Source organism: Sipha flava, unplaced genomic scaffold (assembly GCF_003268045.1).
Source record: "Sipha flava isolate LNK unplaced genomic scaffold, YSA_version1 119_pilon_pilon, whole genome shotgun sequence".
Lineage (NCBI taxonomy): Eukaryota > Metazoa > Arthropoda > Insecta > Hemiptera > Aphididae > Sipha > Sipha flava.
The window spans coordinates 630,234-771,097 of record NW_020271745.1 but is presented as its reverse complement, the minus strand read 5'-3'; the positions used below and the strand labels follow the sequence as shown (position 1 = coordinate 771,097).

The 140,864-nt window shown below is 29.3% G+C and overlaps 11 protein-coding genes and 1 long non-coding RNA gene across 20 annotated transcripts; 7 read left to right on the top strand and 5 right to left on the bottom strand.

The window, feature by feature from the left end:
- Nucleotides 1-7: 7 nt before the first annotated feature.
- LOC112693910 lies at nucleotides 8-1,034 on the top strand. The gene is made up of 3 exons (XR_003149522.1): nucleotides 8-100; nucleotides 637-784; nucleotides 942-1,034. It is a non-coding gene; the product is annotated as an uncharacterized LOC112693910 (long non-coding RNA).
- Nucleotides 1,035-3,347: 2,313 nt separating this feature from the next.
- Nucleotides 3,348-5,919, top strand: LOC112693909 (probable rRNA-processing protein EBP2 homolog). Its single transcript, XM_025569172.1, has 5 exons — nucleotides 3,348-3,491; nucleotides 3,846-3,929; nucleotides 4,374-4,481; nucleotides 4,792-5,258; nucleotides 5,735-5,919. Exons 1-5 carry the CDS (start codon nucleotides 3,450-3,452, stop codon nucleotides 5,901-5,903), a joined length of 870 nt encoding a protein of 289 aa, XP_025424957.1. The 5' UTR covers nucleotides 3,348-3,449; the 3' UTR covers nucleotides 5,904-5,919.
- Nucleotides 5,920-24,500: 18,581 nt separating this feature from the next.
- On the top strand, nucleotides 24,501-44,275 carry LOC112693879 (sialin-like). 2 transcript variants are annotated; one of them, XM_025569128.1, is made up of 11 exons: nucleotides 24,501-24,971; nucleotides 30,768-30,886; nucleotides 30,978-31,153; nucleotides 38,621-38,890; nucleotides 39,549-39,633; nucleotides 40,501-40,724; nucleotides 42,446-42,595; nucleotides 42,682-42,814; nucleotides 43,209-43,364; nucleotides 43,433-43,518; nucleotides 43,626-43,820. In XM_025569128.1, the coding sequence occupies exons 2-11, from the start codon at nucleotides 30,832-30,834 to the stop codon at nucleotides 43,818-43,820; spliced, it is 1,530 nt and encodes a 509-aa protein (XP_025424913.1). In that variant the 5' UTR covers nucleotides 24,501-24,971; nucleotides 30,768-30,831. The 2 variants fall into 2 exon arrangements, with proteins under 2 accessions (XP_025424913.1, XP_025424914.1); XM_025569129.1 differs by lacking the exon at nucleotides 24,501-24,971 and having other exon boundaries at nucleotides 30,832-30,886; nucleotides 43,626-44,275.
- A 4,925-nt stretch (nucleotides 44,276-49,200) lies between these two features.
- On the bottom strand, nucleotides 49,201-56,049 carry LOC112693875. 2 transcript variants are annotated; one of them, XM_025569121.1, is made up of 4 exons: nucleotides 55,906-56,049; nucleotides 53,352-53,500; nucleotides 52,734-52,968; nucleotides 49,201-51,157 (listed from the first exon to the last, which is right to left on the bottom strand). In XM_025569121.1, the coding sequence occupies exons 2-4, from the start codon at nucleotides 53,441-53,443 to the stop codon at nucleotides 50,021-50,023; spliced, it is 1,464 nt and encodes a 487-aa protein (XP_025424906.1). In that variant the 5' UTR covers nucleotides 53,444-53,500; nucleotides 55,906-56,049; the 3' UTR covers nucleotides 49,201-50,020. The 2 variants fall into 2 exon arrangements, with proteins under 2 accessions (XP_025424906.1, XP_025424905.1); XM_025569120.1 differs by having other exon boundaries at nucleotides 55,910-56,049.
- An 8,979-nt stretch (nucleotides 56,050-65,028) lies between these two features.
- Nucleotides 65,029-65,792, top strand: LOC112693876. The gene is made up of 2 exons (XM_025569122.1): nucleotides 65,029-65,139; nucleotides 65,273-65,792. The coding sequence occupies exons 1-2, from the start codon at nucleotides 65,125-65,127 to the stop codon at nucleotides 65,627-65,629; spliced, it is 372 nt and encodes a 123-aa protein (XP_025424907.1). The 5' UTR covers nucleotides 65,029-65,124; the 3' UTR covers nucleotides 65,630-65,792.
- Nucleotides 65,793-65,822: 30 nt separating this feature from the next.
- Nucleotides 65,823-68,273, bottom strand: LOC112693874. Its single transcript, XM_025569119.1, has 3 exons — nucleotides 68,127-68,273; nucleotides 67,053-67,405; nucleotides 65,823-66,296 (listed from the first exon to the last, which is right to left on the bottom strand). Exons 1-3 carry the CDS (start codon nucleotides 68,256-68,258, stop codon nucleotides 65,924-65,926), a joined length of 858 nt encoding a protein of 285 aa, XP_025424904.1. The 5' UTR covers nucleotides 68,259-68,273; the 3' UTR covers nucleotides 65,823-65,923.
- Nucleotides 68,274-68,367: 94 nt separating this feature from the next.
- LOC112693873 lies at nucleotides 68,368-85,561 on the bottom strand. Its single transcript, XM_025569118.1, has 6 exons — nucleotides 85,304-85,561; nucleotides 82,303-82,628; nucleotides 78,758-79,172; nucleotides 73,828-73,896; nucleotides 72,876-72,965; nucleotides 68,368-68,768 (listed from the first exon to the last, which is right to left on the bottom strand). The coding sequence occupies exons 1-6, from the start codon at nucleotides 85,442-85,444 to the stop codon at nucleotides 68,691-68,693; spliced, it is 1,119 nt and encodes a 372-aa protein (XP_025424903.1). The 5' UTR covers nucleotides 85,445-85,561; the 3' UTR covers nucleotides 68,368-68,690.
- An 8,376-nt stretch (nucleotides 85,562-93,937) lies between these two features.
- Nucleotides 93,938-96,226, bottom strand: LOC112693892 (general transcription factor IIH subunit 2). The gene is made up of 2 exons (XM_025569150.1): nucleotides 95,892-96,226; nucleotides 93,938-95,182 (listed from the first exon to the last, which is right to left on the bottom strand). Exon 2 carries the CDS (start codon nucleotides 95,169-95,171, stop codon nucleotides 94,002-94,004), a length of 1,170 nt encoding a protein of 389 aa, XP_025424935.1. The 5' UTR covers nucleotides 95,172-95,182; nucleotides 95,892-96,226; the 3' UTR covers nucleotides 93,938-94,001.
- Nucleotides 96,227-96,372: 146 nt separating this feature from the next.
- LOC112693893 (DNA fragmentation factor subunit alpha-like) lies at nucleotides 96,373-98,706 on the top strand. Of its 2 annotated transcripts, none has more exons than XM_025569151.1 (5): nucleotides 96,373-96,624; nucleotides 97,392-97,502; nucleotides 97,614-97,770; nucleotides 97,850-98,011; nucleotides 98,476-98,706. In XM_025569151.1, the coding sequence occupies exons 2-5, from the start codon at nucleotides 97,397-97,399 to the stop codon at nucleotides 98,612-98,614; spliced, it is 564 nt and encodes a 187-aa protein (XP_025424936.1). In that variant the 5' UTR covers nucleotides 96,373-96,624; nucleotides 97,392-97,396; the 3' UTR covers nucleotides 98,615-98,706. The 2 variants fall into 2 exon arrangements, with proteins under 2 accessions (XP_025424936.1, XP_025424937.1); XM_025569152.1 differs by lacking the exon at nucleotides 96,373-96,624 and adding an exon at nucleotides 96,637-96,693.
- Nucleotides 98,707-102,270: 3,564 nt separating this feature from the next.
- On the top strand, nucleotides 102,271-103,614 carry LOC112693904. The gene is made up of 3 exons (XM_025569164.1): nucleotides 102,271-102,319; nucleotides 102,413-102,460; nucleotides 103,087-103,614. Exons 1-3 carry the CDS (start codon nucleotides 102,271-102,273, stop codon nucleotides 103,395-103,397), a joined length of 408 nt encoding a protein of 135 aa, XP_025424949.1. The 3' UTR covers nucleotides 103,398-103,614.
- Nucleotides 103,615-105,755: 2,141 nt separating this feature from the next.
- On the bottom strand, nucleotides 105,756-119,364 carry LOC112693882 (endophilin-A). Of its 6 annotated transcripts, none has more exons than XM_025569132.1 (12): nucleotides 119,121-119,364; nucleotides 114,014-114,099; nucleotides 111,484-111,552; nucleotides 111,053-111,403; nucleotides 110,930-110,996; nucleotides 110,748-110,848; nucleotides 110,473-110,576; nucleotides 110,311-110,405; nucleotides 109,961-110,002; nucleotides 108,962-109,069; nucleotides 107,174-107,289; nucleotides 105,756-106,136 (listed from the first exon to the last, which is right to left on the bottom strand). In XM_025569132.1, the coding sequence occupies exons 2-12, from the start codon at nucleotides 114,056-114,058 to the stop codon at nucleotides 106,017-106,019; spliced, it is 1,218 nt and encodes a 405-aa protein (XP_025424917.1). In that variant the 5' UTR covers nucleotides 114,059-114,099; nucleotides 119,121-119,364; the 3' UTR covers nucleotides 105,756-106,016. The 6 variants fall into 6 exon arrangements, with proteins under 6 accessions (XP_025424917.1, XP_025424916.1, XP_025424918.1 ...); XM_025569131.1 differs by lacking the exon at nucleotides 119,121-119,364 and adding an exon at nucleotides 114,303-114,417; XM_025569133.1 differs by lacking the exon at nucleotides 119,121-119,364 and adding an exon at nucleotides 114,209-114,295.
- Nucleotides 119,365-127,230: 7,866 nt separating this feature from the next.
- Nucleotides 127,231-134,086, top strand: LOC112693894. The gene is made up of 2 exons (XM_025569153.1): nucleotides 127,231-127,372; nucleotides 132,762-134,086. Exon 2 carries the CDS (start codon nucleotides 133,231-133,233, stop codon nucleotides 133,915-133,917), a length of 687 nt encoding a protein of 228 aa, XP_025424938.1. The 5' UTR covers nucleotides 127,231-127,372; nucleotides 132,762-133,230; the 3' UTR covers nucleotides 133,918-134,086.
- The last annotated feature ends 6,778 nt before the right edge of the window (nucleotides 134,087-140,864 follow it).

Here is a 140,864-nt window from a genome sequence, read left to right as displayed (position 1 = left end):
TGGATTTTTTTTTTTGGATCGACCCAAATCAATTTTCCTCCGGGAGCCGGGGATCCCCTTTTCATTTCTACTTCTGAACCTACACTTTGAATATTTAGTGGTATGAAAATCAAATTAATTTTATTTATATTAAATTTCTTTATAAATCTTATATGTTTCTTTTCAGAACCTGGATTTTTTTTTTTTTTTAATTTTATACATTTTATGGTATAAAAATCCAATTTATTTAATTGATATATAATGTCTTTAAACTTTTGTATCCTATGATTGATATTGACTTATTATTTTATTTCTTAGTAAATCGCCTTCATCATTATAGAATATAATTCTATTCAAATTAATCAATCTAATTTTATTTCAATTTTCAATTCATTTATTTTTTTTTTTTTTCATCTACCTTAATCAAAATTCCTCCAGGAGCTGGCGATCCTCTTTTAATTTTTACCTTTTCATTTTAAATGGTATTAATATGATAATTTTGTAATTTACTTAAATTATTATAAAAATCTTATAAAATATTGAAAGTAATGCTTTATTTCTTACTATTTATAAATCAAGTTTAAAAATTCTAAATTATTATCTTTGTATTATTAATCTCATTGTATAATCAAATATTATTTTAATTCAATATAATAGCTACTGTTGGATCACTCTGGTTAAACCCCTTCTTGCTAAATGCTATATCACCGCATCAAGGACATTCTGCACTGGAGCATTTCTGAAAAAGATTATTGGTCAAGAATTGCTGTACATGTTTGAAAAAAGGATATACAATTATTTAATGGTATATTTTACCTTGTATGGTATTACATATATATATTTATTTTCTTATTTTAAATGGAAGATAAAGTTGAATATTTACATATATTTTCTCAAGTTGTCATTATGCTTAAGATTTGACATTTTAGTCGTTGAAGAAGTAAAAAAATTTGTAAAATCAGGTGTTGAAGGAATAGGACGCAAGTTCTGGCACACATGGGACGTTTCGGCCTTGTTCCTCTTCTTCTGGCCAAAAGGTACACTTAGTCACTGACCTATAGATGGGCTGCTATAAAACATTGTTGGACAACAAGATTGTTTGACGTGGAAACATGATGTTTGAGACATCACAGCAACATGATCATACTATCGGCGTCCACCAAAAGACAACAATTTACGGAATAGACCACGTGATTATGAAAGTTGCAATACTACCACGGATTAATATATTAAGTATGTTAATCCGTGAGTACTACCGATAAAGTATTGATGCTTTTCTTTCGATACAAGTACTTTTTGTATTCGATACCATGGTTATGATACTTATATCGATAAGAAAATACTGGTATCGAATGAACAGTATTGAATCAATTACTAATCGCCATATTGGTTCAAAAATGAAAATACTTGAACGGTATCGTACAATAATTATTTTCTAATAAAATGGTTCTTGCGCATGGTGGTGGATTTGTTTACATAAATCAGTCATCACGCTATAGTCTATACTCTATACGATTATATTGTTATTTCCACGGACCAGAAACCACAGTCCACAATAGAATAGCGTCAATAGGTTTCAATAGAAACGATTATCGGTCGTTTTTATATTTTTACTCTTATTATTATTTTAACTCGATTCGATACGACGATACGAAGAAGTAAAATGATCAATACTTTTTTCTCGATACTTACTCATATCGATCCTTTCGTTTGGATATTTTCATTCGATTTGATACCAAGTATAAGTATCGACACTTTTCTTTCGATACTACGTCCCTAAGTATATATTATAATATGCATTTTTTGTTAAAAATATACATTTTATAAATACGGTATGGGCTTGAGAGGGAGCCACAACTCTTAGGGCCCCCCCCCCTGAAGTCGTCCCTGGCAGATATTATGTTGTAAAAACATAATGGGCGAGTAAAATTATTAAGGACTTATATAGCTCTAATAAATACAAAAATAGACGATATGCATAAATACACCAAAAAAGACCAACTACCTAGTAAATATGTGATAAAAAAAGTGTTACTTTAAATTACTTTATATTATCTGATAAATACCTGGGTTATGGTTGTAAATGTCTATAACCGTAGCAATATTCGTGGAAGATAATACCACTATTCGTTTCACAACAGAGACATATTAAGATATCTTTATATGTCTATGTTCCACAACCAGAAATATAATAAGAAGATAAACAAAAATTGATATCCGTGATCAAATTGAGATATTGAATTTAATATCATATTATAATGATAGGCTAGTAATTTATATTCTTATTTATTTATACATTACATTTTTTAAATAAATCAATGTATTATATTCAAAAAAATACAAGCCATACGGGGGGGGGGCGAATGCCCCCTTCGACCCCCTCAAATACGCCCTTGGTTTACACTGTTAAGTAAAATCGTAGGATCAAAACCTTATTTGTTTTGTTAGGAATGTCATGAATGTTGCTGTATGTGGACAGTGTTCGTTATCTAATGCTTGATTTGATGTTTAATGAAGTTAAACTTTATGACTTAATTTACAGAATGAATGTTAACACGATCTACTTATTAAAGGTCTGCACGGGCCGATACTTTACAGCCCGGTCCAGCCCGGTAACATATTTGGAAAGCCCGGCCCGGAAAAATTTATAGAAAGCCCAGTACGGCCCACCAATATTTTTGGCGAGTAAGCCAGGCCCGATCCGACCCGGTAACATTTTTAGAAAGCCAGGCCCGATCCGGCCCGGTAACATTTTTAGAAAGCCCGGCCAGACCCGGCCCGGTTAGAAATGAAAAAAATATTCGGTCTTTTGAATAAAAAATTAAGTAGTAAGTACTAAGTACCTAATATATTATAACTAACTTTTAAAATATTATTAATTTAAAACATCACTTTTAGTACGATTTCAAAATTAAATTTTTTGTCTTTTACAACATATTTAATAATAAAAAAAAACATCTTATAGAATTAATATAAAATTTAAACAAATATCACATAATGTACTTTTCAGTCTTTTTGAATAACAAATTGTAACATAACTAATTAAAAATTTTGTCTTTAAAATAATAAAAAAAATTAATAAGTTGTAAGTAGTAGGTACTATGTAGTAGGTATCGGATTTTATTTAAAAAAAAGTCCGGGTAAGTCCTAACCCGGCCCGTGCAGGTCTTTACTACTTATATCAAAAACATTAAATGCAGCTATACGTTATACGTGTATCAAAATGTTTTTCATTATCTGAAATACATTGTTGTTATTCATGTTACGGCTGGTTTGATTGGTATTACTATTTTAATGTCACTTATATTATAATATGGTCAAAATGGTCACATTGATACTGATTATCAATGAATTGATAAGTGATAAAATGTAAACTAAGCACGTGTTATTACCAAGTAGTGGTATTTGTCAGTTTTCGTGCGTTCCAGAAATCTTATAGTTATTTGAATTTATTTATAAAACTAATTGTAATGCCCATCATTATGTCTTCAGATGCTGATTCTGAGGAAGAAGTAAGTTATAACACTTTGAATACTAGTTATCATTTTTTTTTCAAACATGAACTATGTAATTATAGCACTTTTTATTTATATTGCATGCATTTTGTATTAAATGTTTATTCATTCATTTAAATGACAATTTACAAATTATTCAAATCGTCATGAAAATCATTTGTTCTGTTTCAATTGTTCTATAAATTACGTATACTATCCACCTTGTTTGTATGTACACATAATTATTTTAACATTAATTATCCTTTTTTCAATGAGTTAATTACCTACTTGTTACACATGTGTAATGTTTTTTTGATAAATATTCCTGATATTCAATGTGTTATTTAAATTCATATTGAATTATTTTTGCAGTTATTGGAATTGTATGCATCTGGTAAATTGAAACCTGGTTTAAATATACCCGTGGAAAATGATAAAGTGTTCATCAATAATGTAGTAAGTACTATATTTTTAATTCAAACAAAAGACTGTAGCTACCTTAGCCTATAGCTAGATTAAATACCAACTTGGACTACTCACCTAAAAAAACAAAGATCACTCAACATAAAACTATAAATTCAGACAGCACTTCCATTTTAATCTCTCTCTTTACATCAAAATCCTCATGTATAAAAAAATCATCAGACCCATCATAACTTATGATACTCAACTCTGGGGAACAAGAAAAAAAATTAAACTTAAATAAACTCCAAGCTTTTTAATCCATAATCATCCAATCCCTAACAAATTTTCCCTGGTATAACAGTTACCTTATACGCAATAATAATAAAAAAAAAAAATTCTGAATAATTTAAAAATAATAATATATTATCAAATTTTGTCTGTGTTTTAAAATGCATTTATGTGTATGAAATTATTTATTATTAATTTTACTTTTAGGATGGATTGAAAGAAACTCTCAATTCTTTTCAAAGTAGTTTACCATGGTCTGAACGACTTGATATTGTAGCTGAAACAGCACCAATGGCTCCTGAACTTTCAATGGAGGTATGTATTTTTGTTATTATCTTTATGTATACATTACAAGAATAACTTATTTATATACAAATCATAATAAAATCAGTCAATCCTGTACTGTTATTATTTTTTACCGTTTATGTAATATGCAATATTCATAGCTTATTATGATATTTATTTTAATATCTGTTTAAAAAATTAGCTCATCATAAAATTATTATATTTCAATTTGTTGCTTTCATCTGAACTTTGTAATAAAAATCAAAGATGATAAATAACATTTATTTCAATGGTTATAATTAATTAAATGTTTGGAATTTATGATGACTTTTTATTATAGATAACTGAACAACAACAGTTTCTTAAGGCTGGTAAAATTGATGAAGTAGCATTAAATGATTTTAAACGGGAAACAATGTTTCATCGTCAAGCCCAATCTGCTGTTATGCGTGGTATAGAATTGTTAATTAAGCATAATATACCAACACATCGACCGGAAGATTATTTTGCTGAAATGTTTAAATCTGATGAACATATGCAAAAGGTACGTCATTCACTTCTACAGAGAAAGACAGCTTTAGAACAAACAGAAAAAATAAGACGTATTCGACAAGAAAAGAAATTAGCTAAAGAGAAACGTGTAGCAGCTGTACAAGAAAAGCATAAACAGAAACGTGAACTGAATGAAAATATTAAAAAGTTCAGAAAGGGTTTGAGAAATGATTTAGATTTTTTGGAAACTGATGGAGGAAAAAAAAATAAGAAACAAGATGGTGGCAATAGTGAAAAGAAAAAGAATCTTACAAGGTATTTTAATTGTTATTGAATAATTATTATTAGAGAATTATTTTTGATTTAGATAATATATTTCACATTAAGTGTCTTATATTTTCTACATCGTATTTCACAATTTGAAGAATCTTTATACAAAATAAACTCAATTTATTTTCATTTGGAAACTAAATATTAAGTAAAATATCAAAGTCACTATTTAAAAATAACATTTTTTCTTTTAATACTCTATGTATAGCTTCTTTTTTAACTATCAAGAAATAACGGACTGTATATTTAAGTACATTAAGACATTATTTTTTAAATGTTAGATTATTTAAATTTTCAATCTCAATAGTTTTTAAATTATTCAAGTTTAGTTCTAATTTAAATTTATAACTTAACAAGGTTATTTTATATGCAGCAATTTTATTTGTGTCTTGAATTTGTACTATTTATTCATAAATATTATGATATAAAAATAATGATTTCTGTGCGTTCTATTTTTTTAGGTCACAGCATAAAAGAAAAGGAAAAGATGCAAAATATGGATTTGGTGGTAAAAAAAGAGGAATGAAAGAAAACACAAAGGAAAGTACATTTGGTGGCAGTGGAAAGGCATCCAAAGGAAAGAATAAAGGAAGAATTGCTAAAAAAAAGAGAATGTCCGCTAAACATTAAATAATTTATTATTGAATTTAAATGTTAATTTTTATTTTACAAAATATTTTTTTTTACTTATAAATCCTATAGAAAATTATGACATTTTAAAATATAACTACATAATTGTTATTTTTTACCAATATTTCTGGTTTTATATTTTTTTAATTATTTAGAAAACTATAATTATTTCAAAGAAATATTGATGTAGAAATATATACTCTATAACAGAAATGGCCAACTCAAAGTAACTAGTGGGCCAATTTTAAGAATTTTAAAATTTGGTGGGCCATAATAAAGAAGAAAAAAAAGATTATTATTAGTTGCTCATACCGCTTTATAAAATTGAGTAGAATAAAGAAAGAAATATTAAACTATACATTTATAATTAAATATTTTTAATATTTAAGTGATAAAAAAATAATTGTTTGTGTTACACCTACCAAAATTATATGGTCAATAACAACAGAAATTTGATATTAAAACTGCATTAGAACAGATACAACATTGTATGAGTAATTTTCGAATAAAACAAATTTAATCTGCAAAACTTAACCGATCAGAAGAATATTATGAACTGAATTATGTATAAATCTTATTGTATACATTTTGAGCATCTATTCAAATGATGAATAATATTGTATATAATGGTTTCAAAACAAAACATTTCAAATGAAGTTCAATGCCCTAATAATTATTTAATAGTACAATAATCCATTTAATCTTTGGTGTTTTCAGTTCGTTTGAATAGTTTGTTCGTTTGTTAATGAATGTAATGCTTGGGATAAAAAATTAATTTAAAAACTAAATTGATTGAGATTATTTTTTTAAAATGTATTGTTTCCCAGCATTTTTATTTTGCTTCGTTACAAAGATAAAAATATTGTTTCAATACTGGTTTGCAGGTCATAGATGAAAATCGTAATAAAAAAATTATAAAAAAATGAAATTAAAATTAACAATTATTAAATGTTTAATACTCATAAATTAATATATAAATAAACAAACAAATAATTTTTATTTATTTATTTCTGCGTACAAACTATTTGTTTATTTATTGATATATTAAAAAAATAATATTCAACACTTTTTATTCTTAGAAAGTGTATTGAAATTTTTAATAAACCTTATGGTAGAAGTTAAATAATTTTAATGTTCTAATAAGCTCTAACTAGATAACAATAATTTCAGTTTTACCGTGAATTTCATCGTGATCTATGTGTCGAAAAGATCTTCCTCTCAAAGTAAAAATCGCCATTTTGGATAAAATGTAGTCTTTTTCTCCAGACACTTGCAATGTAAAATTTTTGAAAAATTATCCGTCCCGAGATTATATTCATTATTATTTTGTATATTTATTTATCTATTAATTTGATGTAACATTTTTTTCCAATTTTATGGATTACGTGTGCACAATAAAAACTTTTCTATATTAAAAATGTTGGTGTTTTTTGAACTAGGTTCAATTTATATGTCCAACCACTTAATGAATTAATTAATCCAATACTTGAACAATTTTTTTTTTTTTAACATATTTACAATATGTACACACAAAATAATATTAATGAGTAAATAGGTTAACATTGGAATATAAGGTAACGTAAATGAAGGGAGCGTCCGTTAACACTACTTCCAAAATTTGAACATTTAAATATTTAATACAAATCAGTATTGGTTTGTTAACTTAATTTTTGACTCTACATCCGTGTTATATTCAAACGGTACAATATGACAGATACTCATAACTGGCATGTTATTGACTATCCAATACGCTGTTAAATGTTCACTAATATTATTATTTTACTAATTCCAATATGAATGCACATATAATTGATTTTCTTTTCATATAGTTTAAAATTGAAACTCTTATAGTCTTCTTGGATCCGAACGTCTGGTCATTCTTATTCAGACATATCGGTCCACTGTTATTTAGAGACGTCGGACCATTATGTAATACTCAGGATGATCGGTTAACTATTATTTTCTAAATTAAATAGGTACATTTGATAATTTATGATAAATATAATTTTGTCAAATTATTTGTAATAGTAATAATGTTTATTTCAATTTATATACTTTGGTACAATGTTCTGTCACAACTTGTAAGCAAGCTGGTTTTATTTAAACATGAATATTAATTAGTTATATTAATTTGATTTCCTGTTAATGCAAACTGAATAATTTGATACCGATAAAAAGACGGAAAAAAACTAAATATTTGATATGACAATTTTTATGATTCATGTAACTATAATTTAGAGCTATGTATAAATAACAACATTAATTATTGTTAAAAATACTAAATGTAATTAGCAGTTGCATAAACTAGGTGGTGCAAATGTGGCACTAGCACCACCACATCTAAAATGTGATCGTGTGAGGTACGCTTTTGCACCATCAGAAAATCATTAAAATTTGTATGCCTATAATATAATTTTTAAGAGCCAAAAAAACCAGCATACTAAAAAAAAATGTTAATTGTTTTTTTTTTTTATTAATATTATGACAAAAAAGGTTGTACCGTTAAAATAATTCAAAATGTATTTATTATTTAAAGAAATATATGGGAAAGTATATAGTTTATTAGGAAGGATTTTACTTAGGAAGTTGGAAAATTGGAGTGTTGGAAATTATAATTTGAGAATATGCCTCTGCACCATCAGAAATTGGACCCAATTTACGCCATTAGTTATATTCAGGGCTTGAATTTGTAGGCAATAAAAAATTTGTAAAATATGCATTTTATTTACCAAAATATGCATTTAAATTTTTATAAGATAAACACAAAAATATAGTTACAAAAAAAAAAATTATTTATTGACATACATCAGTGGTTGGCTGTTTGTCTTAATATAATTGAGAAATAAAATAAAATGACTTAAAATAAAATTTATGTTTGATAAAAAAAATCAAGTTTTTACTTTAATCAGCTGAACTAGAATTCATTACAAAATATACTATAAGATATTAATTTTTCACATTCTTATAATTGAAATATGCAATAATATTAATTTTATTCAATGTATGAAATAATATGCATTTTATTTAAAATATGTAAAAACATGCAAAATAAAAACACCACCATTTATCTCATCATGAGGTGATTCGTGGACATTATTGACAAAATCAATAACCTGAAGTTGCAAAAAAAAACATGTTGTTGTATACAAACCCTAGCCTTGGTTATACAGTCGACTCTCGATAATTCGAAGTTGACGGGACTGTTGAAAAATTTCAAATTTCCGAGAGTTCGAATTATTGAGTAGTTCGAAAAAACAAGAGAGCAAAAAAAAATTCGAATTACTGAGTTAAGAGAAAAATGTTGTTTTTTATTGTACATAATTATTAATTATTTCAGTAAATTAGATGGTATTAGTTATTTATTGTTTTTAAAATGTAAATTTTTAAATTTTAACTATATAATAATTATACTATGTAAATTAAATTATTATTATAAAAAATGATTATTTTTTGAAGAAATCTGTAATGATTTTCTGCTTCATTGAATTTAGTTTCATTTTTTCAATAGTATTTTTTGAATTTGACACACTCATTACAAGAACTTTACAACTGATCAAACGAAACTAAAATAAAACTACATTCAGCTGACGGCTATTAAAGAGATAAATTACAATTAGTGACGATTAAGCAATAAAACGATAAAGTTCTCACAATATTAATTCTATAGTTATCGAAAATAATATGCTAAATTTCTACACGATTATTTAGTAAATTATTAACAAAAAGATTATAAGAATACAGATAAAATAAATTTGCTGAATATACTTTTAATTGCCGAGCGTTGAACAGATGATACTTCGAATTGTCACGTGTTAGTTGCAAGTTTTCTCAAAATTTAATTTCAAATTACCGAGTGTACTTAAATGCATTGTTTTTATTCGAATTACCACGGGACTTTCAAAGGACCAGGCATTTACTTTGAATTACCGAAGGTTTAGAATTATTGAAGGTTTGAATTATTTAGAGTCGACTGTATTATTATAGTTGGTTTAACTACACAATATTTTACTATTTTTCAACAAAATAATCGTTTAATTTAACAATATTATAACTTATTATTAACTATATTTTTTGGTTAAATTGACCCAAATATATATTTTATAAGAACTAATTTAATAGTTATTTGTACTATGATTTAAAAAGTTGATTTAAAAGTTTAAAAAATTTGTATTTTAAAATTCATTTAACTAGTGTGTGGTTGTAATTCTGACATACACTTATAGTTAAATTAACTACCAATAATAATTTACACTTGATAGATTAATTAAAAATATTTGTGATTATAAAATAATAGTTAATTATGCTTGCTATGTTTTAAATATGACAGCTCAGTAATATATTATAGTAAATCATAGAATTAAACAATAATACGAGTAAAACGTTAAGTCAAAACAAATTTAATCAAATTCTAGAAATGGTATGGAAAGATAAACATATACAATTTAAAATAGAAAACAAATAATAATATGTGTTAAATAATAATAATATAATCATGTTTCACATGTAAAAAGTATTTATTAAAAAATAAATATTTCACAAATAGTAGTCTACAAATATTTATATTATAATAATAATTTTTACAATTTGAATTTACTCAATACCGTCCCCTTTTAACCTGAACAAATAATAAAATATAATAAAAATAACAAATAATTTTAAATACGTAGTTTAGTTAAAATAATAGTTACCTGCATAATAAAAGCAAACTATATAATAAAGTGTATAAGCTGAATGTTTACTTAGTTATTAAAAATTTTTATTATTAACATAATATCTATAATACGTAGGTACATTTTTTTAATCAAAAGCATATTGTAAAAATTATCATAGTCTCAGTATTGGTTATCAAGGCCATCTAATAATATTGTTCTTTAATGCAATTTTAAAGCTTATTAAAATACATAAAATAATATATATAAATTTCACTTTTTTAATTATTTTTAAATAGTTTCATAAAAATTTCTTAAAATAAAATCGTCAAATTGTTTTAAGCCTGTACATGATGTATTGATGTAAATTGTTAATATATTTTATTGTCTATTGATATTATTGTGTGTATAGTTAAAACGATAGTTTGATTATTTTTGAAATCGTAACTGTTTCGTTATTTCGCGATTTTCAGTTTTGTCGTATTTACTATGCGTACAGACAACATTATATATTTAATACAAAAAATATTGAAAAGTTCATTAAAGTTATGAAAAAAAAAAAAAAAATACTTTAGGTATTTGAAACCATAAGTATAATAAATGATTTACTGACAGGAGAAAGGAAACTATTATCGTTTACCCAAAGACTTGACGGTAAGCGATTTAGTTTATTTCAAGTACGCTCCGCTCACATCGACGTAAACGATGTTTTTGAAGAATAAAAACTTACTGGCTCCAAACCGAAGAACATTGGATTTTGAAGATTTCAAAAGTTACAAACAGTTCAATGCAACAATATTTTAAGTATATATTTTTACATATATCATATATACATGTTTATAAATAATTATACAATTATTGTAACGAATGAGTCAGTGATATTTAATATATAAATTACAATAAGTTAATGTCAGATAAAATAAACGTAGTCTTATGATTTATAACGAAAAGTTATTTTTTAGTACAATTTTAGATTCTTTAAAGTGCAATTTTCGGTATATTTTATTGCAATACTGGGATGTAGTGCAATACTGCGATGTATTTCTCGTTCTATGTAGAATATTGCTCTGTTTTAGGTACCGGATGTCTAATAAACGACTAAAAATGTTTGTCTTTAATTTATTGGTAGGTACTAAAATATCAACTAAAATGCTTGGAAGTCGTAAATTGATAATGAAAAAAAATTGTGAGGGTGTTCAAAAGGAAAAAAAGTATTTTAATGACTTAAGATGACCGATATAATAATAGACCCTTCATTAGGGAAAAGAAGACTATATTATGAAGGTCAAATTGTTAGACAATTGCTAAGTATATTAAATTAAGTTATTAATACAATTTTATTTTTTGTTGGTTTTCACTGATATTTATTTTGTTTGATTTTAAGTATGATAAACCTGGTTATAAATTTTCACTTGTCCACTTTAGTTTATTTTTTAAATTTTTTGATTTAAGAAAATATGGACAATAATATAGGAGTTAGAATTACGAGAAATTAATAAAACGTAAATCATTTTTTTATGAATCTGCAGATCAAACATGATATTAATTTAATAATATTAATACTGTTGCGTTTCAAAAATAAATTTTAATTTTCTAGTGAAAATGACTGGAAAATTCTAAAAAACGAAATATTTATAATACTGTAAGAACTTAATTTTTAATCCATATATAACGTTTGAAAGTGTTCACGGATATTTCATTGTTGATTAAACAAAAAAAAAAAAATGCTATGGTAACTTCATAAACCTAAAATCTATTCCAGTTCATGAATATAAAACATGTAATTCAAAACAATTTATACTCATGCGTAGGTAGCTTATCAACTGAGCATACGATATACTCGTGAGTCATGTCAACCATAAGTCAGTAAATTTGATAATCAAATAATTTAATAATAATAAAATTAATATTATTAATATATTATTAATTTATGTACATAATCAATACGATATATTTTAGATGTGAATGTTTTATGAGGTACTAATGGCAAAATTAAGGGCTACAATAATTCAAAAATTTGAATTTGTAATACCTCACTATTTGCATTTCTATATTTTGAATATAAACCAATTCTGTGTTGACTAACATTTAATATCGAAGAAAATAACAAAATGTTTTAAGTACAATTATAAATGTTGTAAGTGAACTAATTGCATGGATATTGTGTTTTATTTAAGGTAAATACATACCTACCTAATGAGTAATTTACAGTGATCAACTGTATTTTTGAGATTGTGAAATATATATTAAATTATTTAATTAAGTACATTTCTTAATCATAGTCTTCTATCGGCAGTAGTATTTTTGCAGCTTCGCGGTCAATGAAAAAATAAGACATCCTAGTCGTTTAATGAAAATGTATCCGCTAAAATTTGTTATCATTAAATGACTATTAAAAAATTACTTGATTTTACTTTTGGTTTTTTTTTGTACTTACTCAGTTTGATTACATTCTAGATGATAAAAATTTGACGGTCATGAGTGCTACATTTGAACTCAGCAGTGCTAAAACCCCTATTGCACCCCCTAGTTGCGCCTATATACATAACGCTCCACTTATCTGGCCACGTTGAAAGTGCGAGAAGTTACATCAAATGTTGAGTTGAATATGTTACTGGTAATATTAACATTTGGATAAAGTTGACATTAACAAGGTAATATCGATATTAGCCATTTGTTTTGGCTAATGTGTAATTTTTCGTTTATAAACTTGAAATATCAACATTATCCGGATAATGTTAACTTTAACCAGTCACTATTGGATAATGTTTAAAGTTATATATTAAATTGAGTTGTTATTGTTATTTACAATAATAAAGCGTTGGACTGCCAGAGTATAATATCTGAATTAACTAACCGAGTTAGTCAACATTTTTTTACTAAATCAAGCAGAAAAAATGAAATTTAGGTTTATCCATAAGTTTCCCCTAGCTAATATTGAAGACAGTGGGAGAGTATCTTTACTGGATATCGACAGAGGATGAGCAGACCTAAGAAATATCATCTTTTCAGTTGTGTCTATTGAGGATGGGCAATATTATAAACTTGGTAATAAATATAGTAGATATAGTAGTAAATATAGTAACTCTGCCACAGTTATACGCCAGAAATCAGTTTGGTGTTTGTCCGTTGTTTTTAATACCGCTGTGGTACATGCAGAAAAAATCATTGAGGGAATTTGCGAGATTTGTATCATTAGTACTTTAGTACGTTAGGCTATTAAAAATGAAAAATAATCTTACATTAATAATTTATGCATTTTATGGTAATTACTAATTGTGTTTTACATATATTTAATATTTTTAATAAGTTTAAATGATTTTATAAATTATTATAGTTGTTAAGACACTATCGAAAAGTTCTTGGATGATATCATATTATCTGGTTAATGTTAACATTAACCAACATTTAATAATATCCATGGCGGGTAATGTTAACCATTTGCTAATGTTGTATTATCCAGCTAATGTCAAATTTATCCAAATGTTAACATTACCCGTAATATATATATTGATATATATTATTCATTTTAGTTTAATAGTATCAGCAAGCAAGGCCGTATCTAGACATTTTTTTCGGGAGGGATCCAAAACATGTTAATTGTAATTTTATTGAATTTAGATTTTAACTTTTGATATTTGGTTAAAAATAAGACAGAAAAAAATTTAATCTTCTTATATTAAAATTAATATCATATTTTCATATGGTACATATTATGATATAAAATTAACAGCAGTCAATGATTAATTGGAGCTTAAGTCATTTTTGACTGAAAATATTTATGTTGGTATTAAAGATAAATAAGTATTTTAAACATTCGTAAAATATTGAAGACATTTTGGGTAGGGGGATCCAGTCACCCTAGATCCTCCCCAGATACGGCCTTGTCAGCAAGTATGTAAAAAAGTATTCTGACTCATAAAAGAGTTATCTACTCTACGATATTACACATTTTATTTGTTTTACATCTTATAAAATATATTCAATGATACAACTTTTCTATACATTTAATACAAAATTGACAGTTTATACATAAAATAAATAATATTTTAGAAATATAGAACTGACGATGATACTTTTATATTATTTAGAGGTGTACAAATAGACAAACTGAAAATATGATACATTTTTAAAACACTATAGTCAACAGTTCTAAATTTCTAAATTATTATTTATTTTATATATAGACTATCAATTTGTAATAAATGTATAGAAAAGTTGTATCATTGAATGTATTTTATAGATGTAAAACAAACAAAATATGTAATATCATAGAGTTGATAACTCTTATGAGCCAGAATACTTCTACAATACTTTGGTATCCACATGAACTCAACATAATTTATGATAAAGGACATACAAATAATTGTCGCTTAAAGACAGTATTAATAATTTAAACTAATATAAATTTAAATTACTTATACTATTAAAATATTCCATTAACGTGTAAAACAAACCTTCGTATTAATATCGTTAATTATTGTATTATTGTAGTAATTTTGCAATTAAAAATTGTTGTATTCAATCGTTTTATTTTTATATTTAGAACATTTTTAATGCCTGATAATGATTTTCAATCGATATAATATTTGAATAATACATTTACATATTATTCAATAATTCTCGAAGCAAAAAATTATAAAGATAAATATAAAGATATTGTTAGCTATATTTAATAATTATCATATAATTTTTGATTTTTTAAAAATTATTATATATGATATGTATTACTATTTGTATAATAATAATGAACTAGAAACTAGTATAAACTACTATAAATAAATTGATAAATTTAAGACATCTATGAAAGTAGTTTGACAATAAATCAAAAGGCTTAACGGTTAAGATTTCTTGAAAAGGAAAGACACGATTTATAGAAAATACTAGTTTTACGGAAAAAGGCAATGAGAAAAAAATTTCACTTTAATAAAAAATGCATGATTACGAACAATGAATTGATATAATTAAAGTAAAAAAAAATCAATTTTAAGAAAGGCGCATTCGAGGGTGCTGATGACCAGCTGCTTGCATTTCTACATTATCTGCAGAGGCATTGCCTCGGAACGCGCCTCTACATCACCCCCAAACAAAAATTTTTAAATAAACATTTTCAAAAAAAAAAAAAAACATAACGAAGAAATAAATACAAAATACAGTGAACTAGATGTTAAAAATGACACGGGAATCGCTTCAACGTGTTTGCAAAAGATTGCAAATCGTTTTGTTGTTTGCAAGAAATAAATCATTATTATTGTTATTATCAAAATAAGTTCACGAAGCCGTGAAAACTTTTATCGCATGATGTTCTTGGTGATAGCCACCACGAGTCCTTGCTCGAAGCAAAACTCTGCGATTCGAGCACCGTGAATTGCCGTCAGTGATAACACGTTCGAAGACGTGGTGCCACTGACTACGGCTCGAATCGCGCACCTTACTCGGTAGCATATTAACATACTATACATTGCTACACGAACGGTCGTTGCTGATTGACTCATTTCTAATAGCACGCTATTATCAATTAATCAATTATCATAATATTGTATTAGTATTAGAATCACAGCTGTTATTATTATTTTTTTTTTTTTTTTGCTATTATTATTTAGTTTGGAAATATAGCATAATAATATATCAATTTTTAAAATATTTTTATGTTAAAACTAAAAAACATTTACATTATATTTTTTATAATGCTTTTATACTTTTTAAGTACTTAAAATAAATAATTTGATATACATTTTAATACTATGTCATAATAATAAATACTCGTACCATTGATTATAAATACATTAAATAGTATTTATATATAATATAGTATTTATATATAATTAAATAATCTAACCTAACCTAACCTAACCTACCCGGTAATGGTCAAATTGATAAACTCATTAGTGGTTGACAAAAATGTAGCTGTCACGTCCTCTATTCCCCGGATCGTGGACATCGCTCATGACTACTTTCCGGTCATCCAAAAGCAGCCAGATGAAGACATACTCCTGGAGGTATGTGCACTTCGGTACAAGGCCGGATTGGACAAAGTCGGCCCAACGAATTTTCTGTATGTTACCGGCCCACTCACTTACTAACTGGCGGCCCTTGTCCAAATTTTTTTAATCGTATATTTCAATAGGTGCACTAATCTTCAACTTTAAACTATTAATATTTTCTGTTAGCGGCCTTTCACAACTTGAAAGGCCAAAAATTGTTGCGGCCCACCGAGTTTTGCTCGATAACTCGCCGGGTCAATCCGGTCCTGCGTCGGTACCAAGTTCTTAAAACATACAATACAAAACGTTAAAAACATATCATACAGATTATTTATTTAAAATAAAAGAATTTACTTGATGGTCCGACCGTATGCGCTTAACGGTAAAATAACCATGGTCGTACACACCAAGGCCGTTAAATACACGAACGTCTTGGCAAATTAACTGAACTCTTATTGGGATCACGGGATCACCTTCAAAAGTAAATTCGATATGACTAAAATCTAATTATGAAATATAGGTACTAATAAGGTTTTCCCTGAATTATCGACTGATATCGTGATTTGTGAAGCAATTATCATGAATTAGAGTTGGGCGGAATAAATATTTTTTAAATTTATTATTGGAACCTATTACTTTCTTATATACTTATCCTAAGGGTGAACCTAAGTGAAACGAATCTTATTGATTATACATTTAGATTTTACTCTAATATTAACTGGCACCTACCTAATTATAATAATCTGCCCGTGGGCTGTAATATTTATTACTAATAAATAATAATAATGACTAATGACTGATATACAAAAAAGAGGCGTGTTTGTTGCTTTTTAATGTTCTTATTGGCACGTTTACATAATTTGCTTCGATTTAATAATACATTTATAAAATATGAGACATTTTTTTTATTCAATACTGAAGTAGAACTAAGTAATTATTTACCAACATTAGTTGATGTCATATGCGCTTTATTTAAGAAAAAAAATTCATACAAATGATTTCGTATTTTTAAATTCATATGATTAGTAAATATATTATGTCTTAAAAATAAATTTATAAATAGATGTAAAACTAGCTCATATTAGGTCGTACGTCTCAAATGATGGTCCCCTTTTTAAATTTGGTTAAATTGCAAGACACTTGAATTATAAACTCACCAAGATTAACAAATAATGTTATTCTGTAATATTTTAGTTTTTAGATTATTTATTATATTATAGCTATTAAGTTTAAATTTTATTTTGGTTATACATTTTTTTCATTTTCGTAATTGTATTATTTGTATCTGCAATTGAGATCTCTACTAAAATAAATAAATACAAATGAAATTATTGTGGAGTTCCAAAAAGAGAAGAGAAAATAAGAGAATAAAGTTAGCTTTAAAATATTTTGATTATATTTTTACATTTAAAGAATAATATTGTATATTTGCATGCAACGAAAATTGAAAATATTAAAAATTGTTAAAGATATTTCTGTATAATCAATTACTTTGTATCATTTTTTTAAAAAAATTAAATTCAGTTATCGGTAATACTTGTAAATATATAAGTATTAAGGGCCCTTTGGACTACTATGCTCCAAGCCCGATAAACTCTTAATCCGGTCCTGTCATATGTATGTGTATGTAGTGTTAATAATTTGTTGGTAATAAATAATCAGGTTTTTTTAGAAACAAATTCAGACTGATCCATGTACTATAAAAATTGTAGGTGATGCACAGGCGAAATGGAGTCAAAACTCTTTGGATGACTTTTTAATAAAATTGGAAAAATGTAAATAACAAGTTAAAAAGTATTATTAAAGGTTAATTGATTACATTTATTTTCTACATTTTTTTTTTATCATCAAATATATTTTACCAATTTTTTTCTTCATAATTCCACGTATGCGATTCAGGTATTTTTTTTTTTTTTAGGTAATCTACAATCTATATATATATATGATTGTACAATAAATAGGGTTTTTGAATGAATATAATATAAAAATAACGTGTATATTAGATAAGGGAAGGCACTTATTGGTGACACCCAGCATGTATATTAATTTATTTTATTTTTATATGAATAATCATTCTTGTGCGAACAGTCAAACTGAATGCACGCGAAATATTATCTCTATCTCTTATGTTTAAATTAATCACCTCATTTCCATCGGATTTCTTCGTGCTTTCTATCAATCAACTCAGTTTTTTATACTGTACCTGGTCCCTACGTTTACCAGCAACCTACGAATTTATCTTCAAGGAAAAAAGTAATAACAAATATTTACTAATTACGCGCAGTATATAAGAAACACTCTATTATCTCCTTTCCAAGGCATCGCCACGAGCGGTGACCTTTGGACCTGCGATTACTTTTGACAATCTGACTTCCAGATAATTAAACATCATTAATATATAATGAAAAATTAAACTCCCAGTATTAATAATAATAACAATAAGAATAAATATACACTCACTAAACAATCGTCTAATCAAAGCTCGTCTTGTTCTATTCCTATTTCCAATCAAAAACAAAAAGTCAGTTCTGTTAATTATTTAAAAATATCACATGACACCCGTATACCCAGTGGATCAAGTGACGTATTTAATTCTTCCGCTATGGATTTAAATGAAAATAATGACGATAACTTCGAATATCCGAAAAAGTCATCTATACGTAATCAGTCGTTGACAGATATTCCGAAAACCAAAAAGACTAAACCATTATTTATCACACACAACAGATTTTCTCCACTCTCAAACGACGTCACCGAAAAGGTAACTCTTACAAATGATTATATTTCAAATGAAAATTTACCTCCTGTTGATTCCCAAAGCACTAAAATGAAACTTCCACCACCAATCTTTGTCCGTGGTATATTAAATTTTATTGGTCTCCGCAATGAACTTATCAAACTGATAGGTGCAGATAAATTTATCTTTAAATCCTCAATAAATATCTAAAAATATAAACATCCGACTCCGAATCGTATCGTAATATAATTCACTTTCTAAGAGATAATGAAGTTCAGTATCATATTTATCAATCTCGTGAGGATAAAGCCTTTCGAGTAGTAATTCGCAATCTCCACCCTTCCACTCCAACTATCGAAATTGGAGTAGCAATCGAAGAAATTGGATTCTCAGTCCGACAGGTACAAACGTTCTTCAAAAAAACGACTAAGAATAAACTTCCAATTTTCTTTGTTGACCTCGAACCAGCCGAAATCAATAATGATATCTTTGAAATAACGTTACTCCTGCATACAAAAATTAAAATCGAGGAACCTCATAAACATAGGAACGTTATCCAGTGCCATAACTACCAAGACTATGGCTACTCTAAGAAATATTACTCATACCCTCCCAGATGTGTCTGCTGTGGAAGTAATCATCCTTCCCCCAATTGGGTCTGTCTATATATACGCAGTTGATTAGAACAACGCCGTTTTGTTGTTATCAAAAATAAAATTGTTATAAATATAATTTTATCATCAATTATAAATCTATTTATAATAAATTAATTACATTATTTTATTTGTTACAATGTAATATTAAGATATAAATTCAAAATTGTATTGTTAAATAATGTAGGCAGCCAAGTTGTTCTCAATATTAATTGTTTTTCCTGTATTTATTTATTTATAATTTATACGTGCTTAATTTTTTAATATAAGAATAGGTAGGTATAAGAACATAGATGTGACCTGCAATTAAAATTTATAGTTATGTAACAATAGTACTATAAAGAATTTAAAAATGTAATATAGGTGCCTAAACTATACATTAAAATTCATTTACTAATTAACCGTTTATCTTACCTAAATAGTCAAATAATAGACAATTAGATCTCCATTTAAGTAAACTTATTATGTAGTAGTTAACTCTTTAATTAAAACATTTTTAAAAACTTCTAACGCTTTTAAAACTATTTTTGATTATTCGAGTTGATTTAATAATTATTGTATAGTGAATAATATTTCTCTTCAAGGAGAAACTAATGGTTTAAATTTATTTACTACACGTTTATCAGAATTAGGTTTTGGTTATGTTATGGCAAAGTTGGTGAAATATGAAGGTAATTTATTAAATTAAGTATGAATGTTTAGATAGTTATTTATTGAATTTTTAAAATATGAATCAGTAATATTAAAATGTGTTGCGTGACAGGAGAAAAATCTAAGTACAGATTTTCGCTTGAGCGTGGAGAGTTGCCAATTAAATGTATGGACTGTCCATTTTATCATGATAAATTAAACAGCACATTTATTTTGAATGTGTAAATGGACTTCATCACAAATCTAAAGATCTGTGTAATTTATATCTTAATATTACATTGTAACAAATAAAATAATGTAATTAATTTATTATAAATTTATAATTGATGATAGAATTATATTTATGACAACAATTTTATTTTTGATAATAACAAAATGATAACGACAGAGTTGGTCTAATCGACTGCGTATAGACAGACCTCTCCAACTGGGGCAAATCAAGCGAATTACCTGCCAAATGCGCTCTCTGTGGAGGAGAACATCCAGCAAACTATAAGAGGTGCCGCATCTACAACGACCTCCAACGATTCCGCAAGCCAACCGCAATCATCTCATCCAAACCAACTATAATATAGGTTGTACTAATAATATTAATAATTATACAGTCACCCAGCAGCATCCTCCTGATTCAAACCCACCCGTTCGGGCCTATTCCCAGGTAGCATCCGGTCAAAATCCTGATACCAATTCAAATGTCAATTCTTATATGTCAATTTTCTAAACGAATTTAGACAGTTAATTACCCCTTTATTATCTCTCCTTACCACAGACCTCGACCGTCTTCTTGTTCAAAATGCATTATAATACCTTTACCTCCCAGTCGATTGGTAAAATATACATGTAATTATTACTTCAGACTTATTCTGAACACATAATATATATATATATTATTATATAATGCCGTAAATATATTATATATTACTTACTTTATAATCCTTCTCCTACTTTTATTTAAGATAAATAACTATAAACCGTTAAAAAATGTAAGGAATAAGAATTGTTTTTTCCAAACATGTACCGTGCACATTTATGATAGTATTTGTTGTAAGCGATTCGGAGTAGAAAAAAAATCAAATGTATATTATTATGTAAATTATTTTGGCAAAAATTAAAATGAAAAAAAAATACGTAGTTTATTTTACTTTTTCTAGAATCGACACGCCACTTTACTACCATATGGGGCCTCGTGGGGACAAGACTTGAACACTATATGTATATTAAAGAACAGTGGGTGGGAAACAGTATTGTAACAAACATACGCACACGGGTACACAGTGTACAGTAGTTGAACGTTATTGTTTCACGTGGAAACGTTCACGGCAAAAAAGACGTATTTACTACATAACATCCTAACCTTCGTTCATCCGTGCCCCGCTGCTCTACCAATTGAGTGTGACGCGTATACATACATAATAAACACGAGGTGTTTTTCAACCGAAATGCCGCAGCTGCGTTGGTATTTTTACTGTACATCCGTACATTGTGTTCGTAATACCTGAACTATACAGAGTGTCCAAAGAGGAAAAAATATATAAATTATTACAACAGACATTATTTGTTAAAATATTTATTTTCATTTATTATTTATTCAAATCAAAATGATTCCTAAGCCATATTTGATAATAATCCCACAGCTGAACGGCATGCGTTTTCCCTCATTTCGATTGTACAACAATTATTTACGGTAATATACAGGCTATGCACTTAAAACGTCTGCAGACTATCAATTTCTAAAATTATATATAATTATAATAATATTATGTTGTACACATTCACTTCTCATTAAACGAAACGCGAGTCACATTCATGGGTTTTTTACGTGATTTGATTTTCATTAAGACGTACAATGTAATTCGGAGCGGTCTTCCGTATAAAAAAAAAGGACGAAGACCCATGTGATTGGGCGCAATATGATGTATTATAAAAAAAATAAAAAAAACACAATTTAAATATTTGAATTGCCGTTAAAGAATTCCAGTTAGTAAATCCTCGTGGAACATATACTATGCGTTATACACGTACAAATATGAATATTAACAACAAAAAAAATCGTCAAGTTTACGCGTAGAGCGTAAGAAATTGTAATAATAATTATAATAAAAATTATAAAAAATAAATAAATGTTTTGTTATACGTGTGAATCGTTTGATAACGCGGTCGCGCGTGCGCAAAAACACAGACGTCACGTGTTTATTTTTCATCTGAATCGTGTTCGAAATTAGAAAACAAACCGCTGTCGGAGAAGAAATCGTATACTCTACGAGAAAACAAAAAAAAAAAAAAAAAAACACTAAGAAACTCGTGTTCCGTGTTCTCGGACGATAAGACCAGGTCGTCGTAACATTTTATAGCTCGTGCGTTACCCTGGTTATCGTAGCCGTTGTTGACGGCAAAGCGTACATACATTATTGTTTGATTCGCATTGGAGTTCTACAACTAATGATTATTTATATGAGAACACGTGACGGGTGGAGGGGGAGGAACGGATTACCCCCCCCATGACAAGTTCGTTCTCGAAATACGTCGTAGAGGTTTAAATTTTACATGCGGTTCGATGTGGATTATTCCTACGTTTCGACGAGTTATCGCGTTCAGTCAGAAACGTTTTATTTAAAAAAAAAATAAAGCCACGTCCAACGAAACGCGGTCAGTGTTTACGAAACGATTTCGTTTCGAAATTTCCCGAGAGACTTGCCGAAAACGATATCGCAGCGATAGCCACATCGGTACAGATATGCGCGAAAAAATCGATGTGAAATGAACTCGTCGGCGACCACGGGTTTTTTGTACTCGGCACGGTATAACTAAATATAACAGGTTTTATTCTTTTATTTTTTTTTTCACCGTTTAATCGTCCCGTGTCAAGCAGTACCACCGCGGTCGTAAGCCACGACCAGTGTCAGCGACCGGTGTCCCGTCGGCAGCGTTCGTTTCGTCCGCGAGGCGTTCAACTTATATTTATAGAATATACGCAGAATAATTCAAATATAGCGGAATAGCGGTGCAGCTCCACGTGGCACTTTTATAACCGTTTTTCCCCCCTTTTTCACATGGGCACACACACACGCACACACACGCACACACACGGTGTTCTACGAAATGTTTGTGTGCAATAAAAAAAAAACATTGGGAGTCGCGTGAACGAATACCGATTGGCTTGTGCCGAATGCGTACAGTTTCTGCAACATTTGAAATCGAACCCCGCGGTGCGTCACGATGATCTCGGTTAGAGGCGACTTTTGGGCGACAATATGAAAAACTGTTGGTCTATTCCTGTACCATTAATTTTTGATATTATTATTTCATTATTATCCAATTGCTGGTATACAATAGCAGATTAGTTTGGAAAAAAGTATGTATAAATATTTATACGTTCGTACGACGCGGTGTGTCCATACGGTTGCAGGATACCATAATATATACAATATTATATAAAGAAGCGGGTGGGCGACGACGATTTTCGTGTCCGAAAACGGCGGGCGGTGGATATCGTCACTTATGGCATACGCGCACGGCAATCGTTGCGATCCAACATTTTTAAAACGATTATTTCGACCATTTTAGTATTTTAAATATTAAATTATTAATAGGTATACTGTGATCAGAATTAATTTTCTTTTCATAGATAATAATAGGAGGAACGATTGTCCAAGTCACGATCGTTTAAAATTTACCGCGCGCACGCGGCGGTTAGGAAATCCAGACGCACGCATGGTTTTCGACGGGAACCGGTAAACGCGCGCGCGCACGCGAACGGTACGTCGTCGACAACTGGCTAACGTCTCATGAGCTACTGGCGGCGGCGACGACGAGCGCACCTGTTCGCGGTCGCCGCGGGGCGACGACGCGTTTCAGTCGCCGACCCGTCGCCGTCGTCGGTCGTTCCCGTGCCGGTCGCCGGACGACGTCGTGCGTCACCGTCTTCGTTGCGCGCGCGAATCCCGTGGCGCGCGTCGTCCGCCGTCCACTGGTCATATATGACCGGGCGCAACACACGTGTGCTGGTTGTCGTGCGCGCGCACCCGAACGCGGTCCGTTGTCTCGTGATAAATCGGTTTTTTTTTTTTTTTCGATTTTTTTTTTTTCCATACTCCTTTCTCGCTCCCCACCCCCCGCTCGTTATTTCGTACTCGTGTCGAAGATCTTCTCAGTTTTAGTTTTGGTTTTTTTCGCGGCACCACCGCTCGTCGTCGTCGTCTCTCGCGCGTGTACCCACGACCACCGCCCGGCCGTCGACCGATCCGCACGGTTGGAGAGTTGGAGATCACGGGCGCACGAAATCGCCAAAGGACTGCCGATCAGTTTTTTTCCCCATCCCTTTCACAGAACCGCGGTCGGACACGTCTCCGCTCCGCGACGGTCGGGGAGTGCACAAACACCGCTGCACGTTCGAAGTACGTAACGTATTTTTTCATTTTATTGTTTTTTTTCGGCACGCAATAGAAAATCTGTGTCGAAATTTATCTCGCCCGTGCGATTAGTGGATAGTTTACAAGAAATAACCGCTGTATCACTGATCGTGCGCATAGCACAAATCGAACCTGAAGGCAACGGTGAACGATTGAATTGAACATCATCGGTTTCTAATTAGAATCGCTCAAGATTCGATTTGAACCGTACGCGAAAAGAGATTTCCCAGAGAAACGTTACGTTTAACAAGTTCGACCGTTCGTGTATACTTTTTTATACTAGTTAGTTATTGTATTGCGAATTTTGTTAACGTCCTGAAATATTTTAAACAATTTTTTTCTTTTTTACGATCGGCCATGTGTGTTTAATACTCGGGCTGAAATTGCTTGTGTGAGTGTGTAGGCGTCTTGGGTCCGATAATTTTTCTACTCCTCATTTTTCATGGTCACACGCGTAATAATAGCGTTTTTGCACGACCATTTGCATGCCGATTCGCACGCTGCTTTTAGTCAGATCTGTAAATTCGAAATAAATACACGCTAATACGTTTAAATCAGAAAAACCCAACTGCTGACATTCACGCAGCTACTTGGTACATATTACAGACACACATCTAGTGTGGTACATACCACACTAGATCTTTTTGTTTGAATGTTTTTCGATTAATTATTTTTAATTTTAATCGTCGAGTCTTAATTTATTTTGAAAATAATTGATCACGATCACAACTGTATATCCTACGATCCCGTATAATATTTTATATTATTAATGTTCTTAGAGTACCAGTGCCGTAGCTAGACCACTCGCGTGGCCCGTGAGCGAATCAAAACCATGAAGTCCCTAATCATCAAACGTTTTTGAGCATTTGATTTTTTGAGGCCCCATAATGAATATAGTGCAATGCATCTGCTGCACACCCGGTTTTTACGGCACTGTAGCGTACACATTATCGTTTTGAATATGTTAATCGTTGGAAGTACTTTAAAAATTTAGATTAACGGCAAGTTTTCAAACTGGTAAGTTCCAATGCTTGAAAATCTTGTGGTAATAGTACGTTTGATTAGCTGTTTACGATTACATCTCACAAAGTAACATATGATTTACACGTTACATATTATAATAATTAATATATAAATAAAACATTTTATAAAATTTCATATTTGTCTGTAAAATATAATTATGCAAATACAAACGAGATTAACTGTTGCAAACAATAATGTTGTAGATAACATATCGACGAAAGGTTATTTTTTCAAGTACCTACTTATTTATTTTATATTTTTTGTATTTATTTTGTAGTCATTTAATGGCTTTGTTCTTTTTCTTTTTCTTTTGGATGTGAAAACCGATTGTTACCGAGTACATACAGGTGTTTATATATTCGGTAACAGTCGGTTTACTTTTTATTTAACACTAAGCGGAACATCTTTAAACTAATAACAGTTTATAAAAAAAATCTATATTAAATAATATTCACAGTATGATTTTTGATTTATTCTACCAAAATATGCGCGTTCGATTTACATTGTATATATTCAAACTTGTACTTGTTATCAAATAAAATCTATTTAGAATAACATTGACCTAAAAATCTAGAAAAACTTATCATAACACAATTCATTAATGATTAATATATGAAATAAACAATAAACATCGTTCTAAAATGAATACCTAATTATTTTAAATATTTTATTTTCTCAATTTATAAACTATAATAAGTATAACACATACCGTTTGTTGCTTTATTTAATAATAAAAAATGAATATTAAGAAAAAATTAATTTGATAAAAAAATGTAAGTAGTTATTTTTGATTACATACAACGTTTGATATATCTAAGTATTATTTTTCTGCTGATCATCTAAATCATATTTAAAGAAATCAATTAATGTAAAAATGTGACCTTATTATTTATTTTATTAAAATAATATTTTATTTTAAAAATATTTTCTATACAGCAAATAATTTAATTTAAGTGGGCTTGGATATAAAACAATTTAGTTGAATTGGGGCTTAAAGAACATTTAATTTTAATAATTGGTAACAATTTTTGTTGGACATATTAATTTTAATTAAAGAGCTCAACTATATGTACTAACGAAAATAGGATTATCTTCATTACTACACCATCATTATTCATTCATCATGATCGTGTTTTATTATTTGAATTTTAGTCGCCGGCAATTTTTTCCACTGGTCTTATTCCACCTAAAATAAAAATGATGCATTTTTGTAGCCATTAACTCACCATTTTAAATTAATAAGTTTCGTGGGACAGTACATATTTCAATTTTGAGTGCTAATAATAATAATTTAATACAAATTTTGATGAACAACATAAAATATTTTCATTTATGTTTGAATAAACGAATATTTCTTAATTTTAATAACTATATATGTTTTTTAATATTCAAATTACATTAAAATCCGGTTAAGACGTACGCCTCTAGGCAAGTTTCTCTTGCACCACTATTGATCATTATAATAAATTTACTAATTCTAATGTCACCAGCCTCAGTATCTTGTCCAACTCTGACTTATAATCGAAATTATAAAAACATAAAACGAAAAATAAACCGTTTACGTGAAATATATAACATAATTAAAATATAAATGCTTTACAACAATTGTTTAAAATCTATTCGGGGTTTCAACTTTACAAAGTTTTTTTAACTTTATAAAATGTATGAGACTTTTTATAGCACTTTATATTGTTGTATGGTATATATTTTACTTATGATATCATCGTAATTAAGATTTGATAGAATATAGCTGGTTTAATGATAAATTTAACGAGTATATCTAATTGTCAATAATTCATATTTTGTATATATTAAATTACTATCAAGCAGATCTGCGGTCTGAATCGTGTTTTTAAAAATCATACATTTTTTTCTTTTTGCGTACAAATACTTAAGAATATTTTTTGATTAAAATCATTCACTCTAAATTTTAGTATTAATCCATTTTATAAATTGCATTATATAATTTATTGGGATTTTATTTTATGAATATTTCATATCTAATCGAACTACTCAAAGATACTTCAGATCTTCAGACATACATTGAAATTAATATGAAATATATTTGGAAAATTTCATGTACAGAAAATGTCACATGAAACATTTTAATTAATTTTTCACAGAATAACGTATTGCTTTAATAATTTATTCTTCTTATTTGGTATATTAATACCGTTGCATATCTACAAATCATTTTTTTAGTTTTTAACTAGTAATTATTTCTTAGTTGTACAAATGGAATTAATTACTAATACAATAAGTATATTAAGTATATAGTATAGTATAAATTGATTCCGGTTGTAATAATAAAATATTTGTCTATCTATAAAAAAAAAATGCTACTTTTTGCTTTTACAAAATACGTAGTTGTTTATATATAGGTATTAAATATTTAATCAATACATTTTCATTTGTTTTAATTTTTTATTTTTGAAACTAGAATAGTTTGAAATACGACATATGTTTGTCATTTGTAGTTACTTACAAAATATAAGTTTTATTGATCTTATATTTTGTAAGTAACTACAAAAGTAAGTTTTATTGATCTTAAAGGAATTTATTAGTTATCCAATAAGTATTAAAAATCTTTTATATAATCATAATTTATCTTCTTCTTCTTCTTCTGGTTAAATTTTTAAATCATAATTTATACTATACATTTTATAATATTAATTTAATAGAAAAAAAATTGCATGGTAAAATAATTACGTAATAACATAAATAAAATAATATGTAATAGTTCTAAAATAACACGTAAGTACATTAATGTTACACCTATTACACATGAAAACATTTCAACAGCTTAATGTTAATTTATATAAACGTACACTTGTCATTGTGTAGTTTGAAAATGTTAATTTTTGTATCGAATTAAATACGAAAAGTTGTCTGGTTCTAATCTTTAGGAATCGCGTCTCATTTCACTAACTTTAGACTAAAATAGAAGTTTTATAATATAAAATTTTCTGCAATTTTATGACAGTTACCTTATCTGAAATATGTGTACAATTTTAATAACAATTTTCGTATTATTTAGGCGTAAAAATTAGATCTATGAGCTGTTGAAAATGTTTTTCTTTCGTGACAACTTTAAAAATTACTAAAGATGAAAAAAATTGATTGCTGAACAAATCGTTGTAAATCTATTATACTCGTATAATTCCCTCGATCTATTCGTAATCTATAACTGTAAAATCATTTAAATTATAGCTATGGTGGTCAATTTTATTTCAATCAACATTATTAAAATTTCTTGATAGAATGTTTACACTTAGTAATGGATTTTCTATAAAAATTAAGTGTCAATAGTTCAAAATGTAATGCATTTTAACTCATTAATGTTGTCTATAAATGGTAAATTAATTTGTAATTTGTACCGATTTTGTTTAAAAACTTTAAACGATATCGAACAATAATAATTGCTTTCGTATTTTAGAAACAGTGTGTATTTTGTTGTATGGCTTCGACAAATTAAAATGTAAATAAAATATAGAAAACTCGTATAGAGTAGACACAAGAAAATAACATTGCAAAAATTGTATAAAGAGGATAATTCATTTTTTGCAAAAACAATATAAAAAACGTAAATTGCACTCGAACATTGAATAAATATAAACAATATAAATTTTACATTTGTTTGCGTTATTATTTCAAATAACATTGAATTTAATTTGTATTGATTTTCTTTGTGACACACTGACGGAAAGAATTAGTGTTGTGGAAGTTGACCTAGCTTTTTCGTGTAAATATAACAAATCGACTTTCTACATTGAACTTGAAACGATGAATACTGTTTTTGTATTATTATTATATTCTTCTAAAAATATTATGTTCCTAATCTATGTACTTCTTTGGTCGATTCTTCTGTCGGTGTGGTCCATAGTACAAATCATTAAGTAATGGGCTTATCGCAACAGTGTGTTATTGCTACTTTACGTTAAAAGTAAAACCAATTATTTTTATTTTGTAAATTTTATATCGTATATAGAAAATTTTCTTTTAGTAAATAATAAATAATAACAATGAAGTAAAATTTTAGTTGTCATATGTACGGGAAAATAAAATAAAATTCTTAAAAAAATTGAACAACATTTGAATATTTAATCAATTTTTTAGTTTTTAAATTATTGATTTTCTTACATTTTTGCCATAAATTACTTTAATTAAATAAAATTTACTGCAATGTCGTATTTTACCTGTAAAAGGCTTTTATGTTACTAATTTTTTTTAAATAAACACTGTTATATAGTAGCATAAATATTTATAAAACTTACTAATACTAATAATTCTAATAATACTAATGAGTATTTAAAAAGTTATGAATCTATGTTCAATTATTAATGAATTGTGTTATTTATTGATATCAAAACGACTGCAGGAAATTTTATAATTTTACTAGATCAAGAAGTAGGATTAGTGTTAAATTTGTTTATCAACTTTCAACACAAAAATTAATTGATTAATTTTAGAATATTTCAAATAGATAAATCTTGACGTTTTAAATTTGGCAAATTATAAAAATTTATTTGAAGTTAATTTTTAAAGATAATTTAATTCAAGCTAAAAAAATTTTCGGAGATACATAAGAATATTATTATTGAACAAAAATACAGCATAAATACATTTTAAGCTATCATTACTTTAATCTTTAAACAATTTTTATTTGATTATCATTAATATTATACAAAATATGTAAAATGATTTAATATTTATTGATGAATTAATTTCATAACAACTAACTTTGTGTAATGTTTTTAGGATTGAAGTGATCGATTTCTTTTTTTATACAATAAGCTGATCAATTAAAAAAAAAAAAAAAAAAATGAAAAAAGAAGAAACTGTCACCGTCGATACTGGTTTGGTGAACAAAAAAACTCGTAAGTATACTGTTTATAAAGGTTTAAATATGATATACCTATTATGTATGAATCTCTATAACTTATGTTAAAAATGAATTATTCTATAAAGCGTCGATGAGCTGTTCACGGATATTAAATACCATGGTTCTATTTGGATTTATGGTCAATTATATGTTACGAGTCAACTTCACTATTGCTATCGTAGATATGGTACCTCAGAAACAAAATGTTTCAATAGAACAACAAAACACCAATTTTTCAATACCTGCTTTAAATAACACCAATGTAAGTACATTTCATTTAACGTATTATGGGTATACAATTATTATACGATTTTATACGTCGTAATAAAACTATACCATTGTTAGACTATGGTAATAGTTAGATTCTAGATGGTTTCATTTCGCAATATTATACACAACTTTGAACTGTGTAAATAGTTGTGATATTTAGCTTAATCACAGCAACGGTAGAATTCAAGTAAAGTTCCAGTGGTAGAATTTCGTCGATACTACCAATGCAATTCAAATTTATTCCGTGTTATTAATTCTGTTTTTACTAATTTTTATCAATAAAATTTTAAACCATAATTGATTCTGACATGCATTAACACTGACCTTGAATTTCATTTCATTTTACGAAAACACCATATTGTTGATGCTTATGCGTTTATATCATTGGCACGAAATTTGAAAGTTTTTGGACGCGTATCAAATCAAAAACATTGGTTTTTTTTTTATGACGATATTCTTATAATCTTATTCTATTTTTGTTAGTCTATTGAAAACATTTTCCAGTTTATTTAATTAAATTACTATATCATTCGTATCGTAATATTATGTAAAAATTGATTAATCTTGGTCCCGAATGATTATATCGATTTGACTTAAGTACCATTTTTGAGTGTCGGTTGTTATTATTAAATAATAATATTTGAATTATACCATAGATTTTACCATAGATTATCGTTTTGAGTACATATATAAATACTGTAGTGAAAATGTATAAATTATTTAATATGCACGATGAAATAATAACAAAAACAAGTATGTTTTATAATGGAATTTTAACATTTTGATAATATTATAATAATTATTAACCGTCGGAATTCCATCGCTTTACATTAAACATAAATTTTCCTTGTTCATTCATCGTTACCTTGATTTTGTTTTGTTTGTCTCAGCGTTACAACAAACGTCGAAACTGTAAGCTTCATTTTCTTTAATTGTAATCAAACCATACTAATATTGACCCTAGGTTAGGTTTACAAGGTTCATTGTTGAATTTCCTCAACTGAGTAATACATAAAAAGTGTAATCAGTATATTTAAACATTTCGAAAACAGATAACCGATATTAACAACAGATTTTTAAATAATTAAATGCCATTATTATTTAACGATTTTATACCAGAATACGTTTCTATACTCTGCAAGCTACTGTCAAGGGTGTAACTACTGGATAATTTTCTTCGCGGTGATGTAACTTATAATACATGTTATTCATTTACTACTACGTTAAAAGAAAAACTGTAACTTTAATGGACCTTTGGAACCATCAAATTAATCATTTTTTTCGTACTTAATGCGTGGTTTCATTTTATTTGCCTTATACATAACTCAGTGATATTTTTATTTTATCTGACTTCATTAATCATACAGTAAGCACAGTAAATACTCAGTTAGTTCCTTATAAAGTTCAAATTTTAGTCTGAAGTTTTATAGAAGAAAATTTTCCAATTTCTTTTAAAGTCATTAGAATGAATTTAATTTTTAACGATTGTAGGTATATCAATTAATATTCTAAGTTATCGTTTTAATGAGCATTAGTAGGTATTATAGTATTTATAAAAGAAAACGTAGATGGTTTTTTTTTAAAAAGAAAACAAAAAAAAAAAATTAAAGATTAAGAATTTTGTTTCTGTTAATCTTGAATTTTGACGTAAACATAACTGGATATTTTTAATATTATTGACTCTGAAAAAATATTTGCAAATAAATCACGTATTTAAAAAATTTAAGAATATGAATAGACGTTTAAAACGGAACTTATTGCCACATTTTTGAATTAGTTTTATTTCATGTTGTATTATTTTGGAAACGTAATGATGATAAACCAAAGATTAACATAGTATAATTGTGATCAAAGTACGCTTTGGTTTATAAGTGTACTAATTGTGAATTATTATTATTTATTTTATTTCTTGATAGGTGATTTATAGTAGGTACCTAAGTTATCAACTCATGCCAGTATGCAGCGGTCTATTCTACGAAGTATCACATTTCAATTAATGTGTTCCACGCGAATAATTTTAAATTAAATGAACCATAAGTTACGTCAGTGAACGGAAAAAATATTTTATTATCTGCATTTAAATCACCTACAGCATTATAGTGTTCCCAATAACAATAATGTAGAATGAGTATTACTAATGATTGCATATTAAAAATAATAACAATAATAATAATGTTTTTAAAATGAACTGCTAATCATAAACACGTAAACATTTTGAAGAACAGGCACTGTGCGTATAATGTTTAATGCAATATCGTTTTTTGAAGTAAATTGTATTGATAACGTATAACACTGCACTCAATCATGTAGTACTGCGTTTTCACTTATGCAATAGTATAACCTCTACTACTATTGTCGATATGCTATGGTAGAAATCAATTACTCATTATATAATAATTATTATGATTAATAAGTGAATGCTACTTGATAAAGCATACTTAAATGCAGATCAAATGAAGCACGAATGTTTACAATTGTAAAGGACACCGTGTAATTACAGGTTATATTTTGTCCATCAATCTAATAAACCTTAGGGTGTAGTAGTAATGTATTAAATGTATTTCATTAAAACTAAACGATTTATGGGGGATTAATACTATTCTTAATAAATAATTATTTACAATTAATATTGTATCCTAAATAATGTAGAGTTTCACCGAACTCGAGGGGAGAAGAAAACGCAGTTTATCACTTATTAGTTATCAGTAATAATTTAGGTCATTGGAACACGTTATATTTAAATTTGCCCTATTTTTATTTGATTTATTTTTGCTGTTGCATGTCCTTCGATATTTTGATATCGATACATGATAATTCCCACCATCAATTTTTCCTTATAATCATGCAAATATATCATAATTATTTATTACCTAATAAATAATGTTAAGCTATAAGTTATGATTGGATAAGTGTAACATCGGGTATAATGTTATACGGTAAAAAAATATTACTTATATACATACATATATATAAATATTTATCAGAACAAGTGTACGATAAATGATATATTTAAAAAAATCCCTCAAAGATACAATTTTCTATAATTTTAATGTTTTAGATTTTAAATTATACAACATCAACAATTTATAGACTTGTTCGCGCCCGTACCCTCTTACGTGTTTAATAGGTAATTTTACGGTCAACGGCCGATCAGCGTACATACACATAACACCATCACCAATAATGGCAATAGATTTAACATAATTTAATTCTTCCAATAGATCTTCAAAATCAGTAATATATTGAAAAACTGAGAATTTATATTTAACATTTCGACTTGCATTATCATATAACATACACATTGACAGACAGTGAGGATTATCAATGATTATATAAAACATACCTAAATAAATCAATGTTTTAGTACTGCCATAGTTATTGGCACGGTGAACATTTAAAAACCATGATGTACAACATGTATTTCAATACCTATCCACCCACTTCTTTCCCAAGCACACCATCCTTGATATTTTTTTAAAAATATAAATTGAAGAAGACTAAAAATTATTAACGGTTGAATTACGTACGTATTTATATTTTGCCAATTCAAATTTCAGATTAGCAAATTCTAATAGACTTTTTCCTCTTTTATGTTGAAATCAACTAAAATTAATTTAAACAATACAGAGTTTTTGATGTAATTGTCATGTGTTATATTTTTATCGACTATAGTGTATTCCGCTGCATTCGTCTTTTGTGTTAGTGGTATATTTAAACTTGAAAATTCGCTAAGTGTGTATTCGTCCAAAATCCTTACACATCTAAACTAATCACACAACCCCACCCGCCCATAACATTTTCACTATGACGCTGGGCGTCTTAAAATCCCTTTCATCACGCTACTAGCCATAGCAGAAGTTTTTTTAGTACTGCTATAGCAGTAGTATCCCATTACATCAAATATTTGATGTACATATGACAAAAATGTTATACTGTTATTGCAGAGATACTATATTTATATTTCTAACCTAATAGATTTTTTGTGCAAACAATGAAAAATAAATAAATAATTAATAATTATTATTCTTCTTCTTCTCGTTCGCTTTTTCCCGACTATATCCAACTATATGGGTTCGGCCACCCTTGTCTTAAACCTCCGCTCGTCTCGATTTTCTACATCTCCGATGCACACTAACGGTCCTCATATCATTCTCAATCGTATCTGACCATTTATTTTTTAGTCTTCCTCTTTTCCTCTTTTCCCTTCAACGTTCATTTTCATAACAAGCCTTACTGTATTTGTTTCCTCTTGTCTCATATCATGTCCAAACCATCTCAGTCTATTTTATCTCATCATGTCCACTATAAACGCTACATCAATACAACCTCTCACATATTCGTTCCTTATATGTGAGTTATAATTAATAATTATTAAAAAATATACCATATTTAACATTTGGAAATTAATATATATTTATAATATAAATATTATAGATGAATTATATCTGCCTTATTTTATCTGTGCCCAATGTCGCCTTATACTGATGTAGATAGTACAACTTGGTCATTCATATGGTATTATTGAAAAAAACACTGCTATAGCAGTAGTGTCTCTTTTCGGTCGGTTTTCAGAGTACTGTTAAAACAGTATTATTCAAAAATGTTATATGGCATCACAAAACAACACTACTGATATATCAGTAATTTTTCATGATCGTCCGTTTTGAAGTTTTTGGAACTCAACCAGCTGCTGTTTAACATTTATCATTTGAATTATATAGTTGTATTTTTTAATATTTTCGATGTAATGATTGTATATATCATATACAAAAATTGAATAATCATTAATTATGTTCTATTTAATCTGTTGAATTCTAAACAATATGAAATTAATTTTTCAGCTTACACATGCATATTAGAATTATATTATTTGATAAAAGTGGAAAATAATTTTGCTTATATAATAATTCTGGGTTAAATGTACGTGCGTTTTGAAATCATTATACAATGTTTTACTAAATTGTTCGTAATAGGATTATTAATTTTTCTTTATACAGCAGAAGTTTCAATTAAATATTAAGTCAACGAAGAAAAATTAGCATTGGTACAATTTTAATTTTATAAGATTTAGCATATTTTCAAATTTAAAGTAGATCTATACTATACGTATACTCTAAACCATTTAGATATTATATTTTTGTGTTATTCTAATAAATATTCTAATTCAAAATTAGTTTATGAAATTATCACGGTTTATTTAAACGTATACACAATTTATATTTTATATATTGGTATTTAATATATATATATATATATTATATTCATTAGGTAGCATATATTTTCGAGAAATCTAGTTCTACTTTGTATTGCTTTCTTACTTCCTTTAGTGATATAATTACATTTTTGATTTTTAATAATAATTAAAAAAACCTGATGTTTCTATTTTTTTTAATAGTTTATCCTTTAACGTGTAATTTATTTAAAAATATGCTTGTTGAAATTAAAATATCAATTCAAGTAACTTATATTTATTTTCATTACCTATTTATACTGCCGTAACTACCCTCCTTAATGCTCTTGTAGAATTTTTTTTGGCACTTATTTTATACGAGATAAAAAACAATTTCAATTTAACTCAAATGTGCCTCCTTCCTTCACAGCGTCCTTGACAACCTTTCATTTTGCTTACCTCTAGTTACGACATAACCTATTTGTAAGTAAAGTAAGTTTTAAACACCTATTTTTAAAATAATTTAATAGAGTGAAGTAATCGCGACAAGTATATTGTTTTCATTCCATTGAATAATTATTAATTTCTGCAATACGCTCATATTATAGCAACTAACTTTAACATTTTTATTTTATTTGATTGATTATTATGACTTTTATACCATTGATAAATAATATTATGGTTATCTATGCTATTTTATACGACCATGATTTTTGGTTTAAGATGATTTATTTGTTTGTTTTTAGTGTATTATTTTTTATAGTCGTGTACGATTTACTTTGGTAGCAATGAAAATGAACTGGTATATCTTTAACAAGTTAATTAATAAAAAAGACAATGTAATGAAAATAGCAAATTTAATTTGAGATCAACCGTATCGTCAACTTTGATTTATTTTTGACCAAAAAGAGAAAAATATGACTCTAGGAACATATATGTCACAATTTACATTTAGATGATAAGCCGATGACGAATAATTTCATTATTTATTATTTTTTTTACATATTTTTAGTGTAGTCTGAATATATCGAATAGCAAATTATCTCGCAGATGAAGTTTTTTAATAATAATTAATGATATAATTATTGTAAAGTTAAATTCAGTTTATACTATGTCTATAGGTACTATTATTTTTCACTATTCTCGTATAGGCTGGAATACACACTGACATATGTAAAATCTTGAAATGAGTATCTAAATATGAGTGTTCTTTTTTAGGCGAATGAATATGTGAAATCCAGAAAATTATAATACAGAAAATTAGAATTAATAGTATACTTATTGTTTATTTTATTCGTTATATTTTTACATACGGAAAAAGACGAAAAGTATGATGAAAATATTTTATCTCCGAAATTTGAGTACTTATCGCGTAAAATAAGGCTTGAAATTGTATTAGTAAAAATAAGCACGTAGAAAAATATAAGTTTTTGAGAATAAATAAATCATTTTATTAACATTTACATTTAATAATTAATAAAAAAATTATAATTAAATTTTCGTTATTTTTGAGGGTACATTTAAAATATTTTGCTGACAGTAGACTTGTAGCCAATTATCACCTTTTTTTTTCACGTAAATGCTAATAAAATTTAGTATAATGATTTAATATAATTATATTATTTAGTAATTGCTGATTGATTAAGTAATATTGTTGTTTAAATAATAGTGATTTTATTAGATATTTTACTGATAAATTATGCATAAAATCAAAGATATGATAGAGTAAATTTTTAGTTTGAATAAATAAAATAATTTGCATATTTTTACGATTAGGACATGTAAACATATCATTAAAATATTAAAGAATGATTTGACAGTTATTTCGATTAATGGTTTTAACTGTAGATAATTATAAACGTGCAATGAACGGTATCTAATTTTTGCGTAATAAGATGAGTGACATTCATTGTTATTACGTTTCATTGTCATATCTCATCGTCTCATCGTCCATCAAGCTACAAATAAATAATAAAAAAAAAAAAAAATTAAAAAAAACGAAATCCTAATTCAAAATGATATATCAATAGTTAGTTTTCTGTAATACCCAATATATAAGAACATTTCTATTTCATATACTAATACGTTTTTAAAACTATTGAAATAATATTAATTTAATAGCTTAATTACAGAGTAATTAGTGTAAACTAATTTAGAATGAAAGAACATAATATTTTAATGGATATTCTGATTAAGATATAACTATTTTTATAAATCAATAATGTTGTGTATTATCTGTATGAATCATTATTTGTACTTTGAAATATTTAATAAAAATGTTTTTTTCAGAGCTCCTTGAATTTGACTCTTTCAAAGTCACCTGGTGAAATTAAATTTAATTGGTCTGAATACGAACAGAATATAATACTGGGCAGCTTCTTTTGGGGTTACGTCCTTACGGAATTGCCAGGCGGTCGTATGGCCGAAATGATCGGCGCTCGACCGGTATTCGGCTACTCCATGCTATTGGCGTCTATGGTTACCTTATTGACCCCTATGGCAGCAAAAATTGGCTACTATTGCATCATATTTTGCAGAGTATTTTTGGGTTTTACTTTGGTGAGTATTGGGTTTTAGTGTTTCATTAAAAAACTAAAATATTTTTTTTATTAGATTTTACCACTATTAATAATCCTAATATATTCGATTTATTTTTGTTGATCATTATATTACAATTTATTGATTGGACATTAATTAATGCTTCTCTGTTCAACATTAATTTCCAATATCTTATATTATATTTATATTTTAGATGTATTCATAAATTACAAGCACATATAATTATTTAGTATCATACCAGATACAGAAACAGACTTTTATAGTTAATCAATTATTTTTTAATCTTATAATGTAATCAGGTATGTAGGTCAAAATTTTATCACGAATACTTTGAAAATACGAAAAAATAAAATAACAACGACAATGCATGTAGGATAATATTATACATATATTTAATAAAAACGTAGATAAGTTCGGATATTGTACGAAGTTGTATACTTTTTTATAATAATAAAACTGATTTAATAAAATTTAATAAAACTGACTCTTTTGGAAATACCGTAAACTATTCGAGTATTTTTTTTCACATAATATATGATTTAGATGGTTCCTGTTCAGTAATAATCAATTTAAAATTCTCCCTCCCCATTGATGACAAAGGAGTTTGAACAGTATAAATTGTTAATGTCTAACCCTTATTTGCTTTCACTTTCCTCAGGGAGTAACGTGGCCGGCTATACTACCTATCGCTGCCAATTGGATTCCACCGAACGAGCGCAGCAAGTTCATGGCTAACATGATGGGTAAATGACATAATTTATTGCATAGTATTTTTATTAATGATAAAATTCAATAGGTACATGCAACCTTAGGTCATAATTATTTCGTTGTAAGTATAACTTAAGGTACTTATCGTTTGAAAGTTATCAACAGACTATTTCGTACGAGGAGAAATGCCTTAACAGTTTTTTAATTTATACCATTAATAAATTGAATTATGGACAGTTAACTGTTAGCTCTTTTAAACGTTCTATAGAATATGTAGAAAAATTTAATTCTACGTACCAACAATAAAATATATTAATCAATTATCTTATTGTCTTGTTTTTCTGCTAATTAAAAATTGTTTGTTACTTATAAAGATGACTAAATTTAAATAACTATATTAATAACCATGTTAGCATCAAATAAAAAAAATAAAATTGTAGTAATTTACTTTTTATTTTAATTATAAGTTAGTGTGTGTACTGTATAAATAGTAAGAATCATGCGTATTGGTATTAAGTAAACATTTTATTTTTCGATTCATTTATTTTGCTTAATTATTGTAATCGTATTGCAAAAATTTGATGTTTATATCAACAATAATTTAATCACGGTATTAAATTTGTTTTATTAATTATGTCGAGAAAAGCATACAAATGAAATTTAGTTAAAAATGTTATTTATCAGTTATAATTATGTAACTTATATATTATTATGCCTGTGCCAAAAAGTACTTATATAATTACAACATTAAGTATTTCAATAATCATAATAATAATAACATAATCATTAAGTACTTTTATAATTTGTATAATACAAACGAATTTTTCATTCAAATCGATTATGTTCTTATCTTTAGATTTGAAATTAATTTAGTAGTTAATTCATTTTGTGTTTTTTTTTAGCATCTACTTTAGGGGCAGCAATTACTCTACCCATTTGTGGTATACTAATATCTGCTTGGGGATGGGAATCAGTGTTCTATATAACTGGCATAGTAGGCATCGCATGGTGTGTCATGTGGTTTAATTTAGTTTTCGAGACTCCAGCTGAACATCCGAGAATATCCGAATACGAAAGAAATTACATTGAAACACAAATAGCCAAGCAAAGCAGTCCTGGAACTAAGGTAAGATTTTACCTCAAATCATACATTTTTAAGTATAATTATTGAATGAAAAATGCATAACGTGGTTGATTAAAATTGTAACGGTATTAATTTTTTTATCGTGATTTACCGATTGAAATCGTAACGAAAATACCTATAAAAAAAAAATTGAATGAGGGAACGTCAATTTTCGAAGAATAATAATATAATATAATAATATAATGAAATAATGCTCGACGATAAGTTTCGACCTAAATAACGTGTTGGAGTTGGAATTTATTTGCTTTATTTTTAAAGTTGAATTAATTTATTTATTTACTAAAGATTACTAAAGATTCTCGGAAATTTTTCACAACTATGTCAAATTTTGTGTAGGTAAAACATTTTTGACTATGAGGAAATAACTGATAATCTGATAATAAAAAAACAATATTTTTATATATGATTAATTTTTTTAATCGAAGTTCATTTATACATTGTACTTTGTTAAGTGTTGCTCGTAAAAATATACATTTAATTCATATTTTTTTTTATATAAAAATAAATTTATAACGCATAAAAGTAAATATTCAACTATACAAACAATTCGGTATATTTGTATACCATTATCGCAGACAACTGACAAATCGTTAGCGCACATAGCGATTCTGTTGATGACAATACATACCATGAAGTACACTTTGAAATGTATCATTTATATTTATAAATTATTATTTAAGAATAATAAGTACCGAATATAGCAATTCGGTTGGTGACAATATATACACAACATATACACGGACATTTATCATTTTTATATATAAATAATTATTTAAGAAGTAAGAAAAATAGAGTTCATATTTTTCAATGAATGATGAATGATGAACATGTTTTTAGTTTAGGTGAATACTTTTATACTCTTAGCAGCGTAATGCCTTCAAGACAACTGCTTTCGAGTGTTAGTAATATCATATTACAATGATATATATTTGTACGAAATACAAATATTTTGATACTTTGACTAGTAATGCAAACATATCGTTATGCAATCCAAGATATTTGACTTAACCTATATTGTTAATTGAAGTTCATTAAAAATAAAAAGTTTGGCAGTACCACAAATTCAAAATGATAAAAGAATAGATTTGAAAAATATCCAAAATGTGTTCAAGTCCAACGGAGAAACTAAAAAAATAATATTTCGCTCAAACAGCAATAGACGTTTAAATAATATCCTATGCCATAGGTTCCCAAAGTGTGCGCCGAGATGTCTGTATAGAGGCGTCGCGCCGTCATGAAATACTATCGGGTCTAATATTTTCCTTGTGATTAGTTATGCTATGACTTAGAAAAGGGCGCCCTGAAAAGAACTTAGATCAAAAAGGGCACCATAAATCGAAAAAGTTTGGGAAGCACTGCTCTATACGTTAACCAGATAAATTAATTATTTACATCAAAACTAATATTATTGTACATTTTATGCGTTCAAATTTTTCAAATAAGCGTGAGGTGTCATGTTATAGTTAACTCTTAAAAACTCATAAAAAGTAGTTTATTTCGCTCATTCAATTTTCATGTCCCAGGGTTACGTTAATATATAAAAAATATAAATTACTACTGATCTGTTCTGCAGTGAAATTATCAATTATTTTTTAAATTATCAGATTTGTTAATGAAATTAGCGGGTCTATGATTAGGTCTGAAATGATTGCTGTACCAATAATAATGTTGTGTGTTTACTATTTTTTAAATTATTTTTTCAGCCTAACAGTTTGCCGTGGGTAAAAATACTTACTTCGTTGCCCGTGTGGGCGATTATTATCACACACGGAGCTAGTGTCTTCGGTTACTTTACAATTGTCAACCAGTTACCCACATACATGAAATATTTACTACATTACAACATCAAAGCAGTATGAATTGTTAATTCCCCATTCGTATACCCTTAATAGGTTTTCGAGTATAATATATTTAACCATTATTTTTTTTGCAATTTCAGAATGGTTTTCTGTCCAGTCTCCCGTACCTGGGCAAGTATCTGATGGCGCTGTTCGCCGGAATAGTTGCCGACCGTCTTTTGAATTCCGAAAAAATATCCAAAACGAATACCAGAAAAATATTCACCGCTATCGGTAAATCACAACTTAATGTTATCGCGTATATCGTACATACAATGAGTGGCGCACACCTATTCTTACCGACATGAGTCGAACGTATTATATTAATACCGACCACCCACCCATTATTGCCCATACAAATTTTCAAAGCAACTCTAATAAAGGTAATTTTGGAGGTAGTGGGACTTAGCACTTAAGGCATGAGCCTAGGTCTATTCAAGTTTCACATATTCAAAATTGAAATAAAATTTAGAAAATGGAAAATATTTTTAACCACCCAATTTTTTTTGGGGAGGAGTCGACTGACCCCCTTGACCCATGAGGTGTGCGGCCACTGCATACGATACCAACCGTTGTCGGTATTCGTATTTTAGACCGCGCGTAATTTACGAACGGTCCGTGCTTACAGGGGTTTTCACACCGGGTATACTGATGATCATACAAGTGTACTTCGGAAACAACCATGTGTGGTCGGTGCTGATATTCACCGCTGCGCTTACGCTGAACGGAGCGGTGACCGGTGGCTATCTGGGAAACGGTTTGGACATAGCACCGAATTTCTCCGGTATTCACGTTAAATATTGCACGAAGTGTAAATGAAATTATAATTTGTGTAACAATTTAATAATTTAGGCACGATATTCGGGATGGCCAACACTCTGTCCTCGTTCGGCGGCTACTTATCGTCGTACATAGTGGGCAGACTTACAAACAACAACGTGAGTATGCACGAGAAAAAGTGTTCAATTCAAATATATACACATCACACTGTTTATTATTATTATTATTATTATTATTACTATTTTCCGAATCAACTGTATTGCAGCAAACGTTCGAACAATGGCGCATCGTGTTTTGGATTTTGGCCGGGACGTACATGGTCGGCGCTTCAATGTTTTTAATCTTCGGAACGGCGAAAACGTTGCCGTGGAACTCCACCACGAAAAAAGAAGGCGCGAACGGTTTTTCAATCAACGAGTCGGAAACGTTGAAACCGTTGAAAATCGAACAGTCTTCTTAATTGAACCTTAACGATCATGGACGAGTTTTCGTCCGCACGAAAACGAAACACACAATTCGATTACTAAATTAATTATTGTATAATGTACAGATTATTTTTAATATGATTATTTTTTTATAACTTTGTACATACAATATATTATATCATTATGTTTAAAATCATACTTATTACCTACTTAAATATATTAGTACGTAAGGTTTATGCGTTAAGCGAACTGTCATCAAAATGTCGGGGAACATCACGAGGAAATTAGTACAAAGTTATACTGTCGTTATGTTATTTTGTATTAATTTATGCCACTGTCCTGAATAATTTGTAACATCTAATTTAAAATGACAATATTAGTGTTAATGTTAATCATCCACGCATATGTATATAGGATTTGATACTGTAATTTTGCACGTCAATAAAATATCATTTGCATGGAATTGAAATCAATAAACTACTTCAGATAAGAGCCTGGTTTCAAATAGCACTCCTAGGTGACTCACCTTTTAGTTTCAAATGATTTCTAAAGCTCTCGCATTTTTTTGTATTGATATTTAGTATTTGTTGCTTACTTAGTTTTTATTAATAACAGTTTTAACCGATAAAATTATTTTTTAATGCATTTTCAGAGCGTCTATTTACAATGATCAGTTAGAAACCAAATAGATGAATGCACAATCTGCAAATACATCAATTATTTAATTTTTACCTATTCTTTTTTCATATATGATCCCTTTACACAATTGATATTCTAGCTCTAAATTCTGTATGTTAGGCATCATTTACAAGTATTCAAATTTATAATTAAATTTTCTATTATTTGGTCTTCTAAAAAATTATTAGAAATATTAACTGTTGTTAAAACCTGAAAGCTGAAAGGGTATAAAGCAAACATAGGGTTATGCATTTTTAAGTGTGAATATAAAAGTACAATATATGTAGTAGTTAGAGTGCTCTAATTGAAACTAGTGATGAATAATTTGAAGATAATTATTCATAAACTGCCTGTATAGTAATTAATTTAATAAATAATACAATGCAATTGTACATATTTACCATCGTGTTACATTAAATGGATATTAAATACCATTAAAATAAACAATATTTTAATTAAATTAGGATTTTAACTTTTTATGAAATTGTATATGGTATTTAAAAAATTATTTACTGTGTTCATATTTAAATTATCAGAGCTGTCCTTACTCAGTATTCTGTTGTCACTATTTAAATCAAATACAAATTCCAGTTCTATATTTTAAATTTTAGGCAATGCCTGAAATGCACTTAGGTAAATACTTAGATTATTTGTATAAAAATAAGTATTTTTACTATTATACAAAAATAATAACTATTTATCTGATTAATATGTTCACGTAGTTAATGATAATTTTTAAATATTTTCTTATAAATTTAAAAATTAATTTTTATCGATTACAATTCACATGTAATCTTATGTATTAAAATCTATTTTTTTAAGCACATTGTATGATATTCTATAAATTAATTCAAAATTTTATTTTATTTTAACTTTCATAAAATAAATTAACTTTATTAATAAAAAATTACCTATTAACCTATTATAAAAGGCTCAATAATTATCATACATACATACACACACACACACACACATAAATATATATATATATATATATTATACATATATTTATGATTATTAATAATAAATAATTACTAAGGTATTGATTCAAACTTAAATATAACCTTTTTTAATGGAAAGATTTTCTACATTATTTAAATTTAGTTTAACATTTATCTCTCAAATTAATTTAATGGTTGAACCATGAAAAAAACTATAGAAAGTTATTTTATTACCGAACAGAATTCCTACTTGAATAAATTAATATTATTAAGAAGATATGATTCTGAGTTCCTATTGATTTTAGATACAAATAAGTGCACTTCAATTTGAAGTTTATGAATAAATTAACTTATAAGTAGGTATAATTTTTTATTAAAATAAAACTGATATTTTAATTTATATGAGCAAAACTATGTTTATTTAATTTAAATAAAACATTTTATTAATTTTTAAAAATAAAACGTTGATAAAAACATCGTCTGTTTCTTATATCATAAAATGATTATATGTTAACGGGAATTGTATTCTAACATAATTTATATTAGCCAGTAGGTGAAGAGCTTTCGACAAGTTTTCGTGACCAGTTTGCATGACAACATTTGTGAACGCTACAAAGTCAGATTAGTTTTTAGAAAAACACATTTTATGCTGAAAAATATTTTATCCCTAGTATTTGCATAAGCCACAGTTACACAATATTGTTCAGGTGGAATAGGGTGACTTTCATTTTTTATTGATTTAGTTTGAGCCTTCATGGATTGTAGAGTTTGTCTAATATGCCAATGTTTTCAGACAGGATGATTTTTAGGTATTCAAAGTCTTTACTCTGGCAAGCTAGGGCTAGGTCTTCAGCATATATGAATTTTCTTACGATTGTCGTTGGTAGGGCCTTAATATATAGGTTAAACAGAAGGGGTGCCAACACACAGTCTTGAGGAAGGCCATTGTTTAGCATCTTTGTTTTACTTTTTTCCTATCCAATATAGACAGTAAAAAATCTGTTACTAAATATATTATTAATGAATTTAGTAACGTTTTTGATGTGATTCCGTCCAAAAATGTTGATACAACCTTTTCACAAATTATTTTAATGTAAATATAAAATTATTTAATGTGTATTTTTCACTAATTGCGCATTCACATACAGAATTCAGTAAATGTATAACGTGCTAAATAATAAGCATAGGTATCTGTAAAGTTGTATCTACATATTCATATTCATTGAAATTACAATATCTAATTTTAATGAATGCTTCTTTTGAAATCCAAAAAGTATAGTTGAAATTATTTTATAAATGCGATGATGTTACGCACAAGTATATGTTCCCAAAAGTAACCAGTTATTTTTAAGAACTCCAACTCAAAAAAGTTTTCAATGATTTACTTAATAAATTATTCAGGATCTAATAGGCATTGAATAATATTTAATTATGAATGTTTCATTACTTTAAATTACTACATAATGTTTAATACAGATTATGATAATTATAATTTCGAACAATTAATGTTGTTTGCAAGTAATTTAATAATAATAAATTTTATGTAAATCAAAGAATTAATTCTATTTAAAATGGAAATATTTATCTATATATGTAAACGATTTATATTTATAATGTTGATAATTTTGCAGATTAGTGGTAGATTAATATATGTATCAACTGGTCCATAATTCATGATGATTTGGGACGCATTAAGTTAGGTGTAATATGTTTATTGTTATGATTGCTATGATGCGATATAAATATCAAATATGTACTAAAATCGTTAATATATATTTTACACAAACACGATGTAAACTATTATACATTTCAACATTTATTTACGTTTAAATACCAATCGATTTCTCTAAATAAAACAACTATTCGAGAGGTAGGTATACGTTCTTATTTTGGAAGGACTTATTAGGAAAAATAAAATAAGCAACTAATAAGAGATATATGTAGTTCTAAAATTGTTTATCATATTAAAAAAGTATTGGGTGAGAGAGATTGGCATTTTTTGTGTTAATCGTGCCGACCGTAAGTGTTTGAATGCAATAATAAACTTTAACAATTCAAAAACAAATCTAAAAGATGTACCATAATAAAAATAATGAATACTATCTACTGGGAAAAATGACCTCAAACTAACATTAGGATCCTATATCAAATATCACAAGACATATGAACACATTTATTACTTTTCCGAGACTGAAAAAATCATTAGTAAAATAAAAATATATTTCGTCTAGCTTAAGATTCATAATGTGTTCAACTGTTATAGTTACTCAAACTTTGTTCAATTTAACGCATCACGATTTAAATTACAGCAAAACTAACAAAATGAAATCGTAGGAGAATCATATAATAACTGCTCTTGAGTCAATTTTCTTATTGATGAATATGCGTGCGCAAAATAACACTACAGATTAGTATAAATGTAACAGAAATCATTTCTGACGTGACGTTTGTCTTAAACGACTTAAATACTCAATACACAACTCACTAACTTTATCGATTAAGATAATTTTGAAATCAAAAAGAAAAGAAAAAACAATTATGATACTCATAACTCATTAACTCAACAAAGTAATTTAGGATTACTTTCAGTGTAGGTCAATATTTTCAGACCAAAAGCAGATATAGTTTGTTGAAACTATAATGTGTATAATACACAATATTAGTTTTAGAGGTAAGTCAAGTAATTTCGCTTATGTTAGGTACCTATTTTTTCACGAGGAATGTTAAAAATATGACAAATGTTAGCGTGTTGTCTTTGCAACAGCTCTCATAATTCATAAAGCCAATTAATTATTAAGTACCAAGAAATGCCGCAGTACATTGTCATAAACACAATGTTCTATTAACATAAAACAAAAAAAAAAAAATGTGCAATTTAACAACAACTATAGGTACCACATATTGCAGTATGGTGATCGATGATGAAAATACATGACAAGAGTGGCCAAACTATTTTAGTTAACGATCGGCCTTCGGCAACTTTTTCTTTGGCTTACAAATATTTTTAAATCATTTTGTTATTATCGATTGAACATAATACGTTAAAAATGAATTATAATGCCATTAAAATTGTATTGTAATAAAATTAAAAACTATTATTAAAAGATGAATTTAAAAGTAACCGATGATAGTGTATAATGTTAAACTGTTGTAATAAATCGGTCGTTATAATATAAATGTATAAAAACACAAAGTCTAATAAATCCAACCATTAATTATTCATTCACTTCCGATCAATATTCATTCTACTTCTACCAAATCCCTTATCATTTCATTTTTTCATAATCAATAATTTTCAATTAAATTCATAATACAGGCAATGTGCATAATATTATAATGGCTAAGCTATATAATATTACAAAATAAAAAAAAATAGAAAAGAAAAAGTTAATGCATCGACGATCATTAAGCATATGCTGGGATATACTCAAATTATATCTACAAATTGTTATGTAAGTAGTCTTATAGTTATTAAAAAAAAACAAACTGTTTGACTAATTCAAAACAATGTGTAGTTATTTGTTTGGTTACAGAAATGTGTGTAACTTTTTGTGGTTGATTTTATTTTTAAATGTAATGAAATTTCATTACAAAACAAATTGGGTACTAAAATATATTGATTTATTCGTTATTGTTTATAATACAATGTGTTCATGTTACTTAAAATTAATGTTTTTTTTTTTTTTTGATGACGATGCACATATATAGTTTTTAAATGATGATTTTTTTTTTTGGGTTGAAGTTTGCACAGGCTAAACTGAGTTTAAGCGAATCACTAAGTGTTTACAATATAACATTCAATAAAACGTCTAACTATAATATTATAAATCAACGGTTATAAAATCCGGGTCCCAGATTTAATCATTAGTAGGCGAACATAGTAAAAAAAATATTATAAAATATTAATATATATTCCAATCATTGCATTTGCGTACAGATCACTGACATGAACTGTCGGATTTACTTAACCAACTATATTGTAGTAGTAATAATAATAATAATAATAGTTTCACGTATGGACACACAAATATATTCAATTACGAGTCAAGTGTAATATAAGATACGGTAGATACATAATCTTAAGTGTACGATTAATGCAGAATTAGCGATACCTAGTCGTTCGAAATAATGTGACGCCATGTTAACAATAACGTAGTGACGTGGGGCGAACAAATGTATCGAACAATTGCGTGCATCGTTGATTCGTTTTGATTTTTATTTCTAATTCAAGCTCGACGAAAAATCACCTATATATTTACTGTGAACCATTGTCAGTAAAACATTAAGTGTCTTTGGGATATAATTTGTCAGCATTAGGTGTGAATTATAAGAGTGAATTTCGTGCGTCGTATTTAGTTAGATCGCTGGATGATATTATTTGTACCGAGTATAATAATAATAATAATAAAATAATCATAATAATAATAATAATAATAATAATAATAATAAAATAATAATAATCATCATAGTAATATAATATAAATAACACTGAGTAAATCGATCTGTACGTTTTGTACTATTCCTACCAGATGGGGCGAATGCGAATTTTTTCGTTTTGTGATCGCATAACAGCGTAGTACCTAGTACCGTTATTGTCGTTGCCGCGATGGCGTTTTTCAGGATACCGTGTAAACGGTTTTCGACAGGTTAATGTTCTCGGCAGACAGGGGTTCATCGTCGATGGGGTTCGGTCCAGGTCCCAGGTCCACGGTGGGTTTGTTGCCCTGCACCGTTTGCAGCCCCACCCGGATGCTCTCCAGCGCGTCACCTAGCCCGATTTTGATCTCCTTGAACTCCTGCGTGACCAGCGACAGCCGGCCCAGCAGGTAGTTGAGGTTCTCGTCCACCTCGGTCATGCGGCCGCCGATGGCCGACACCTTGCTGTTCATGCCGTTCACCGAGACGGCCGTGCTGTTGACGAACGCGTCCGTCTGGTTGTGTAGCGCGGTCAGCGTGGCCGCCGAGTCCGTCAGCGTCTGGTACATGATGCCGATCTGCCTCCACACCTGGCTGATCTCCGTCTCGATCTTGACGCTCAGGTTGGCCATGCCCGCGGATTGCGCGCTCAGCACCGTGTCCACCGCCAGCCCCACGGCCGCGTTCACCGATTCGTTCAGCTCCTTCGATCGGTCGTTCACCGCGGCCGTCACGTCCGTCAGTATCTGGTGCGTGCCGTACTCGATCCGGCGCTTCGTGTCCAGCACGTGGTCGGCCGTCTGCACCAACACCTTTTCCACGTCCGACAGCGTCTTCACGCCGTCCAGCACCGACTGGAAGCTTTTCTGCGCGTCCGCCTGGAACGCGCGGGTCGACTTCGCCATCTCCGCGATCGTGGCATCGCAAGCCTCCCGTCTCCGGTCGCTGTCGTCCAACCGGCCCGTCAGCGACTGCACCGCCTCGACCACCGCGTGCTTGGTCTCCTGCACCAGCTGCCACGTGGTGTTGGCCGCCGGGTCCTGCTCACCGCCGACGGGTCGCGGCGCGCTCCGCTCCGCCGCCATCTTCTGCAGTAGTTCGTAGATCGCGTCGTTCGACACCTGGGACTTCGGCGCACGTTCCAGCGAGTCGAGGCGCGACTGCAACGCTTTCACTTGCTCCGACACAGTGGTCAGCTGGCTGCCCAACGACTCGTACAACCGGTTCGTGGCCTGCTTCTCCGCCTTCAAAATCGATTTCAAATCTGCCCCGTCGGCAGCCATGTGCTGCTCCAAGCTCTCCAACATCGATTTCGTGCTCGATCTACTGGCGGCCTCCTAAACATGGAAATCGTAATTTTTTAACACAAGTCCAGTCGTCGATGCGGTCTGACTACCAATGCTGCACATAATGTATTACGTGTCCGTTTTAAGGAAATAAACACAATAATACAACTGAAGGGAAGATAGAATAAGGAACTAATACACGAGAGGTCAATGGTGAACAAGATGAGAGAAAATAGACTGAGATGGTTTGAGCATGTGACGAAGTGAGAGGAAACAAAAACGTTAAAAGTAGTTATGAAAATGAACGTTGAAGGGAGTTGAAATGGAATAAGAGAAAAAGAAATAGTTAGATACGATTACTGGAATTATATAAGGGCTGTTAGTGAGTGCGTAGAGGATGTAGAAAACTGAGATACGTGGAGGTGTAGGACAAAGGGAAGCCGTCACCAAATCGTTGTGAAAATGGTGAGGGAGAAGAAGAAAAAATACGATAATACAACTATTTCGCAATAGTGACTATAGTTGTGCGCATACGAGTGGGCTTTTTTTAATTTTTTCAACAAATATTATTATTATTTTTTTGAATTGGTTAAATGCAATAAGTATATTTTAACAATGTTTGTTATACGAGTACAACAATTATTTAGACTTATCACTTGTTGATTTTTATGAAAATCCTTTAAGTTAAATTTTTTTCAAATTTGAACTAAACAATGATAATAATATAATACGCCCGAGTGACATCGTATCCTAGAGAATTGATATTTAAGATTTAAATTTTCTTTTGAAAATTCTTTGAAATAATTTATTTTTTTGAGAAAAATAGAAATTAGATCTTTTAAACGGCCAAAGTTAATTTTTCGATTGTAATTTCATAAAAAATAATATATTCTAGACCTTGAATACTGTGTAGAAATGTTAAATTAAATACATACATACATCAATGACCTAATTTTAATACATATTTAAATAGCTTTATGATATTTCTATTCATTCGTTAAAATGTTAATGATGTATTAACATTAAAATCCATATATTGCAGTTTGGTTCGTTTTATTTGTAAGTATAGTTCAACATTTGGTCTCAATACACGGCGTTTTATAAATGTAAAATTGAGAACATTTTGCATACGTTTTTATAGTTCCTCTCTTTTAAGTGTTCCATAGCCAGAGTATCACATTCTTCATACAACCCATTTCTAGTGCATCTTAACCACGAAACCCTTGAACAAACGTCGCTTGCGATTAGACATTTACTTTTCGTTGAAAAATTTAACTGTCCCGAGTTTTTAAGCCTTATTTTTATCCATATCCCTAATCGTAACTCCCGATCTAAAAATATATTTTATCCAAACACCGAAGTTTGCATGCAAGCAACACCCCTCAGAATAGAATTGCGAAAACTATAAATTAATTAAATATCGATCTGTTTGTATCACCAAACTTCAATTTATTTTAAATGTATTGTAATTCTATACTTATTAATTCATGGCTATTATTTATTAATATTATATTGTATTTAAATTTTAAATTTTATTAGTAAGCGATTCTCATTATTATGTATAATGTATGTAATTGGACATGACCCGTTTAAAAATTTAAATAGTTAATAAAATCCTTGCACCTACCTCATTTGTTTCGATATCTGTCAACATGTGTATGCTTTCCTCTAAGCCCTTTAAGGTTGTTTCCAAAACCTTGTTGTCGGCAAACTGCTCTCTCTGCTTGTTCACAATCGTCAATAACATATTTTGTATTTGATCACTAGACTGTTTCTCACGGCGTTCATGTCGTTCCAATTTATCCACATTTTCACGTAACGAGTGACCAAACGAATATAACACCGTTCTGATGTCTTCTTGTCTGCAGTACACGTTATTATTATTATTATGATTTTTTTTTTTTATTATTAATAATAAAACACAATCTGTACAAAAGAGCACAATAAGTAGTTTTGCTAAAATAACATATTATTATGATTACATTATTATTTCTACAAAAACAGATTAAATGAAACCGGAGGAATAGGCATGCACCCAGAGTGTTTTAGTCCAGTCTTTCAAATAGTTGAGCTGAAGTCAATTTTTATGAGTAGATATTTCACCCGCACAATGGTAAGGGAAGGTTGAATGATTACATTCGATTATGAAATATAGCTTAATCCCATTCCATATCTAATAATTATGTGGGGATTGTACACTAAACGTTAAATGTTCATTGCGTAATTAAAAAATGAAACTACTCACGTGACTTCCAGGGCGGTGGAATCCGACTGGAAATTCGCGATGGTCAACAGCCATAGGCAAGCAACGGAAAAATTTACAGTTTTCGACCACATTGCGACTTATTGCCTTGTTTTGATTCCGGTCAAGATTTCGGCACGGACTGCGTGTAACTAAAATGGTACATTTTATCTCATGATAAATAATTTCATTTTCACTATCCCCCCCCCCTAAATGTTTTATATAGTTTTGTTACACATAGTTATGTTTATGAATTAATAGTGTATAATAATATTTGTACGCTTAGTGATAAGAGCCCACGATCTGTTGAGTTCCGTTTTAGAACGGAAACGTCGTTGATAACGTACGTCCGATTAATACAAATATACAAAATTAATTATTAACAACCGAACCACCAAGTCGACCAACTGTATAATGTTATTTATCGAATCACTGTGCCCGCCAAACCCGAAAAGGAAATGAGTCTGCGAAGGCTTAGTTTTGGTTAATCTCATAATATAAGCAATGTATTGGACTAGTTCTTGATAATCGACTAAAATGGGACAAGCATATAAAATTGGTAAATAATAGCTTATGTAAATTTTCCTACATATTAAAAGAAACTAGATTTATATTTAATAACTATTATAAAAGAATTATTTATTTATCCCTAGTACAGCCTTTTTATTCTTATGGCTTATAAATTTGGGAAGGTACTCATAATATTAATTTATCCACATTAAAAGTTACTATTAATTGTATTATAAAATACTTATTTAATTTACCATTTACAACTAGTACTGCGATTTTATATGATTTAATATAAAAAATTTCAATTTTATTTATAATTTCTTTTATTTTGATATAAACATAAATATTTAATACCATTATTTGATCATAAACAAAAAACTAGATTTAAAAAAAAAAATACCAATATATGTTTATCTTATTACAATAAAGTTTTTGGTCAAAAAAGTACATTTTATATACATTTATATTTATGCATTTCATTTAATATTAATTTAAATCTCTTAATAATTTAACTTCCTTTAAAAAATATATAAAAAATTTGAATTTAGATTGTATTTAAATTTTTTCGGTTATTACTGAATTATGTCACTTATTGTCTATTCTATATGTTTTTATATGTTTAAGGTATTTTTATCTTTTTAATATTTTTTCTTCTTCACGTAATTAAATATTGTAACTATGATATATATGTATATATATATATATATGATTATATAAATATTAGATACTCTATGTCTAATAAAATTCACGTATTTTAATATTGTTCAAAAAAAAAAAAAAAATGTATTTAAAATTTTATTTTTAAAGTTTCATCGTTATTTAAGTATAATTATTTTTATCTATTTTTCCTTTTAAGAACTGCTCCCTCAGCACAAGCTTAGCTTTTTAGGGAAATTGCAATATTTATAATTTATATATTAAACAAAATTTTAAAATCAGATTGTTGCAAATAAATATATATTATAATGTTGCTTTATGTATTTGTTAAAACAATCGTTTTGTTTGTTAAAGTACGATACGAGATGTTTCACTATTAAATCATTCGTTTTGCGTTGATTTTTTCCCTATGAAATATACGTTTATTGTTTTATCGTGATCCAAAAAAAAAAAGGTTTGTTTTGCAGAAATCGATTTCTGAATCGAACCCACTATCCGCCTTGCAATAGTTTTATTGAACCGAAAATTTTATTAAATCACCGTAGGAAGACTTTGATAATGTAAACCACTGTACAGGTTTAACTGCAGATGTTTTAAGCATAAGTTATTTAATGTCAATATTGGTTCAATGTCCTACAAGGTTCGTTTCCCACAAAGGCATACACACTCGAGTTCAGTGGCGGCATCTGGGGGGAGCATGAGGGTGCAATTGCACCCACGACAATTTTTCTAGGGGGGCAAAAGTATCATTTTGCACCCACAGACAACAGTCAAAAATATTATATTATATTTTAGTTATTGAATTACAAATGCTAACAATAGTAATATATTGTAATTTTAATTATAATATATGTTACTAACAGTAATTGTTTTTTATTATTATTTATGTTGATAAAAATAGGTTCCTTTCATATTTATAAGTTATAACTAATATTTACAATTATATATTATACTAATTGAAATATATAATAAAGTTTTACATAAAGATTTTTTTTATTAATTTTGTAATAGTAGTAGTTAAATATTAGGTGACGTGGAAAAACACCCCCCCCCCACCAACCGGTTTGTGAATCACCGTAAACGTTTGCACCCACATGAGTTTCTACCAAGTGCCGCTTATGCTCGAGTTGATTACAAAATTAACGTCTGATAAATAATTATAGTATGACAACATAATATAATGGTTATTGTAATTCAACAGATTTAATGTTCACAAAATGTTTTATTGAAATAGTAATTCATTTAGTTTGTAAAATTAATTCGTCAACCATTTAAATAATAAAAATAATATGAAAATGATGTTCTTGTCGAATTTTTTCGTTATCATTTTTTAAAAATTTATCGAACAATTGCATGACGATTGTGACTATTGTAAAGATCATATACGTACTTACATATTAGGCGTCTTTCTTCCCGTACACCGAAGAAATTGAATTGAAATTACATAAATTAAAATCAAATAATATTTTGGTCGATTCGAAAATGTGTCGTTCAAGAATTTTTATTTGTAAAAATGAACCCTTTACTTCCCATTTATCACTGAAGTATAACAAAGTGTTAACTGTTTGTATAGTGCAATATCGTTTATTTTAATATGACATCAAACATGTGTCGATATTAAGTTTGCATATTATTAATTAATATCTGTAGTAGTGGATCGTTAACCCTAAGGTCACAAAACAAACAGACATAAAATAACATAAGGTTAGGTAAATTAATAGATTTAATGTATTTACATTTTTGTTCGGTCTCGTAATATTATAAAATGTTACTCGTAGAGCCATATGTCTTAGAGCAAAGTGCAAGGTTAAAATAATAAGAAAAAATACAGAAGAAATATATTATGTATACGTAAGTGTAAATCTGTTTTGAAATTAAAACCATCAACTACTGTATTATATAATATAATTAGTATTATTGAGAGTTGTATCAAGTTGTAGCTTCCTTAGTTCAATAGCACATGAATTCATTTAATTACATAATTTATTTAAAGTAGAATCTTATATTGATTTAACAAATATATCTAAAATGACTGGTACAAACATTATACGTAATACAAGAATTCAAGAAAAATTAATTTTGTGAAATATAAACTTACTAATAGGAAATAATATAAACTCAAATATCATTCTAAAGGTTATCTTAGATAAATCACAGGTTCTACAACTATTTAAAGTATTTAACCAATAAATGTAATTCATATAGTATTTATGATAGTGGTATTGATAATTATAATTAAAATTATTTCGTTTTTAAGTGTTCAATGTGAACTCTGAAGAATACATTTAAAAAAAAACATTTTTAGTGGAGTCTGGCAAAGATAAGTAAATTCAATTTCAAAAGTAATCAAGTATTAAAAAAATAATTGAAATATAGATGTAATTGAACAAAAAATGTAAAAATATCACTTTAGCTAAATTATTACATTTTTAGAAAATGGTTTTGGTTCACATTAAAAATTTTAAATTACTAAACTTTTTAATTTCGTTTTTACGTGACTGACAATTAAGAATTTACTAGGTATTTGAATATCGGGATATCACTTATGCTTGTTGTTTTTTTTTTTTTTTAATTATTTGAACTGAATATCAGTTATCAAATATATTTTAGCGATTAATATGATGTTCCTGTAAAGTGCTATAAGTTTGTAAATAAAACGGCTTAGGATTATACGAAAATTAATAAAAAAAGTTTTTAGTTAAAGTTAAGTTTAAGTTTAAGTTTTAAGTTAACATTAGTTTTTAATGACCATTCATCTATGTGTAGATTGTCACGTAAAATTATTCATGGATACAAAGCGATAACTGTTGTATAGTTTCTTGCGTCTGTGCCATTCATCAATATTATTGCATGGGCATATAAAAAAAAATTGTGATTATATGATAAATAATTTATAATCGGATATAACCTAACCGTGATCTACGTAATTTTTTACATTCACAAATTCACATTAAATTATATTTCCAGATAAATATATAAATTGATTAAGCATAAAAATGGAACTGTTTGAATTTACGAACGATGTTTGGTTGTTTGAAGAGCCTGAGGTGATAATTTTATTTAAAATATTAGTCAATAATTATCGGCAAACTGCATAAAAATTAGGTTCTTAGCAAATATATTTCTATGTTAGTGCGTATTGTGGTTTGAGTAAGTAATTGCTACATCATAACCAAAAGGCTATGCACTTAGAGATTATAATAGATGTGCATTATATACATCGTTAATAAGATATGCATATTTCTATCAATTTTAAACGAAATTAGAGCCCATTATTATAATGCAATGATGAGTTTAATGTTTCTTATCATTTATTATTATTGTTTTTTTTTTTTTATTTTAATGTATTGTTGAAGTTTAAAGCATGCAAATAGTTTCGTAAAGCTTAATCGTTTGGATATTTAACAATTAAACCCAAGCTGTACTAAAGTTCATTTTTTGAATATCGTAATACCTAATGGCAACAGTTCTCGAAAAAAAAATAGAAGTTAAAAATCACAAAATATCATGAAAAATATAAGTATCGGTTTGTTTTCAACTACTGGTTTTCAAGTGCAATCGTTGTCCTGTTAAAATGTTTGTTTATTGTGATTTTGAACGGTTCGATCATTATCCTACGCGGACTGTGTACCTACATAAATACCACAACACATACATTATTCGAATAAATTACTGTAATTTTCAGAATTCTGTGATACGTATAAACACTGAAGTGTAAATACATTGAATAAATAAGTAGGTACGTAATTCTTTCGCGTGTAACATCACATCAGGTTAAATGCCATGTTGAGCTGGTCTAATAATTCAAACTTTTACCTAAGTATATCTTTCATCTTGTTTTAAATAAATGTTTCCTATCGATACGTTATTGATATAGCCTGCCTGCATACACAGTATGTGTTTGGATATAATTTTTTTTTATAAATTATTTTTAATTATCTCGTGCAATGCGACACACTAAAAATATAAAAATTGTATTTCCTACGAAATCGTATAAAAATACTAAAGGAGACAACTAAGAACGAAATAAACAACTAATGTTCTGTCGTTAATAAAGTAGAATATTGTGTATACACATTAGTTATACGTACTTTCTCATTGTGGGTATTGACCTTTGCTCCTTTCGTCGTTTATTTTTCCTTAAAGGTATTTATTAATGATGCGGAGTATGTATTATTTAACTAACTGTACATTTTTCGTAAGTATAACATATCGATTATGTGTTTATTTATTATTTAGTTAAATGTTTATTACGATTAAGTCTATGATAATTATTGTTATTATACTTGTAGGTTTTTAATCGTAATATCGTAACGTAACTGTAGCATATTAATTTAAACACGATAAATATGTGATCAAATGAAATCAATTATGATCGAACAAAATCAAAATCAGTTAGCTTTGTGTTTGTAATAATAATATTTATGTACTTTAACTTCAAAAATTATAATGCATACTATAAGTGGCATAGTTAAATATATAAAAAAATCTGTTAAAAATTCAATTAGATTTTGTTAATTATAAATTATTAGTATTTTATAACTGTTAAGTCAATATATTGCTGTAATTGTATGGAACACATATTACGTGAATGCTTAAATTATATGTTACGCATATAGCATATAAATATATTTACAGTGCAAAATCCTTCACAACTCTATTTTTTAGCGATAATAGAAAATTGTTTACGTATTAGTATGAATATGTCATGGAAAAATAAATTAAAATATGTAAACCCTCCTTTTGACTACATTTTGGTATTACTGTTGCATAGGTGCTATTTGTCTACCATCTTAAGTATGATTCACTGAACTAAAACTATGCATTAAAAATTAAAAAATATTTTTTTATCATTAATTGTTATATTTTTTATATCACGAATAAAGTCACAAAATATTAGTTGAATTGATGCAATTGTAATTTATGTTTCCATCAAGATTAAAAAATTTAAATTTGGACGTGAATAAAGTGGAATGATACGAGTACAACTGAAATAATAAATAATATAACAACAAGAAACAAATTATGAATTTTGGTATCTAATCAGTTCTACGAAGAATTGACATGTGAATATTATTATCCATGGTAGTCAATAATATAATTTTAGTTATTTTATTGTTATATAAAATTTACCAATATATATTTAAATTATTTCGGTTTCTGTGATCAAATGTTTATATTTTTAACAAACGTATTTAGTTATTCTTATTATACTGTCCATCCTTTAGGAAATGTTTGGTTTATTTTTTTTATATTTGCACTAAATCTAGAAACCATAAGTAACATATTTACCATAACTATATATATATATATATACAGACATATACACATATTTATATTTTGTTCAGAGATAACAGTTGTTTTGAGATTTACATAAAATGATTTATTCGTGTAGGTGTATATATTATTCACATATTTTTCTCTTATGACTGACTTATTTTTTCATTTCGAAATAATAAATATACGAATACATGGTTGTACATCGTTTTAAAAAATGCATTTATTTATTATTTATAGACCATAAAGAATATAACTAAAATAGTGACTAAAAATAACTTTAGGTTTAAACCTAAATAAAACTACCTGTGTGGAGGTTTTAATTCGCAAAGAGATCACTGATTATAAGAAACTCGGAACCTTTGATCTTCCTTAGTAGCAGTGGCGCATCCAAGGGGGGCTTTGGGACTGAAGCTCCATAAAAATATTTTGTATATTAGATTATATATTATAGCTTATTATTTTGTCATTTTAGACATTAAAAACAAGAAGAGCCAAGTTAATTGGACACGTACTGCGTCATAACAGTCTACTAAGTAGAATAATAGAAGGTGCCATTGAAGAGAATAACAGCAGAGGGTGACCGCCACTGGACTATATTAGTAAAGTAGTTAGAGGTATGAACTGCAGATCTTATTGCGAATTAAAAAGGAAAGTTGAGAAAAATATCAGGGGTAGTGGAAAATTGCTGCCAACTAGCCTTTGGGCTGCTAACAAAAGAAGAAGATTATTTTGTCACAATTAATTACTATTATTGTGATGAATTTTTTTTTTTTCAAATTTGATTATTATATTAACTACACATTTAAAGTTCAGTACAATAGTACATAATAGTACTTGTTTGTGGAAATCGTCAATCGATTATTTTGTTGAAAATTATTTTTAGATTTACGGATACTAGTGTATTCTATGCACTAGCGATTACTATGTAGTATATACTATTATTTTATATATATTATATTATCTGTATTATTTAAAAATGAATGGTAACTGTTCACTTGTATATAAGGAAAACGAAAACCCTGAGTGCGCGCCTGCTCAATAGGAACGTAAAAGAAACATTATATTGTGTTACGTATACATATCCGTCTATATGGTGTCGTCTAATAGATTAACACGTCTTCGTCGCCATAAAGTGGGTTTATAATGAAATAACATCGTTTTGTCCGTGTACTGACATGACGAGTAAGTTTTTTGCGCCCTCGTTTTAACCTATTTGCATCACGTTGCACCTTGTAACTGCTTTACTTCACTGGTTTAAAATTTATTGTTGAGTTTTTTATTTACTTATACTCGTCTCGTACACACGAGAACCGTCGAGATAACAGTTGCGATGCTGACACAACAAAAACATAATATTATATTATTATGTTGTGATACGTGTATTATAATTCGTGTTGTGATACATGTGACGGCGCGAAATAAATCGTTATGAGAATAAAATGTGTATTACGATGCTGTACGTGTAAATACGATATTATTGTCCTCGCCCGGGCGGTTTTTACGGCCCCCGATTTATTTGTGTATAACCGACTGGGAAAAGCGCCAAACGATTTTATTGAAATTATTTTCACGGATTTATCTGCATTTCACATCTAACGGTTTTACTTGCACGTAGGTACGCCTAGCCCAGTTAGTACGTAATAAACAGGAAAAAATAATGTATCGTTTTCGATTCGCCACTTCAGCAGCAATGCAGTTATTGTTGCACAACGGCGCGCGCTGGCTTGTGGGTGCGCATTATTATGTATTATTGTGATACGTGGTGGCTACTATACACACGCTGTTCTATTTCAAAAATAGATTTTATTTTACACGTTATAGTTCATCGACGGTCGAATAACAACGACGCGCGGTCTTGGAACGCGAATGTTTAGCATTTGAAACAATCGCACGGCAATATCATTAGAGACAATACCGCGCGTGTATCACACCGTAGTTATATATCATTTCGAGAAATGCCGGAAAGTTGTGAGGCTGACTGTAAGGCGTGAAAAAGAGGTCAATACCCTGTGTGCGACCATGTATCGAACCGATTGTTAACAGTTATCAAAGGGCGGTTTACACGTTTTATTGCGAACTGTTATTTTTTTTTCTCAATCCTAGTTTTGTTAACGAACATACATTTCCTAATACATATGCATTTACATAAATTCAATTCACTTAATGCGATTGCGATACGACATTTAAGAATTGATGAAAGTAATAAAGTTCGATTAATAAACGAGTTGGTATATTATTTAGGTTGCGAAATCTAGAGAACACATTTCAAGTATCAACTACAAATTCAAAGCTGGGTCGATTAAATATTCGCACATCGTCATATTGGCTTGGTGTATCGTGATGATTTACTAATTCCCGTATCTCTTGTATTTACAAATATTTTATTCGTTGTCTCTCAAGATTTAAGTTTTTGTTAATTTAACAATAACAATAAAAAACCTTTAAAGTACATTTTAATAAAAACAAACCCAAACGTTTCACTTTGTTCATAAAAATTAAAAAACCATAAAGTATTTGAATATTTATGAAACTTAAAAGAAAACTAATAAATATTAAAAAATAAATATTGGAATAACTTTTATCCTGTTTACTATTTATTTAATCTTTACAAGATGGTCGGAGGCCAGTGACAGCGTTATGTGAGCCGTTCGTAAAATAATAAAATCGAATTTTTTTTTAAATCTTTAGGAAACCAAGCCAATACACCAGTTGATCGTCCTGCGCGTTGTAAAATGTTCATAGTTATTGTAATATTGAGTTTATTAATACATCTTAGCGGAATATATTTCTGAATTACATAGACACAGGACTCTCTCATTTATTTAATTTAAAAATGATGATGACATTTTACAGATTGTTCATCATGATTCTAATAACATACTGGTTTGTTTCAAACACTCAGTTTTGATATTGATCATGTACAATGTACGTATCGAGAATCAAACCTAATATATTAAAGGCCCTCTTATCCTAGTTGGATCGAGTAATAGTACGTTTTTCGAAACATTTATTGTGTACGCGTGTACAGGCGCAAACGTGCAAATAATATTCTGTGTAACAATAATGAGTTAAAATATTACAAGTCCATTTATACATATATTAGGGTGGTCTTTATTATTATAATATATTCATATGTATATATGTATATGTATTTATAAATATAATTAGTATCTACGCCTTAATAATTTATCGACATAAACAATACTATTGAAACTAAAATAGTAATAACTATATTTTTTATATTAGGAAATATTTCAAAAGCTGAATGAATGTAGACTTAAAATTATAATGCAGTTGTAAAACCGTTTTCAAATGTGGTAGGTATTAAAAAATCGTTTAGAAGTGCCAAAACACCTGTTGGCAAATGAACGTATCACGGAGTTCCATCAATGAATGACCTCTCTACACAAGGTATTTCGATTATCGAGTGACCTATATAAATATCGTATTCCTAAATATTTTTCTAAACATATTTTTTTACAGAATTGCATAATAACAATTTTGAATGAAGAACAAATCATATAAACTCACTTTATTATGGTTTTTGAAAGATCGAATATAATATTCAGCAAATTTATAATAGTAATAAAATATTTATGGTAAAAACTAATTTCCGAACTTCTTAGAATCCATTTAAGCTGTCAAACGAAGTATTTTCAAAAGCATTCTAAGCAAATATTGTAACCGTTTGACTATACAAATATGAATTCAATCCATTTGACTTTTGATAATATACCATAGGAAACCAATTTAAGTAGCACGAGTACAATCTATATATTCTATATATACATACCATTACTAATACAATTTGCAACAAAAGTAAGTCTGGTTAAAAAACTAAATTTTGATTAATTTCTATGAATACGAGTAATATAATTTTTAATTTTTTTTTTCTTTGGATTTGATGACATACGCTGTATATATTTTTAGAAGCTAATAAATAAAACAAACCTATGGAAACTTATTATTGTATGAATTATAAGGAATTATTACAGCACCGATTGATGCGTTAACTATTCCAATCATAAAATTAAACAGTTTTGGTTTTATATAATAATACAACAACATGACGGAAAATTTAATTCAATATTTTCTGAGAAAATAATGAATTTAGTAGAAATTTGCTTAAGTTATTACAAATTAAATTTAAACATAATAATTTACAAGCTCATATTTCCTATTCTTTAAAAAATATTTTAGAGCAATAAATATATCATTCGATACTCCTATAATTTCTTTATGTCATAGTAAATTACGGAAGTCAGTTTTTAAAATAGGAAGTTGAAAATCAATTTGCACACATCATAAAAAACTAAGTAGGATTCAATGATCTTTTTAAACGTAGTAAATAAGTTGAAATTTGATATTTTAACGTATTTTTCTTACTACTTTAGTACTCAACTGTGTATTTTTATAATAATTAGTTGATTTAACATGACATTTTAATTTTTTAACAACAAACGATAAAAAGTACGTTATGATTTAATAAAGTGGAAATAAAATATTAGTGTTTTTAATTTTAGATTTGTATAAAACAGTTGGCACATGCTTATACGTTTAACGATTCATACAGTTTTAACTTTAGTTTTTTAGTTTTAAATTAAATATTAAAAAAAAAGTTAAATTTGTTTTTAACTAAACATAGATTTATTCAAGTCGATTTTAATCACGCAATTCTTATAAATTGCTGATTGCATTCAATACATTATGTCGTCATCGTATTAATTCAAATTTGTTTTTCCTTGTTGTCTCATGATTATATTATTAAGATAATAATTAAAATAATGCAAAAAAAAATATATTACGCATTAATTCGAATGATTAGTTTATGCGTCTTTATAATGTTAAAGTATATAATATAAGTATATTTTCATTAAATTTGGAACTTCTTTAAGACATACTGGGAAATCAAACGTTATGTTTTAAAAATGAATTCATCTGTTACAGTCACGGCGGAACGTTATTTTTTTTTTTTTTTTAGAATCAGTAAACGATAAAATTGCATTGATTATATGTTATCAACGGCGGAGTTAACAGCAAGGGTGAGTTTATATATTGAACGGGGTAATGCGTAAGTTGTCATCTGCTTAAAAGAAGGACACTTCGCGTAATCATACCGTGAACATTAAATAAAATTTGAATTCAGAATCGGCAATAAAGAATGCGCCAAACGCACAGAATTATATGCGATTTGATTCACGCCGACCTGTTGGCATTGAACGAGCGCTCTCGTTTTTTTTTCACGTCATTCTTCCGTATAAAAGCCTCGGGACAAACATCACGTTCGAGCACAAACCATAAATACTTCTCGTACGTGCAATCCGTTACCATGAAATCTTTAACCGTAAGTACCGCCTAAACAGATATTCATCAAATGCAAATGTACCTTTTTTGTTTTTTTTCGTTTGTTATATTATAATCGCGTGATCGTAATATCACATCGTTCCACTACATTTTCCCGTGTCCGTCGTTTACAGGCGGTGTCCGTCGCGTTCTCGCTGGTTCTCGCGATATCGCATTGCGCTCCTGGAAGATTGGGTACCGTCGACCAATACCGTCCGGCGTTTGACCTGGAAAACAGCGACAACCATTCGGATCCCGATGACTACGATAGTTACTACAACCCAGACCCTTGGACCGAATCAGAGGACGCCGGAGGAGTTGTGCTCGTTTCCGAAAAACCGCAGGACCACACCCGAATCCCCACCGAAGAGCCCGTTACCTCTAGCAGCCGTCCCGAGGCTGAGTACCAAACCCCGGAAGAGCACGTCGACGACGCGTACACCACCACAAATGAACCCACTACGAATGCACCAACCACGCAAGTGGTGTAGCGATGATCGGTTTCGTCGACAGCTATCCCCAACCCGGTCACCTTGTCCGCAGCTACGAGGAACGTTCGGTTGGACGGGCGATCAAAAGAAGAACTCCGTGTACGATTATTGTTTTTTTACGTTTGTTTTTTATTAAATATATTTTATTAATTTTTTGTTGGTTTTTGACTTTTGTTTTTTTTTTTGTTTCGTGGACTAGTCTTTAATTAAATATAAAAACAAATCGACAGAAGGAAACAACATAATATGTTACATTTTAGATTTGTTTTGGTCTTAGCTAAATAGGTGCGCACATCAGTTTTGACTGAACGTGTAGCTGAAACCGTCTGGAGATCTGTTCAAGTTGAATTTGCCGGAAGCGTGGTTGACTTTGTAGGACGGTGGTAGTGGGGTCGGTGCGGAGTTCCATTGGTTCCACTTGGCAGTGGTCGGGATCGAGTTCCATTGGTTCCATTGGCTTTGTTTTGGCAGAGCGGTCGTCGGAACGGAGTTCCATTGGTTCCATTGGCTGTCGTCGGACGATTCCGAACTCCATTGGTTCCATTGACCGTCGTCGTACTTAGCTGTGGCATCTGCGCTCCATTGGTTCCATTGTCCGTCGTCGTGCTTAGCAGCGGGCGCCGAGTTCCATTGGTTCCATTGGTTCGGGACGGCCGGTGCTTGGGACCTGCGAAAAAATGATCAAACGATTTAAAAAACAACCCTAATCTTCGGTCAGAGTGGACGTGTTAGCGGTTACGGTGACCAAGGGCGTACCGAGGAGGGTCGGACTGCTAAGACTCGACTACGCGAGTACGCGTTCACGTGTGCCACGTAGTCCGGCCGCGGCATAAAATGTTATCGGTTTCCGATTAAAATTAGAAAAAAAAAACGTACAATAATCGTCAGCTCGAACCGGACGTATGTCGTTAAAAACGCTTTTCGTGTGCGTAGTTCCAATGAAAACATTAGCGGACGGTGAACAATCGAAACACAAACGCGTTAATTGGTCCGCGTCCGGTAGATGTGCGGCCGTTTATAATTGTCTAACGGCGCGGCGACCTCGTAACGTGAAATTGTTTTCGCAACAAAGGGAAAACAGGTGAAAACGTATTTATAAATGTTAAATGTTTGTTGTACAATCGTTATCCGATAACATTAAACCGGGTGGAAAGTGCAGATGACTGCGGGATACGAGCGGGGGGGGGGGGGGGTGAAAGTCTCAGAGTTCAGAGCTCGAAAAGCTCCGGAACACGCACGTTTTCGTAGCGCAGATGTGTACAGATTTAATTCGGTCGATAGTTTTTACGAACGATAAACACCGGCCCGGAGCGGTCCGTTGGTGACCATCGAAGGGCGTCGCGGGATCGAGATCGAGAGAGAGAACGGGAGGAGGGGGATCGGAGACGATCGGATCACCGCCTGTACACCGAGTTATGCTCACCACTGGTCTTGCCACGAAGCCTTGGCGGACGGGACGGCGGGCACGGCGGGCACGGCGGGCACGGGCACGGGCGTCGGGGCGACCGGCAAGTGATCGCCGGTGGCCTTGAAACCGTCCTTGCCGGCGGTGTAGTGGACGGTGCGCCTCTGGCCGTTGGGGTCCACGTAGCTGTACGAACCGCGTCGGTTGCCTTCCGTGTCCGCCTCCTCCTTGAACTCGACACCGTCGCCCTGCGTGTACGCGGAACCGAACTGACCGTTGTTGGACAGGTACCGGGCGTCCGTCAGGATGGCGGCGTTCTGCTGACCGGCGACCAGCGCCACCGACGACGTCAACGCCAACACGACAAATACCTGTGCGTGAGAAACACGTTTATTTTTATTTTTCGGTCGAGTTTTTTTTTTCGATCTTTTCGCGGCTCCGGCGGTTGGATGCGAGAGAGCGGCAAGAGGCGTTAGTCGAAGGGACTTGCTCTTCGCACCGAAAAAAGACGTGTGTGACGCGGTTTCAAGACGGTCGCGCGAACAACGCGATCGGTCGAGTGCGCTTTGCATGATATCGTCCGGACACAACACGGCGCAAACGTTTGCAATATGACGCGGTGTCCAGGGGTCGTGGAAATCGTCTATGAATCGTTTGTGGCGCTTTCCAAAGTGAACGGTGTTTCGCAAACGCATGTTGGTTACCGCGAGTTCTCTTCGAAATACGTGTTAAAGAGTACTGACAACGAAAACGAACGTTTAAGGAACGTTCGACTCGACAAACCGTGCAGCGTTCGAACGAAAGAAGAACAAAGTTGAAAAACGTAAGTGTACAACACGACTTTATATTAAACGTGTCGAAAGATTATCGATAAAATCTGAAATCGTTCGTTCGGTTCAATACCCGCATGCGTGTCTTAGCCGGTGTTATTGTACTGCGGCACGGCAAAACGCGACCGTGTTAGGAAAATATTCAAGTTTGAAATCCGAACGAAAATCCTAACTACATCGGTTCGGACGCGTTGTCCGGACTTAAGAAACGTCGAACACGATAACATTGCACTGTATAAAATGTAAACGAGCATGTACTTACGACAAATCGGCTCATGATTTCTTCAATATTGTCTTGTGCTTCGGCAACTAGTGAACGAGAACTGTACTGTTCGGTGTCGCTGCCCAGCGTATTTATAAAAGCATCGTCGCCCATGTCCTGATTACCTTGCATCGCGAGCAAGGTTAACGGATACGCCCTAAGGAACCGAGGATAATGGAGGGAAATATTACCGGTGTAAAGTTAATAGTAGTGTAAAAATAATAAAACCATCATTCCTTTTACGTTGGACTCAACTTCCTGGGTGAAAATACACTCGACCAAAACGAGATCAATCCAAACGGGTAAACTAAATGTGACGGTGATTGTAAATATGAATTTTTTGAAGGGCAAACGATTATGCCTGAAGTGTACGAAAAATTCCTCAACGTGTTTTTTTTATTTTTTTTTTCATTTATTTTCATTTTTTTTTTCGTTCTATTTTATGGGCGTGCCCCGAAGAGTGCATCGACTAAGTCGCCGTCGTGCGTAGGATTGTGTGTTATTGTTTAGTAAGATCACATTGCTAAATGTGTTTGTTACTTATGATTATTGGTATTGCGTAATTTACTCGACAAATATGCGCCCCAAGTCGGGCGACAACTGTATGATTACTATTATGTACGTAGCCAATGATATAATTATCTAAAAAATAAAAAATAAAAATAAAAAATGAGTCAACACATTTCCATATATACAAAATTTATTTATTGTAATTCCTATGTAAATTTCGAATTTAATATAGTAGATGATATTGATTATCAATGAATTATTAATAACATGAAAGTTTTAAATAAATTGGGAATAATTAAGTAAAAGAAACTTTAAACGAATGTAGTAATATACATATTTAACAAGTCATAATTTTTCATTTTTTCCCCACCAATTTCTAGTTACGTAAATAATATTATACCCACGGACGCTAATATGTACTTAAAAAAAAATATAAATCACTAAATGCAAAAAGAGCGCATCTATGATTGTCATTAAATCACATTTTTACAAATTTTTATTAAGGTTCAGTATGGTAAATACATCGTTCTGTGCAAAGAGGCATATGTCTGGTTTACAGATACATAATAAAATGATCATGGTATTTTATGTTAAATGCAAAAATGGCGCATATCCTTATTAAATATGAATCACTAAAGCAAACAAGGCACCTGTCCGTAATTCATACATTTTTCAGAAGAGATAAAATATATTTATCATAGTATTATTTTTGTACATTCAAATTACAATTTTTGCAAAAAGTACACGTAACCAAAGATTTAAAAACATTGTTTGACATTTTCATTTAAAATTTCATTAAAACTTTTCAGAATCTTTCATAACATTTTAATATCTATAATATAATTATAGCTATCATAATTGAAAAATTAAGTTTTTTATCTCTCCTGAACAATTTAAATGTAGATATGTACCCTTCTTGCATTTAATGATTCACATTTGATAAAAAAAATGATTTACATCTTTTAAACTTTATTTGTTAGTTTTAAATTATTTTAAATATATTATTTGCAATGAAAATGTAAAATTATAATGTATACATAGATATACATCTCACGAAAATTTATCAAACCTAAATTTGTGAACTATTGTGTATGGAGTTCCAATAACGAACCAGTTTTAATTAATTTTTGTAATAAGCCCAGTAAAATGTAAGGCTTGAAAGATCGCAATATTTTTATTTTTTTTGGGTTATGACTTCATGAATATTTTATTTTAAATTAATTATATGGAATAATTGATAATATTTATACATCAATTGCATGGTAGGAACAAAATAATTTTCTTTCAATGTTGTCTATTATTTATTTATATTTATTCCGATTCTTTAAAATAAATTTGTCAGTAATAAAATACTTCAAACATTTTTTTTTTACATACTTACATATTACATAATACCTATATTGGACGTATAGTCAACTATACTCATGGACATAATGGATATATAGTCCAACGTCAAACTCGGCTGGTCTTTGAAATATATTATATAAATTAAACGACTAGCGATGTCCTTAAAACTATTAGCACCAACTATGAAATTAGAAGGACTCGCGAATAAACGTGAATTTGAATTTTAAAATATTTATTGTACAGATGAAATAAAAGCATCAAAAATCGTATTTTTGCATTCTAAATGTATCGATATAGTTCGAGTAAACCTTGATATTTTAATTAGACGAAAATAAATTACGAAACATTAAAAAATAATAATAATAATACGCGTGTTATATATTATTATAATTCGCAGTAACAAGAAATATTATATGCACACATACTCGTAATACATAAACGATAATAAACTTTATAATAATTTAAGAATATACGATTATTATATCATTATTCTCATGTACATCTGTTCTTCTCCGATATATCTTGCATATACCTATATATCAGTTGTTTGAAATCATAAATGTTTAGTTTTAGCATTCGGTTTTATTTTAATTGATCAAGTTTTGTAAAATTAAACGCAATCGATAATAAACCAAATATTATATAGTTTAACTGTCATGTAAGCAAATTTATACTAATTTCCTACTATTTGCTGCATGGGTTCGAAAATTGAATCATTTATTATTAGTAATATTTTATCTTAAATTTAATGGAGTGTCGACCAATCTAGTATAAGTAATGAAATTTATATTAGTTTTAACTGCAATTTATCTGCATATCAAATACTTCTTTCTAGAAGTTATAAAAAAAGAATCAGTAGTAAATTATTTTATATTTATGAGAATCCATACACTATTTGTATTCAGCAAAATGTATTGTTGATATGCGTCATTTATAGTATGTAAATTGAAATATTTTTGATTATAATAAAAATAAACAAGTTGTATATAGTAACAAATGAAACATAATACTATGTCAGTATAAATCATTGTCATTTCAGAAATACAATGCCACGCGAAGTATTCAAGATAACGTTGGCGTTATAAGTGTGTACGACGATTTGTCGACATATCAGATTTGTGTACACAGATGTATATGCTAACAATTTCCTACTTGATTTATGATTAATAAAAAATATGGGAATAACAATATTAAAATTTTTTTAGTAGGTATTCAAAAAGGATTAAAAATTGAGAAGTTTTGCCTATATCTTAGTAATGAAAAAGTCTCGACGCTCTAGAAATACTGGTATATCTAAAAATCTTAATAAATATCTGATTTACATAGTTATAATTTTGATTGGTCTAGCTTATATTCTGAGAATATAATAAAATTATAAGGAATATTAATTTCGACTGATTATTACGTATTACAAAAAATATTTTCGTATGTTGCAGATTATTGATACAAAGATCTAAATACTACTTCTTCTTCATAATTTACTTGATAATTTTATTTGGATATTTATTTTATTTATTATTCACTTGGAGTTCTATGCAAAGTATTTGTTTTATTTATGCATCGGTATAATCTGCTAATTAATAGTGACAACAATACGTGCCCCTTCAAAATTGACCGCAGACCGACCAACCTGTAGGTTAAAAGATCTGGCGCACCATTGGCTCTGACATACTTAGCGTTAATATATTACAAATAGTTCAAAATGCAAAGAATTCAGAAAATGTCATAAGCAACTCCACCCAGAATATTGTAAGTACAATGCAATAATAGTGTCTTATACATTTGATATATCAACAGTGTTGATTCAACACGTGTCCAACATATCCCACCCAAATCGTTTAATATAATGATATGCATGATGTGTTCGTAGCATCTTCCAATTTTCAAGTTTTTTCAATCATACAAATAATGTAACAAAATAATGATTGCTTACTATGTCAATAACTATGACCTTCAACGTATAAACCATTTACTTTGATCAAATACACGAAAACAATATCGAATAAAAATTGATTAGGTTTTGGAATTTTCATTGTTTTTTTATTTTGTTTTTTAATTCCTTAAAACAATGATAACTCATGTGTCTTAGTACTTTTTATGCAGATAATTATATTTATTAGTATAATAGATTCTTGTTATGTCACGTAGATATCCCCAATCAAATTGTAAAAAAATCGAAACTTTCGTTACACTATACAACTCAACAGTGATTTCAAGAAAACTCGATACCTCGCAAATAATTTTATGTTTTGAATTTTCTCCCATTCCCTTAGCAATTAGAAACCAGGGGCGGATCTAGGGGAGAGATTCAGGGTGTCAGCTGACCCACAGTTAATATTTGTTGACAAAATTGACCTCTTGGAAATTTTTTTCTCTTTTTAGACTTTGATTTGGACTCTTGGACAGTTGGCCCATCGGAGTTAATTGAAAAATGAATGTCATGTATAATCAAAATTTAAAATTTTTCAATTCATAATTTATATTTTAAATTACATCGTTTTAGTTGAAAGTTAAGTAAATCATATTTTATTCCGTACGTTTGTTGCGTTGATAAAATTAGATTATATTTATTAATCGTAAATAAGTCATTATCGGTGGTATCACTAATTTTAAAATGTAATATAGATATACTCATACACTTTTATGAACATATTGTGTTTTTCTTTTTTTTACAAGGTATTCATTTCTAATTCAGTTTCATCCCTAATAAATGGCCTCTTGAAATGGCTTGACCCACAGTTCCTCGAATCTGGATCCGCCCCTGTTCGAAACCACAAGAAACCTACTGTAATGTAATACGATTGTGCAACATTTTAATTAATTAATATTTAAAGATTTCAGGTTGACGGACTGCGTCAACATAATAATTAACGTGTAGCAATAATTACTTACTGATGATAAAATAGTTTTATTGACCGTAAAGAGACCAGACGCCGTAATAATAGTTTGCGAATTCTGTACTTGAGACATGAAAAATGTAACCTGTATGTAAACATATTATTATATATATATATATCAAAGTAGTCAAACGTTTGTACAATGCCTATACTGATAAATTTTAGTGAAAATGTTTAAACTAGTAAAAGTGTAGTAAACATCTCATTTCGAAGTGTCTCAATTAGTGATCGTCAATTATTTCGAGAATATTATAGCGTTAAGATTTATGTCGATTAAAATATTCATTGCATAATTCTATAAAACAAATTAAAATACAAGATGAACATCCTCGAGTTTATTCATAAAATTGTATAATATTCATTGTCTAATGATAGTATATAGTTGATATATGTGAATATTTGAACCGAAAACGATCGTAAATCATTTCATATGAAAATAAATAACTGTAGAAGATTCATCGTTTGTAAAATAAAAATTCAGGTCCAAGGAATATGTGTTTAGATTTGATTGTGACTGTAAGCTACCAGTTAGCATTTTACAAATTAAAACATTTATAGATATTTCTATAATTACAAAACAAATATATATTTTAAGATATAATTAGTTATTTATTTAATTAATATATTAATATATTAATTTAATATATAATTATAAAAATACATATATTAAATAATCAAGTCAATAGCACTTTTATTCTATGTGTTTCCATATATTTATTCCACTTGAGTTAAATAATGATTTTACTAAATATTTTTATAGAATAAAAATACTTAAAAGGCACATTATCATACACAAATAAAAATTATAACAAGCAGTTTACTCGTTATATCTCTTGTATCTTTTTTTTGTACAATTACATAATTGTAATGTGTTCAGTCAAAATTCATGAACACTCATACTAATACTACTCGTATACTGTCTATAACACATGTATTTGTTAATATACCTGTTCACAGCAGTCTTGTGGTAATTTCCATATTGGTATGTTTCTTAAATCTGTTATTATTTCTTTGCTCTAGAAAATATTTTACTTTAATGAAGCTGATTCCAGAACAAAAAACATGTATTCATTAAAAATATACATTTCACTTGTCTAATTTAGTATGAACTAAATATTGCTTTGCAAACGGGTTATTTACATAATGTGATTCATGTGTTTCATACATAGACTATTATTCTTAATAATAATCCTCTTTATGTTATATTAATAAACATCGACAATGACGGTCTTTTTTAGAATATAATACTTAATATACTGTATACTGAATGGGTTCATTATTTTTTTGTCAGATTACGGTGTACGAAAATCATGGAGATTTGTTCGCCTCACGAGTATACCCATAGCCGTCCCAAGGGGGGGGGGCAAATGGGGTAAGTTTCCCTAGGACGTAAAATGTATTATGAATTTAGGGGGCATCATAAAAATAAATGATAAGAAGAAAAAATGAGTTTTTTATTTTAGATAAGTAATCAATAACTTGTCTTTTATACTGACATTTCTGAGTACCTAAAAAATTGTCTAACGTTCTCGTATATCATTAAATATAAAACTATGTAAATAATGTGTTACATAATTACATATATAAATATTACTATAAGATATTATTGATAAATGAATAATGATAATTGATGATTTCAAATTATGACTTTGTAGGTATTATATGAGTTCACTACCCATATAATACCTACAATAGTACACTGATTTGACTTTATATTATGATGAATATTATCTGTGAATCATAATGACCAGAATTCGAATTTCATATCAATGAAATGTACTGAAATACGCACTATAATATGTCCAAAAACACCTTAAAATATGTCCTAAAAATATAAATAAAAATAAAAGAAATGTGAATCAAAATTTAATTAAATGTATCTTTTACTGACTGTTTATTTTATTTTTTGAATTATTATCTATAATATAATCTTATAAATTAATACATTTATAAAAAAAACTAAAATGAACTTCTGTCAATAATTTAAAAAAAATGTTGACAAAAAACAAAAATGAGGGAATTTTTTTTACCATCGGTACATCGACTAATACTATTTTTCAGTTAATATAAATAATATTTTTTAGTAAACTCTAAATCAGGGGTTCCCAACCCGTGGTACGCGAAGAAATTTTTTGGTATAATTATTTTTATTATTATTTGCATTCAATATTATTTAGTTTAATTTATTCAATATTATCTAATTTTATAAATATCGATGACATTGGGTTTGTAATTGTAGCAATTTATTTTTATTATTATTTATTCAGCCTGGTATTGATGTTCTTGTACAAAATAAACAACAACAAATAGCACATTAAATTTAAAAAAATAATTGTTATTTCAATATTAAGATTTAACTAAAAATTAAGATTTTTTTACTTTCATAAATTTCAAATAATAAAAAGTGTTAATAAATAAATGAATACTAAAAATATACATTAAAAAAATATTGACTGCCAATTAAGTTTTAGAATTAAGATGGTACGCGTATTTATTATAAAAGTGTCTGATGGTACTCGGTGATAAAAAGGTTGGGAACCCTTGCTCTTAATACAACTTTATACTATAATATATTATGCCTATTATTATTATGTGTATTCGCCAATTATAGCACCAAAACTTCGAAGAGATACTAAAATTCTGAATTACTTTAAATATGCAAAAAAATATCAAAATTAAATTTCATTATTAGCATAAAACAAATTTATATCTCACTTTGCTATTTTTATCTGTAACAATTAACAATTAACAATTAACAAATGTTATAAAATCTGAACCATTAATAATATTCATTATTATGTTGAAGTGTTAGAATGTTATCAGTGTTATAAAATTGTAAAAACATTATTTATTATTATTATGTTGTCTTATAAATAAAAAATGTATTGTAGGTAATATTTACCCTGAATGTTTATGTTAATATATTATGTATAACTCATAATTATATGTAATTTATGAATACAAATAGTTTTTATAACTTTTATTTATAGTATTGTGAAATAAAGTAATTTTCTATATTTTAGTCATGATAATGAAATGTCAATTTTTAAATAACATAAAAATAAAATAAATGTTATTTTAATAATAATAATAATAATAAAAATAATAAATTAGTAGGCACCTTAATTATTAAATATTTAACATATTTAAGATATGAGGTAAATTATAAGCTAAAAATGTGAAATCAATTTTACAACAACAAAATTGGGGGAGTGGAGAGGCATCCAAATGTTGTTATCCTAGGGCGTCATTGGTAGTTAGGACGGCACTGAGTATACCCATAGAGTAACAGTTATAATTAAAATATTCTTGTATCTAACTTACGCACTAAACACGATTTCTTTAGGTTTTTGATTGTTATAACAAACAACCATTATAGACGTTAACTAAGAATATTTATGAAGGTTGAGCCTATTCTCAATTATTTTCTGAAATCGTATGGAAATCGTTCCAGCTCGTCAAAAAAAACAACAAACCGACAACTTGATCAATAAACTAATACACAATAATTAATATAAATGCGGTTGAAAATACTTATAACACGCATGGTCCCTTCTACTCTAATTGTAAGCATGGCGTAACTAGGGTACAACATCTGGAAGGGCTACAACCTTCCTATCAAAACTTAAAATGACTTATAGATTACTTCTACTCTTATATATGGTACAATGTTAATGGTATATTTTAGATTCTGAGCCAAGTTGGATTTACTGCAATGTGTCTTTTTTTGTATATGAAATTAATGTGAGTTAAGTATGCTGTATGCGGTATGTCATGTATAACATGGAATATTTATAGGGGGGGGCTAAATTTTGGTCCAGGGGAGGGCTAAGCCGTCCCTAGCCCGCCCTAATGCACCTGTGATTATAAGACCAATAGTTGTACGCCTGTGCAAATATCATAAGTGATTAAAAAACGGTCGAACCATAACACAAATATTCAATGATATACCATGTTTTTATGAAGATTTCGTAAATCGATACAGTTCTTTGACAACATTATTTAATAAACTTTGACAACGCAGACAATATGTCTAACTGTGGATAGTGACTAACCCATATGATACGAAAAATCGGCTATTCATGCTTAAAAACACGGTAGTTATGTGTACACGATAATCAATAAGCACGTGTGTAATAGAATTAATTGCAACAGAAAAATCGAACAAGGAAAAATTGCCATAAGAATGAGATCGAGAAAAATGAACTCCACAGACGACATGACCAAAAAAAATTAAATAAATAAATCAATAGGAGAACTATCGGTTTTATAATTATTATTTTATATATTCTTATAACTGAAAAAAGTCCTTGTCCCATTGCGGGGTCTATTCTAAGGATTTTTATCAACAGTGTAATTATTTCACAAGCCCCTATACACATGATGGCAATATACAATTTATTTTTTTATTTTTTTTTCATTTTGTATATTTGCATGCAATATGTACTTATTATGTATATGCTATACCTACATATCTGTTAAACATAATTTTTATTATGGGTTTTAATTTATATTTACATCTAAATTAAACTGTATCATGATTATAAATAACACAATAATACTCATTTAGATATCACAATTTAAATGTAGGCGGTGAATAATCATTTAGGATTCATTTAACTTTTAAATATTTGAAAAAATAAATTAAAATAATAATAATTATACAAAACAACTATTTTCTGGGTAAATGTATTTACTAAAACTTTCTCTTTTTGGATTTTCATATTTTTCTTGATCTTTTATGTTATTGACTACTTCAAATATACTTTTAAACCATGATTGTTCTTTTTATTTATCGATATCTTTCACCCGATTTTCAGTTTTATTCAACCAGAATTGTTGATTCGATGAATTTGATGATCAGATGATCGATAGTTTTTCAACAGCGTAAAAAGTAATTTTCAATAGCGCAAAATTAATTCTCACCAACGCAAATAGCGCTCATCGCCTTAGAATAGTCTTATCGTTATAAATATATATATATATATATATAAATATCCGCTATATTTCTGGAACACAAAATCATAAGTTCAATTCCCAGGGCTACAAATCCGTGTCCCATCAACATTGAATTCTCATTCATACCGTTTTTACTCATCTAATACTAATATTATGCATATTATGCATTTTGTAATTTTCTAGCAGCTACTATCTGTACGCCGTACTAGATATTTTATTTATTTTCCTATGTGCACATTTTTTCCTAATATAATTAATACAACTACAAGTTTTCTTTACTTATTCTTTACTTATTTTGTTATTTTTTTTTATGGTTTGTTTAAGATAAAAAAAAAAATAACAAAATAAGTAAAGAATTGAGCAAAACTTGTAGTAAGTAATTTAATGGTTTGTTTAAGATTAAATTCACCGACAAATTTTACCCGTTTGTGCTAGAAAATAAATCTTTATAATGCGTTGGAAATTTAACATATTTAGGTAACTATTTATCGACCGAGTGGACACGTGCGCATAATTCGACTTTGGACATGTTGTCCATCGGATTAGTTTTACACGAATGCTATTTTTCCTTGGCCGTTCTTACCGGTTGCCGGACACGCACACACGTGAAGCGGTGCACGAAGGAGAGTCAAGGGGTAGTGGCTGCTCGTGCATGTTGCCCTTCTGTTGGGGGATGTTTTATAAAGGTAGGTTATAATAACATGGGTACAACCGAACTACCGGCGGTAACGTTCGTGCGTTAGTTGTGCGTTCATTCAGTTCCTTTCTACGGTGCCTCTACCCAACCGCTTCGTTTCCATCCCGTCCCCACCCACCCACGCCAACCGTTCAAATACCGGTGCACGCGTGCGTATCACATCCCGTGCACGGTGTAGGGGTTTTTCCTGGGGGGGGGGGGGCGTTTGTCATTGTTATTACGGATTCGGTGAGCGCGTCGGACAGGTAGGCGACCAGGTACGTGCCGATCCAGGCGTGTGCCAGGAACATGAGCGACTCCAGCTGGCTGACGCCCAGGATCTCCAGAGTGGAGTGCTTGCGCCGGTGCGTGGGCATCACGTACGTGTCGAAGTAGAACCGGGCCAGGTGCTCGAGGAACACGAACAGCAGGTACGTGGTGAGCCGGGGTCCGAACGCTACTCGGATCTCTTCGACGAGGTCGCAGAGCTGGGCGTGCGCCAGCCGCTCGGACTCCAGCGCGTGGCACGTGGCCCGCGACGTGGACGCCAACACCTTGGCCACCTCGGTGCGCCACCGCGTTCGCAGCGACCGGAACCGCATGCACATCTCGTCGCAGAACAGCAGGTACAGCAGCGGGAATATCGAGCTCATGTACCTGCGGGCACAAACGGAGGCGTCGCGTCGGTCACAAACCAATCGCGTCCCAAATCGTACTTAGTTGTTACCGGGCGGGTTTTTTTTTATTTTCCGGGGTCACACAGGTTGTATCCGGCGGGTTTGTTTCGAGTTACACGAATCCGTGTCCCAACGAATAAAATGTACAGGAACACCTCTACATAAGTTATGGGATGGTTGTAAAATCCGGCAGAATATCGGTTAAGATAAAAAGGTAATAAAAGGTCTAATGTAAACTCCCCCAGTTTTTATTTTTTTGTGTTTTGCCTGTGAATCCTTTCATAGCCATCTAAGAAATCCATTTTATAAAATCAACCGAACGTTCATATTTTTAGTGAAGTTCTTACCGAATTTCAAACTCATACTTACATAAAACTAAATGGCATATCTCAAATAAATAAGCTAAAAAATTCAAAAAAAAAAATGAGTGTTACAAGATGCTATAAATAGGTGTACTAATGGAGTAATACAAGACTTAGACTATTTACAAATTTTATCACATCATTTTAGTTTACATTCATGACGTAACTATATATTTTTAAATTATTAGGTATAACGAATATTAGTTATGATTTTTTTACTATGATTTAAATATTTAATGTAAACAATATGATATTATATTATATTATATATTTTTTTTTAATAATATATCATATTAATTTTATACTACTACTTAATTTTCTTCACTGGTGAAGTTAACATGAACCCAATTTTACCTGTTTTTTTTCTGGCGAAGTTTACAGTAAAAAAAGTTACTTGTGGCGATGCTTACATGCACTCAAGTTGTGTACACAAAGTGATACATTTTCAAATTATAGTATTCTACATGTATTAAGCAGACAACATTTTTTCACAAGAATAAAAGTTGTTCCGTTGTATTAATTAATAACAATAACAATAGTATATATTTATATTGATTATGATAATAATAATAATTATTCATAAAAAATGAGAGGAAAGGTGTAGTAGAAGCGGCGATGGGCTTACAAGGCCTGGAATAAGCCAAAAAAAATAAAAAATTCATAAAAAATAATTTAAATTATGATAGTTAAATTTATAAATGTACTATGAAAAATACTTAAAATTGTTATTAAAAATTAAAATTAAAACATTTGTCCATTACATTATTATATATATACTTATACATTTCACAACAATCAATTTTGAAACAAAAAATGAAATACATCGTCTAATTTAAAATTAATATAAATAAAATGTAAAAATAATTACATACTTGGTAAAAATTTAAATGATACTATTTTTATAAATTTAAATCGAGAAATTTGTCCATTTTTATATGTATTTGATTTTTGAATAATAAATAATTTTTTTTCGCCCGTTGTCTTTGATAATGTTCTAGTACTTTTATTTTTAATATAAATATTACACTGCAATATTTTTAGTACTTAATAATAAATTTAAATATACTAGGATGGCAACTACCATTGAATTAAATTTGGAGTGAAATGCTTCACAGCTGTTAGTTGAATTGGAAGATTCTGCCCGAGGAAATACGGCATAATTCAAGAAATAGATATCCATTAAATAAGTGGCAAATTTAAGAACTTGGGAATTATTTGAAACATTCCATTAAAGTAAATCAAACACAAATGCATTTCCTATTTCATCTGAATCATGAAATGGCAACACAAAAATGTACTACTCGTGTAACCCTCATTTTCCATCGGGTCACAACTCGTGTACCAATAATTTCGTCGGGACACAACTCGTAAACTGCAGTCGCGTCATCGCAACGCTGTCGGGAGCCAGTGGCGTATTTGAGAGTTCATGTCGGGGGGGGGGGGATTTAAAAAGAGTTTACCCAACTACTCACACAAAACTTACCAAGACATAATGAATTTTATATTGCATCTGTATAACCTATAAAGAATTAAGTTAAACAAATATGATAAAAAAAAGCAACATATTTATAAAACAAAATCTATGTTTCTATTTTTTTATTAGCAAATCTATTTATAACATCATCTATTAATATAGTTATAGTATGATGTATGTTTAGCAAAGCCAAACCAGTCAAGCGTTTTTGTCCCATTTTGGATCTTAACCATGTTTTCAATCTAACAAAAAAAAGCAACAAAAGTAAGCAAAGAGATGAATTATAAGTTTGTTTTTAATGTAATTTAAGAAAAAGAACAAGTCTTTAATGATAAATATATAAATATACAATAAATATATTTATGTAATATACTCGATTTCGTTAAATTAAATTTTTAAGTCAAAGATTTGTTTTCTTTGAATCGAATTAAACATAATCATTTTTTATATAAAATAATTATATATATATATATATATATATATATATTATATTGTAGTTAAAATATTTTATAAAAGCTTGCTATTTTGTTATTCTAATAATAAACACATGCACCAAACCAATCATTAAATTAGACATATCGCACTGAGAATTGAGACAGCAAAACTTAACAATGAATGACTAATTATTATAACACTATAAAACATAATATGATGAAATGCAAGTCGCAACCACTATATAAAAAAATAGCCGTTTATGTACAATCATGCTGATAGCTGGATTCAGCTATCATAGATAATAACAGGAGATCAACTACTTTGATACCCCGACAACTAGGTTACCGGGGACTAATGACCCATGGGGATCTAGTTTGCCAGTGATTTACATGACGACATATGTACCACAAACTTTGTGGTACATATTATGTCGTCATGGTAAGAATGTATGTACATTTTTACCACGGTTATCTAGATAACCGTGATTTTTACCAATAATTTGTTATCATCAACACAATTTTTCGGAATTTTTGTTTTTTAAGGAAAAACCCAAATATCCTATACCCATTAGTTATATAAAATTTTCCTGGTCTAAAAATTCTCGGGGGGGGGGGCGATTTCCCCCATCGCCCCCCCCCTCAAATACGCCAATGTCGGGAGCCCGGCATTTCTTGCGGCCGACAGCGACTCCGGAGTGTTAACTTACGAAGGGATGCTGAATTTTCGTCCAGCCTCTTGGGGAGGGGGCAAATATTTCCTATATCCGGCACTGCCAACCGGTGCGTTGGTCCGCGCGTCGCTTCCGGTAACACATTAAACATATTATCTATTATATATACCTTAACATCGATTCGAAGATGACTTTAACCGACAATTTGTTCAGCAAAATATCGATACAGGCGCAAGTGAGCAGCATCAACGTGCATCCCAGGTAGGCGATCATGTAGTAACGCGGCCGAGTCCTCTGTTCCGTGGGCCGACCGTGTTCCGTGTCGAACCGATTGGTTTTCTCGATGATTTTCGGTAGATGTGTGTCCACGTAGATCGAGGTCAGTTGACTTAAGAACTCCCGCACGATGAAATTGACCGTCCAAAACCACAGCGTAGCCGTCGGGTACGTCACAGCTTTGGTCACAAACAGATAGCAAGGCGTTAGGTAAGTCACCTGGATTGTAAACGAAAAAAAAAAAATTTTAATCATAATATATGCGTGCGTGGTGTTCAAAACATAATATCATGGAACTAGAACAAAGTTTTGGGAGAAAAAGCCAAAGGATCACTAAATAAATTATTTATTATTATTTTTTTTAATTTAAACGGAAGTTTTCAATTTTTTTTTACCTCCATCTCCACGAAAAAAACAAATGGAGAATGTTATTCTTAGTAGAATAGGGTTCTGGAATGATGTAATACAACCAAATGAAGGTACATAAATAAAATATAATATAGTTACAATGGACTTAACTTATTGTCCTATAAAATAAAAATATCGATCTCAAAATAAGTTTTTTGTAGTACATTTTCAAGATATATTTTTTATTTATTTTTTATCTGAGTACATAATAGTATGCTTGTAGCTTGGAATCAAATCTTTATTAATAATTAAAATTTTTATAACAATAATATAATAATTAACAAAATAATACTACCTACTTATTATGTGCACATCCTTCATATAGAAGTATTTATTATATACATAGATACATTATATAAAAATTAATATTTAAATGTTAAATAATCATCATCTAATATTAAGTTTTGATTTGGATAATATATATTCAAGAATGATTGTTATATTAATATTTTAACTATGTTTTATTGATAATGAATTTTTAATAGTTACACAACGAAATTGCAGGCCCTAACAATATTTTATTCATATAAATATAATATTTTTTAACGATTAAACAATAAAAATACAGCAATCACATTGACAGTCATATCATTCAAAAAATAATACTAATTTAATATCAAAGAAATATTTTTTTTTTTCATCTGGAATTTTATAAACTTATGCGTTGCTCCAGTGCGCGGACGATGGGCATGTCGTGAAATTCATTCGTTTGTAATGATCTGCACATTGCAGTTTATTAAACGTCGACTTTTATTCGGTACGTACTTACGTTATAATTAGCACGACATAAGGCAGCGCGGATTTACATGAAATGTATTATGCATGTGTGAGGAGACAGGGTGATAAATAAATTATTGCCAACATAATGGACTCGAGTTATTATACGTATACAATTATGTAATAAATTACATTTAAATACTTATAATTTACAACAACATATACATATACAGTGGCGTAGGCAGGATTTTTAAATGGGAGGGGCTAATCACTTTTTTGGATAAGTAAGGTAAGAGAGAATATGAGAATTCACACTTAACCCCCCCCCCATCATCTACCACCAAGTTTTTAAATGTAATTCAAGCATTTTAGTATAGTTTTAAAAATATCTATTAATATATAATTTAAAATAATAATAATAATAATAATTTTGGTTTCAGTGTTCAGTCACTTGATCCACTCTTGACAGCTGCATCCTCTTAGGCGAATTTCTGGCAAATTCAATTAATATTTCACTTTCATCGAATTGCTCTTTTTTATTTATATTAACTAACCCATTCAGTCTGTTTTCTAACATGGTGCTTCTTAAATAATTTTTTAAGCGATTAAGTGCAGAAAAAGTTCTTTCCGGAAAGGAAGAGGTAACTGGTAACGTGGTGAATAATTGTAAAAGTATTTTAATGTTAGGTTGAAGATTGGTGCAATGAGAGAGTGAATCAACAGTGGAATTCGGTTTTTGAATAGTATTTTGACTCCATTGTTGCCTCCGTATGAACAGCTCAGCTCTGATTGTAGATGAAGTATCATAATGGAGATCTTGGGCATATATTTTAGCAGCTTTTATAATATTTTCATCGTCATACATATTTAAATTGGCCGGAATAAGTCCTTCAAGTGGCACAACATCAATAAGCCTTTGATTAAAACGAGCAGCCATTGATTTTATTAAATAGTCAAGATACACTATACATATAAACACGGCCCATGGGGGGCTATATCCCTCTTAGCCCCCCCCCCCTTGGCAACGCCAATGTATACATGTATACATTTTTTAACTGACCACTTGATCCACTTATTATTTCAAAACATTTATTGGTTTTATGACAGAGTTTTTTTTTGTTCGAATCTAACGCGATACAGTATATCTAATTGTTTGATTTTACATTAGTCTTTTAACTTATTTTGTGGTTTAGATTAACATAAATTGTAGGTAGCAGGTACTAGGTACCAATATTGTTAAATAATACCCATAAAAGTTCATTAATAAAAGGTACTATTTGTACTGTTGGATTATCTGGGGGAGGCAAAATGGCACTTGCCCCCCTTGCCCCCCCCCCCACAATTACGCCACTGGTTTTGACGTTTTATATATTCTCCAATGGTCTATCTGTAGATTATTTGAATTACGAGGCTAGGTTAGGTTAGGTTATTACACTAATCGCTTTATGTTTTTGCCCCCCCCCCTTGATTCAAATATTAGCTACGCCCGTGCTCAGTATAAATAAATAATACATTTTTTAAGTAGAATGATGATACTGATAAAAAACACAACCATATTTATTTCTATATTTTTAAGTATGCCACATTTTTTTTAACCCGTATTATGATTTCAACCGAATAAATTATATACAATTTCCTAAAAATTAATCATTCACCTATTGAAAATAATTGTTAAAAATATATTTACTATAAGCACGTCAGTCGTTCATGTGAAAACTGTAAATAAACGCGTGGAAATCGTAATAAATTTAACGGTTCACGATACGTACCACTGGCCATATAAAATTGGATCCCCATTGGAAGTAAAATTGGCCGTAGAACACATTTTTAAGACTTGTTATGCCGATAATTTTATACAACATCAACGTGGGCCTCACGTCTTCGTAAAAATCTTTGTTTGTCACCGACATTTTTTACCGAAAACCGTGCGGGAAACGTTTGATCAAAACTCGAAGCCACCCATCGAGCGCGGTAATATCACCGCGAAACGATTGTTAACGATTTATCGCAACGACGCGGCCACGTCATCCACACCGGTGACGTTAGGTCACCCGTAAAACCGCACGGTAATGCGCCGCCGTCACGATCGAATAAAATCAACAATAAAATACGTTCGCATGAATAATGCATGAAACGGTAAACGGTTGTTCTTAGGAAAAATTGCCGAGCGCGCAAATACACGTGCACGCACGCGTTACAGTCCCTCCCACGCGTGTGCGTCGGCGTTACCAGAACGTTAATCTTCCGAAAGTTTTTTGCGCGAATTAACATTTTGAAAATTCGACGAACCGCGAATATGTCGTGCGGCGTTCCGTTCGTGAAACGAAACAACAACGTTTAAAAAAGGCGTGTTGACTTCGATAATGTGTACCTGTAGCGCGCGAACGTGAACGCCTACACAGATGTCATCACACGGGGGGGGGGGAGTTCTGACAATTTGGTCGGTGTAAATATTCGAGATACATTAATATTACATCGCACTCGTCGTCGCACTTGTTTGTTTTCACGTCGGTGCCGACGACGGGCGCGGACGGTCGACCCTTCGGATCCCCGACCACTGTCACTCGACCCAGCGGCTTACCTGTGAAACATTTTTTTTTTTTTGGGGGGGGGAGGCGGCATAAATTAATTGCACAATTTTTTATGGTTATAATATAATCTGAAACTCTATTACAAATTATTACTAAATACTTAGAACTCATGTTGATCACTTGATATCAATGATAAACACATTAAAAAATAGTGACTATATGTGACCATCACTCCAAATACCAATTCGGTCGAATATTGATATTTTATAATACTTTAATAAGTGATATCAAACTCGATTATAATCATATAATCAGTGAAAATTTAAAATACTTATAACTTACATTATTTAAGCTGGACAATTAATTTGAGTTATGGCATCAAAAAACTTCTCGGGGGAGAGACAAATGCCCCTGTTGCACCCAAGGGCGTATTTAGACTTACTTCTAGGAGGGATGACTTAAATTTTTTCTTTAATTCAGGCTGAATATTTACAAGTAAAATTGTTTGTAGTATTTATATCAGGTGAATCCTTAATATTTGTAGTTTTTTTTTTTTTTAATCTAATGCCGGATCCACTTAAAATGGTCTTTTGTGTAGTTCTTTTTTTAACACCTATCTTTGTTTTAAAAGTTTCGCTTATGTTTTATCTAATTTTTCACAAAGTATGGTCTTCAATAAAAATAATATATATTATTTATCGTTATGGGACATATAAACATTATAAGCAATTGAGCATTTTACTCTATAAATAATTTAAACGTTATTCAATTTAAACGTTTAAACGTTATACAAATTTAAACCTTTAAAAAAATGTTCATTTACCATTATTGACAGTTAAAACGTTATGAAAAATTTAGCATTTTGCGTTATTTAAATTAGTGTAAAATTTGAAACGTTTTCTAATGTAGTAATACTATAAAATAAATCATAATTTTTGTTTCTTAATAAAATACCCATTACTTACATAAAAATTGTCTTGGTCTAAAAATTCTCGGGAGGGATCTCCCCCATCGCCCCCCCCCTCCCCTCAAATACTCCACTGGTTGTCCCCCCCCCCACAGATACGCCACTGAATCGACCCCAATGGTCGTGCATCAGGAATGCAATTTTTTCTTTCGCTTTCCGAACTTGTCTCCGACCGCGAACAGTCCGTATGACCAGACCCGGCTCAAACGTTCACTTACACCTAACCAAACTTAAGTTTTGCCGCCCCTTACATATAAATACTACATTGAATATTATTTTTACATAAACATTACTAAAATAGACTTAACTGAGGCTGAGCCTTAGGTCTGTGGCGGGCGACCTGTGAGTCGCGGTCCCCTAGAGGGTCACCGAATTTTGTTTTGGGGCTCGCCAATAATTTAACACCGAACGAAAAAGTTATGCGTTGTGCATATTGTTTTATATAACTTTATATTTATATTTTAAAAACTTTAGTTTTGTATTTTTTTTTTTTTTTTATGTTTTGGATTACTTAAATCGAGGAAATATTAAAATTGCCTATAATTAACGAATTCATTCATACGAATAAAATGTTTGCATGCGTTGTACATTTACATAATGTTTGTAGGATTGGTCACCTTATCATCATTAGCTCCTTAGTTCGAGGGTTTTGGATCATCTTAATTTATGGTTCATTTGAACCATCTAAACTGGTGGGTGTTTAGTGGTTCCGTGTGGTAAATGAAGATATTATAATTTAACAGGCGTAATTATAATTTTTATAAGACCATGAGCATACGAATTACCATGACAGTTTAAAATAAAACACATTTATTCATCGTATAGCGTGTGCATAAGGATAGTTAGACATAGAATAATAAACTTTATGAATAAGTAGTGAATGCGTATGTCGTGTGTCCTGTTTTCGTCTTTGGAAAATTATTATTGTACGATAATTTTCGTGTCGTTTCAAGTGTAACTAGTAAATAGAAATAATATAGGTAACGGAAACGATTTTTTTCTTCTTCTTCTTCTTCTTCTTCTTCGCCTTTTTTACGTTTAACGTAAACAATTAATTTTCATTTTATAAGATACATTTAGCTTGAACAATATTTATTTTTACTTTATTTATTTTCTTATGAAACGAATGAAGTAGGCATTGAACTCTTGAAGACGTCTTCACAGTTCATTTTTTTTATTTTTTAAGTTCCCGTGCATTATACATATAAAAAAAGTAAAAGAAATATCGATAATACAAATTGGCAGAGGCATACTCATTTTTTTTTAAGTCAATTCAAAAATGTCAACCGGTTCAATGAACTACCAACATAGCATCACCACTTCAACGCTGCCTTAATCGAGGACACCCCCTGACCTAATTATTTAAAAGCGTTTAACTACTAATTACTTAGTCAGCACTATTTAATAGTTGATATTAATTTTTTTTATCGCACTTAATAAAATTATTTACTTATCATCGCTAGTCGTAAATAGCATAAATTAGAAATACCTAGTTGTACATGAAACAAAATAAGTAAATAAAAAAGTATATTGTACTGCTCAACAATTTGACTAACATATAATAATAACTAAAAACATTTACCATCATTGCCGCACAATCAAATTTTTAAATTTTTTTTTTTTTTTATAACTATAATTAGATACCTAATAAAACAATAAATTCAATGTAAAAAAAACAAATTTTTAAACAATTTCTACGGTAATTTTTTGGTGTTTGAATAGCACTTATGAATAGTTTTTAGAGCTATTAAATCCAAACACTATTAATAACTAATATTAATAATATTAATAAAATAGTTATAATAGTTATAATATCTGGTATTCGAATGATAAAACGCAGAGAATAATATGTGTTTCAGTGAATTTTTTTATACGCATATATATATATATATATATTGAGACCATTGTCCATTAATGATTTAAAATGATATCCACAACGTTTGAAACACCATCACACGAAAATATGTTTGTCACCGACAAAGTTCATCGTTCACTGCATTTACGTATCATATTCACACAATATGATTGTAAATTAAAACCCAGCCGGTACGTATAAAATGATAAACGACATCTTCGCTTGTATTTATGAAAAAGTAGCCGGTTCGATGTAATCAGATAGTTATTTTAATAACCCTGGATTGAAATAATGAATAATATTACATTTTACTCTTTTATTGCAATCCATATCCATATCTTTGGGTCCGACGAGTGAAATGTCCTTTAAAACAATTTTATCAACTATTCGAGGTCAAGAAATTTACCTTCATTTAACCGTTCACAAAATGATCGATTAACGAATTATACCATACCCACACAATCGTATGTAATATTTATCAATATAGAACATGATATATGCTACGGGCAACGTGGCAAATTTAACGTTTTGAGCAAGCGGTGCCATCGAATCCAAATCCGATCGAAAAGAATCAGGGACAAGATATCAATATTTTAATAGATGTGCTAAACATAAAAACGGTTCTTCATTTCATGTTTTCATTCATCATAGTTAAAAATGCATAAAGGGTATAGCATATAGTGCGTAACTTTTGAATCTGGCATAATTTTTTAAGTATTTTTTTTTTTTTTTTTTACAGCTCTCTTCTTATAATTTCTAGTACCTATCGTACTATCAGTACGATTTGATTTGCAGTTATTGTTTTACATATTGTTGCGATTTAAATTTCAACACGGCATTCGGCGACACTGGTGTACATAATATATGTAACATACAATTAATGTTTTTACTAGAAATTAGCATACTGATCCAATTTTAGAGAGGGAAATAATGGTGTGTGACATTAGTGTACTACTTACAAGAAAAGTGCAGTTCTGTTTTAGAAATTAAAAAAACAATAACTGATAATTCTTTTGTAAATCCCTCCCCGCCCTCTCTAAATTTCTTCGACATTTTAAAAACATCGAAAAAAAAATCTAGAAACGACCTTGCTGTTGGCTAGCATATAAACAATAAGCTATAATTAGGGAATTTATAAAAGGGAGAACACGTGCAAGTAAAGCGGCTTCTGTAGTGGTTGTGTGACTCGACTACTATGGAAACATATACGCAGTGCCGCAAAAACCGCAGGGGCAACAGGGGCAATGCCCCTGTAAAGGACCCTCTTATGGTTGGTTTCGGGGCCCCACCTCCATTCTAAATAATTTCATTATGATGAATTACATAAAAATTATTTAATACATTTATTCTTATAATTATACGACTGTATATTTTTATTATTTTTATTAATTACAATTTTATCAGAACGGGGCCCTCCGGATTGCACACTGATATACTATAAGCTATAATATTATATATGATATAACTATAGTATTATGTGATGAGTAATTTTTATGCATACCATCGGCGTTACCGAAATAATTATTGTAATTGTCGTTCGTGGCATATTTATATAGGCATGTAGAGAGCTGGACCCCGCCCCCCCCCCCATCATTGCTTGTCCGACTGAGTGTTTGACGATATTCTCATAGTCTCATCGTTTTTACGTCTTAAAGATATTATACTTAATTAGTTATTAGCAAGACCAGTGTCGGCCTGGCCAAGGCAGCTAGGCAGCAATCGCTGATTAGGCCCCCGTCTTTTTTTTTTTTTACATGTATATTTAAATGCAATGAAATTTTTGGATATAAAAATTACGAGGAGCACGTGGTCGTAAAGTATTTTAACTTTTAATTTTTAAATCTATAGTAAGAATAAGTAAATCGTACTTCTTATTATTTTAGTCAGTTTTTTATAATTGTGCTGTAGTTCGATAAATATAAATTACCTATAATTATTATGGATGAATGATCTTGTTATTAAATAGTATTGAAGAACGTTTAATTCCAAATGAAAATATATTAAAAGATGTAAATGGTTGCAAGACTCGGAACTTTATACACTAAAAAGTACTAAAATATGCGCATACATATGCGTTAAAAAATACCAAAATATGCGGTACGATATGCAGTAGAAAATTGGAAAATAATTGCTTAAAAAATAGGAGACCGACTATTGACTAGTGTATACTGTACAAAATGAAGTCGCTTGCAAGCAGATGTATGCAGTATTATATCGAACAGAAATAATATTGTGTATAAGCTGATAACCTAATGGTTAAACATAATAATTATTGTTAACGAATAACCTATGGTTATACAATTTGTTTATGTCATGTCACAAAATATTGATACAGTGGTAAATTTGTAAAAAAATAAATACGGGCCGGCGGTGGTCACTATTACGAGTTCTCGGTACTATAAAGATTATAATATTATTGTTAAGTGCATCCGGGAGCCGGAGCAATACAAATAATAGCCGTTGATGAATTAATTTATTTTTTTATAATCTAACCTAACTATGGTTAGTTAACTAACAAGTAATTAATAATATATTTATAGCAATACAGCTATCAGCGATCCAGAATATTAATAATATACCTAATATTAGTTCCCAATTTGTTGTGATAATGTCAATAAACATACGTTATTTTTAATAATACAGTGTATTATGTTATCGCGTGCGGCGTGCTGTGGCATGCCTACTACACAAAAATAGCATTGATTTTAGAACATCTAGAACAGGGGTTTTTAAACAACTTAACTTTTTAAATAAGTGAGCTACATTTGACATTTAAGTCCCTGGTGATCGACATCCAGGAGAATTTAGGTCTTTAGGAAGAGATTTATTTGATGAGCAAAAAAAAAAAAGTCTAAGCTCCAAAGAATAATTATTTGTTGTATTTTCATAATAATAATCTAATGTTCCCATTATCCGATTAATCTGATATTTTAAACGATCGACCGATAGTGGTAAAAATAAATTTTACAACGATCGACCTATATTCCTAAAAAGATCGACCAGTCGATCACGATCGACTGGTTGGCGATCCCTGATCAAAAAGGTTCATGAGGATCTATTATCTCCTATATTTTTCGTGGATAGGCCACTTAGAAGGTCGTCAATTTTTTTTTTTTTTGCGCCCCGGCGCAAAATATCTAAATACGACATTGGTTGAAGGCTAAGAAAGGAATGAAAGATCGAGAGAGTAACAAACAACATAATTAATCCGTTTCTGTCGACAATTTCATGAATATTTATTGTCAATAATTATTTGATTTCAGCTGAACACTAAAATGTTATTCAGATTTAATTTATTTAAAGGGCATTAAATCATTTTTCATATTGTTTCAATCTTTTTTTTAGTCATTTATTACTGAATTAATTTAACGTTAACTCAATGCACCAAATGCAATTGTTTTTTTTATTACAAATAATTTTCAAATTTTCTCCAACCAAACCTCCCTGTCCGCTCCTGATTACTATTGCTCGTTTGATAATATTTTACGGAACTAGTACAAGGTACCAACAAACAGGCGTTAACTTGTGGGAGAACACCCCCCTCTAAAAATTTAAATTTTTGTAAATGAATTATACATATCTTATAGAATAGGCATTTTAGAGTAATTATTTTATCAAAAAAAGTATAATTTTTTAAACTATTAAAAATAAAAAATTAATTAATGGATCAATAAAAATGTATTTTTTCATTGGCATTTTTCATCACAATACATCATGATGCAGATTGAGTATACCATCTTTAAGTTTATTGACATCAAATTAAGTTTCCTCTCCATCCATTAAAATTACCCAAGATACACTCATGCCTACAAACGAAGATAATTTGTTAATTTATATATAGGACCGATTTTAGGTACGATCGGCGCAGGCCGCCAAAATCAGGAGGGCAAATGGGAGGCGTCAAAATCAGAATAATCAAACGTTGGTGACAAAAATTATCTACTTTAGGTAGAAAAAATAAATAATTTTCACAAAGTGATTTAATATGAGTTTGATAATTATTATTTATTATAATATCGATATGCAAGGAGTGGATACGATTTTATGTACAATTACAGTCTTATAAACGATCACAATATTATTATTATTAAGTTACGATTTATAAATATTTAGTAACCTTATATAAGTTTGAAAAATTATTTTGAACATTTTTGATTACGAATGGGAATCAGGCCCTCTAGCGCTAAAAATGCTGTCCATTTAATTTATATGTTTAAGAGGGAGGGACAGCAAAATAATTCTTGCAATAGTCGCTGAAAAAACGATCCCTGAAAAACAATCATTGCTACATTACTATAAAAATTCTAAGTGTCCGTTGATAATAGTTATACATTGAATATTACTCAAGATGATGATACTGTGGCAACAACAGTGACAAAGAAAGAAATTTAAATTTGTTAAATTATTATTAGGTATTAATATATTTATTATTTATTTGTAATTCATTTTTGTAAAAAACAGTTAAGACTATAATAAAAATCATAATTGTTTATTAAATTTGATTATGAATGGGACTTAACCCCTACAGCTCCCCTAATTCTGTTTATTTAAGTTATATATTTCAATCGTTTAAGAGGGAAGAGCGCCAAGATTATTCTTGCACTGAGCGTTGAAAAAGCTAAATCCCTAAAAAAATTAAAAAAAAAAAAAATATGCTTTATAATAATTCCAACGACATAATGATGTGTTCAAAATTTTATCTGACACAAATTTTTTCATGTAGCAAAATTTTATAAAAAGTAATTATATTTATATACTAATTAATAGGTTAAATAATAATATAATATAATTATATCTTTTGCAGTTTGGTACAAAATATAGAATTTTATCTATAATACATAAAAAAAGGTTTGTTTTATTCTAGTGATATGAGGCTTTTTATTATTATTATTTATTTATTTTTGTTTATAAATAACAATACGATACTTGCATCAAATTTACAAAAAATGTTTGATCCATCTTTCTTTTTATAATAGTATTTAACCATACAGCCTCAATAATTGTTTAATATAAATAAAAAACAATACACAAATTATTATTACCCTTGGATTGTTTAATTTATACAGCAAGTAATGAATTATTAATTAATACACTAATTAAAATTTGTTCTTATATTATCTTTTTTCATCACGCTTAACTGCACATCCCGGACAAACGTGTAATGTATTATGCACATAAATGTCACAGCCATCACAGTAATGTCTTTTACATGTTTCACAGAAGTAAACGTTTTCAGCAGGAACCTTTATTCTTTTCCTGCATCCATAACAATAAGCACTAGAACCTTCTTCGAGTTCAATTTTTATAAATGGTTTAATAGGAACCAGATGATGTAACGATCTAGCGAGATGTAAGGAAGATACAAGTATGAGACCACAACATTTGCATTCCACAGGCAATTCACAATATTTGCTGTTGCATTGTGGACAAAAATAACCCTTTGCATTTAGCTTTCCGCCTTCAGCTAAATGACAGGAACATGTGGTGAATGGTGGCTTTTGATCCAACTCTTGAGGAAAACCCATTTTCACACAAGAAGCATCAACTGTGTTTGGAAGAGGAACAGGTTCCACCAGTGACCAAAGTATGTGTTTAAAATGTACATCATCAACAATAACATTGTGTTTACCTTTAGTTTCATCACATAAATGTCGAAACATCCGAACCTCAGCAGCCAGATGTATCATAGAAACTCTAATATTGCAGGATTTAAGTGATTCTATGGTAGAATTTATTTCACCTGGGTCACACGAACTTAAACTGGATCCAATTATAAGTATTTCTCGGCTTGTATGAGAAGGCAACATTTTCATAAAAGACAAGGCAATTTCTAATGAGTTTTGTACAGACATAAGTCCATTGCAATAATTAAAATCTCCCAAAGTTTTTTTCAGTTCTTCAAGATGATATTTCCTATTGCCAGACAGTTCTGATACTCGTTCTGCTGATGAGTTTCTAGTAGTTATTAAACCAAGCTGACTAATTGGATTTTGATCAAAATAATCTTGAAGAAAATCTTGAAGCAATTTATAAGTGCACATTTGTCTAGAAGGTTTTAAATCTTTTTCAAGCATTGAGTTGGAACTATCTATAATAACAAACAAATGTCGCATCATGCCAAGACGAACATTAGGCTGCCGAGTAGCCAGCAACCGCTTGGACTTTTCAATAATTTCTTTGACAGACCATTCAACATTACCACCTTCATCTTCTTTGACTTCTTCCCACGTTTTTTCATAGCCACCTTCCCAGCGATATTCTTTCACTTCACTTTCGTTATCCATTATCAAAATTACTGAAAATTATATTAAATGCTCTAGTTCAATGAAAATTTAAAATTTTTAAAATATATATTTATAAATATTTTTTAAATTTTTATAATAATAAAATATGTACAGTTATTACAAAACACATTAATATTTTACGTATAAATAAATAAAAGCTTCACCTGGAGTATTATTATATTTTTAAAGTACAACTGGTTTCAAATTAACCATAAATTTAAATATTAACACCATATAATTTTAATAATTAGTATAAATTGTGATTTTTCAATTAACAGTTTACTGAGCCTTAATAGGCAAAAAAAATGAGCACAATTGACCAAAATAAGTTTTCTGTTTGAAAATGTCTTAAAAATTAATTCTTTCAAAGTAAAAATCAGTAAACAATAAAATAATCTAAAATATTTCATTTTACCATTGATAAATTAAACACAAACGTGGTCTATAACAAATCATATGTGATCTACATAATTATAATATCAAAATTGTCTCTTTTATGAATTTATTAGGATAAATGTTAATTGTAATTGCTTAATTGCATAATGCAATGATTATATAGTATAATTTGCATAAATCAAAATAAATTTAACAAGACAATAAATTAAAATAAAATATTTTATATTAAATTTCTTTTATTATTTTAAATTTCCCAATAAATCTTCGATTTTCATTGAAAAAGTTATAATCGTATAAAAATTACATAAAATCAAAAATTCTTACCGTTAACAAATTTAAAACTCGCCGGCAGTGTATGGTATAATATACCAAAGAATAAAAATATTTAAGTACTGTTACTAAAGATAGATGAGAACACGAAAACGAATTGTTAAATATTTTAGTTACCCCAAACAACCTGAGAAAACTTGAGATGTAGTTGGACCTGAAGTACAGTACAAAATTATATAAATAACAGTATATGAATTAGTTATTTGAACCCAAATTTGTATGCAAACGCTACAAAAATCTGTTCACACTGTAAAATGTACGGTAGGTACTATAAAAAAAAGTATGTATAAGATATAAGCCGCTAACCAAATATAAACAGTATACAATTAAGTTATCAACATTTGACAATGTTATCTTTTGACTTCCATCATCGTTTACACCGTCTTTGACGCATTCCGTGACCGCGGTAAGTTGTCTCGGAATCGAATGCATTCGAACTCGGACATTCGTTCCGTAGTTATCTATGACGTCACGTTTTTGAATTTCCTCCTCACTTCGTAGGTTTTATCAACGCAACAATAATTGCACTGCTATTATTATTATTATTAATTCAAAACAATAATACGTTGTTTAAACAAAACGTGTGTGTTTCGCCTACTTCATAAACAATTGATCATACTCGTTTTGAACTCCGTGCATTTGTCACAATTACGAATTCGAACATTCGGGAACACGAATTTCATGAGATTGAAGCAAAGTACATTCGCAGGGTGAAACTTAGCAAATTGTAAGTGCAACCAACCTGTACGCGAACAGCTTACACTATTACAAAACTAGTATCTATTCAAATATTCGGGTATGAATCTGTATGTGTGCATTTTGGTAATTGGCAGGCATTACTTTCAATCTACAAATGTCGATTTGTCCTGAGCAATGTTTTGACTTATGAGATTGTTGGCCTAGAACTTTATTATTTTTTGCATTCCTCCGATAACTAGAGCATGTTTGAGAAAATATCCCAACATATCTCTTCAGCATACATCCCGTTACTTGAATGTAGATAATATCTTACTACAATGTATTTGCTTCAAAGTTCTACTGCATCACATTGCTTATTGAACTGTTTATTAAATTACCACTTCATCTAAATATAACAATAAAAGCAATTAAAATTTGTCATTTTTTTGTTTATAAAATATCATTGATTTACGGTACAGTTCAGTTGTAGTCATTGTCTCAGTCATTATTGTTTGTTCGTTCTAGCCTATTCTGACAATAATTCCATTGAGTAAATTTAAATTTATTATTAGTTCTCAGTATACGTTGTTCTAGAATATTTCAGTGACCACTGTCATTTGTTTATAATCATTATACTTCTTATATTAAAAGACAAAATGGGATTGATAGAAATAATCATTTAAAATATATTTTAAGTGTTTAAATAATATGACCAATATAAAAATGAGATTATATCTAAAATATTGAATGAAACTGATTTTAAATTTAATTTAATAAAAATATTAATTTAAGAATGAAATTTTATTTAACATTTAGATAATATGGATAGTGATGAATATTGTGGAAAACCATACAAAATTATTGATTCAAAGCGTGAAAAAAAAATTGGCATTGTAGCAAGTTCATTGCCTGATTTTATAACTAAAGGTAAAAATATCTTTTTAGAAATATTGATAAATTAAAAGTACATTTTTAAATTTTGCTAAATTAAACAATGTACTACCGAAATATATCAATCAATATTATACCTTTGTTTAGCTCAAAAAAAACTGAACATTAGCGAACAAATTAAAGTCGTTCTTGAATCTGATGGTACTGAAATAGATGAAGATGATTATTTTGACACATTGGAAAAAAATACTCTGATTATGATTTTAAAACCCGATGAAAAATGGTGTTCGTATAGCGATATAAGGTAAAATTTGGCAGTTTTGGATTTATTATATGTATATACATTTGCTTATTATGACATAAGTCTTATATAATTTCTATAGCATTAAGCTAGCTGATGATCAAGTTGATGGGTCACAAAACTTATACAGTTTGATTCAACGTCTACAAAATGATATAGGTCAAATTGCTCTTTTGGGTGGTTGTGATCTTGAACTTTTATCTGATATGGATCCAGACAGTTTGATTGATATGTCTTTTGACAGGTAAATTATGTGATAATTGATTGATTAAATTTATTTTAGTTTCAATAAAGTACTTAAAATTTAAAAATATAAAAACTACAATTTAAATCTCCAACTGTAACTTAGTATTTAAAATTGATGCTCAATAGTAATAATTAATAATTGTTTTTATTGCAGTTTATCAGGGCTACAATATTGAAATTCTAATTCTAATCTTATAGTTTATTCTTTTAATATTATTTTGTAAGTAGTTTTAATTTAACACTTGATACATTTTAACCCTGAAAAATCTTAGAAAATCAAGTATAGGTAAAAATAATAACTGGGTTAATAAAGTATGTACATTATAAAATGTAAAGAGTTATACTTACTACTTTAGATATAATTAAAATTTTTTTTTCATAATTTTTATAATTTAATTTACTTTATTCAATTATACTTTAAATAAATTTGATGTTTTAAGATTTCAAACATGTTTTTTATAGATCATTTCTAGATCAAATTAAAGAAGCTAGTGGACGGTTTCTTTATGAAAAACGAGAAGCTCAAGATGCATTAAATTTGCTCAAACTCTATCATGCATCAACAATCAATCAAACTTCATCCAAAAAAAGTAAAGTTTAGGTTATGAAAACATCAAATCACATATTACATTTTTTAAATCATTCTCCAGTCATAAATATACAATTAAGTAACTAGTATTAATTTTTTGTCCATTCACTCTTAATTGATAATTGCTACTAAGCATTTGAAAAATTTAAAATGGTATAAAGTTGTATTTTTTCTACTTTACTCATGATTAAATATACATGATATGTAATTAATCAATGACAAATGTATCAACAGTCAAATTAGTTGATTGGCAATTTCAGAATCGTCAATGGCAGGTGAGCTCACGGTGGCAACTTTCTTTGCCATCATCTTATTAGTCGGCTTTTGTTTATCCGTTTTCACTTTCGCTTCACTAGTCTCTCTTAGTTGAGTCCTCTCTTCCCTTCTCTTTCGCCTCTCGTCATATTCGGCATCAATTTCATCTCTCGTCAATAGGGATATAAATGCTGGCATCTCGGTTTCATCATCTTCCATCGCCGAATCATGTCTAATACCAATTTCTTTTGTTGATGCATAGATATTAGCTTTAGCACCACCTAGAATTGAAATCTTTCCCATACGCGGTTTTACCACTTCAAAGCATACACCTCTCGATCTCTTGGCATTAAATACTTTAACCAAATCGTTTGATAGGCGCAATATCAGTTCCTTTTCCATAAATAGCAACGTTACCTCATCATGCCTTTTCAATACCACATCAATATCATTTCTTTTTTCAATCCGAGTCATTACATTGAAATGCATCTCTTCAATCTTTCCATTTACTAACTTTAGCGCCGTCACTCCTTTCAGGGGTGAGTTAGCACGATCGTCGCAAATATACAAAATATCGATAATAACACGGGACGCCATCTCGTAAAAATGAAATTCTTTTTTAACCTAAAATGATTACATTATATTTATACTTATTACAGACCAGAAATATAAAATAATGACATTTTTCTTGTTTTTTAAATGTATTTAGTTTATATAAATAAATATGTATTTTAAATAATTTAGTTGGTAATTAGTGTGAATGTACATATTTAATGTTTAACTGAATGAGTTTTATCATGCCCAAGTCAATTTTTTTTCACCAAGGATGCTCATTTTATAAATACCTGATTTCTATTTTTAGTGAATTTCTTACATTTCATTTTCATAAATTAGATATAATAATGGAATCAATAAATTTCTCCTTTTTACGTTTAAAAAAGTTGTATGTGTATCCATATTAATAAAAAAAAAAAAAATTATATTGGTGCTATTCTAAGTAAATTTCAGTGTGAGCATATGATTATAAGGTTATATAGTTATTTATTTCATAGTCCAAATTTAAATCAATTTTTTTTTTTCATTCGACATTCTTGGACATAATAAAATTATTGGTAGAGTAGTTCATTTAAAATTAATCGTAACCTAAAATAGATAACTTAATGTGGTTAAACAAAATAAAATGATTTATTATAATTACAAATGCTTTTGAAAATAACATTGTGTTAAAAAATGTTTTTTTTTTTTTTTAATTGCTAACTTTGCCCCTCTTGATCATGTATTTTATACTTTTATATTGTTTTGTTTTATTTATTTCTAGTTAATTCAACCATAGATAAAATATATATTTAATATATTATAATATGTATTTATGATTTATTTTATCTATGATTCACCATACTTTATTTTAATCTAAACTGATTTGGTTACATGTATACATGAATAAACTATTACATAAAACCAATTATAATCTAGTCATTTAAATATAATTTTGCAATTATAATGTAAACATATTTATGTACAATTTTCATAATGCAGTATTCTGACTTTTTAGAATGTATAATTGTAATAATGAAATGTCAGATGTTATGTATTGGACCATTCATAAAAAAAAGGGTAATTAAGAATTAATGTTAAGAAAGGAATTGTATTGATTTTTTTCACATGTATTGGAATATTGTTAACCTTTTATAAGAAAAAAAACCAAAATAAATGCACTGCCGTAGATACTCTAACTACTATTTAACATAAGGTTTTTATTTTATATCCTCAATAGTCTAAAATTTTAAGTTGTAGGTATTTGAATTGTATACTTGTCAATATCAAAAAATAATTTATTTATTTTAAAATTGAAAAACATAATTTTGTTATTTAATTAAATTAGTGCACCGTTAAATATATATTTCACTTTTGAAACTTATCATGTTAATAGTCGTTACAATAAGTTTTAATTATTTAGTAGAACTGTTTGTAAAGTTAATAAAATAGATATTTGCAGTCAAAAATGTTTATTTGTTTACATTATTAATCAAAAATGTTTTCTTATTCTTTTTATTGTTACAACAATGACATGGTTTTTCATGATAAACTCCTGCTAGAAAAAATATACTCTTATTAAAATATGAAATATTTATTAGTATTATAACAAACAGATATTACTGACTACATATTAGAATGATGTGTATTTCTTCATATCTGTAGATAATAGGTATTAATTCTATATTAAAATTAAGATATTTAATAATATTTAATGGCATTATAATAAAAAGATGATATTACTAATCTGATATTAGAATTATGTATTAATTCATATATCATATTATTCAATATAATATATAAACATGTTATTCATATATTTGTGTATATTATTGATTCTATATTAAGAGGACGCAATACCCGCATGTGTTTACTCCGTCTTACAAGACATAATGTTACACATTTTTTAAGATGTAAAAACAATTTACAATTTTAAAATACTCATAATTCGTATTAAAATATAAATAGAATAAAAAACATTTGAGGTTTTCTAGAGAATAATGTTGCCTTTAAATTTTATAAGAAATCAGTTCACTCTAATTTTTAAGCTAACGGAGCTATATGTGTTTTGCTGAGCGTAAAATTTACTATGTTACGCATTTATAAGAGAGAGAAAACTTATACGGGTATCAACAGGGGTGGATCTTAGAAATTTTGATATGGGGGCCACATATAAATTGTATAATGATTATTTAATCATAATTAATAATACACTTTATTATACATCATACATATAATTTTCAAGGAAGAAATTATCTGAATTGTGTCATTTAAATTTTGATTTGAAACATTTTAATCATTTTGCTCATTGTTTTATAATTTATGATGGAAAGCAGAATATTTAAATAAAACTAGTCACGTGTAGACTTACGTAACCGTATTATTACTAGGTAATATAATGATTGAGTAGATCATTGTAATGGATGTGTTAAATTGTAATTCAATGACAAATCAATATATACGATAAAAAAAAAAATTCTGAGTGGAGATGGTCTGTTAGCATATAATGTAAATTAGGTAAAATAATATTTTTAAATTTCAAAAAAATAACTAATAAAATAAAAAGATAATTTTTTCATTTATTATTTAAAATACAAGGTATACAAATAAAAATACAATAATAATGTTTTATAATACAATATAGGTAATGATATTAATTATTCCCTAATATTATTAATTTACTATGATGAAATAAAGTAGCTTAAAATTAGAGTGAATCTGTGTTTGTATGTGGGTTTTCTTACGATAGTTCAGTTTTTAAGTGAGTATTATGAACATTTTTAATTTTCGCTATATTATATGCACGAAATATTGTAATAACTACATACAAACATAGATAATGAGTACTTTTAAAATGAATAATAGATTGATTCACTATAATGTATTTAAACTATGACGGAGCTAAACTGTCTGTTGAATCTGTTGAGTGTAAATTGTTCATGTTACACACTTGTAAGACAGAGATAATAAATAAATGCCCATGTAGCATCCTCTTAATATATTTTATTAAATACTTTGTAGCAAATAATTCAGTTGAATCACGTGATGTTGAAAATCATATTAAAAATGGTATGTATAGGTTTTATTTATAGTTTTTATAAGTATTATTTTATACATTTGTGTACTTTTTTTTTCTTTTCAAATGTTTGGTTCAAATTGTAATTCATCATTTCTGCCTATGATCATATACATACTGAACAAAATAATCCGTCATCTACTATTGTTTTTTTTTTTTAGCAGCAATGCAGTATTTTACTAAAGTGAAAGAGAGGTTTTTTTTGGGTGATGATGGTTAGTCAAATTTCTACTGTAGTATTTTTTTACTAGGAATATTTATATTTTTTTTTTAATACTTGCAGATATTAAAACAGGTACAATTTAAATGTTTTATTTCCAATATACATTGAACATGTAACATATTAAGAATCCCATTAAGAAAGCAGATTTATATTTATATTAAAATTTACTTAAGATCAATTTCCCACATTTTCCATTTTAATTTTTTAAAAAAAATTATGTATGAGGATATTTTAATATAGGTATAAATTTCATGGACTTTATTATTTCTAAGTATAAAATTAAAATTAATGATCAAAGAAATAATTGGTTTTTTTTTAAATCTAATAGGTATTTTAATATTATTTGTATTTAATAACTATATTTTACATTACACAATGTTTATTTTAATTTTTTAGCAACACTGAAAACTATTCTCAATTATTTGGCATATTTGAAAGTAGAAGTCACAAAAATATCTGACATTCAACAAGAAATCATTGATTCTATAAACAATTCAAGATCTAATATAACTACGTTTAATTCATCAATTGGTGATACAGATTATTTTGTAACTGCTTGGCTAATTTCTAACTATGAAGAACTAAACTTCAAGCTAATCTTCTTGTGGGTTATGGCCTTCAAGACCATCCCTGCAAACAAATTTGCCGCCATATTTCCCTATCCTCTGCAGCTTCTCTTCGCTGTGTATTTAGTTCTACTGCTTTAACATCCTTTTTGATACGATCCTCCCATCGTAAACGCGGTCTTCCTAACAGTCTTTTCCCAGTCGGATTTTCTTTAATAACCGCCTTAATGAAAGAGCCCTCTTTCCTCCAGGCCACATTAATCTTAAACTTCAAGCTAATAAACAAGATTTTAAAAACAAAGTTGTATGTTACATTAAACTATTCAAATGTTTAATTAAAAATAGTTTTTTCATTATTTTTAACATAACATAATATTTATTTTTAAATACAGTTGAAAATATTTAATTGTTTAATTTAGATACTAGAGTTGATAAGAACAGGAGGGAAATCAGCAACACATATGGTTTAAAAAATAATGAAAAAAAAATTTTCTGATGTTTTGTTATGAGATTTCACGTACTTTAGATTAAAAAATAAATATAAAATTTCTACATTATTGATCAATAGATTAACTTTTGGTACTGATATCAAGTGAATCTTTAATTAATAAATAATATTAATAAAAATGTATTTCAAATGCTATAAAATCTAAATTTCAAAACACAGAAGATGAAATAATATCTATAATTGGGAAATAGTTAGCAAAAGCAAAAACTAGAATCGAATATAAAAAGCATACTACAGGCGCAACAAATTTAAAGGAGCATTAACCTTTTATTTTTATTTTACCAAAGATCCATTTTACATTATTATTGAAATTATTAATACAATTTATATTTTTCTTTTTATAAACATAACGTAATAAATACGGCTTAAAAATATTATCATTGACAAAAACAATAATGTAGAAATGTGTTTTGTATTTAAATCCATCAAGTCTGTGGATTTGTTAAAATACTCGCACATTACAATATTTGCTTTATTTATTTTTTTGAGACTGGAGACTTTTAAACATGCATTGTTTTTCTTTACAAAGAGAAAAAGGATACAAAAAAATAAAAATAAGACCAATTTATAATGTGATTTCCAAAAATGCAGTCAAATTGGACTTATATTATTTTCCATAAAAATGAAAAGTTTTTTATAATATTTCAATACATGAATATTTGAGGTACACAATAACATAACTATATAAAGAAGACGTCCAACACGTACAACAACACTCGATAGGATAAATCTACAACTCATATAAGTGATAAAGATTTTTTTTTTTAGGAGTAACATATTTTTTATATATTGATAAATCAATTATTATTATTATAATAGAACAAGAATAAGGCATAGTCGTAAAGTATATTTAGTGAGTCATAAAAATTAGTAGTTTTTTTTCGTTACTAAAAATGTTTGAGAATAAAACATAATATTCAAAGGTTTAATAATTTAGACAATATTATTATTATTTTTTTTTTTGGCCCTAGGTATGTTACACTACAAATACACACTCAACATTTTAATACAAATAATAATAACATACAATAATATATAATAAATATTTATATATATTATAATAACATATTACCATCGCGTTTTATTAGAACGTTTAATTATATTTTTATTTATTTAAAACACCCACTTGAAAATTATTTAACATATTTATTGTCTGATGTTTATTCGAAAACATATTTACAGAAACAATTTTTTTTTTAGCAAATGGTAACAAGCGAAATGTCAAAAAACGTTTATTTCAATATAAAGGTATTATTATGTACGCAATATATAAATGTTCATGTAAAAAACGAATGGATGAGATTATATAGTGTTTAATAATAATAATAATAATAATAATAATAAATTACTGGGATTAATTAGAAACGTGGAATACGGAACGTTTGCGTCGTCCCCGTGAGGAAACATCTCACGGGATGAACGCATGTGGTCAGAAGGGTCTCCGATGGTCATGGGTCGTTACGTGAGCGTTCTCTCAACGACCGACGGTCGACGGCATGCGTCGATTAGGACATGCATATTTAATTATATATGTACGTACGTAACGGTTATAATATTATTTTAGTATGTCTAGAAGAGAAAATGTCAAATGCGTGTAGAATGAACGGAGGAAGGGTTACGCGTTCGGAACGGACGCTACCGCGGTAACGACGAGATTAAGATGGAAAAAAAAAACTACGCCTAACACTAATATATTTTATTACGTTATAAGAATGGAAAGGTTGTGGTGGTGTTAGGGGAGATGGCGCCGAAAGGAAATCGCGCTCGTTGCCACCGGTAAGATTGAGAATGATGAACGACGACGACTACCGCCGACGGGTGGTACACGCGATATTCCGATAAAATGTTATCGCGCACAACATTAACAACAATAACAAAATCAACAACAACAATACAGTAGTAGGTAGCGATAGCAGTAAAAGAAGTAACGGTCAAATAAACAGCGGTAATTTGAATAATATTATGCATCGTAATACGCGCCAATATGTATACGGACAACGATAACGAAAAACCGAATGGAATTTTAATGTTTTTTTTTTTTTTTTTTTTAACGAGGAAAGTTGAGACGGGGTCGGTTAGATTTATAGTTTGTACGGGTATTTATTTTTTTTTTATTGCGAAAGGACTGTAGTATGTAAATTTCACGCGGCAACTCGACGGCGGCGTGTTCGCACGGACGTTGACGGTTTTTTATCATCGTCCGCGTGCGTGGGCGTGCTGCAGAGGGTGAGTCTCGTCTCGTTGTCGTCGGTTCACGGCAACGGCACTACCACTTGTACGTATGTGACCGGGAAATATCCGGTGCGGCCGTTGGTGCTGCCCTCGTACCAGTTCTCGTCGACCCTGTTCAGCAGTATTATTGTTTCGCCCTCCTGTTGGGAAAATCACAAAAAAACCGTTCAAACAGTTCCGGTAAAAACACGAGGACAATGCGTCAGCTCGTGCAATGCTACAATCCGCGTGTTGTTTTATTTTATGCAAAAGTTCGGCAAAACATTTATGGCCATCCCTTCATCCTACACGAATTCGGGTTTTTAATTAATTTCCAGTCAACAACGAGAAAAATCGTATACGTCCAATATCATTGGCATACTGATTGCGAGTGCGCGATCATTGGAATGCGATGGAACAACGTGCCGCCGTAATAAGCGCTCAAGAAAATGTGAAATTATACGAAAAGGATTACAATGTGCTGCTGAACATAACTTATTGATTTTAACCATCAGGAGAGAAAAAATAAGATTTCTTATCATGCGAACATAATTTTTTATTTATTTTCCTAAGGAAGCGAAGCATGAACAACGACCGTTATGATTTTTAGGACGTGAACTTATGATATCTAATAATAGTTTTAAATTTAAACGCCTATCCTGTCTAGAAAACCTGGGCTCACCCATGTCTGTTGGCGAAATGAGCTCGGCAGTATTAATAATTTTTTACTATCTCTCATCGGAATGTAGACCATAAACATAATATTATGTGCACAAAAAAAAAAATACATCTCTCTCGGTCTCTTTTATAAAATACGTTTTACGGGTCAAACGTATCTACTATAATTAATGATCATTTTCAATGTGTCACCGATACAGACGATATTTTTTGAAAATTTTTAAAACTCTAATCGATTCCGTCCAAACGCATCAGGTTTTATAATCATTAGGGACCACTAAATGTCACGGAAGGGTGAAGTCCAATGGCTTTGTTTTACTATTTTAATTATGATTTTGAATTGTGACAGTCCCTAATTTTTTTTCCATTCCACATCATTGAAACGTAATACAATTTTTACGCGCCCAATCAATAATATTATAACACGTGTTTTATACGTTTGTCATAGAATATAAAATTGCCGTTTTGGTAGCAGGGTTGGTAGCGATGTAGCAAAATGTCAAATGATTTTATTACTAACCTTAAATCCTAATTCTCCGGGGTTTTCAGCCTCAAAATCGTATAACGCAGAACAACATGGTGAGTTGCGTGGTATTTGCCGTTGGACAGACTTAATTGGAGAAGAAACTGGCGATGCTAAAGAAATTAAATTAAAATAATTACTAACAATAATCTTATAACATAGAATTAAATATAAAATAAATACTAATGGCTATTATAACACACATGCACACACACACGTATGTATGTATATATATATGACACACCACCCTTAAAGTATATTAATATCAATACAGTTTTTAGAGAAAATTTACGAATTGAAAAGGCTATAACAAACATATATAGGCTAGACAATATGAGCAAATTTTTTTTAACTTATTAATTATTTCCAAATAAAGCATGCAAAAATGTATGGATTCTAAAACTCGTTTAAATCAAATATTTGCAAACGTTATAAATACTTGCTAAGAATTTTATGCATTTGAATTTTAATTGGTGACTTATTTAAAGATCGATAGAATTAGTCGGAGAATTCAAATACGTTATATTCTTAGTAAAACCTATTTCAACAAAGAGTGTGTCAGGTATAAAAAATATATGTATAAACACATATTGAAATGTATGACGTCGTCGGTATAAAATAGCATCAGATGATGCAATAAAATCGTATTATTGAATAATTTTGATTATTTTTAATAATCAATTTTATTTGATAATAATTGAATCTACCATTTCGAAAAGGCCATATCTCCACAAAATGAAAATTGTCAGGAAACGTAAAAAACTATTTTTAGAGATCAAAATTAAATTGAGAAAAAAATTGAAAATGGGTTGAATAATCTAATTCCCTTATAAAAAACCGACTATGATATGGCTCGCAAGAAATATGCATTATTATTAGTTAAACACATCTATCACATAAAACTAGTTTTGAAAATGTATGGAGAAATGGCCTTTTCAAAATGACCGATTCAATTGTAACAGAATTTGTATATGTTTACATGATTAATGATTATATGCAGCTCAGCACGGTAGTAAGGTGTGCATGAAATTTGTTCAACGAATAATACGCAATAAAAGTTCATACAGGTAAAGAGGATATTTATTTACTATGTTGGCTCATATTTGATAATGTAGGTACATAGTCAAGAAAATCAAACCCTGTGTTTTATTTTTAATGAAAATTATTTATTTCTGTATTTCCAAAAAGAATGTCTAAATGCTAAGAAAAAAGTGAACGAATCAATATTACATCACGAATATTGTAATAGTGAATATTATAACTGCAAGAAATCTACATATTGTAAGTAAAAAAATATTCAATGAGAAAAAAAACTATAATTTATAAATACATTAATGTTTTAGAGTTTAGACAATGCGTATATTTTTTAAATTATTTACAGTACAAAATCTGAGCTGTGATAATCATAATAATAATATTAATAATAATTTCTAATTTATGTACAATTTTATAAACTACAAACTATGGTTTTACTGTTTTCAACTACTGCAAACGGTATAGTATTGTACTGAGTAGTCACATGATTGTTCCTTTTAACATCCGCGTTACCCTACGACGGGAACGGGATTATAATGCATTCCAACAGTGGCTAAAGGCATTTACATTAAGACCATTAAATGCGATCATTGCGTGGCGGATGCGCAAATAACCGCAAACTACACCCGCATCGAGTTACCTCGGCAAGAGCAGTGCATTAAAATATTCATAAGCGTCATAACAGTTGATGTAATCACCAATATAGCAAATATATAAGGCACATAGGAAACATGCTTAAACAATAGGTACCATTATGTTGAGGCTGTTGATGCTGGTTATCGTGATGATTTGCTCCGGACGTTAATTCCAGCGTGTTAGACTTTGCGTGGGTCGGGGACGAAGCTCGTGAACTACCACCTAATGTTTTATATTTGAGCATTTTATCAAAGGCACGTTTGGTTACAACATACATAATTTTATTCGTTTATAAATGTTAATTACGTACTAAAATTTAGTTTAAACATAAAAGCAACGAGACTATTTAGCTACATCGTAATAACGTATTATTATCATTATACGCTGCCGACAATTTAGGCCCAAGTAAGTTTCTATAGATAAATATAAGCTCGTCAACTTTATACGTATAAATGGTCTATTATTGACGCAATAATCGCTCGACAAGTATTGATTTTTTTGATGGCGAAATAAGTGTTTTATCGAATAGGCAAAGTATAAAAACAAAAATCAAATCATTACATGAATATGCATAAAAAGATCGATTAAAAATAAAATGTCTAAATTAAAGTCTAATAGTATTTACTATAAAAAAAATACTAGAAGAATCGAGATAAATTTCAGGATTAATCAAATTAAAATTGTTTATAATTATTACCATAACAGATCTAAAACATCGAATTTATCTCTTAACTATAAACCACAAACATAATACATTAAAATGATAATTTATGTTTAATATTGATGATCTTAAATGCCTAAAAAATATAAAATTAAAAAAAAAAATTATACGGATAAACATAATTTAAATTCAATAAAAACGTGATTGAATTTATAATGAACTCTGGGTTCTAATTAAAAGCTCAGTAAACAATATTATACGTAGGTTTAGGATCTATGTATACGATACTATGTGGGCATACTAAGAATCAAATTATATGTTTCGTGTATGTTAATATGCACCAACAAAATAAAACAATTTTAGGTTAAAACCAAACTATCACACAAAAATGTATTAATTTCAGTGGTAAATATAAATGTTTTATGTATTACTCATCGTTGTTTGGTTTTTACCTTTGACGTGTGCGAGCTGTGGTTCCATCAACTCGTACTCGTCTGAAAAAACCGTTATATTTTATATTATAATGAAACTAAGAGAAAACGATATTATGTTTTTCTTCTGCCCAAAAATCGTATAAAATATGTAATGTATCAGTTATACAAGGCTACAAATAATCATGTCGGCATATCTCGCTCTTCATTTCTGGACAGCTATACACTTCCTCAGCGCGGCAGATTGCAGTTAAATATTTAACGATACTAAAGTTAAGACGAATGTTATCTCGATGATTACGAGCATTGGAGTTATTTCATAATAATTGGTACAGGCAAAATGAAAATGATACGTCGTAATAATGATTTACCGTTAATATCGTCCGGGATGACATCGACTGGATGTAAATCGTTCAAAGTCTTGGGCACGAATTCTAGTTTCGGACGACTGGCGGCTTGATCGCGTCTGAAAGAAACACACAACAATGGAAATCGCTATTTAAAACCTCCAGCCGATAGACATTTTTACGTACTTTTCCTGAATTTCCATCACTGCCAATTTCAAAATTTCGGTACACTGCTGATGGTACTCGAGTAGACCTTCCGCAAATGTTGTTAGCTGAGATATTTGTTCTATCTGAAATGATTACCGTAAACGTGTTCTTTCATTTACTATCTCTACGCAAATCCACACATAATTATTTCAAGCAAACAACCTTTCGTCGTACACACAAAAAAAAAAAATTATATGTATACACATATTATACAAAATATACAATAATTTCGAATAAAATAGTTTCTAACGTACGTCGTTGTCTAGCAAGTTAAACATTCCTATCTGAGCACTATGCAAAGATTCTGCAAACTTCTCTTCGGCTTGCTTTAGTTCCTCGTCGCTAACGTGCGAACCTAAATCAAAATTGATTCAGAGTTTTTCATCAGTTAACTTTTGAATATTACGTTGAGTATAAAACAACGAAATCGTCAAACCTTTTGCTTGTTTCCTACGTTTGCAATCGTAATCTAATCTTCTTCCTTGTAGCTTCTTTCTATGATGCTAAAAAAAAATTAATTTATACAAGGTTAATTCGTTAATTGTTTTTTTATACATACCATCACTTCTTTTAAATCTTTGGTCTGTAAATGATGTAAAGGTTCGAGGAAATTTTGTTTAGTATTATCGTCTAACGCGTATTTAACGTCAGCCATCTGCTTCAGGGCTTCTCCCATTTCTTGCAGTGCTTGACCGAACAAGCTGTCGTCGCCAAGCTTTTTACCGTACAAGAGCAGACAGTCACCAAGCGTTCCTTCGGCTTGTGGATAGGTAGATGCTTTTGCCTGACCACTGAGCTTAGATATTCCTTTTACGGCTGCCATTTTCGCCCGGGCAGTAGGATTAGGTTGCAAGAATTCTTTGGTTTTCATCTGTAGCTCTTCGACCAACTCATAAGTAACGTCCGTTTTCTATACAAATAATTATTGGTTAAGGAGAATTGTCAAATTTTAATATTTATAGCAGTGCAAATTGTCATGAAAACACTTACTCTTTCCATATCCACGAAGTCTACATCGAGTTTCGTACCCTCAACACCACCTATTTTCTCAGTCATATACTATAAAATTAAAATAATATATTGAAGTATGTTTCGATAAATCAATAAAATGTAAGTGTAAATTAATTATACTATACCAATATAAGCATAACTCATTCACATTAGGTTATTTAAACCAGTGGCCCAATCAAGATTTAATTTCGGGTGGGGGGGGGGGGGTACATTTGAAAAAAAATTAATTTCAGAAGATTTTTGGATGGGAGGGATCATAACCCCACCCACCTTAGTTGTTCCAATGATTTAAACATATATGTATGTGATATTTATTACTGAATGCTCCATGAGATCGTCTTAAAACTAACGACCATGTCGTATAGGCCAAAGTAATATATATATATATATATATATGTATCTACAGTAGTATTTAATATGTAAAATATTGGTACCTGCAGAACATATTATGCAGCTAATATAATCATATACTTACAAAAGAACAAACACACTTTTATAATATAAGCAACATTTTACGATCAAATTATTTAAAATACCTAAGCTACTTGTATACAAAAAAAAAACTAATAAATTTATCGCAGATGTGTTATATGCCTTTATTGGTTTATTTAAAAGTCTTATATTAATAAATTAACGAATTCATGAATTAAACATCAACGAATAGTTTAAAATAATCATATAATAAATTAAAGTAGTATGTTACAACCATTAAAGGAACCCATTTAATCGAACCTAGTTTGACTCATTTTGAAGTAGAAGTATAAATATTTGTTCAAGTTGACGTTCAGTTAAAATAAAATTAAAGTAAACTTTTCAACAGTTTCAATAAACTGTACTATATAAAATATTATTTTTAAAAATATAAAATTTCTATAATTTGTCAAATAAAATCCAAATTTAAACCGTAAAAGATACTTGAAGAAGCATAAAAAATAAATTTAATTATTGTGCTCTAATGTATAACATTTTGAAAAATAATAAAAGTGATCGCCATAACATAAAATAATATATCAATTAAAAATATAATTCACAACACTGATTATCATTTGTTTTTAAAGTCTAAAAATAAAGTATTTTCGTCAGCAAAAAAAATACTTTTGCGTTTATTTTAGGTATCAAAATAAACAATTTTATTTTGAATATAATATAATGTAGATAATTTTTAAGTACAATTCGTTATTGACTTAGCCGACATTTTGAAAATAAAAATGTTAAAAAAAAAAATAAAAATGTTTAACAGCATACGCAAATATTACATAAATTTAAATTAAATAATTTATATTTTTATCATTTTTTATTAAAATGTTAAATGTAAGTGTATGTGTTTAAGGCAAAAAATAATCAAGTGTTTTTCTTATTATACTTCGTTTGTCATTTTGTACCCTTATTATAACAAGGTGGCGAATGGATAGGAAACCAACAGATAAGAATTGCACGACTAACCCCCTTCTCCTCGACCCTGGCCAATATCGTCAGAACTATACACCACTTCCACGCCAGGCTATGGGCATACAGAGCTTTGTTAATCAATAAAATGCTCTCGACTCCCAACCCAACGCACACCACACACTTTTATACGTATACGCACACTAACGTAACGTTATAACACTCCCTTGGCCTCGTTTTTAACTTTTTCTTCTCTTAGTCAAAACGGATAAAAAATTGTTTTTTTTTTATCTATAACCAACATAAATCATGACAAATGTAAAAAGTAAAATGAATAAACATTTAAATTGCAAACAAATCAAAAATCATTATTTTTTCGATACTCTTGATACGCGTCTGTGTTTGCTGTTACTAAAGGAACATTGTGCCAACACAAAAACACGAATTAATCAAAATATAATTTTCAGAGATTAAAACAACACAAAAGTTAATTTCATTAAATGTATTTAAATAGGCTAATTTTGCACTATAAACCGTCGTTTGTTTGATTTAATCATTTCATTTTTTAAATTCCAGCTGCGTGAAAATTATATTTTCTTGGTGTAATTTATTCCTACAATTAAACTTATAAACGCAAACGGATAAATGTATTGTAAGTGCGAACAATTACATTTTCTTTAATGCTTGAAACCTTCTCTAATAACCGTTATCTGAGTAAATGGTAAATTTATAAAATATGGGCGTTACCGAAAAAATGAAACGTTATTCAGAAAAAATGCCTGTCAAATGAATTTAGCTATTTTTCACAGAAAATAAAATAAAAAGTAGTATTGATATTGCATACATAATGCGCCGTCACTACGAAAAAGTTAAACGATACAAATTTTAACAATAGTTCATAATAGCTCACAATTTGATTGTTACATACAAAATTAATTTGAAAAAAATATTATCTTTTTATCCAAACAAATAATATTAATTAAATCGAAAATAAAATAATTAATTCGTGTTTATTTCTTGGTGCACAAGTTTTTCAACCCGTCCACAAAATTGACGTAGATGTAAGCAACATTCAATTTAAAACTATTCGTAAATATAATAATAGAATGATAGGTATGTTTACCTGGTTGGCTTTATTAATTTGCTTTTTGAGGCCGGCGAATGCCATTTCGGTAGTTGTTTTTTAACTTTCGTACGTTAAAAATTCACCTGGAAAAAAAAACAAAAAAATACTTTACTTACAATAAATTAAAGGTGTACATTAAAACCATGTAAAGCATCGCATTTCATTCAAACGTAATTAAGAATCGTTACGTGCCAATGCGTTGTACGGATAAATTCACAACGAGGTACGGCGAATTCAACAAAAAAAAATATAAACCAAATCGAAAATAAATTCGTATAATTTTTACCAAAAAAAACGACGGGGTGCGCGAAAAATAGTGTACGCGTCTCGTACGTACGTGACTTCCGGTGACACTAGCGCGCAACTAACGCAGCGATCGCAAAGCTCCGATGACTTTCCTCGTTCATCTCGCCCATTGTACGGTGTGGCAGCGCTTGCGCTCCACCAGCTGCCAATGTTATTAACGCACACACACCCGCACTAAATATTTGGCCCTGCGCTATGGAAGCGCGTGCATATTATTATTATTATTATTATTATTATTTTCGTCTATAACATTATTAATGAACACGGTTACGAGTATTATTCAACATAAAATATTAAAAAATAAATAAATAAACAAGGGAAAACACATTTTTGCATATTCTACCACGACAAGGTACTCGGATATAATTTATACCGTGTTCTCTGCACGTGAGTTAGGAACACAGTGATCAATAATTACAATGGATCCCGCACATGTTAAACGCTGTATTTATTATCAATACCGATAACGGTTACTTATACATCGGACTCTAAGGATCATCGTTGTGTCAGATAGATTATACATAAGTGCTTCGTATCGAATACAAAAATCATAAATTTCCATTCGGTTTAAAAATCATTTGTTCTTATTAGTAAAGGAAGTTTGTCGGCATTCAACAATGACCACTTAAAAAACAAACGGTATTAATAAAATAATATGTTTTCTAAACATAATCAATTTTTGTCTAGAAAATACAGCAGAAAATGTGTAAGACAACAGAGACATTTTAAATCTACAAAGTGTATAATTTAAAATAACATTTTACACGTATTCTTTTTAAAAATTTACTTTATTTTTTATACCTAAACATCACTTAACTGAATAACACCGAGATCAATTTGATATTTTTTTTACATTTTTTGCATTTTGTATACGTATACTTTTGTTTAACAATAAAATAGAGCCATTAAGCGTTTATATCTTAAATAATTCAATATAGTCAGCAATAAAATTGTTTTACTACAAATATACTGTTAAAATAAAAACAAAATAAATCGTATTTTATGTACCTAAGAGTAAATATATAAAGTTATACTGATCGAACGATAAATTAAATTAATTTACAATTTTGTTTATGGGCACAAGTATACAGTTTTAACGGATTTAAACACGTGTATAAAAGAATAAAAAAAATAATACTCAGTCACAAATTAATATAAATTCTAATTAGGGTTAAATTCGTAACTACATAAAAATACATTTTTTTTTTAGAAATAATTCTATTTATAGTAAATAAATAAAATGTGTATAATGTAAACATAATTTAAAATAATGCTTGAAGCTGTATTTTCAAAAATACCGTGCTCTTAAATACTCAAAAGTAAACAACTATTGTTTAGTCAAAATATTATTTTTTACATTTGCATATATATATCACATTTATACTATTATAATTGATAACAATTTATATTATGTAATACTTATAATTCGATAATAAATTGCATTAAAATTTATTTTACTGAATATCAGAATGAAAATCGAATATATTTTTATAAACAAAACTAGATTCATAAAAAAAATAACCACAGTCACAGTTAATCACAGTTAATTAATATTAGGGCAGTAGGCCAGACATTATTATTTAATAGTCACAGATTACAATAAACTAGTTTAAACCGCTTTAAAATATGTATTCATTTAAAAATAAAAATATTATTAAACATAAAATAACTAAAAACATTAAATAATTGTAATGTAAATATTTTGAATAGCTGAACATCACTTGTTAAATTTTGTTATTTGTTTATAAATGTATTTATTGTCTTGATTGTCGAATTATAGTTCAATAACTCTGATATTTTCCCACTATTATAAAACAATACATACCAAAATTACAAATATCATATAGCTCTGTAAACTCAATACTTATTACATATCAAGTAGTGATTTTGTTCAATTTAATTTCTTTAATGATTCTTTTTGTTTATTAAATTTTATATTAATTACAAAACATGTAAAATAACTGCAATTTTTGTCTGTTTCAGCATAAATTATTAATTAATAAATAGTGATTAAATCTGTGATTTTATGATAGTTAATTAAAATTATATTATATAATTTGCTAATTATTATGAACTATTTTGAATTCAGTGCGTAATAAAAGAAGTAATAAAATAACTTATAAGATAAAGAATTTACGATCAACCGAAATATATTACCATTATGTAACAAATCTCTCATTTCGTACTTAAAAACAATAAATTAGAATAAAATTAGATAATAAAACAGTTATGTGATAATTAAAATCCATCAATAACTCTATAATACCAAAGGTATAATATAAAGGTAAATGATCTTTGCTTTAATCTTGATTGCAAAACTATTGATAGACATACATTTTTTATTGTTTAAAAATTGACAAAATAAGCTCATTAACTTAAATTATGCTCATAAGAATTATTGATGGCATAACATTTTTTGGCGACATAATGAAAAATTTTAGTTTCGAAAAAGTAATATTTTAAAACTTGTTTACAAGACGTAGATATTTTTACAAAAATTAGCATATCAAGATTTTTAAAAATTTTGTTCATTTATCAATGTTAATACTAAATAACATTTTTTTTATATTAGGTTTATAGTTAGTATTTATTAAACATACCGTTTTCATACCAAATCAACAGTATAACTTTCAGACCTGTTGAACGAGATAACTTTCATACCGATATTAGGGTAAAACTCTCACAGCGATAAAACGAGATAATTTTTATGCTGATATTGAAAAAATAGGTACTCAGTACAATTTAAAATTAAACTATGCAAACAATTAAATCCCCAAAGAAGGATTATGGTTTAGATTTTTAAATATTTTAACATTAGTTGAGATCAACCAGTTGAAGTTATATACACATATATAATGTCCACTTTTTTTTAATCATAAGTTGTAGACAATAATTTTCAAGAGACTAGTAGATGTTAATCGAGAGAGATTAACTTATAGACAATAGGTATTACAAGGTTTTCTTATGCAATTAGAGATGTTTAAAACATTTATAAGGCAATTTATAAGATAATCGAAAATATTACTGGATAATAATGTATACATTTGTGTCTTTTTCGATTAAAAAAAAATAAAAATAAATTATTCGTGTAGATATCCCAAGAGTTTCTGTCGGTCCAGGTTAATAAATTATTATCTACACATTCGAACTGAGAAAGGTTTACCTAAATAATAATAATAATAATAATATATATATATCTGTTAAATTAAAAGAAATAATTCATTAGTAAATTATACTTTTCTTTCTAATTTTCTAAATAAAACCACACAGATTCTCAACGAATCTCAACAAACTATATGTTAACATTAACTATACAAAAACGATTAAAATGTAAATAATTTTTAAAATCGATTAATATTGGCTTACATCAAGTAAGAATATCCGAATACATGTTAAGAATAAATTAAATCTTTACTTATTAATTTTGAGCAACATAAAAACAATTGTAGAAGATTGACGATATATTTAAAAAAAAAGTTGGTTACCAAAATAAACAAAAATAAAAATAAAGATACTCAAACATGAACGAAGACTACTAACGATTTTCATACAAAAAAATTCGCATTAGTTTCGTTTATAAATGAGCCGGTGAGATTATGGCGTTTGAATAATTAATATAGAGATTTAAATTTTTCACAAAATTGATTAGTAAAACTTATCAAAACAAGTGCACATCGTTTGCGTTGTATTTTGATAGTTATTGATTTAGACTGGATTCAAGAATTAGACATTGCTTTATGACTATGGATTTATCAATAAATCATGACTATGTACTTTTATATTTATTATATATTTAATTATTTACATTTTACATACAATTATTTATATTTTTATTCATATTTATTTTATTTTATACTTATGTTTTGATTTATATTTGATTTATATTGTGGCCTTAATTGTGTTGATTTGTATACCAGCCATACGAAATAAATAAATAAAATTTCAATCCTAACAAATAGGTAGAATATAAGGAAACTTAAAAATAGGGTTTTAAAAAAGTACTAAACGGCTTCAATATCGAATCTAGCAAAACACACATTATTGTAAGTTCGATGGCTTCCGATAGAATTTAAAAAATATTATTGTTAATAACACCATAAAAAATCTACAACCACCAATTTAGTTCTTTGATAATTATTTCGAAAATATAGTAGAAAATATAATATTGATATACAATTTGTAAATTACAAAATTTTACAGCTAGAAGTTGTGTCTAAATAAGCAAAAAACAAATTTTCAATTTGCTTAACAAGAAATATACTTTTTAAAATTAAAAAACATAATGGTAAGACATCAATAAATAGTAAATAAACAGTCAGTTAATAATATTTTTTATTCAATCGTTTCAATTGTCTGTTATAATTATTGTTATTAAACAATTTCACAAATAAATATTACTTTGTACGACGGAAAAATAATACAATAAAACCTTTTAAACGTTTTGAAACATTATGAAATTAACTACGTGACTCGTGAATTCCAATAAATGCCCAAATAAAAATTTAATACGAAATATAATTTGAACTATAAAAGATTAAAAAAGCCGATAAGTTAAAAATTTATTAATCACAAAAATGTGATACAAATCGTTATACAGAATACTCAATCAATAAATAATTGGACAACTTAATAAACATTAGGTAGTTCATAATTAGATTTTATGAAAGCAAGTAATGTAATAATAGTAATAATAATAAAAAACAAACGGATCAACTAACAATGTTCTGCGAAGAAACAAAAAATACGGCAATGTGCGTAAAAAAAATAAAATTTATAATGAAAAACAGCAAGTACTCACCAGTTATAATGTTATTTTTTTAGAAACTGATATTATAACCGACACTAAAAAACAGTATCTTGAAAAGTTATCGGTAGCATGACCTCAAAAACAAACAGTTGAAGCCATTAAGATAATAACAACTTTTCCATAATTTTTTTATGTAAAGCGAAGCGAAAATGAACCGAAAAATGTTTTATTATTATTCCTTTATTTTTTTAATTCTACTGGAATCGATTTACAGCAGTACCTGGACATATTATTTGATTTTACGAGTTTTTTTTATGGATCATGTAATATTGATAACCGAAACTCGTTGACTGCCCAGCTGATACGTTCGGATGATAACACACGAGCGTTACCAACTGCTTTGAACGTAGATACAATAGTAAATGTACCATCGACGGTAGTTTTTTGGTATTCGATTATTATTTCATCCCATTTTATTTTTTACTCCTATTATTTAGTATTTTCCATAAAATAAAACCCACAGCTATTCGATTAATATTATCCGCGGATTATGAACATTTGTCACACTCGTAAATCAAAACGTACCGGGTCCGAGGAGAACAATATCGTTTTCATATTTCGTTTGCAAACCATGTGCTATGCTATCGTATCGTGACACCGCCAGTGACATGGCGGTCGTAAACACATAGGTGTCCGTATAAATCCCGTACCCCCTTGGGCTTTGGATTCCCCCCCCACGCACTCACACACACATGATGTGATTCATTTTTTAATGGCAATAATAACTACGGCACCGAACGAGGACGACTAATCGGCGAATTCAACATGACTTGTGCACACCAACAGCAAATGGTAACCGTTTTAGATTCGAAACAGTTCATACGGGTTATTTAACGGTTGATCGCTTAGTATTTAAAAAAATATTCGAAGTTAGTAACTTTATTTTTTAATAATCTCCGGTACGATCGAGTACGCACTGGCCTCCTCTACAGGATTAACATTTCTGATAGCCCTGTCATGCGGCCGGCTCGGCTTTGTGCGTTCGAACGCTGTTTAATTTTCCGGATAAAAATTGACTTGAACCAGACCGGATTCTCTTTCGATAAAATTATGTTGAGACAAATATTCAAAACTTGTACGCAATAAATATGGTGCATAATACATATATTAGATTGCTCTTGGTTATAGGAAGAAAAAAAAATTAATGTTTTCACTTCACTTCACAATCAAACAAGTTTTGAATAAACTGTTTTTTAATTTGAGACACATGAAATTAAATTTGTAAGAGAGTGCAAGGTTGGTATTTAAAAAAGCCATACTTTTTTGGTCAAAAGCGAGAATATCAGTTCGTGATGAACAGCATTGTATTTCAAAACTAGAAAAGTAACTTACGAGAATTACAAAAATCGGCTAAAAACGTATCAGAAATACGTACTAAATATTTCAATTTCAAAAAATTAATTCGAAAAATTAAATGATTTATTCGTTGTATCTCAATCAAATGCATTAAATATGAAAAAATTTGAGGAAGATTAAAATTTTTTATCAAAGCAACAGGGGAGACTGCCTATTAGGAACTGATAGAAATTTGGTAAAAAAACAAAAAAGAGCCCTTGATAGTGGTGGTTTTATGGGAGGAGAGAGGGGGGGGTTCAGGGGCTCTGAATTTTTTCAGAAAAAGGTAATAATTTATATGTTATAGCATTATTCATAGAAAATAATAGATTCACTAGAAATATTAAAATAAATATTTTTGTAGACAATATTTGAATCTACAATTTAGGTTTTATACAATTTTATGCATAATGAAATATATTTTGCACAAAATAAAAAAATAAAATAAAAAAACCACTCTGTATGGCAATATTTAACCCTCTTGTGGTATGTAAGAGGGGTGATTAATCTTCACCAAATTTAACCTGCATAATTTTTTTATAGTAATGAAAAATACTAGAGGGATGAAAAATTAAAAATATTTATCTTTTTCCTCCTCCTATAATTCAGAGACTCTAAATTGTATTATTATTGAAACTATTGAGTTAACCAATTCTTATAAACATTAAATATATTTTTTTTAGTTTTCTTAATTTTCTTAAGTTTACCCAACTTTTACTATTAAATAATAAGTCCAATACAATTTAAATTTAATAACTATTTTTTAGAAAATTTAATTTATCATCATTTTTGCATGGGATATTTTGTGTCGTATCATTATTCTGATATACTTGAAAATCCGTAAAAATGTTATTTCTTTTAAAATATATGAAATATTTGATGTTATATAATTGTTCATAAAAATAATAGATGTATGAAAAATTGTATAGATTTGTTTTTTTTATTAAAATATAAATACTCGTATCTATAATTTAAGTTATTTACATTTTTACGGTAAGTTCAATAGTTTATTGATTATATTCAAAAAATAACAAACCAACCTTATTTTGCAATTTTTTAACCCTCTGGCGTCACGTAAAGTATACTTTACAAAAATTTTAGTTAAATTTCTATCTCATAATAATAAACAAAATGAAGATGTGAGAAATTAAAAATTTGGAAGTTCAAAAATAAGGGCCACCCCAATATACATATATATATATATATATATATATATATATGTATATATATGTACGGAAATATTTACAAAGCTTTACGGCTTGATAGAAGGGGACATCCAGTAACGCTACATCGAGCTGTACTAATACAATTTATGATCAAATATTTTTTCATCTCAAATATTTTCATATTTATAGTTTTATAAATACGTATTACGAAATACGCTCTTGAAGTAGAAAAATCCAATAAGTGGATAAGCGAATTTCGCTCCGGGGTTATCTGAACAAATACAAGAAATTCGTTCATACTTGGGATTGGTATGATATTTTTATTAAAATTCAATCTCATATATCGGTCCGGTACAACAGATTGTAATTTGAATTTGGAAAAAGTAATTTTTTAAAATATTTTTCCGGTGTCTGCATTTTTGAGATGAAGTTGAGTATTGATTTGCTGAAAAAAAGACACGTAACTACATTAAAAATCAAATGACGTGGTATTCACATGATTAAAAAAATGAACTGGAATCTCGTGAACCAATATATATGCTCGAGTCAAATATGGTGAAGTATTATAATGATCCTAGCTAACATGTCTGGATTTTATCAGAACGAAGTTGTTTGAGTGTTTACCAGTGTAAATTAATGGGTTTTTAATTGCAAAAGCAATGTAAATTAACGCACGAGGGCAAGGGTGTATTTGAGGGGGATTTGCCCCCCCCCCCCAATGGCTCGTATTTTTGTTGAATATAACACATTTATTTACTTAAAACATGTAATGTATAAATAATTAAGAATATAAATTACTAGTCTATCTTTATAATATGTCATCATTATAAAAGAAACATGAACTGTAGGTAATGAACTGTAAATTATTTTTAAGTTTGTATTGAAGAGAAATTAGATTCCCCCCCCCCCCCCCTCAACTCAAATACGCCCTTCCATGAGGGACGTGATACGTGTGGAGCCGAATAATGTCTTGAAATTGATAAGCAATGACCGATAATAGTTAAAAACACTAACAAAGCTACATTAAAATTAAAATTATAATAAATATCACCAGAAATACATTTTAAATAAATACAATACATTATTTATATTGTTTTTATATATTTTATTATTCCTTTAATGTTAAGTATTTCGATGTGTGTTTAAAAATAAAAATGTACTTTTTCAAATTTTTGATAACTGATTTGTAATAAGTCGAATTTGTTTCCCTCTTTAACTTTGAATTATTGAAAATTAACTACATATATATATATATGCATGTATAAGTATCATATATAATCAGGGTACGTGATTTTAATAGTAATAAATTCTTTACAAAATATTTATGGACACAAGGACGCTGGTTTTCAACTTTTCGACTGAATTGCCAAATTTAAAAGTCAACGACACGAATGCTTATAGTTCACAGCTCAACAAAAATATACTTATAAAATACTCTACTTATAAAAATATCATATACCTATTGTATATTTATTCTTAAAATGTTAAAAAAATTATTATTATTTTATTTGCAAAAAAGTGTAAAATGCCTAAATCTATTATGTATAAAGCATTTTTGTTTAATTTTATTGAAAGTTATAATAATCAATAAAATAAAATTACTTCCATGTAACAATTCCGACCAAAACACTGTCAAAAATCTTTTGTGTATAATACAAGGGCGTATTTCAATCGTTACCGATTACCTTTTTTTTTCCGTAGCATTTTCAATACGTTCTAATTAGTAGGTAGCTAAATAAAACATAAAAGCGTACTTTAATCGCATCTCGAAAAACGTAAGTCTTAGCTCTTGAATTCCATCCAAATGGATTTTATATATTTAATAGTTTCTTTTAATGAAATATAATCAATAATATATACAATTACAGTACATTGAAATAAAATGTAAAGTAGCAAACATCATATTGACAAGAAGTACTTTTCTAATTTTCATAATTATTAAATTGATCACATTATTGGATTTAACACCTGTTGAGAATTGAACATACAGAATTTATATTACGCATATACTATATTTTGTATTTGTACAGTTATAACAGAAAGGTCAATGCCACATATTATAACACTATTTTAGTACACAGTCGGAAAAATTTAATTTTTTGTTTACCCGTTTATGTGGGTACATCCCAATCAGACGGATTTGATCCACATAATATTTAAATATAAATACTCTGTAACAATTTCAAGTCCTTACGGTTATTATTTTCTGGACAATGCATATAACAGAATGTCAGGAATCGATAATGTCGAAAACCGTAAAGTGCCGTAAACTACACCATTTCTCACCAACCGGAAATTATGCCGCAAATCTCCCGTCTCCAACGTTACAGCGTCGAAACCTTGGCTTTTGGTGACTATTACACGGGATGACTTGAAAACATAAATTATTTTAAGTACCATTTCTATGAACAATTTATAATCTGTACATGATGGCCGTATTGCTCGTGTCGTGAAAATATTTCAGCGCATGATTACTAACGGACAAAAAAACATTATTTTCATCAATAAATAAATCAAGGAGTTTAAAATCTCCTTTTCGACATTGGGTAAATATTTATTTCAAAAATATTACAAGAGTGCATGTGGATAAGACCATTTTACCATTGGTATCAAGCATTTCTTTACATGTTCCTATTCACGCAGTTTACTTCAATAATAATAATATGTCTTCAATTATTGTTTTATGATTTTAAATGCTTAATTCATAGAATCCTTCAAAACGGTAAGATATTATTGAACACGATAGTACAATTTATATGTACGATTGAAAGTACTCCGTACATAACGGAGGACTGCTAATGCAATCGAATAATATCACGATTGAGTGCGATTTTTTGTTGGCCGTCGCCATTTTCCAAAAGTTTAGAAATTTAGTTACACGTCAGCCCCTATTTTTCATAAAAATTCGTACTACACATTTTTTAATGTTCAATGATATGACACAGAGCCCCCTTCTACTCTCTACCATGTGATTATAATTTGTAGTAGAATGTCAGTAATAATTTTTAGTAATAGTTTTTTTTTATTAATCAAATTGCACATTATAATTAGGTAATTACCAAATTTGATATTATTTTTTAAACCGAAAATTTATATTTAACTGGTATAAATCTAAAAACTATTTACAAATTATTTATTTTAATATTTAATATTTATTATTATTATTTTAATAGATATATTTAAGTCCTCATCAGCTGTCTTGCTTAAACTGCTTCTTTAAAAACACCTTTATAGTGGTCTTATTTATTAGTATTTAGTAGGTACACACTTCTCGAATCCGTATTGCACACTTTCAGTTTCGAACTACACGCTTTGTATCGGGCTTTACTTAAAAATAGAGGCTGTTACACATTGATCATTTATTGATTATAAAATAAAAAGCGTATCCTTATCTAAGCCATTTTTAAAATAAAAACCATATTAAATCCCTATTAATTCCTTTACGTTGCCAAATAAAACAATATTTAATCGGACTTTCACAACCGAAGAGATAATTAGTGCGCGACCGTCCCGTAATGTGTATCGCGTATCTTATCAATTTATTTTTAAATATAGATTAATTATGGCCCATGACTAACACAGTTTCACCTCTTATTATAATAAACAAAAGCGGAGTTTGTAGATCAAAAATAAAGAAAAATCCAACAAAGAGCGCTATCTCGTCGACTTCTTCAAATTCTTCGGTTCACTTGAATAAAAAAGAAATTTTTGTTTCTTCAAATCGCTTCTAAGTTCCAACAACTTAAAAACAAGACTACATTTCCAACTAACACTATCCAAAAGAGGATAAAATATATCATTTTTCGTACCGCACACTTAAGGATTTTGTCATTCTCCCATTTTAAACGTCAACAGTAATGAGGTTAGGTTAGGTTAGCCTAACCTAACCTAACACAGCTAATACTCGTATAGTTGGTAATTTAGATTTTGTTAGTAATACATCTTGAAATTTTAAAATATGTAAGATAATTTAATAAAACAAAAATATAAAATTAAAAACAAATACCATAATATAGAGAATAGAACCACAACACACTTTTTAATTTCGTACTACATACTAAACATTTCGTATTACACAAAATGTATCGTACTCCACACAATTTTAGTCCCTGCCATCCAATGACATCTCGTCAAATTGAAATAACGTTAAACTTCTCAATTTTGTCTGAAAAATCTTACCGATTTTGTTACTCTTAACAAATATTTAACAAGCTTGGTGGTCGTCAAGAATTTACCCGTAAAGCTAATGAATCAAGTATAGTACAGTCATACATGCAATGTGACTTTATGACCATGTAGTTTTATCTGATTGAAGCCGATTATTATTATCATTTTTATCTCCCTTGTTATTGTACTACGTCACCTCTACCACTCTATTACAATCGCAAACATCACAAATGTTAAATATATATTTTGTCAATATACTTGTATACAACAAATATTCATCACCGCACAATAGAGCATATCTCCACAGCTCTTATTTAGCTCGTAACACAAAATTACTAAGATCTTTATCATCTTAATTGTGAAATTCGAATATCTTATTAGACCTTCTCGTTGTCTTAGTTCATAAGATGTGCTGACACACACGTAACCATTGGCATAACTGGGAAAAAACCTAAAGGGGGAGGGCAATATAATATATTTATTACTACCAAACCCTGATGCCCCTCCCCCTCACCAGTTAAAACATATTTTTATTATATGTATTTTATACAGTACATCTAATTGTTTGATTTTACATAAGTCTTTTAACTCATTTTATGGTTTAGATAAACATAAATTGTAGGTAGCAGATACCAATATTGTTAAATAATACCCATAAGAGTTCATTAATAAAAAGTGCTATTTGTACTGTTAGATTATCTGGGGGGGGGGAACAAAATTATACCTTTATCTCTCAAAAAATGATCGTGCAAAATGTCGAAATACTTGTCTCGTGATGAATTACCAACGCGAAACGGGGAAAACAAAATATAAGAAACATTCCAATATGTTGATGAAATTTAGTATTTTTAAGGAGTATGGTCAATAAATGTTCTTTGTGTTGGGTAGACGACCTTGCAAAAGAAAAAAAATACCAATTATTTGTAATTACATTACTAATCATTTTAATATAAGGAATTTCATCAAATACACAACACTACAAAACTGATAATATTTATTCCGCTATATATCACTAAATACCACTAAATATCTCACCCCTATAATTTTAGATTGAAATACTGTTTTTATTAGCTAGCTAATACATTACATTACATTAGCTAATACATTTAAAACGGGATACACTGTATACGTATAATTGTATTTTGATAACTAAGATATTTTTGATATTTTTCTTGTCGTTGGTTTATGAACAGCAACCCATAAAAAATATTTTGTGACCCATAAGTTGTGAAACGCTGGTATAAGGGTTATACCAAGTAGGAATGGACCGAAAAAAAACCCAACACTGATAATCTTCACCACGTACCTACCATTCACCCCCACCCTCAAACGAGAACTGGTTTTTGATCGCACAACCACCGTTACCGACATCAGCGCTCTCTTGGCATGCCAACGTGCTCTTGGGCTATGTGCAATCACATCGTTTTCACGATTTAACTCGTCTGTATCATTATTTTTTTCGCCCGTGCAGCATTTGCATTATAGTTATCGTTAACTGCATGCGTTATGTTTAATAGTGACGAACAAGGAATTGCAGAAGACCAAAATGGTCCACGAGTGAAACAACGAGGAAAAGTGAGTACCTGTGTTAACGTGTACTGTGTGTACTGTTGTTTTGTCATCGTGCCCTGGTCGGTTATTTTGGTGGGTTTGTTATGATTAAGAAGTGCCCAGAAACGGCTATAAGTGATTTCACATTTTTAGATGAATTTGGAGAAAAATTGAAAAAATACAAATGCCTCAAAACTAGGGACTCAGCTGTACTACCGATGTCAATGATGTACCGATTAGAGCTCTTAAAACACGTGTCACGGAATTCACGTGTAAACGTGAAATACATGTTTATCCAAAATATATATCCATTTTTACAATGGTAAAATTAGTAATTTTATGTTATACACTTGAAGTTTTAATAAAATATTAATAGTACAGTATTAAGTTAAGAATATACGTTTTTATTTTGGATTTTACACGTGACACGTGACACGTGAATTCACGTGTATTAAGAGCTCTAGTACCGATATTTTTCTTTTGATACAATTTCTTCTTGTTTCGAAACTTTACTCATATCGATGAAAAAATACTACAAAAAGTAGTATAAAGTAAGTAGTATCGAATGAATGTTATCGAATCTCTTATTTAGCGGCCCTATCGGTTCGACTTCAAACGTATTCATATTGTAATCGTATCGAATAATGCTTTTTAAGTAGATTTATTTGAGTTATTTGAGCGTGTAGAGGGATTTCCCAATCAAGACCGACACCGACTAGTTATTTACTAGTATTTTTCTAAAACATCACAATGCAGTGGGTTTCCTAATCGGTAGGGTCGTAGATTAAATATGTTTAAATCAATGTTATGATACAGTTCACTGAGAAGACAAGAAATATAGAATACTATTTATAGACTATATATATATGAATCTGAGGAAATACACGAATACTTTGTATGTCAATAGCAACATAAGATACAAAATCAATTAGTAAAAATATTATAACAATAATGTTACCAGATTACCGTACGAGTTGGACCAGTGGTGCAATTCTAAATTTTATAATTTATAAGAGACAAAATATTATTTTGTGCACATTTTTTTTTTACGAAAACAATAGTTTTGCCTCATTTATTACGCTATTATGATTTCATTTAGTTAATAAATTATTGATTTTTAGTCCAAGCTCAACCCTAAGAATTTTATTTTAAATCAAATTGAACCCCTTGTTCTAATAAAGTGATCTGATTGAAAATATTTAGATTTTCCTAGTGAATAGATTAGATATGAGGACATAGTCCTAATTATCCACACTAGATATACGAATATTTTTATCAATATTATCGATATCAATAGGTATGGATCATTATAAAATTTCACTATCATTTGATACTATGAAATATTTAATTTTAATTTTTTGATTCAATACATTTGTTCCGATTCTGTATTAATATCAATGGGATTTCTTTCGATGCCTTATCCATACTCATAACTAGGGAACGGATTTATTATGTAAATGCATATTTTTAATAAAACAAGATATTTAAGATTTGATAAAAATGTTCATGATTTAAATCATTCCTATTAAAATGATGCTACTTTTATTTCACTAATTTGTAAATATTTTTAAATATATTTTATCATTTCATCATTCATACGTTTTCAAGCTATGTGACAGTGGACAAAAACAACCATTTATCGGTATTTTGTCGATTTAATTATTATTTTTGAACATTAAAAATAAATTAATTTATTATTAGGAGCCAATGGATGTTATGAATTAATTAATTATTAATTGTGACGCTCATCGTGGACCAAATATTTAGTAATTACCTTTAGTTTTATAGTCTTTATCTTATAATCTTAATAAACAAGATATCTTTATATAGTATAGGTACATTTATATACAATTTACAATCGATGAAAGGCTATAGCAATAGGTTTTTATAGTTAGTGTTTGGCTGATTAAGCAAATCATTTTGATAATTTAATAATTATAATTGAATTTTTTTTTTTAATTAAATTATATTCTCACATATTTCTGTATTTTTATTAAATATAAATCCGTTTCCTACTCATAACCTTAAAATTAGAACCGGGCTTTTTTACCTATATTTTCATATCATTTTATCACATGTTAACGCGGTGCCTTATTTTTTTTCGACCGCGCAACACCCATCATAAACCTAGAAATAAAGATTTTACGAACCACGTGCGCGTGCAGATATTTGTGAAAGAGAGAGAGAGTGAGAGAGGGAGGGAGATAGAGAAAGGAAATGTCAAACACAGAATTCTGTACAGCAGTGCAGTGAAATTTTAATATGTATCAACATGTAGCGAGGAGTATATTTCTGGGCGTAAATTGATAACGTAAATCGATACCAATAGTTTTTTATTTTTAATTCGAAAATATGTTCATATTTTAATATTATTCATTTCTTTTAATATTTTACTCTATAATTTATTTCTGTAACACGTATTTAGTTTCTAATTACGTACATTACATATATCCATTTAATTCACTTTATTACATTTGTTCATCGATCCCCATACTTATTAAAATTTTTTAATTAAACTTAATTATTATTATTATTGATCTATTTGATCGTTTATACTTTGTGCATATTTAATATTGTATATTTTTGAATAAAAATAATCGAAAAACATAAAAATGTTGTAATTATTTTTGTTTATCAGTATTTATGTTCAGTATTTCATTATTACCACCGTAGTTATTTTTTGTGCTCTGGGTATGTTATCGTTTTATTTCACAAGCTTAATGTTGGAATTGTAATTTACATAAAACTCGTGTATATTATTCTTAAAAACGTAAAATATTTACACTATAACAGTGCATTTTCACTGGATGACAAACCATTTATTAAAATAGTCAATGTATTTCACGTTCGCTCCGCATAGTTTTCAAAAATAAATCTTAATGCTAATAGAAAAAGTAAGCATCAATAATATTACAATGTATTATATTAAAATGTATACATCGTTGATTTATATTTATTTATTTTTTAATAAAAAACATTATATATAAATATAATATAATGTATAAATTATTCGAGCTTAACGAGGGGACCCATTATACAGTATGATAGAGCAAGTTCGTGTCTATGAGTTTTAACTATAATATAACAAATTAAATTTTTTTTATAATATACATTCTATAATACGATTCCAAAGTTATTTAAAACCTGTACTTAAGATATTAAACATATTCAATTATGTAACACAACTTGATTATTTATTTTACATAATTTAAAAACAATTTTTTATTGACAGTTAATTGTGTTTCGTCCAGTCTCTCAAAATACTATCCAACTAGACGAAAAAATATTTTTACCGGGCGACAATCGTGTCGCTTATTTAACTAGCTTGAAAAACGCAATGCAATCAGCTTTCGTTGTAATTATATACTTTTTGTTTCGGTAAATCCGCTTTCGTGAACAATTGTAATTATTAAAGATTTATAATAATTTTGCCTTATAAAATGTCTTGACAAACTGAACATTAAAAATGCACTGTTTAACAAAATAATGTTATTTTATATTTTATAAGAGTATTTTTAATGTTGAAATTTTGGAATGAAATGAGTCAGTTGCATTTATTACAGTGTAATAATAATGTAATCGACTCATTTTAAACATGGTGTAATAATTACACCATTTTTGCCCTGAAATGTAGACTGTAGACCAGCTGTTAAATAATCACTACGCGACTCATATGCGACCCTTAAAACAATTTTGTGTGGTTCGTATTAAAACTAAACTTACATTCTAATATTCAGAATTAAATAGAGTAAATAAAATGAAACACATATGTTTTGATTTTTGGTGATATGTGGAATGCAATAATTTTTATTAACCTTATCTTGTTATTCTTGTTTATTTTTTATCGTTTCTGCTTATAAATATGTCATTCTGATAAATGTAATAACTTTTATAAACTATGAACTGTTTGTAATATTATAATTATAAATTATTGAGTTATAATTAATTAATATATAATTTATAGATGTTCATATTTTTTCATCATTACCCCGTTATAAATGTACGTGGCCCATGAGTAATTTTTAAAGTTGTTTATTTCTAAAGTCCTAATGAAAACCGTTACTTTAGAGACTACCTGTCACTCGTCGCATGTTGATATTTAGTTGTGTATGGTGAGCGATGCACGACACGCAGTTCTCATCTTTATAGGTCTGTATGGACCAAGCCCGAATTATGGATAATTTGGGGCCCGAGGCCAAACAATTTTAGGGGCCCATAACCATAATCAAAATATTGATGATCCACACATAATAATATTTCAGAGACAAAAAAAAATATATTTCAATTTAAAAATGTATTTCCTTTTTTTTTTTTTAATACAAAAATATAAATGTTATTTATATAAAAAAATTTTTCTTTTTTTGGGGAAGCAAACCCTTTAATTATATCATCGGTATTAACTACCTCTAAAGTATTACTCTCTGAACACAAAACCATAAAACTATATACTATTTTATACTTGTTTTTTATACGAGCTAGAAAAAGAATTAAAAAAACGAAAATAATCTACTATCCACCAGGGGCCTACTATTGTTTGATATCCGTTATAGGTCCGGGGTCATGCCCCTCCACCCCTTAATCCGGGATTGGTATGGACGAAACGGATACATCGGATCTATATGTATAGGCGTACAAAGATCGCGGATTATAAACTCGTGCCGTAGCATAATTTTCCATCGCAATATACGCACGTGACACTGTTGGCACTTTGCGAGACCGCGCGTCAGTGTCTTTCGGATATTAATTTTACAAAACAACGTTTTTGGACAAGATAAAAATAATTTATTATTATTAGTATATTTAGTTGCTGAAAACAAAATCTTCAGACTACCTAGTTGGTATACACATATAATGTTATACACCAGGGTGGTCCAATATTTTGTAGTCGGAGGGTCAATTTTCACTTTCGTTGAAACACTGGGGGCTGCCATAAAAAAAAATTTTAAAAATATTATTATCCAGTAGAACACGCAGTCAATGATCGCCGCCTAATAATGACTATTTAAGAGGTGACAATATAACCAACTTCCACGATTTGGTACCGCAAGAATTCGGATTCGCTGTGACTGCTGTACAAACTCTGATATACTCGTATTTACGTAATGATCCGAATTCAATCGTACTTTTGAACGTAACTCGTTGCACGTATACCTACGTTTTATCGTGTGAAACACGAAAAGTATACGATGGTATAACGATTTTGTTGCAATATTATTCTGTCCATTTTTTTTTTTTTTTTTAAACATAAGTTTTCTATGCCTTCCATAGACAAAAAAAAATAGAGGCTTGGAGGGCCGCGGGTTGGACCGCCACCCTGTACTAAAAAATAAATGACAAACACAAACCAACAGTACCTACGTAAGTTGTTTAATAGTAGAAGTAATTAAAAAAAAAAAAAAAAAATGTTTTCCAGATCATTTCTACGGACGACAGAATACGTATCGTACGTATGTACAAAAAACATTTGGCGAAAGATCCGAACACGTCAATGAAACAGTTGAAGCAACGCATTTCGGAGCGCATGGGCGTTGGTGAGTCGACGGTGCACCAGATCATACACGTGTATAAGCGGACGAATTCGGTGGTACCGCCGAAACGGACGAAGGTCCGGGAAACTTTTCGCGATTCGTTCGACGAACCGTCCAGGAACCGTATCCGCCGGCTGGTGCATTTGGTTCGGACGCGGGAAATCCCGACGGTGGACAGGATTCACGAGGCGGTGTCCGGCGACGCGTGTTTGCCGCCGATATCGCGCACGAACCTGCACAGGTTGCTCAGGGGCTTGGGTTTCCGTTACACCAAGGGAACCCGTCACCGCGCGCTGACCGAGAAATCGGGAACGGTGCTGCGGCGCCGCAGGTACCTGGAGAACGTGGAGCGATATGTCGCCGGGAAGGGCGGCGCGTGTACTACGTGGACGAGACGTTGGTGAACGCGGGCGCGTGCTTCGTCGCGTTCCACGTCGGTTCCGCGGACGGTTTCGTGCCGGGCGGTTTGCTGTGCCGCGAACTGGTCGCGATTGCCGGGACGCGGTGGGCGCGGACGAGTTTCGCGAGTGTATGGGACGCGTTCTGCCGCTGCTGGCCGACGGCTCCGTCATCGTGATGGACAACGCGCCGTATCACACGGCGAAGGTGGACAGGGCGCCGACGATGGACGACGGGAAAGACGTCATTGTCGAGTGGCTGAAGCGCAACGGGGAAACGGCCGACCGTTCGATGGTGTACGTCGAGCTCATGGCCATGGTCAGACGCGTCAAGCCGCTCCGCAAGAAGTACGCGATCGACGAACTCGCCAAAGCCGACGGGAAGACGGTGCTGAGGCTGCCGCGTAACCACCGCGAACTCAACCCGATGGTGCTGGCGTGGTCGTCGGTAAAAGAACACGTGAGCGCGAACGTCAGTAGCTGCGAACCGTCCGACGGCAAAAACCTAATCGTAGAGGCCGTGGACCGTGTGAACGCCGAGATGTGGAAGGGGTTCGTTGGTAGCGCGATGGAAGAGGAAAAAAAAATGTTACGAAGTGGACTTCATCGTGGACGACCTCTTGGAAGAGGACTTGGACGATAAGTTGGCGGCCAAAATTACCGGAGACACAGAATCATCCGATATCGACACCGATTCTTGTTAAACGATTGTACGATCATGGTGCGATCATATGATGACGTCCTTTTTGGTTTTTTGAAATTGTGTAAAATAATATTGTTACGCGCAAATAAACAGTGAATCTTTGTTTTTTTTTTTTTTTTTGAGGAAATTTGTAAATTAATCTAAAACATTTTCATACTAAACTTCGGGTAAACATTTCGGATTATAATTTACACATAAATATGTATATACCAATATGAGACCAAAAGATTTTTTTAATTCTAAATTTCTTTCTTTTTTTTTTAAATCAGTTTTCTTCTCTTGATAGTACCTTCTTTGTTATTGAAATTAAATTCGATTTTATGGGTGGGTGTAATTTTTAGTAAAATTCAATTTTTTAGTATCGCCCTATAAAAAGCTACGCTCGAAATGTACCGATATTAATTCGTCAAGTATTATGGTTCATAGATATGATACTTTATGCCAGGGGCGTAATTAATGGGGGGGATGAGTGGGCTGCAGCCCTCCCAGAATATTAAGATAATTTAAAAAATATTTCCATGGTCTATGAAAGTCGCTGCAAAAATCTTAAATTTTATTTTATTGATTTTAAATTCGTATTTTTATTTTGTTAGATTATCTTACCGCTCATAGACAAAATTTAGAGGTAATACTGGAAATCATAGATGTTATTTATAAACCTGTCGATAACAATTTCCGGGCAGTATAGAGCTGCAGCTCAATACACAATATGGCACGATTTATGGATTTCTAAATGAACCTTAGGTAGTACCATCATCAAGATATTTTGCCTCCACAGACGTTTTAATTTCTTGTGATCAAATATTGCACCTTAATCTCTACCAACTGCTGAAAATACTTGTCATACTTTCTGTGTCAACTGCATTTGCTGAACGCTATTTCAATGCTGCGAAGGTTAAAAACATATTTTAGAAATTCAACTTCAGAGAATCGTCTCGTTGGTTTAGCATTATTAAATATTCATAGAAATATTTTTATAACTGATGCTATGGTTTTTAGACAAGTTTGTTAATAGTGAATGAGTCAAACGTTTAAAACTTATTATCTAGTACTAAATAGCTAATAAAATGTATAGATTGTAGTGCAATTAAATTATTAAATTTTATTTTTTTGTTTTACTATATGACTTTGTTTATACATTTTTATCAGCCCTTCCCGAAATACAATTCTGGAATCGCGCCTGCTTTACGCACTGGACCCCGGAAAAACGTTTCCCCAGGATTACATAGGTGTGTATATAGAATACAGTCGACTCTAAAGCACAGAAGTAATGAATACACTTGTTTTAATACTCTGTGTTGAAATATTCTGTGTTCGGTTTTTGTTTTATTAAAAATATTAACAACGTTCACTGAGGAAATTAATATAATTGTACTAATTGAAAATAAAACGGATAAATGTAAAACGTATTTAAAATTAACGTTAAAAATTCATCTGGCGTAGTACACATTTTTCAAATAGTTTAAAAAAATTCGAGCACCGCGAGAAACTGCATAAAAATAATGTGCATAAAAATAGTTTATGTTCAGGTTTCTTTATAATATTCATTAATGCAGTCAAGTCACGATTGTTCAATTTCACTATATTAAATTAATTCAATTCCGCAACTAAAAATATCCATTATACCATTGATCCATGTATTCAACCTCGTCATATTTTAAATAGAAAAAATTAATAAATTTTCCAAACGAATGTTTTCACTTTTTTTCTTCTAACTTAACCATTAAGTTTAACATTTAAATCTATATAATCAATAATTACTTATGGAGTACTGTAGCCAACAGTAGCGTATTTTCGGTTAACAGGGGGTGTAGGGTTTCGACCACCCCTAAAAAAAAAAAAGGTTCAAGTCATAAATTACTTACTACGAAGTTACAGACAAAGAGAACTTTGATTTTTATCATGTTGTTGTATTGTTTGTATAGTAATATTATTATTTATTCCTTCTTTGTATTTATTATAGTATTTTAAAATCACTTATTTCTTGGAAAACATTTTAAACCCACCCTCAAAAAATTTAAAATTACACCATTGGTATTCAAGATAAGCAAACAATCTCTAGGTTCTGTAACACAATGTGTGTTGATTTTGTTACGTACCTAATTGCCATTATTACGTCGATTATTGATTAAATACAAATTTATTGTATTAATATACAAAAAAACCGTTAAACCATTTTATACGTATACAATCATTGATAATAAAATAAACATAAATATAATGCATAATAATAAATATACGTTCTATATTTGATAATAACAGTTGGCTAATATATTTTTGGATTTGCATAAATTATACCGGTAGACTGTGGCTTAATCTTCCAAATCCAATTATCAATTGCAGAACTAAACAGCTAAATCTTTTTCTTAATTCCTCGTTTGTTTGTTATTATTCGCGAATATTTTGCAGTAAAATATGAAATGAACGCTAAATAATTTTAACTAACATTAGTTTTATATCATTTCGAAGAAATTCGAAAAATAGCAATTATGACCAAATCAAATTTGGTTAGGAAATAAACTGAATTTCCAATTTAAGTCAGAATAAAATTAATAAAAATTTAAAGTCGAATCGTTGGATTCAATAAGATATTACATTATATAAGTATGGATAGTCGGACGGGTGGTAAATATTATTGATCCAGAAGTGGGATAATAATCAAAATAATTGACTGTCTACGTAGGAAAAATATCTGCTTATTACCTTTTATTGTAATGAAACTCGAAAAAAATTAATTATTTCTCTTAAATTCAAATTAGTCAACTCGAATAGTGGCTATACTTTATAACCGTCTTTCTTTTTACCCTTATTTCATACATAATGGGTATAAAAACTTCGAAATAGACAATCTTAATTAAATGTATAAAACTTCTTTCTTCTACAAAGTAAATATATAAAAACCATATATTAACATGCATCCAATATGAATTTTTAAATGTTGTAATTATAATAGCACCATATAAAAAAATTGAATTAAGAAAAAAGTTGATTTAATTTCCATTATAGATACTCATGGTGTATCGACAAATGAAATATTTATTTTGTCTGCAAAAATAATTAACACGGAATTATTGTAATTTTAATTAAGCATATATTATTATTATAGTTAAAAATGATTTACACTAACAGAAAATATGGTACTGTATCCATAAAAAAAATATAATGGTAAGAATTGTATTATTAATAGCGACCATAAAAAATAACAATAATAATAATAATTGTTCAAATATATAACTGAAAAAATTGATGATGATAAGATCTACTCATAATTATTTTGGGAAGTTACCATTTTAAATAGATTACTTATTCATATGTAAATGCAATTAAACGACAAACGAGCGAGTTTCAGTTCAAACATCTGAAGAATAAAAATGTGATTAATAATAAGAGTTAGTTACTTTATGTTCAATAATCAATAGGTTCAAGATGAGTTCAGATAACGTATTATCAATATTATTAACACACATACACGTAAAACTAAATAAATATTTTATTTCTTACTTAAATACTTACAAGAATGTATTTGAATTGAGGCCAGGGGGGGGGCGAAACTAATATTTCTTCAATACAAACATAAAATAATTTACAGTTAACCTATTTACATTACCTACCCATGCTTGAACTCATGTTCCTGTTGCGCATTCGAGTGAATAAATAAAAATACAAGTAGGTACCAAATTTAATTAAATATTTATTTAATAAATATATTTAAAATCTACTGGATACAAAATAAGTATTAATAATAATAACACAAATAGTTCCTATATTAAAATTGTACCTTCAGTCTGAATCTGAAGTTTAAAAGTTTAAAATAACATTTAAGATAAGTAACTTAATTTAACAAATATCTAAGAAGAAAACATAATTTTGGTAAGTAGTCAATAACAAATTCCAAATTTCTTTTTTTTATTTTGGAAATTTGTTGATTATTTCATCAATGGATACAATACCTAATATCTTTATGCACATGCAGCAAAGCCAAACCTGTTAGTCTATGCTGGCCTATTTTTGATCTTAACCATGTTTTCAACCTACAAAAATATATTTGTGGCCAATATTTGCAAGTTAAAGAATATGGAAACAAATATTGTCAGTAATTATGATTATTATTTGGCTTAGGAGCTTCTAGCTCTATAAAATACACAAATATGCATGCATTTGTGCACAAAAAAATGACTAAATATCTATGCACAACAAAAAGTACCAGATATTATGTTGTAAAAAAAAAAATAGGCTAGTAAAATTATTAAGGACTTATATAGATAGCTCTAATAAATACAAAAATATACAATATGCATAAATGCACCAAAAAAATGAATAACTAGTAAATATGTGATATAAAAAGTGTTACTTTAAATTACTTTATACTATCTGATAAATACCTCGGTTATGGTTGTAAATGTCTACAACCATAGAATATAATATTCGTTCTACATACAAAAATGTTATGATATAAGAAGATAAACAAAAATTGATACCCGTGATCAAATTGACATATTGAATTTATTATCATATTATATTACTAGTATACATTAAATTTTTAAAATAAATCAATGTATAATACTCATAAAAATACGAGCCATGGGGGGGGGGCGAATACCTCTTTCGCTCCCCTCAAATACGCCCTTGTTACTTGAATATTACATTTGTTACTAATAAACAGGGTCGGTGTGAGGGTAAGGTGACTCAGGCGATCGTCTAGGGCGCCAAAATTATTTTTACAATTTTGCACATATGTCAGTAATATTATGGTTTTCTTAATGTAAAATACCTATAACTTTGTATTGAAATATTGATAATATATATTATTAGTATTATATGGTCATATCGTTTAGCCGTATCTTAAAATAATGTAAGTATATTTTAAGTATATTTACTATGGTTTAACGTAGAATGTTTTATCGTATATGTTGCTACAATTTCCAAATATATGTTATCGTTCAATCGGGATCGCGTTTAGCCGTTGTGACTCGTGACTAAAATTAGACGATAACAAATAATGTACAAGTTGAGCATAATATATAATTTTTTTCTAAGTATAATGATATTACGGGTTGTTGTATGAAAAAGACGCCAGTTGGCATTTTGGCTTCGGGTGTCATTTAGCCTTACGCCGGCCCTGCTAATAAATATAGTATTGGCGGATATGGGGAAGCGAACAACTTAGAGTTCACGCGGGATCGGGGTAAATAAGGGGGTACAAAACAGACCCATAAGTACATGTGTTTTAGTCCGATCGTAATGAGCACCTTCACACCAGTTAACTTAATAAATTAAATGTTTGAATTATTTTACAACTAATGCGTTGAACTTAGAATATTTTATAATAAACAGTTATTAAATTTAAAGTCGAGTTATTATTTAAAACGTCCTGCACGCCGTTCAACACCACAATGGTTGAACTGACGGCACACGCAACAATTGGAATGAAATTATTACAAAAACGAACGGACGGAAAAGTACACGGAACTGAACCGAAAACCTGTACAGTTGTCGGGTAAACCACACACATACGTTGTGGATATGCTCAACTGTACAGGCGGAATATATGAATTTTCAATTATTCGTGGAAAACGGTACAGCCACTCGGAATCGGTAAGTACACGAAATCTTCCGGCTCCGATACCTTGCGGCTAACGACCTGTAGTAAATCCAAAGGCAGAATATAATTATTTTACTAATATAATATAGAATAATAAACAATACAGTAATATACGCTACAAACCGGTCAACTTTTATTAGCTCCGTCTGGAGGCGGCGGAGGTTTGCGACCGACGTTCGTCCAGACGGCAGGTCGGCCGCAAGTCGTCCACGAGTACCTGGCTGCCGACTCCTGTACCGCAAGTAAAAATCCTTAGCTTACCCGGGCGGACGGCCATCGCCCGGTAACTGTCGAGTGATAGCCGTCGAATCCGACCGCGGTTCGCGGGTAAATCAAGCGTGGCGGCAAGACACGTCAGACAATCGCGCGTCCCCACGTACCTTCAGTATTTTCTTCCGGGATCGAAGGTTAGCCCATCGACCACTGACTCGGTACAGACCCCCTACCTAACCGTCCTCTGTTCTCGAGGCCGCCGAGAATAGATGATCGGTGCCAGGACAAACGTGAGACGTGAACAGGCTCGCCCGCGCCACGTGAGAACGTACAACACCCTGTTTCGTAGCCCGACGAACGACCAATCACCGTTTCAAGAGGATTCGGCTAACAATTTCAAAGTAAATCTTATGACCACCGGCCGATATTTTACGCGGTCGACACGCGTTGACGTAATGTTATCCATTATATCTGCGCAATAACAATGTTGCCTACCCGGTGCACACTTCAGGCAATCGTGGGACGTACTTGAAAAATATTACTAATACATGTAATACCGTGTGTAATAAATTATTACACATATTATTATTACAAATAATAATCATAGGCGTGCGCAAACCTCTTTTACAGGGTATGCAAAAAGATGCCACTGCCTACCCCCAACACAACTGAAAATTAATTTAAGCGTTCAAAATGCAAGTAAAAATATACACACAAATATCTAAATACCTACCTAACTATTTAATTAAAAATTTTAATTTTTTTTCCTAAAAAAAATAACTGAATTGTAATTTCCTCATTGTTATAGCTGTCTTGATAATTAAAATTTAAAATAAATTTAAAAAAAAAAAAATTAAATACATAGCACTTGAAATGGATCGAGTGATATATTTAAATTGGGTAAATGAAAAAAACCTTATTAGGTATATACTTAGATGAAAAAAATTAATTTGATAAATAATTATAATTGATTATAAAACAATTCTGCATTCAGTCTAGTTTTTAATATCACCAATATCTTTGTAATTTTAATTTATTGCCATTTATTGCTCTGTAGTCAAAAGCTATTTAA

What these genes read in the sequence shown, in the direction of transcription:
- LOC112693879 (XM_025569129.1), top strand. Translation starts at nt 30,832, where the DNA reads ATGAAAAAAGAAGAAACTGTCACCGTCGATACTGGTTTGGTGAACAAA. An exon ending in TACATTACAACATCAAAGCA is followed by an intron (nt 42,596 to 42,681) that starts GTATGAATTGTT and finishes TTGCAATTTCAG; the next exon opens with AATGGTTTTCTGTCCAGTCT. An exon ending in GCAGACTTACAAACAACAAC is followed by an intron (nt 43,519 to 43,625) that starts GTGAGTATGCAC and finishes ACTGTATTGCAG; the next exon opens with CAAACGTTCGAACAATGGCG.
- LOC112693892 (XM_025569150.1), bottom strand. Translation starts at nt 95,171, where the DNA reads ATGGATAACGAAAGTGAAGTGAAAGAATATCGCTGGGAAGGTGGCTAT.
- LOC112693894 (XM_025569153.1), top strand. Translation starts at nt 133,231, where the DNA reads ATGTCGCCGGGAAGGGCGGCGCGTGTACTACGTGGACGAGACGTTGGT.
- LOC112693904 (XM_025569164.1), top strand. Translation starts at nt 102,271, where the DNA reads ATGTATTTAAACTATGACGGAGCTAAACTGTCTGTTGAATCTGTTGAG. An exon ending in GTCTGTTGAATCTGTTGAGT is followed by an intron (nt 102,320 to 102,412) that starts GTAAATTGTTCA and finishes AATACTTTGTAG; the next exon opens with CAAATAATTCAGTTGAATCA. An exon ending in TGAAAATCATATTAAAAATG is followed by an intron (nt 102,461 to 103,086) that starts GTATGTATAGGT and finishes TTAATTTTTTAG; the next exon opens with CAACACTGAAAACTATTCTC.
- LOC112693909 (XM_025569172.1), top strand. Translation starts at nt 3,450, where the DNA reads ATGCCCATCATTATGTCTTCAGATGCTGATTCTGAGGAAGAA. An exon ending in ATGCTGATTCTGAGGAAGAA is followed by an intron (nt 3,492 to 3,845) that starts GTAAGTTATAAC and finishes TTATTTTTGCAG; the next exon opens with TTATTGGAATTGTATGCATC. An exon ending in AAGTGTTCATCAATAATGTA is followed by an intron (nt 3,930 to 4,373) that starts GTAAGTACTATA and finishes TTTTACTTTTAG; the next exon opens with GATGGATTGAAAGAAACTCT.
- LOC112693873 (XM_025569118.1), bottom strand. Translation starts at nt 85,444, where the DNA reads ATGTCGGTGACAAACAAAGATTTTTACGAAGACGTGAGGCCCACGTTG. An exon ending in CACAAGACTGCTGTGAACAG is followed by an intron (nt 72,966 to 73,827) that starts GTATATTAACAA and finishes GTTTACATACAG; the next exon opens with GTTACATTTTTCATGTCTCA. An exon ending in ATAAAACTATTTTATCATCA is followed by an intron (nt 68,769 to 72,875) that starts GTAAGTAATTAT and finishes TTTATTTTTTAG; the next exon opens with ATAATTATATCATTGGCTAC.
- LOC112693893 (XM_025569151.1), top strand. Translation starts at nt 97,397, where the DNA reads ATGGATAGTGATGAATATTGTGGAAAACCATACAAAATTATTGATTCA. An exon ending in GCCTGATTTTATAACTAAAG is followed by an intron (nt 97,503 to 97,613) that starts GTAAAAATATCT and finishes ACCTTTGTTTAG; the next exon opens with CTCAAAAAAAACTGAACATT. An exon ending in ATTGATATGTCTTTTGACAG is followed by an intron (nt 98,012 to 98,475) that starts GTAAATTATGTG and finishes TGTTTTTTATAG; the next exon opens with ATCATTTCTAGATCAAATTA.
- LOC112693875 (XM_025569121.1), bottom strand. Translation starts at nt 53,443, where the DNA reads ATGTGGTCGAAAACTGTAAATTTTTCCGTTGCTTGCCTATGGCTGTTG. An exon ending in TCCACCGCCCTGGAAGTCAC is followed by an intron (nt 52,969 to 53,351) that starts GTGAGTAGTTTC and finishes CGTGTACTGCAG; the next exon opens with ACAAGAAGACATCAGAACGG. An exon ending in CAGATATCGAAACAAATGAG is followed by an intron (nt 51,158 to 52,733) that starts GTAGGTGCAAGG and finishes TTCCATGTTTAG; the next exon opens with GAGGCCGCCAGTAGATCGAG.
- LOC112693874 (XM_025569119.1), bottom strand. Translation starts at nt 68,258, where the DNA reads ATGCAAGGTAATCAGGACATGGGCGACGATGCTTTTATAAATACGCTG. An exon ending in AAATCATGAGCCGATTTGTC is followed by an intron (nt 67,406 to 68,126) that starts GTAAGTACATGC and finishes TCTCACGCACAG; the next exon opens with GTATTTGTCGTGTTGGCGTT. An exon ending in GCTTCGTGGCAAGACCAGTG is followed by an intron (nt 66,297 to 67,052) that starts GTGAGCATAACT and finishes ATTTTTTCGCAG; the next exon opens with GTCCCAAGCACCGGCCGTCC.
- LOC112693882 (XM_025569132.1), bottom strand. Translation starts at nt 114,058, where the DNA reads ATGGCATTCGCCGGCCTCAAAAAGCAAATTAATAAAGCCAACCAG. An exon ending in ACTTCGTGGATATGGAAAGA is followed by an intron (nt 111,404 to 111,483) that starts GTAAGTGTTTTC and finishes TTATTTGTATAG; the next exon opens with AAAACGGACGTTACTTATGA. An exon ending in GTGATGGAAATTCAGGAAAA is followed by an intron (nt 110,406 to 110,472) that starts GTACGTAAAAAT and finishes TGTTTCTTTCAG; the next exon opens with ACGCGATCAAGCCGCCAGTC.